The sequence below is a fragment of the Arvicola amphibius genome, chromosome 1, assembly GCF_903992535.2.
Source record: "Arvicola amphibius chromosome 1, mArvAmp1.2, whole genome shotgun sequence".
Lineage (NCBI taxonomy): Eukaryota > Metazoa > Chordata > Mammalia > Rodentia > Cricetidae > Arvicola > Arvicola amphibius.
In genome coordinates this window covers 7,940,205-8,084,383 of record NC_052047.1, presented here as the reverse complement: position 1 = coordinate 8,084,383, position 144,179 = coordinate 7,940,205, and the positions used below count along the sequence as shown (strand labels likewise).

The 144,179-nt window shown below is 45.1% G+C and overlaps 1 protein-coding gene across 12 annotated transcripts; it reads right to left on the bottom strand.

Moving 5' to 3' along the window:
- Positions 1 to 85,677: 85,677 nt before the first annotated feature.
- Sec31a (SEC31 homolog A, COPII coat complex component) lies at positions 85,678 to 143,037 on the bottom strand. Of its 12 annotated transcripts, none has more exons than XM_038310626.2 (29): positions 142,665 to 143,037; positions 131,655 to 131,737; positions 130,948 to 131,071; positions 129,154 to 129,352; positions 128,357 to 128,452; positions 126,567 to 126,707; positions 125,016 to 125,158; positions 121,469 to 121,568; positions 119,552 to 119,713; positions 119,217 to 119,369; positions 118,743 to 118,979; positions 116,802 to 116,876; positions 115,587 to 115,625; positions 115,073 to 115,150; positions 111,633 to 111,708; positions 110,971 to 111,149; positions 109,138 to 109,264; positions 108,126 to 108,271; positions 106,396 to 106,569; positions 105,607 to 105,780; positions 102,732 to 102,824; positions 101,828 to 101,951; positions 99,487 to 99,825; positions 95,012 to 95,050; positions 93,587 to 93,645; positions 90,640 to 90,903; positions 88,970 to 89,089; positions 87,238 to 87,309; positions 85,678 to 86,247 (listed from the first exon to the last, which is right to left on the bottom strand). In XM_038310626.2, exons 2-29 carry the CDS (start codon positions 131,731 to 131,733, stop codon positions 86,068 to 86,070), a joined length of 3,792 nt encoding a protein of 1,263 aa, XP_038166554.1. In that variant the 5' UTR covers positions 131,734 to 131,737; positions 142,665 to 143,037; the 3' UTR covers positions 85,678 to 86,067. The 12 variants fall into 12 exon arrangements, with proteins under 12 accessions (XP_038166554.1, XP_038166590.1, XP_038166563.1 ...); XM_038310662.2 differs by having other exon boundaries at positions 99,532 to 99,825; XM_038310635.2 differs by having other exon boundaries at positions 131,655 to 131,734.
- Positions 143,038 to 144,179: the final 1,142 nt, after the last annotated feature.

Sequence of the window (144,179 nt, the reverse complement as noted above, 5' to 3'; positions counted from 1 at the left end):
ATTCAGCTCTTTATTAGACCAATCAGGTGTTTTAGACAGGCAAAGTAACTCAGCTTCACAGAGCTAAACAAATGCAACATAAAAGAATGTAACGCACCTTTGCTCATTAAATGTTCCACAGCATAAACAAACGTAACACATCTTAAAATAATATTCCACAACATCACCATAATACCAAAGCCATTTAAAAATATTACAAAAAGATGGCTACAGAAAACTGTTTCTCAAGAACATAAATGCTATAAGTCTCAACAAAATATAAGTTGACATCATTGTCTAAAAAAAAATATATGCTCTGATTAAGTGGGGCACATTTTAAAAACACAAGCCTGACTCCATATTGGAAAATCAATTGCATAAACCAGAAACAGGCAAAGACAATTATACAATCTTATTAAGAGATGAAAACAAGCCAGGTGGTGGTGGCACACACCTTTAATCCCAGCACTTGGGAGACAGTGGCAGGCAGATCTCTGTGAGTTTGAGGCTAGCCTGGTCTACAGAGTGAATTACAGGATAGCCAGGGCTACACAGAAAAACCCTGCCTCAAAAAAAAAAAAACACACAAGAGACGGAGAGAGAGGGAGAGGAGAGAGAGGGGGGGGAGACAAAAGTATCTGATGAAGCTAAACATCCAGTAAACTGGGAAGAAAGGGAAGCCTCCTCTACTTGATCAATGTCCTAAAAATGGGAAGTTCCCACTAAGACCAGAAACAAGATGGGTGTCCCTTCTCTGCACATGTTTTCAATATCATACTGGAAGTCCTAGCTATGAAATAAGACAAGATAAAGAAATGTACACTGATTGAGATAGACCTTATTGTTAGTCACAGATGGCATAATTATCTTTGTGCAGAATGTAAGAGAAGAAGAACGGCCGTGCCAGAACTTAAAAGCAGGCTTTACAGAAAGGCTGTCAGTACAGGGTTCATGTACAAAATTCAATCGGTTTTCTATACACCAGCAATAAACAAGAGGGATTAAAAATTAAAAACACAATACTACTGAAGCATTAGCCTCCTAGAAATAAAACCACTGACTAGAAATTTTATAAAATATTTTTATAAAATAAAATGTGCTTTCTATACCCACGCGCGCACACACACACACACACACACACACACACACACCAGGTGAGGGAAACTACAAAACTCTGATGAAAAAAATCAAAGAGTTAAATAAATAAATATGATGTCCTGTGCTTATGGGAGTTTAGGTTTAAAATGCCTAAACTGCATTTTAAAAAATCGAAGAAAACAGGAGCACGTCATTGGAAAGTAGCCCTCTCTTGGGACTAAGTTAGGATGCTACTGGCCCATGGGAGCTAAATGATGTCTCAGGACGAAGCCTCTCCACTGTCTTTCATCCTGGAACGACACTGTCAGACATTCTCATCTCTTCCTGGGACATTAAAACAGAGGCGATTTTCTGCTCTACATCATCCCATCCTTGATCTCATCACCAGGGCACTGAGGCAAGGCCCACGCTCCCATGTGTCTGGATTGGCACACTCCCCAACGACTTCAGAAATGTACATGGCGGTGTGTGCTTATGAACCCTGAAGGAATTTCTCCCCCTAATTGGGAATGGAGGGATAAGCAAACAGCAAAAGAAGCGGTGTGTTGGTTTAATCTTTACTGCTGTCTCAAGACCAAGATGGCATTCCGGTTGCTACATGATGTTACATGACTGGGCAACATGTAGCCAGTCGCTCGACTTAAAGGAGAGCAGCTGGATAGCTCTTGCTGGGAGCCTACCCCACGTCCTTTCCTGCCTTTGAAACAAAATCGGGATTTTATTCGAAGACACAATGTAGCAGTCAAAAGAGTATGTTTCCCCTTTCCCTTGAGGGCAGATATGGCGAACAGGAAAAGTGGACAGAATGTGTGTCTGTCTTCAACAAAGCACTTAGTGGACAACGTGAAATCGCAGAGAGCGGATTCCATGCGGTAGATACTGTTAGGTTGAAGGACGAGGACCCCGTTTTCTACTGAGCTGGTGCATGCCACTTCTTGCCCACTTGGACACCTGTTTCTACAATCAATCCCCTGCCCTGCCCTGGTCTCCCCCTACCCTGCCCTGTCCTGCCCCTACCCTGCACTGTCCCTACCTTACCCCTTCATAACTTTCCTGCCTCAAATCCTGCACCGTGATTACAGCAATGGAACTGCTGACAGAATGCCTTTCATTGCAGGAGAAATAAACTCCCAAAATGTTTACGCCAAACACCTTCTCTCACTGATAGACCTTTTTCAACCTTGTCTATGACTTGCTTCCAGGTTAACCCTAACAGTTGTAGTGCACAGGCCAGGGAATGCGTGCAGCCCCTAGTCTGGCGGGGTTGTGAAGAAGGTGCAGGGCTCGAGGCTGACGTGACAGACCCAGGTCCTCACCTGTAGCTCACCCCCAGCATGCAATGATTTAAATTCCTGCAGGAACCTGCCTGGTCCACATGGCCTGCCCAGTACAACCGGGAAAACCGGTTCCGTGAACACAAGAAGATCCAAACTTCAGCTTGTATCTGTGTACCTTGGGTGTTTTCTTCACTCAGTGGCTAAAAGGCTTATCTGGGGCCGTGGGTCTCCGTGCTCTGTCCGCTGGATAATTACCAGAGGACAGGAATGCTTGCCCAGTGGGCTTTTGCATCTTCCAGTCAGGCAAGTATGAGTGAAGGAGCACTGAGCAAAAAATAGGAGCTTCAGGGACTTCAGGCTCCAGCTTGCTAATCACATCAGTTTATTACTTTCCTCATGGGCTGTACTGTGTGTGTCTGTGTGTGTGCGCAAGTGTGCATGTGTCTGTGTGTGTGAGAGAGAGTGTGCGTGCGCGTGTGTGTGTGTGTGTGTTTAAATATTCCATGATGGTGATTTTGACATCTGATAAACCTTTCTGGCTTACCTATCCTTCTCCTGACCACTTCCTCATTGTTTGGGTCTTGACTCAAAGGCCAGTTCCTTCCATGAGGCCTTCAGTTACCTTCACCCTTCGCCCTCTGCTCTTGCAGTGAGGGTTAGGGTTAAGAGCTGCTCCTCAGTGCTCCCTCAGGCTTGCCCTGGATCGCAGCATCTCTCTCACTAACTGCGGGTTCCATGCACGTCTGGAAGACAGGCTAATCTTCGAGGCCATCCCCACAGCACTGGTTCCCAGCAGAAGCTCAAGAAACCCCAAGAAAAGATGAAATGAGCAGATGATTTCTGATAGCTGAGCCCTCTTTGGTGGTCACTGGCCTGGTGATGAAAGAGACATTTCCAGATAATTGTCCAGGAACTTTTCAAAACTGTCTTTGTTCTTCAGTCTGCGTTTAGAAATGCCCTGGGACATGTGGACATGTGGACATGTGGACATGTGGACATGGGACAGAACCGCCCATAAGGAATCAGACTCTATCACTTTTGAAGGGGGAAAGGTTGAGGTGGTCTACCATTTTTATGGTACTAGAAATCCAGACTATTATTGTTTCGGCTCAGTTCTCGTGAATAAAACAGAAGAGCCCTTGCCTTCTCATCTGGGGTCTTTTTTTAAATTATTTATTATGTATACAGTATTCTCAGTATTCTGTCTGCATGTGTGCCTGCGGGCCAGAAGAGGGCACCAGATCTCTTTACAGATGGTTGTGAGCCACCATGTGGTTGCTGGGAATTGAACTCAGGACCTTTGGAAGAGCAGGCAGTGCTTTTAACCACTGAGCCATCTCGCCAGCCCTCATCTGGGGTCTTGACACCAATGCAAGCGCTGATTGTCCCCAAGCACTGCTCATTGTATAGCGACACCATTTATATTGTAGAATAGGAAGTGACAGACATGTCTAACCATAGCACAGCGTTGGTTAGATAAACTATGGCACCTCGACTGAAGGCTTTGTCTGTAGGCTTTGACAGTGGTGTCTATGATATAATCTGAAGTTAAAGGCAGGACATGAAATCCCATATGCAGTGTGACTGCCGTCATGCCACATACACCAAAGACATGCCTGAACATGAGACGGCAGAATGTTAACAGTGACTGCGTTGACGTGAAGCCTGTGGGCAATTCTGTTTCCTGTGCTTTCCTCTCTCTCTCTCTCTCTCTCTCTCTCTCTCTCTCTCCCTCCCTCCCTCTCTCTCTCTCACTCTCCCTTCCTCCCTTCCTCCCTCCCTCCCTCTCTCTCTCTCTCTCTCTCTCTCTCACTCTCCCTTCCTCCCTCCCTCTCTCCCCCTCTCTCTCTCTCTCTCTCTCTCGCTCTCTCTCTCTCTCGCTCTCTCGCTCTCTCTCGCTCTCCCTTCCTCCCTCCCTCCTCTTTTCTCCTCCCTCTTTCCTTTTCTCTCTTGGCAGTTTTGCAGTCTCGGGGTTGAACCCATGCCTCATGCATGCTGGGTAGGTATGCCCCAGAAAGCTGTATCTCCAGCCCTATGATTTTCAATGTTTTACTTTCATGGTGAAAACTCAAAATCAGGAAATCTCTTCCCCGCTAATTGAGAACACTGCTATTTTCTGCTCTAACATTTTTGGCTCATGGTATTGGGTATGTTTGCCTGAAAGAGCAAAGACCTTACAGTACAGCCATGGGAGCAGAGAGAAAAGCAGTTCTGCATCCAGGCCAGCAGCTCACCAGGGCTAATGTGCAGGGGAGGGTGGGGGTGGAAGAGAGCTCTGACTATCCACCAACCATTTCTCAAACTTTCCCTTCACAAAGCTGTGTGGAGTAAGTACTACTGTTACCCCATTTTATGATAAAACAGAGACAGTATAACTAAATGTTCGCCGGGGAGTGGGAGCATGGCCCCGGATCAGGGTGGTCTCCTCCGCTCAGGAGTACAGTCTATGCCACACTTCCTTTGTGTGAGGATGCTTGGGTCAGACAAAGGCACAGTGTCCGTTCCTAGGTGAGAGGCCCCCAGCAGACTGCAGTCTGCCTGAGATGGTCTTGAGTACCCGCTGACTCCTCGCGTTATCCCAGAGACCTGAGCACAGCATGGCCCAAAGTTGTCCTCCTCACTCATAACTCTTTGCTTTCGGGGCAACAAGCCTGTTTATAAATGCTTTTGGAGGGGCCAGTGTTGCAGACCCCGACGAACATGAACGCTGTACGTGGCATTGCCTAGCTGGAGGGAAAGGATGTGTTAACCCCACCAGGTGAGAATACAACCATTACCACCATTTCGAGCCAAATCTGAAGCGAGTTTTAATTAAATATTTGATGAAGAACGCTAGTCAGGTCCATTCTGGGAACTGGGGGGGGGGGGGGGGACTTGAAACACAAGGCGCTGGTGAGATTCTCAAGTCCCAGGGGGCAATTTACATAGGGGAAAGAGAGATCTACTGTGAGGACAGGCCCGTTAGTCATCAGGAGGATGGTACCCTCAAGTATGAAGGAATGTCAACCCTCCCCCTGGACCTTTCTGCCTCCCTTCCCAACTTGGATGACCTCCACAAGGTCCAGCTAAGAGAGCAAAGGAAAGCAGGAGAGAGTGAAAACCCACCAAGCTCCTTCTCCAACCCTCTAAAAAAGGCCGAGGCACACATGAGTTTGTTGCAGGACTGCTCCAACTGGGTGTCACAACAAGAGAGGGGATGCAACTTCTGCTCTGTGGGGAATCCGGGGTATCAGACAGTACTCATAAGTGACAGTGTACACCATGGCAACACAGTTTATTATTTATAATCACACAGTTCGGGGTTATGTGCCAAGCCTGCACGGCCTGGAACAGAAACCGAGCAAAAGACGTCAGGATTGAACACGCATCTAGCTGCGGGTAGAAGAAGCCCTTTATTGAACAGCACCACGGAGGTTTTATGGGCCAACAGGTGAAGACCTCATCACCTGATCCTCGATCAAGGCCAGGGCAATGCGTGCTTAGGAAGCGGGGTTGGTAAACAACTTTGACACAGCTCTCAGAAGCTCAAATCATTAATGGGGAAAAGCAGCTGGAGGCCAGACTCCAAATGGTACCAATATCTGCCCTATATTTTTATAAGCCAGAAGACCCTCCTGATTTAGGACATCTTGCCCCCAAGGTATTGCCCGTTTGTGGCTACCGCGTATCCAGCATTTACAGCCAAATTTGTGTGGATTCAGGCTGTGCAACCATTGCTAGGAGTGCCTGTTGGGTGACACTCATCTGATTCTGATGCTGGCAGCGGAATTGACAGAGGATCCAGACACATAGCCCTAAACCAAGTATCCCCAGGACTGACAACGCCAATGAGCCAGACCAGTGCTGCAACCATCTCTCTACTTTAGCCACCCAAGCCCATTAATCACTGGCCTGGAATATGGCTTAAATAGCATGCGCTAACGGGGTGGTAAAATTAACAAAGGTAATATTCCAAACCCCTCTCATAATGACAGTTGAGTTCCATAACAGTAGCAGAAGCATGCAATACAGTGCCAGGAGTAACACACACAACATGATTAACTGTTGAAAAGTCCAAAGATAGTCTACTTGCTCCTGAACCAGAGCCACTTGTTGGTTCAAGGTCGATATGCCCAATTGAATATGTCCATTAAGATTATTTTGAATGTCCAAAGCATTGCTGACTCCTTCAGCCAGCTGGTTGACAGTCTCAGCCATCTGCACAGTCTGGGAGAGAGCAACTCCTGCCGCAGTATCTGCAGTGGGAGAGAGAGCAATAACGGCAACATGGCTGTGGTGATTCCAAAATCTCCTTTGCCAATACTCCTGACACCACCGTGGCGTCCCCCAGGCCGGGCACCAATTGGGGAGGGGCAACGTGCCTTCTGCCACGGCCACCTAGCAAAGCTCTGCTCCAGCTGCCTTCTGACTCCAGCCACATTCACTCTGGGTCCAAACTGGTGCACGGAGTGGAGCAGAAGTTGGGAAAGCAGGCTTGCTGCTCCGGAACCACTGAAGGGGCCCCACTTAAACAATCTTTTAGGGAATCTGGGCATCGTCAACCTGCTTGGCTACTTCCTGCTGAGTGGGGGGGTGATGCATTCTTGGGGGTATTTTACAGCAACATTTCAGGGGGTCTCGGTCTCGGTCTCATTCTCTGTAGAAACAAAAGCAGAACCTCTTTTCCAAAGCATTAAATCCTTAGGCCTGTATTTTAAAGTCAGAATACCTTTTTTAACAGTTCCCAGAATCAAAGGTCTTTCTCCAGTCCAGAACACAAAAGACAACACAATCAACAGAATAACATACATCTGTACACATTCTATCTTCTTGAGGCCTTAATTCACCCTTCTGCCTCCTCTTTATCACTTCCCTACTGGCCAGTCTTTCAGAGTGTGTCCCTCAGTGTCTCTGAGGATGAAAACACACATACTCCTTTTAATTGGACTTGGCTTGTTCCCAGTCTGGAACATTTAGACCTTACTGCTAACAGTTCCCGTCTTGATTCCCTAATACGTCCCTGCGGGCCCGGGATGACTCTGTCCGCTTATCCCTCTTTTCGGGTCTCGGTAAAATGTCCACTTGCCGCGCCTGCACGGCCTGGAACTGAAACCGAGCGAAGGACGTCAGGACTGAACACGCATACACACCTCTCTAGCTGCTGGTAGAAGCCCTTTATTGAACAGCACCACGGAGGTTTTATACCTAACACAGCCAGGTGGGCCAACAGCCTGATCCTTGATCAAGGCCAGAGCAATGCGTGCTCAGGAAGCAGGGTTGGTAAACAACTTTGACACAGCTCTCAGAAGCTCAAATCACTAATGGGGGAGAGCAGTTGGAGGTCGGGGCTCCAAACAGTCCCAACAGTTAGGAAAGACTTTTAAGTTTTTAGCCTACCACAGGGTCCATCTGAATATGACCTGGGAAGGAAGAACACAGTGCTCCCTGTTCACAACTACGAAAATTAAGGCTTAGATAATATTTCCTCAAGTTCATCTAGTTGTCAGAACGGTTAGAATTAAGTCCTCAGTTTACACTCCTAAGATATGCCCCTTACTCATCAAATGTAGGGGAGAATCATCTACAGAGACCACTGAACCCTTTTAAAAGATTGTAACATTTCTTTAATGGATGCAGTTTCTGAGGAAACCCGAAGTGGGACATTCCAAAGGGCTAGAAACATTGCTCTCCCCCAACCAGGCATAATCCAGAAGCAAAACCAAATGAAACACAGCAAACCATGGGCATGATGCTGACAGGTCGGAACGGAGGCGTTCTTTTTCATTCCGCTCGCTGGACAGCTTCCTTACAGACGCTTAGGACTGTAAGAATGGGATGAAGGAAGGCTTTGGGCCCCGTTCCAAATAAGCACATAGCTGAGCCAAAAACACTTCAAGGGATACCTTTGCTCTTGCTGCGACCATCACTGTGAAGCTGAGACCAGTGAAAGGGACTCAAAGAACAAACGGTGAGCCAATAATAGAGCAGAAAAAAAGAAACCAAGAGTCACGTGCTTGACCCACGGGTCTCTCTCCCCCACCTAGCCTGCATTTCAGTCTGATCTGGTAACAACAGGAAGCAGCTGGTGGAAGAGAAAGTGCCTACCTGGGGACAGCATCTGTGACTGGTGACTGGTGTGTGTGCTAATGGTGCTTGGGTAGAGTCACTGCGTATGTGTGTCGAGGGTGTGTTTGGGTATAGTTGTTGTGTGCATTAGAGATGGTTGAAAGGAAAGCTGGGGATGCATGGAAAGATCAAGATGAGCAAACTGAACCTCAGGACATACAGACAATGGAGATAGAAGCCGGAGTCCCATCGTGTCTTCATGAACTTCCCTTCTGCCCATGTTTATACAGTGCTGACAGCCCCAGGCTAAAACGACATCCTCTTCATGTCCCAGTGTAGAACAGAACAGAGTACAGAGGCCCAGAGCAGAGCAGCTCCCACTGCTGCCCTGACTCTCATGACTGTGTATTCCATCTGTGCCTGTCTTGAGTGTGCACCCTGAAAGAGACACAATGGTGAGTCAGTCACAGTGCTGAAAGCCTAAACGCATACACATTCTAAACTAGCAACTAAATTATTAAAATTACAGTTTGGAGTTTATATTTAATGATAGGCTCTGACAACCCAGTCACAATGAGGAACCCCCACTAACATAGCGAATGGGCACCTCCAGACATTCATTGGTCATTTCTGAGGACGTATCGCAGAGTTGAAGGAGTGACATTGGTTCTAAGACCCCAAGGAATAACCGTGGCAAAGGCAGGTAAGCAGGACAGAACTAGGAACTGAGAAAATCGAGAGGGTACAGTGATGGTGGCAGGTTTTATTAATGAAGAAATCTTTCAAATGTCTTGGAAAATGTCTATCTATACATATTATCACACACACACACACACACACACACACACACACACACACACACACCGTAAACATTCAAAATGCACCAAAGCTTAAAAGCTAGTAAGCATAGTTAGAGAGTGGTTCATTATACCTTCCTTGAAACTTTCCTGGGCCTGAAGTTTGCAAAATTAAAACAAAATTTTTAAAAAGTATATGAAAGAGTAGTCCTGCTCTGGGGTGGGCCCTCTCCTGTGGAGTCGGCATGAAGCACTGAGCCTCAGCCAGCGAAGCGATCCCACCAGTTAACATCTTCGTGCCTCTCCTTCTGTGTCTGCTCTCCTAGCACTGATGACCGTCATGTCAGCTAGTGTGCAGGACACTGTCCTAGCCTGCACGACTGTACTGCCTATCATGGATAATGTCCATAAGCAAGGTCCCCCGTGAACCAAGCTGATCACCCAGAATTCTTCCTCGGGTGTCACCCTTCACAGTCACAGGAGACTTGAGCAAAGGCAACGGACCTCAGAAGCTGCAGTGCAGCATGCCCCAAAGCAGCTTGCCCTCTGCAACTTCTTTCCTCTTACTTTATTTCATGATCAAAACAAATTCCTGCCAGGCATGCTGGCACACCCCTGAAGTCCCAGCACTTGGGAGGTTGACATGGGATTACTATTTGCTCGAGGCCAAACTGGGCTTCAGGGAGATCCTGCCTCAAAAGGAAACACACTATATGTTCCCTTCCAACCATCAGTGGGTGTTGTAAGGCCATGTCATTTCCCCTGCTGAGCAAGAGGAAGGCTGCTGGCCGCACACAGCTCTGAGCTTGCCTCTTTTGAAAGGATGAAAACAAATCATTGCTTGGGGTTCCCCTGGCTCCCGTAGAAACAGATGTTTGCTCCTAAGCAGACACAGTGCGGCTGTTCTGTTCTCTAATTTAATTTTCTGGTTACTTAAAAGTCCAAAAGAACTTTCCAGGTGGGCGCGGAACCCAGCCAAAGGGAATTCCGCTTTTATTCATAACCTGTCTGTGCTTACAGTAAGTTCTGAAAAGGGAACTAGACCTAACATGTCAAAATCTCTGCTGAGACGGGCAGGTTTGGGAGAGGAAGGGTTTGTGTGCACAAGCGTGTCTGCACGCTGAGAGTAAAGGCATCATCCTGCCAAGGGGTCAAATAGGAAAAGGCATGGTGCGCACCTCCTGGGAGCTGTAAGTCACTGGAAATCAGCCTCAGGGGTCTGGCCTTATTCCAGTCCAGCTCACATGCAACGCTGCACTGTTTAGACCGTGGAGAACTTTCAGTGCTTTCCCCACTGCTGATGCTAGGCCAGCACTAATTCACTTACAGATGATGCTTACAATCTGTAAAACTAGTCCAGGAAGTCTCCAACAGGACCTGGCACACGTGCGCACCATCTGGCAGGGGGTGGCTCTGAGTGGGCCAGCTGCCACCTACTAGTGCTTGCCTTAATAGGCTCCTCAGCCTACAGCAGGTTTGAGACGCTGGACCGGAGTTTAAAAGACAACCTAAGGGGCTTAAAAGATAGAATTTAAAGTCTGCCAAGAGGTAAAGGGATGCTGCATCATTTACGCTTTATTTTACATTTATTATTTATTTATTTGTTTGTTTATTATGTACACAGTGTTCTATCTGCATGTGTGCCTGCACGCCAGAAGAGAGCACCAGATCTCATTACAGATGATTATGAGTCACCACTTGGTTGCTGGGAATTGAACACAGGACCTCTGGGAGAGAAGTCTGTGCTCTTAAGCTCTGAGCATCTCTCCGGCCCCCATCATTTACACTCTTTTTTTAAGGTCTCACTATTTAGCTCAAGCTGGCCTTGAACTCACTATATTGCCCAGGTTGGCCACAAACTTGCAGAAATTTAGCTGCCTTGGTTTCATAGAATTAAAGGTAGAAACCACCACTCCTGGTTGATACTTTTTACAAGCATGTTGTTGGAAGGGGTGTACCTGTTAATCTATATAAGTGTATGAATATGCACGTGGAACCAGAGGCTGACCTTAGCTGTTGTCTTAGGGTTTCTACTGCTAGGAAGAGACACCATGGCCATGGCAACTCTTATAAAGGAAAACACTTAATTGAGCTTACAGTTTTAGAGGCTTAACCCATTATTACCATGATGGCATGCCAGCAGACACAGTGCTGGAGCAGCAGCTGAGAATTCTACGTCTTGCACAGGCAACAGGAAGTGGTCTGTCTCACTGGGCATAGCTTGAGCACCAGTGAGGCCTCAAAGCCCACCTTCATAGTGACACACTTCCCCCAACCAGGCCACACCCCCTAACAGTGCCACTCTGTTTGGGGTCCATTTTCCTTCAAACCATCACGGTGTCTTTCCTCAGTCGTCCTCCACCTTTTCATTTGTGAGACAGGGTGTCTCACCGAGTCTGGAGCTCATCAGTCCTGCTACTCCACTGGGTGGTGAGCTTCAGACATACACCTGGACTCTCCCCCTCCCCCAGTGCTGGGGTCACAGGTGTGTGCCTCTGCGCCTATTTTTAAAGTGGGTCCTGGGTCCTCATGTTTGCACACAGGCATCTTACACACTGGACCACCTTCCAGCCCCACATAAACAATTTAAAATGTTTGTTTTAAAAGTGGCTTGGGTGGATAGAGGAAGGACAGAAAGCCTCAACTCTGAGGGAGGAACTCTTGGTTGTTGGTGGCTGCTGGAGATGGGAGAGTCACTTTACTTTGGGGAGTGGCTACTGACAGGTTGCTCAAGCCTTAGCGGAAGATGGGCAACATTAATTGGGCTTGATCAAGTTATGAAGAAGAGGAGACCAAGTTTGGAGGGAGATGGAGTAGGGACGTGCAATGAGCTGAGAGAAGGGCTGGCTGGGTGCAGAGTCAAGATATAGTGTATATCTGCGTGAAATTCCAAAGAATAAAATAATCAATAAAGATGTCTCTGATAGTTCTTCAATGAAAATTTCCATGTTCAAGTTGGGAGGAATTGTTGGCCAAAGGGCTGGTGTAGTGAGGAGCTGCAGGTTGCGTTCCTGCGGCCCAGTTCCAGGCCTCCTGACTAGCTTATGCCCCAAAATAACAACACACAAATTGTATTCTTTTAAATACTGCCTGGCCCATTATTTTCTGCCTCTTACTCACATCTTGATTAACCCATATCTAATAATCTGTGTAGCACCACGAAGTGGTGCCTTACCGGGAAGTTTCTAGCTTACATCCATATTGGGCTTGAGCTTCATTGCATCTGGCATCTCTCTGAGGAGAGGCATGGCAGTCTGCCTAACTTAGGAGAGGCGTGGCATCTTACTGATCCTTCTACCTCACTTCCTCTTCCTGTTCCGTCTACTCCACCCACCTAAGGGGCGGTCTATCAAATGGGCCAGGCAGTTTCTTTATTAGCCAATGAAATCAACTCAAACAGAAGACTCTCCCACATCAGGCTGGTTGTTATTCTAGACTCCTGAGCTAGATCTCCTTTGCTTTATTGGTAAAAATTTGGTGAGAAAAAATGGCTCCGATGGCTAGTTTTACTCGTCAACTTGACATAATCTAGAATCACCCTAAAGGAGTCTCAGTGAGGAGCTGTCTAAATTAGGGGGACTTGTGGGGGTGTCTCTTAGGGATTATCCTGATTATATTAACTGAGGTGGAAGGCACTACCCCACTGTGGGCGGCACCATTCCCTGAGCAAGGATCCCGGATTATATGAGTAGAGAAAGTGAGCTAAACACTTGCACACATGTGTGGGATTCCCCTCTGTATGCTGTGAATATATTTTATTACCGTTAGTTAATAAAAAAAGCTGCTTTGGGCCTATGGCAGGGCAAAATAAAGGGCTAGGGATGTAGCCCTGAGGTAAAGGGCTCACCTACAAGGCACAAGGCCCTGGGTTTAATCCTCAGCGCTACGAAGAAAAGAAGAAAAAAAATAGTCTGAATGGATTAGGCCAAAAGTGTGGTATGAGTCTATCCATAATGTCTCAAACTGAATAAACTAAGGTAACTGGACCATTAAAACAAATAACAACAGCCGTTAAGTGTGATTCATCCAATAAAGAATCCACAGGTCCAAAATAAGCAACAACAACAAAAGATGCAAACAGTCTTCCTTACAGGAGCCAACAGATGCAGAAGAAATGACAGCTATGATAGCTACAAATCCTTATTTCATATTCGTCAGGGGCACAACTGATTTAGGAAGCATTGCCAATGTAAGCTAAAACTGTTGGGTAAAAACGTGATGAACATAAAATATTTACAGGGTCTCATAGTACAGTAAACATTGAGGCTTTGCATAATTCACCCATCTATCACAAAAGGAAAAACTTAGGCATCTTTAGGCAGAGAAACCTGGCAGAGGCCACCTTTACCAAGCAATCGAAGTTTGTGCCACCAAGACGTGCCAGTGTGGAATCTTGCACCTCTTGCTGCACGCAGAGAAGAGCATGAGATCGCTAGTGTAGTACGCCTGCCCCAAATGTACACTCTGTGTCCAACAATAAGGAGAAGCGAGCAAACCCTACCTGAGCCATTCTACATGGAAAATGACCTTGGCCAGTCCATTTCAAAGATGTCAACCTCGTAAGATTAAAGAAAGGGCTTAGAAACTGTTCCAGATCATAGAGAGACAACACAACTCACTATAATGTGTAGCCCTAAATTGGGTACTGGGCTAGGACTCTGATTAGCGCTGGATCCTTAAATTGCTGGATTTGATAAGAGCCATGTCTATGCTAGGTGGCTTTGTTAGCAGGAAATGCACTCTGAGATTCTTAGGAATGAAATAGCGTGATGCTTAATAACACTCTCAAGAGATTTCAGAATATACAGATGAATGTGTGTGCGCACGGATGTGGGAAGAACACGCAAAGGAGACGCGGTGCTAATCGATAGTCTAGGAGCAAGAGATACAGCCGTTCTCCATGAGGGTTTCACATTTCTCCAAGTGTCAAAGTCCAAGTTTTAAACAGTAACGACTTCAAAATGAAAGTGAAACCTAAGGAGGAAAACTTCAAAGGCGTCCTTTCTGAGAAGGCTCCTGCGGTGACTCTCCTACAGCCTCCCGCCACCCATCTTTTCATCAGTGCCATGCACGGGTACTCTGCCAACATCCTTCTAGCGCTCAGTAGCTCTCGCATTCCCCAAGTACCTGCCACGCTCTCCCTTATTATGTGACAACCTGCCCAGCCTGCTGCTCTCACAAAAACTGAGCTCTGCAGCCATCAGTGATCTTTACCTTGGAAGAGCTGGCCCTGTCGTTCTTATCTCCCCCACGGTCGCTTTCAGTCTGAAAAACGTTTGTGTTTGGGTTTATGCTGGCAGACAAGAAGATCGGCAAAATCAAGATTCTGTCTTCAGGGAAACTCTATTGTGCAGAAGATAAAACAAGCACAAAGGGAATGAGATAAAATACAAACACGGTGAGGACTGAGACTGGAGCCACGAGGCAGAGAAGCGAACACTGCAGGGGCTATTAGCAGGAACATGGACAGACAGACAGATGCTAAGCCTCTCTCACCCAGCGGTCCTCGGGTTGGAAGGAGCTGGGGATGAGAGTGGGGGAGAGCTGGTGAAGCCAGCAGAGTCAAAGGTCTTGGAAAAAAAGAAGGACTTGGAAAAAAAGAAGGACTTGGAAGGTCATGTGTCTGCAGCGCAGAGCTAAGGCAAGATGGTGCGGGACAAAGACAAAGATGCTAAGGCAAGATGCTGCAGGATACAGACAAAGATGCGGATAAAGAACAAATGTGGCCTTTGTCCCTGGTTCTCAGCTCAGAACTTTGAGGAGCCTGGCATGGCTTAATTGCTAGGCCAGTCTTTGTCATGCTAAAGAGGTGACTCAAGTGGACCCCCAGAGCCTCAAGATGGGGACAGATCCTCAGAAAGACAAACCAGATGACTGGAAGGTTGGCTCTGGGAGAGGAGGAGACTGCATTGAACTGGATCACCTGGCACACGATGCCGTCAACCATGCCTAAACAACAAAATCAAATCTCTGAACACGACAGCTTGGTAAAGCCTACGACTGGTGACTACTTTGCTGTGCAGGGAAGGTGATGTTCCTTGACCCCACGGGGACAAGGTGTGCAGCTCTGAGCCCTGGACTCTTCCAGACCTGCTGAGATGACTTCATTGCTGCCTGAGATGTAGCCTTTATAAGAAACAGAGCACCTTCCTGAGTTCTGAGCCAGGCAGTCGATTATGACTGAAGGCTGCCGACGTCCTGGGTTTGCTGCTGACTAGTTAGTTAGAAGCATGGGCGGACTAGAGACTCCGCCATTGTTCTGGAGTTTTTCTATCGGGTACCTGAAATGTGGGCCACCATATGGACGACTGAGCCATGAACACTGGGTTAGCACCACCGCTGAACTGAAGTACACTGAATTGGGGTGAAAACAGAATTGATATGCAAACGCCGGAACATGCATAGACTTCTAGCCACAACAAGGAGGCTGGATTTGAACCCATTTGCAAGACTAAGCCACTGAAACTCTTGGTTTCTTCTGCTAGAGAAGGATTTAATTCTCAGTCATTCTCCTGAGCTGCAACATGGCACCAGTGAGAACTGAGGCAAGAAGACTCATTCGGGAGGTCTTTGGTTTTCAGTGTATGGACCCAATGCAGGATCTCATGCCTGCTAGGCAATCACTTTATCTCTGAGCCACATCCCAGCCCGGGACTGTGGCAGGAACTAGAGATGACAAGTGGGCATAGTAGGAACAAAGTAAGGGGACAAAAGACTGGCTAGGGGTGGTCATAGGGATGGTGAACGCATGGTGACAGTCCCATTTCTCGTGGGAAACAGGAGAGAAACATTTTGGGGCTCTGACTTTGGTTTTGAACTCAGTGAGTTCAAGATCCAACATCCCCTAGAGTGTTGGGTCTGCAGCATGCGACAGTCATCCATTTGCTCCTTCAGTAAGACGTGCTGTAAGCCACGGCCACACAGCAAGTAAGGACAATCTCCTCTCTCAACCTTGCATTTCCTGCTTTTCCTATCTAGAGAAATCCTGCACATCTTTCAAGATTCACCTGGAAGAAACCTGGTGTTTAGTTGGAGCTGAGGAGATGGCTCATTCCGTAAAGTCTTGCCGAGAAAGAAAGCAGACCTGAGTTCAGATCCCCGGCACCCACATAAAAACTCGGCACACCGCCCACATGCTTGTAATCCCAGCCCTGAGGAGGTAGAGATATGGGGACCCCAGGGATATGCTGGTCACCCAATCTAGCTGAATGGGTGAGCAACCAGTTCAGTGAGGGATTTTGTCTTTAAAAATAGGTTGGACAGCAATTACAGAAGACTACAGATTTATCCTTTGGCACCCTGTGCACACACGTGTGCACACTTGCACACACACGTACAGGCACATGCAAATGCACCAATGTCATGCTGAGTATTGGATCTGGACCACACTGAAGCCTGTCAATCTATTTCTTCAGTCAGACAGTGTTGTAAGGATGCTGTCATTCCATACCACACATGGTGGTCACTCTCTGCCTCTGCCCAAGTGTCTCCCTCACCCCCCCTTTCTCTGCTTAGATAAGTGCTTTTGATCTTTCAAAGGGCCCTTTCAAAACCTGTGGGCAGCATTCTCCAGACACCCCAGCTTGCATTCATATTTCTGTAGCCAGAACAGACAGTGGGAAGCCTCTGAATAATTTAAGTCCACACTGTCTCGCAGGAGACTGTCCTTACTGTACACAAGTCTAGTCAGCGCCGTTAGATTGTAAGCCCCTGTGACAAGAGCCATTTCTTTCACAGCTCCCTGTGTTCCTCGGCAGCCCAGAATGGTTTCTGTGCCCTCAAAGGGGACTGACTCACAGTGGATTTACACAAGAACAATGAACGATTCCGTGGAACATGGATGAAACCAAGCAAACGTTTCTAGCTTTTAAAATAATTTTCTAATGCAAGGTTAGAAATGTCCGTATGCCGTGTGAAGTTCAGTCAGTTTTGCTGTCAATTAAATCGGCTTATTTGGTGACACTGCAGATATCGTACCTTTGTAGCTTAAGAGGCACAGAAACAGCATCCAGGAACACTCCTGGGAGGGGACCTGAGGCTGCACTGGGAGGAACTGGGGCAGGATAATTGAAAAGCCTGAGCGCCAATGAGCAGGAACTGCTGCCATAGAGCAGCTAATGAGGAGGATGGCGGCTGCGGGGAGGGGCTGAGGCTGCTAATGGAAAACCCTTGTGTCTGGAAGACCCAGTTTCATTGAACATCTTCATTAATGGCAGAATCAAGGGTTACACATTTGGTTAATAGCAATTTGAGCTGGTTCTCAATTGGGAGATGAAGCAGGCCTCACTGAAGACAGGGAAGTTCCATAGATGGGTCTACAGAGCCTAGAAATAGGAATAAAAATTATCACAATGAGATTTGATTTAGAAAAAATGCAAATGAAAGCAGCGAGGGGAGAAATCCTCCCAAATGCAGGCTCGCCTGCAGGCTGGGAAACCTAGAAAGCAGCCACCGGAGGGTGTCTGTGAGGACAGCAAGGGATTGGGACATGCTGTAACAGCATGTCGCTCAGCCCAATGGCAGGTGGCAGGAACAGAAACTGCATTGCAACAGTCTTCCTTGACAGCTATAAACAGTGTGGGGGACTAGCTGGGAAAAGAAGCCAGCAAAACCACTCTTGGCATTTGGGCTTCATTCCTCTGTTGTTAAAAAGGGCCAAGCCTCGCAGCTCAGGACCCCTGAACTGTAGTTCTCTGTGATTCTGGCAGGAGGGATTGGTAAGACAGTGCAGGGTTGAAGGGGTTAACGACCTGCAGCTCCCCTAAAAGTCTTCTTCATGATAAAAAAAAAAAAAAATCCAGCATCCCTTCATGATAAAAGTCCTGGAGAGACTAGCAGTAAAGGAGATCCATCTCAGCATAAAAATGTTGACATACCAAGCCACAGATAGCATCTTACTAAGCAGACCAAATGGAAGGTGTTTCCACTAAAAGCAAAAACAAAGCAGATATGTTTACTTCCCCCTCCTGTTCAAGTCTCAACTAGAGCACTAAGTCAAGTGAAGGAGATCAGGGAGATACAAACAGGAAAGGAAGAAGTTAAAACATTCTATCTGAAGATGATATTACTCTAAACATAAAGGACCCCAAGGACACCAGAAACCACCTAAGACTGATGAACACATTCTACAGTGAAGCAGGACATAAAATTAACACACAGTAGCCTTGCTATTAACAATGAGAAGATGTAAAGAAAGAAATCAGAGAACCAATACCACCCAAAATAGCCTCAAAAATATTGGAATAAATCAGATCAGGGAAGGAAAAGACTTACATGATAAAAACCTTAAGACAATGAAAAAAATCAAAGAAGACAGCAGAAGAAAGCAAGACCCCCTTCCTGCCATGGGTTGGTAGGGTTAATGTTGTGAAAATGGTCTAAGAGTCAACATAATCCCCATCAAAGTTCTAATGCAATTCTTCAGAGAACTTAAAAACAGCACAATTTCAGCTGCGTATGGAAACACAAAGGACCCAGGAAACCTAAAACAATCTGAGCAATAAAAATTACTGCTGGGGGCTTCACTATCCCAGATGTCAAGTCATACCACATGGTACAGTAATAAAAAGAACATGGTAACAGCATAAAAACAGATACACTGATGAAAAGAATGGAATTGAGGACCCAGCTACCAGCCCACACTCCAACAGCCACACGATAATTGACAAAAAGGCCAACAATAGACACTGGAAACAAGACAACATCTTCAGCAAACGGTGCTGGCCAAACTGAATAGTTACATGTAGAATGAAATTAGATCCCTGTCTCTCACCATGCATGAAAATCAACTCCCAATGCATCCAGGACCTCAACGTGAGATTTAATGTCCTGAGTCTGAGAGAGAAATAGAAATAAACTTGAGCTTATCGGCAGAGAAAAGGGGTTTCTGAGCAGTACCCAGTGGTGTAGGCATTAAAACTGATAATTAATACATAGGACATCATAAAACTAAACACTACTGTACAGTAAAGGACGCTGTCATTCAAAGGAAGCAGCAGCCTTGAGAATGGGAGACTCTTAGGCTGTCCGTTCTGGCAGGTGGTTAGATCTAGAACAGTCAAAGAAGTGTAGAAACTAAACATCAAGAAGAAAACTCAATTTATAAACATGGAACTCTTTCAGCACAGAACTAAACTGAAAGTTCTCAAGAAGGTGAAATACAGATAGTCGAGAAACAGTTGTTTGTTTGTTTTTAATGTTCAACATCCTTAGCCTTCTGGAAAATGTAAATTAAACTACTTTGAAATTTCATCTTACTCCAGTCAGAATGTCTAGAAGATATATATATACATGCATACATATATGCATACATACACATACATACATGCATGCATACACACCTACACATACATGCATACATAGATACACATACATACATGCATGCATGCATGCATGCTAGCACGGATGTGGAGAAAGTAGAACATTTATTTACTGATGGCGGGAATGAAAACTTGTCAAGTTTCTTCTATAAATAGATCTAACCTCATGATCAGCTTGATCACTCCTGGGCATAAATCCATAGGACTCTACATCCCACTACAGCGAGAGCTGCTCATCCGTGTCCACGTCTGCTCCACTCACAATAGCCAGATGTTGTAGCACATTCACACAATTCCATATTATTCAGCTCATTTGAAAATTAAAATTATGAAACTTCCAAGTGAGTGGATGGAGTAGGAAACCATTGCTCTGACCGAGGTAACTCAGACCCAGAAAGACAAATGCCATGTGTTTTCCCTCATTTCTGGAGTTAGTTTGACTCTCTAGATATGTGTGTTTCATTTGGAACACCCACAGCGGGCAGGAAGTTAGTAAGGGGTCATAAGAGGGAGCTTTCAACAAAGGAAACCTAGAACACTATGTTATGACAGGGTAGAGCGGGGACAGTGGAGCAATAAGACCTGAATGGATGTGGGGGATGGGGCAGAACAGAGGGGGAAATCTGAGGGTAACATAACCAACACTAAAGACCTTTCAAAAAGTCATATGGAAATCGACTACTGTAGAAGCTACCTGAAATACACATATACACATATATTAAAAACAAACCCTGGTGCCTGGAACAAGTTACATCTCCTGTGGAGTTTTGACTACTGAGCTCCCATAGACCCCCAAAACATTACAGGGCTATTCAATATTTTCTTGGTCACCCTTCAGAACGTGAGAAAAATCCTTATTGCCAAAGATTTCATACACTTAAGTCACAGGACATGGAGAGACCAAGCTGGTCCTGACCTAGAAGAGTCATCCCTACTGGCTGTCTTTCCTCATTCTAGAAGGTGCTATGCATTCCACTGGTGGAGAAATGTAATCATCAGTCTCCCCCAAGAACGACAAACATGACTGGTCTGGCAAGGTGTGCACACTGGGGCAACAGTGGCCTGAATGTCGTGGGAGGGAGCCGCCATCTCTGCTTGGATTTATGGTCCATTCCCCAAGATGAGCCCCCAGCACCATCACCAGGGCCAAGAACCTGCAGTTTGGACAGATGACAGACCCTAGAAGAGAACTTAGCACAATTGCTCTGCTAAATGGGCATGGCATTAAACCTCCTATGGTTTATGATTACACCCAAACATAAATACAAGCTCAACCCTCATTAGAGAGGCTTATTCTTGCACTAAATGGTGATCAACACAAAGGGAGGGGAGGTGGGCACAGACCCCACTTCTAGCGGAGGAGCTATTGGTAACGGATGAGGCTACTAAGGAGAAAGCCCCTTCTCTTTAAGGCTGTGGCCTCTGGTGGGTCAGCCACACTCCGGTGACTGCACACACCCAAGAGGATACAGGTAACACAAATCAGACCTGATGGTTTAAAAAGGAAAAACGGGGGACACAAAGCTGGGTGGGTAGGGAAGGGGTGGACCTGGGAGGAGGTGTGGGGAGGGTTGAATACAATCAAAACACATATAAAATTCTTAAAGAACGTTTTATTTAAGGGAGAGAGAAAGCTCTCTGCCCTACTTGGAGAAGCCTGCCTAGACACTGTGGCAGTGTGCCGTCCGTCCGTGGGCTCATTCTCTTTTGTCAGGTCTGCTGCAGCTGTCACACTCCCATTCTGGCGACAGCTGGTTGGTCGATTTTATCTCACCTATTTTCACTGACCTAGATTTCCAACACTGATGGGAGAGCGACATCTTAGGGGGTGTGATAATTTTACTCTCTACTTGAAAGCGAACCTTTGTATCGGTAGGATGGATAGTTGACTTTCGCGGGTAAAAACAGACAGAAAATGTCACACATGGTAAACGTCTCTCCCAGCAGCTTTGGGAGTCGCCCACTCTCCCTACTGTCACCCCCACTTCATCGGAGACTCCTGCTGTGACTGATGGAGTCAGAAAGAGTAGCACGATGCTTAAATTAATCAGCCCCATGCTGAACAGAGGACAAAGGAACTGTTCAAGGACACAACACTCCTGCCCTTGCCACGTCTTTCCAGTGATCCCAGGAAAGCAAGACGTGGTGGAGGAAGACAGGGTGGGCCTTCCTTAGTCACCCAAGGAGTCAAGCGTCTGAGGAGTCTGGTCAGGCCCTCCCACTGTCTGATTGCATGGAGAAGGAAACACATCCACCTGTCTGGAAAGGAGGGCCACAGGCTGTTGCTGGTGTGCTGATGGATGTTATCCACGTGGAGCTTGTGCTTGTGGTTAGGGAAGGCGGCAGACCTGAAGAGAATCTGCAAGCTCACTGCGAGCCACTGAAGGAGCACCGGCCCCTGGAGCCTGCTGTGGTGTTCTGGTGTTTGCCTACCCAACTGCCACTGCAAACTGCTGTCGACAGCACAAGTTGCACTGAGGCTCCCGACCTATGGGCTCCCTCCTTGATGCGCAAACCCACAGAAATCTATGCCCTAGGACGTAGTCTGTGGCCCTGGATGAGCTCAAAATCTCCAGTCTCCTAAGACTGTGGTCTGAGTCTCACTCATGCCAGCGAAAGTCATGGACCTGTCACTCCCTTCCTGGGCCTTCCTAGGGCCTTCAGAACAATGTCTAAACTTCCCGACAAAGCATGCTGGGAGTGTGGCCCTGACCCCCTGTCTGGCTCCTTTATAACCAACCTCCTCCATACATGGGCTGGCCATATCAGACTCTGCTTTAACTCTTCCTTCTGGCTACAGCTACTAGAATGTTCTTACTATTTTTAATCCTTTTTTTTTTTTTTTTTTTTTTTTTTGAGACAGGATCTCATGTAGCCCTGACTCTGGGAGTTCAGATCCATCACACTATGCATCTGAGGATGATCCTGAATTCCTGCTTCCCCAGCATTCACCTCCCAAGCGCTGAACAACAGGTGTACGCTAACAAGCCTGGTTTATCCAGCACTAAAGTTCATGCCGAGTGCTTTCTGCATGCTAGGCGAGCACTCCACTGACTGAGCTTCATCCCTGCTGCTCCTCCAATGCTCTTTTCTGTTCCTGAGGGCGCCCTCGGCCAGGTCCTTCTCTACAGAAGCCACCTCCCTGCTAGGTCACATTGCTGTCATTAAATTTTTCGTGTTCTTCTTCATCTGGATACATTTGTTTATTTATTTGTTTGCATGTCTGTTAGTGCTTTTCCCCCTCTGTAACATATGTGTCATGAGGACAGGGACTCCCTGCAGGGTAGGGTAATGTGTAGCATTTATATGCAATTAACACGAATTGTTTTGCTTTGCTTTGTTTGTTTCAGGTTTGCTTGTTTGTTTGTTTGTTTATATGGTTATTCAGGACAGGGTTTCTCTGTGTAGCTCTGGAGCCTGTCCTGGAACTCACTCTGTAGACTAGACTGGCCTTGAACTCACAGAGATCTGCCTGCCTCTGCCTCTGCCTCCCAAGCACTAGGATTAAAGGTGTGCACCATCACCGCCCAGCATTAATTGTTTCTTATTATACTGTTATTGTTGTAATGATTATATTCATACCAAAGTTCAAAGGTCAAGATTATGTGATTTCCTTGGTGTATTTAAATGTAAAGTTTAGTCCATTCCCAAATCACACTATAATTTCTCATTCTGGCCCAGAATTTTTAGAAGTTATCTTCCACCTTCACAGTAAATAACAGCCAAACAAACTAAAGCCGAGAAACTTACTCCTATTGAGGCCTTAAGGTCATACTGCAGCCCTATAAAACAGCAAGACGGACACAGTGTAGAAGCCCATAGTCCAGGGACAGAGGCCTGCATCTGGAGTCAGGAGAAAAAGCATTTATGCTCTAAGTGATGGATAGTGGCCTTCAGGGTGGACAATAAAAGCTCAATCCACAAGGGTGTCCAGCTCTGGGAAAGCCCAGCTTGTCCATGTATTTACCTGGACGGTCTTGTCAAATTCTCAGCATGAAAATCTCAGGAAAACAGCCTTGGACCTCTTGGGAGTAGATGAAATCAGTCCTTTTCAAATCCAGCCAGGAAAACAATTCTGAGAGTCCATCTTACACCTGTCAGAATGGCTAAGATCAAAAACACCCATGATAGCTTATGCTGGAGATGATGTGGAGTAAGGGGAACACTCATCCATTGCTGGTAGGAATGCAAACTTGTACAACCACTTTGGAAATCAGTATGGTGGTTTCTCAGAAAATTGAAAATCAACCTACCTCAGGACCCAGCAATACCCACTCTTGGGCATATACACAAAGGATGCTCAATCATACTACAAAGGCATTTATTCAACTATGTTCATAGAAGCTTTATTTGTAATAGCCAGAACCTGGAAACAGCCAAATGCCCCTCAACCAAAGAATGGATAAAGAAAATGTGACACATTTACACATTAGAGTACTACTCAGAGGAAAAAAAAAGACATCTTGAATTTTGCATACAAATGGATGGAACTAGAAAACACCATCCTGAGTGAGGTAACTCAGACCCAAAAAGACGAATATGGTATGTACTCACTCATAAGTGGACACTAGTTATAACCAAAAAATATTGTGCCTATAGGGAAACTAAGTAACAAGGTGAATCCTAAGAAAAACATATATAGATCCACCTGGAAAATCAAAATAGACAAGATCACCAGACAAAATTGGGAACATAGGGGTGGGAGGAGAAGAGAGGGCAGAAGGAGAAGAGGAAGGGAGAAGGGGAGGGGTGAGAACTTGAGGGAATGGGATAGTCGAGATGGAAGAAGGACAGAGGTGAGAGCAAGGAAAGAGATGATTAAGGGAGCCATTATGGGCTTAGCAAGACACCTGGAGCTAGAGAAATTCCCAGGAATCCACAAGGATGACCCCAGCTAAGACCCTAAGCAATAGAGGAAAGAATGCACAAACTGGCCTTGCCTTGTAGTCAGACTGATCAATATCTTAAATGTCACCATAGAACCTTCATTCAGCAACTGATGGAAACAGAGGCAGAGACCCACATCAGAGCACTGGACTGAGCTTCCAAAGTCCAGCTGAAGAGTGGGAGGAGTGAGAATATGAGCAAAGAGGTCGAGACCATGATTGGGTTCACCCACTGAAGCAGTTTACCTGAGCTAATGGGAGCTAACCAACTCCAGCCAGACAGGGAAGAAACAAGCATAGAACAAAACTTGTCCCGGTATGGCTGGGGCAGACTGAGGGGCCACTGGCAGTGGCACCAGGATTTATCCCTACTGCTTGTACTGGCTTTTTGAGAACCCGTTCTCTTTGAATGAATAACTTGCTCAGCCTAGATATAGTAGGGAGGGGAGAGCCTTGGACCTTCCCCCAAAGCAATGTGCTTTACCCTTTCTGAGGATTGGATGGGGGTGGTGGTGGGGGTAAGTGGAGGGGCTGGGAGGAGGGGAGGGAGTGGGAACTTGGATTGGTATGTATTTACATGTATGTGTGTGTGTATGTGTGTGTGTGTGTGTGTATGACATGTGCACATGAGTGCAGTGTCCGATCCCCTGGAGCTGGAGGTAGAGGCAGTTGTGAGCCACCTAATCCCAGTCCTCCATAAGAAAAAGCTCTCACCAGCTGAGCCATCTCTCCAGCCCCCAGGTCTTAAATTTTCACTGGGAAGTTGTAATTCTAATATCTAGCCTGATGGAACAGCCCTGTGAAGGCAGAACTGTGACCACCTGCTCCCTTTATGACCACAGTGTCTGGGTGAGTGACCAACACGTGGTAGATACTTAATTGCTGTGGGACAATGGTCTTTTATCCTGTTACTTGTATTATTTTTTTTAATAAAACACTGATTGGCCAGTAGCCAGGCAGGAAGTATAGGTGGGGCAACAAGAATTCTGAGAAGAGGGAAGTTTGTGTCTGCAGTTGTGACTCAGATGCAGAGGATGTAAGATGTGACTGCCTTGCTGAAAAAGGTACCAAGCCATGTGGCTAACACAGACAAGAATTATGGGCTAATATAAGTTATAAGAGTTAATAAGAAGCCTGAGATACTAGGCCAATCAGTTTATAATTAATGTAGATCTCTGTATGGTTTTTTTGGGGGGACTTAATGACTGCAGGAACCAGGCAGGACAGAAAACTCAGTCAACACTTAATAAGTACGGTAAGTGAATTTTAAAAAAGAGTTCACTCCAATGTGGGCCTTGAAAATGTGTGCATACTTCATATTTGGTCTCTAAAGGTTGTTTCAAAAGCCATTCACTTCTGTTTATTTAACTTCGTTGATTGAAGTCACCATTTCTGTGTGATACTACTTAGGAATGAGTGTGCTAGAAATAAGTGTGCTAGAACACAGAAATGAGTGTGCTAGAACACGGAAATGAGTGTGCCAGAGCATAGAAATGAGTGTGCTAGAACACAGAAACGAGTGTGCTAGAACACAGAAATGAGTGTGCTAGAACACAGAAATGAGTGTGCTAGAACACAGAAATGAGCGTGCTAGAACACAGAAATGAGTGTGCTAGAACACAGAAATGAGTGTACTAGAACACAGAAATGAATGTGCTAGAACACGGAAATGAGCATGCTAGAACATAGAAATGAGTGGTAACAGACTGATTCTCATACAAGATATGTGAATAATCACATTTACCAGATGCTACTATGAGCACTTTTTAAAGTGTTGTCCTGATCAGCACTCAAATCCTGATTTGAACTCAAATCCTCCTGGCTCAGCTTCCCAAGTGCGAGGCTAACAGGCGTGGGCTACCACACTGGGCTGGTTCACAGATTTCACTGGCTACTTCACCCGCCCCATCCAGTGACTCTGTCTGTGATGGTGATGGGATTGTGTCCCCTTTGTAGTCAAAGAACTGAAGATTTCTATAAAGGCCCACAGTCAGCAAATGTTGAGCCAAGGATTTGCTCTATGCCTGGGTCCTCTACCATGTACTTTCTTTAAAGCCACATTCTCTGTTCTGTGATATTTTGTTATGGAAACATGGGTTTTCAAATGTTGAGTTATAAACAAAAAAATTTCACTGAGTTTAGGCTCTCACCTACAAGACATTTATCTTGAAAAAAAATCCAATAATCGAGTGTTTTATTACTACATGAATGTGTAATTGGAAGCAAAATACAATAAACTTCTTGAGCAAAATAAATGAAAATCGTAAGTCCTGAGTGACATCTCAGACCTCAGTCAATGCGATTCTAATCTATGACATAAAGCACAACACAGCAATAAGACTGCACTCAAAGTAAAAGGCACAAAGTTCACGCTGCATAGGGCAAGCAAAAGAAATGGAGCCCAGAGGCCACTGGCTGCGCCTTGGTGTATCCTGGGGACCCTGTAGTACATCCTGGCTGTGTTAGATTAGGAGTAATGCCCCTCCCACCGACTGTGTTTTCCTGACTGAGCCATTGTGGGGCCCCCTGTTTTCTTTATGAACAATCCAACTGTAGAGAGACCTAAGATGAGGGAGTAAATTCTTATCCATGAAGACAGTTAGAGAACCACTCGGGTCAGATTTTTGGAGGGATGGGGGCCCACTTCAGAGGTGACCACAGCAGGTGTGTGTCTGAGGCCACGAGGAGGCCCCTAGGTTGACTTTCTTTTCCTGGATTTTAAACCATCATTCCTTCCGGGTGAGCGAAAAGCAGCCAGGCCCAGAGTCGTCTGTGTGCAAACATGGGTAGACACTTGGAAAACAGTTGTTCCGACCCGAGCAGCCTAGATCAGATGAGGAATTTGAAAAACAGAAATCTCTTGTCAAAGCAAAATTCCAGCAGCTCGGAAACTGTCCAAGGTGATGACGAGGGTCTAGGGCGGGAATTGCCCTGAAGGACACAGCTCCAGCCAAGCCAACAGAGTCTTAAGTTTCTACAGCTCCCAGCAACCTTCGGTGATTATGTAACAACCCTGGCAATGAAGGCGCTCTTATTTTTTTTGCAGAGGAACTAACTAGAGAGGATGTGTGATTCACAGCTAGCATCTGTCAGAGTGAAGTCCCTGTGTCCTGGACTCCAGAGCCAATAGACCACCCACCGCGATTTTGCAGGGCAATCGAAAGACTAGGTTTTGTAAGCTCAATAGCTTTGGAGTAAGAGGACCGGCATTTTCCCCTCCTGGATGTCACACACTTTACCTCTAGACATAGTGTTTTTTTTAACCTTATTAAGTATCATTTAGGGCAGCAGTTCTCAATCTGTGGGTCACAGCCCCATTAGCCAACCTCTACCTCCAAATATATTAATATTACAATTCATAACAGAACCAAAATTACAGTTATAAAGTAGCGATGAAGATAATTTTATGGTTGAGGGTCACCACAACCTGAGGAACTGTATTAAAGGGTCACAGCCTTGGGAAGGTTGAGAACCACTGCTTTAGGGGACACGAATATGAAACGGTTTGTGACTACCTGCCTAGCCCGCATGAGTTCCTCATCCGGCACCACAGAAACTACCTGTGCCAATGCATGCCTCTAATCCCAGCACTGGGGAGGTGGAGGCAGGAGGATCAGGAATTCAAAGTCATCTTCAACTACACAGTGAATTTGAGATTAGCCTGGGCTACTTGAGACTTTGTCTCAAAATAAAGAAACAACCCCACTAATTTCATTGTCTGTAAAATGGGGTCCCTGTAACCACGAGCTCATGGGCTTCTGTGAAGCTAAAGTGTAAAACGATATGGGACTAATGTTGAGACATCAAGGTATCTTCCCATGGACTCTGGATGAAGACGTCTCCTTCCCTCCTTGGCAGCATGGCCTGAGGCACAAACTCCCCAAGACACAATTATTGTATCTAAAGCTCCAGGAGGTTAACTCTGAAAACTCTGGGGCAGCCTGAGAGGGTTTGAGGCTGAGCATTGGGCCGAGGGCAAGGGGAGAGAAGGATCAGCTCATCTCTCCACTCCTCTCATATTGCTAGCTGGTCCCCAGGAGCCCTCCATCCCATCTGGAAAGCCATAGAGTTGGCGGCAGCCAGAAATATCCTGAGAAGCAGCGTGGTCTTGGAGGACTTGTGGTTCCACAGGCCATGGGCTCTGGCCGTCACACCCAGAGTGTCAGGAGGAAACAGAAGTCAGCTGCAAGACACAGCAGGGACAAAGTTCAACCACTGTCACCAAACCTTTTAGCCGCACCTTGTTTTTCCCTCCTGAGTAAAGACTTATGGGAAATGGTGTCTATCCAGGGAAGATGCTGTTAACAGGAAAAACCAGGAACTTGAGAAGATGCAATCTTTTTCTTTTTTTTTCTTTCTTTTTTTTTTTTTTTTTTTTATGGGCATTGTTCCAGAACTGAGAAGAGGCAGAAAGAACTTTCTGGAAACTTTGGCTTACTTTCCAGAAACTTTAAACACCATTTTTCCTCAAGAGCAAACAAGCCCCTTTTTGGCTAATCTTTCTTCTGGTCTTCTTGCAAGGACTCAAACAGTGGAGTGCACGGGTTTGCCTTCTGGTTTGCCTGTCTGCCTGAACTCCTGGAAGTGGGATTGCTCTCCTTCTCCTCAGTTTTCTAAGTGTCCTAGGAAGAGCATGTCTGTGATCAATGGGCCCAGGTGATGGTTCCATGAGCCCTGGTTTGAAGGAAATTAGGGCAGACTTAACAGCAGTGCAGTGACTCAGCGAACTGAAGGAAGATAAAGCCTGACCACAGGGATAGTGAGATTCGCCTACCAGAGACCTGGAGATAAGAGAGGGCAGGGTTGAGGTGTTGGGAGCTTTGAAGACCCTACCGCCTCTAGTGCTCATCACAGCCATTACCTTCTGTGCTTTATACTCGAGGGTAGTGGTGGTGATGACGGTAGAGGAGGTAGCAATGGTGGTGATGATCATTGTGGTGTTGTTTTGCTCTTTGTGTGGAGGTCTATGCTACCAGTCGATGGTAGAAAACACACAGGGATCCAACAAGGATGATCCCTAAAATTACAACTAGCTCCAATGGTGTTAAAACAATATGTCCATTGGTATTAACTATTTTACCTGAGTTATCTTGATCATGTTAAGCAAGTGTATGGGCTTTGTATTATTACTAGTGCCATTTCATAGATGAGAAAACAAAGACTCACAGGTATGACTTTTGGTTCCCACAGTCCTGAAGCTGGAACATGTTTGCTAAAAGTCAAATTCAAGTCTTTCTGAGCCAAGAATGATGTTCCTGACCACGACACAACTGACTGCTTTTGGAAAGCAACCAGTAAGTGTTATCTTTAATCCTTTATGCCTTGCTGTTATAAAGTGAGGAAGCTCACTTCTACATCTAGGGAAGAGAAAGTCCTAAGCCAGGCTGTAGGAAGGTGGTCCATGCACTTAGCACTGCAGGGCCACCTGGAAAGAATCACTGGGCTGTGTGTCAATCCCCACAGTGGCTGTGAATAGTCCCCGGGCAGAATGGGCAGTCTGTGTAGCCCTTGTGTGGGAGAATTACGGTCAATGTACATGTTTAATAGTAACGTTACATCTTACAATGTTACATCTTACAAAACTTGAATGCTTGACTGATCTTGATCTCAATCTACATGTATTCAGTTCAGAAAGCAAGATTTATCCTCAGCCCCGAGACAGATGAGTTCCCGGATACAAGTGGCTTTTATGAACTTGACAATTCATTCTTTACTTGAGAGGTTAAAAGCAAAAAGCAAACAGCAGCCTGCCCACGAGTCACAGAAAAGGAAGGAAACAGACATCTTTGCTCTCCTCTGCTATTAGAGTGTAACCTTGGCCATGCGCCCGTGGATGGAGAGTTGCTTCTCATGTCATCTTCGGCCTTGGGTCTCTACCGTGAATTCTTCACCTGCCAAGCCATTGGGAGATAAAATCTAGAATGGAAAATCTCACTGTGACTTTATTACTCAGCAATAAACTAAGATTCTAGACCTTGGATGCAATACCATTAATCCCAAGATTTCATGAAAGATGTAGGGGGCGGGGGTAATGTCATTCCAATCCCTGTTTCTCAATGAGGCCTGTATTGAAGACTACGGCATCATCTTGTCCTGGGAGGAATCTCCAAACACATAAGGGCTGTTTGCACCGCTTGACTGTCCGTGCACAAGGCACTGCCATGGGTTCCAGTCAGCACCTGCACTGAGCAGGGTGGGTTGTTGGTTTCCTGGGACTTACATACAATCCATGTGTGGCTAAGCAAAACCCTGTCCTCTTGACCGTGAGAATAAACAACTGAGCCAACTGTGCCTTTTTCTAGGTCAAAGTCCAAGGTGGGCTTTTGTCTCGCGTCATACATCACCAAGCACGCAGAGAATGAAGACAAGGCCCAGAGGTGATGGGACCACAGGAGGCAGAAGAATGGTTGCCTTGAGGTCTGGGTTGCAGCCTGGCAGCCTGAAAATTCCCTCCATCCTGGGAGTCCCTGCATGTTCCTCCCTTTCATGCTCCAGGTGATATGGATTTCTGATGATTTAATCCTATAGACCCTCTTGAGAGGGGAGCAGCTATTTGGTCACGAGCCGACGACGACGAGTGTTCACTCACAGCCTATGTCCCCTTCAGTAGTTAATTTCTGGGCAGAAGAGGACAGCGGTGTGAAGGAAAGCCAGCTCTGTGGTTACATGACAAATGATTTGTAAGCGTAGCTATCTCATGAGTCAGTTACGATGAGATAAGCAGCCACATCAGAGAGGCCGATGCAGCAAGAAACCGAGGTCTCCTCCAGCAACAGGGGAGCTGAGGTGCTTGCCGCATAGTTCGCAGCTGCTGGATCCCGCAACAGACTCGTGAATGGCCATGGAGGCAGGTCCTTCCCGGGGCAAGCCTGCAGACAGAATCACAGTCCAGATCCACACGCGATCCCAAGGCAGAACCGTGGGCTGAGCTGTTCCTGGATCCCTGCCCCACACCCCAAACTGTGAGAAAGAAAATACCTTTTAAATCAATACATTTGGGGGTAATACATTATGCAGATAGCTAGCACAGGCCTTATTATGCAGGAACGTTCCTTCGGGAAAGGAAGATTTAAATTCTGATTACAGAAGAGTTTCCCATCTGAGGGCTAAAAAGTAGACTAGTGTTGGTGTGAGGGCAGGCCTGTGGGTGGCAGGAGGAGCTGGGGAGTACTGGTATTGGGTTTGGGAGTTAAGAGGTGACCAGACTGTTCTATACCGACTGCAGTGATGGTGCAGAGTTCCGTGGATGTACCATAAAGAAGTGAACATGGGAATCATAATCCAATAAAGCCATTGTTTTTAAATTATTACTTTAGTCCTATCGTTGTGCCCAGATTACGACCCCCAGAGAGAGACCACCAGAGAGGCCCAGACTGTAATAAGCAAGGTTTAGTCAGCATAATACAAACATGTTTGGAACTCATCTCCATCCCCTTACAACAAGGTAGAGAGGAGTTGTATCTCCTCTGTGGGGTAAGCTTTTAAAGGCATAACTACAAAGAGAATCTTTGAAGATGCTTTGGCACGGGTACAAGGACTTTTGTCCCTCCCATTCTGTTAAGTTAGCTTTTTCCTTGTTTTTAGAGCAAGGCCACTGTTCTTGAGTTAGGCCATCTTTATCAGCCCGTACCAGGTGGCTGGCTGGGCTGAGCTAAGTCACCTTGTGCTCAGAATCTCCTGGGTGGGAGAGGGGAAGGCCACTATCTTCCTGGGAAAACATTCTGCTAGGAAATTTCTTCTTGCCCCTTTGAGAATAAGGGGTGAGGGTCCCACACTACCAGGTTTTATTTTTAACTGATTTTTCCCCACTGGTATAAAATGAAAGACTCATGTTACGAAACAAAGCCAGTCGTTGGCCCAGGACACCACTAGTGTATGCATCAACCAGGCGTCGGCTGCTGGACCACAGGACCGCGAGTCTTTCACAGCTGCTGAGACAGGCCTCCACGATCTAAGACCTAGGTCTAAACCCACCAAAACCCAGGACCTGGAGAAGGAAAAGCTCCTTCCCTCTTCTCGGGACCCAAGCCTCCGCTCTAGCTACTAGCAACAAGACGAGAGCTAAGGCATGACTTTGAGAGCTTCTTAGCGGGGCAGTGGTTGGCACACACCTTTATTCCCAGCACGCAGGAGACAGAGGCAGGTGGATCTTCATGAGTTTGAGGCCAGCCTGGTCTACAGAGTGAGTTCCAGGACAAGTTCCAAAAAGCTACAGAGAAACCCTGTCTTGAAAAACAAACAAACAGAACAGAACAGAACAGAACAGAACAGAACACAGAACACAGAACACAGAACACAGAACACAGAACACAGAACACAGAACAGAACAGAACAGAACAGAACAGAACAGAACAGAACAGAACAAACAGAACAAAAAGAGGTTCTAAAGCAGGAGGCAGAGTCCTCATCTACTCTGCCTCTCCTGTTTGGCACAATAATGGCAATGCGGTCGCACTAACTCCCCTTGCAATAGAAAAGGATCTGATAAAAATAATCAAAGTTAGATCTAATCCTTCTGGACCCACCAGAGAGAGGGAGGACAGCGCCTCCAGAGTCAGGCAGGAGCAATGGGCAGAAGTCTCAGGTCTTGATCTGTCTCTCTAACATCAGAACGGAAGCTAATAAACAATCATTGCTCCAGTCAGCTGACAGCTTGCAGTGTCCCAGCTCCGCGTGATTTACACAGCTACTCCTTTGATACTTGCTGAAGGGCTAAAGAGGGGTGACGTTATGATCTTTGTTTTACAGGTGAAGGAGACAGCAGTGAGAGAGCTGGACCAGCCCAAGGCAGCTGGCATGCCTGCTGGCTGCTCCACTGCACCGCCTTCTGTCCAGCAGGCAAAGCCTTGGTGCATTTCCTCCCACGCAGCTCAGAACAGAGGCACACGGTCCCCATCAATCAGAACACAGGCATACAGTCCCCATCAGAACACAGGCACACGGTCCCCATCAGAACACAGGCACGCGGTCCAAGTCCTGCTTTACCCTCTTGTAAATCCCAGCTTGTAAATCTGTTCCCTCGCTGACAACATCATGGCCATTATTCTGCATCCATTTCCAGAAACCAGCGTACCCAAGTTCCTGAGACCATTTCCTGAGCTCCCATTATGTTCCAGTCATTGAGTTTAGGTCTCAGGTTTTCGTGGCGGGTACATGATTATGGAGGATCCCTCTACCCGGTGCTGACAGCATCTTAAAAATTAAACCAACCACTTGCCGGATTATTTCAAGCTACCTCAAGTGCAGCAGAGGAACTGAAGCAAATAGTGTACAAGAGATACAAAGGGGGCTAGCTTTGGGGCTCCAAAGGCACCTGTGCAGGGCTGTGCACCAAGCAGGTGGGAGGGAGAGGAGGCAACATTCCAGCAGGATTGCTGGTGTCTACAGCACCCTAAGGCTGGAAAAGAGGGTCCTGTTTATGTATATACGTGTAGTTTACGGCCCCTTCAGACCCACTTGGATGGCAGCTATCGAAAAGGCAGAAAATTGAAGACATTGCCACGGATATGAAGGGCAAGAGGCCTCATGCACTGCTTGTGGGAATGTGAAGTCAAGCTGGCGTGGAAATGTGTGGCGGGTCTTCAACATGGTGACGCTGGAGTTGCCATCGGATCCAGCAATCCCACATCTAGGCCTGTACCCCCAAAGACGTGGGGTTCAATGTATTTTGTGCACCCATGTTCACAGTAGCATTATTCATGTCACCAGAGGTGGCACAAACCAAGTGTCCGTCAGCAGGTGAGACAAGTCTGCAGCCTCAGAGCACGGGGAAGGAGGCTGGGAGCCATGCGGCGAGTCACAGAAGAGCCGCCGGGGACTGCCACTTTACCAAACACAGCCTCACTCTTGTGAGGTGAATACCACGATTCCTGCTTTACAGATGTGCAATACTGAAGTCCAGAGACATTAAATAAATAACGGGATCTCTGAGTGAAAGAACTGGGGCTCAAAGACCCAGCTCCAAGCCCTTGCAGACCAGCAGGAAAGGTCTAGATCCTGACTGTCCATCATGGTCCCTAGATCTTAAATGGGACTTGGGCAGGTGCTGAGAAACCCTCCCGGATGTGGCATTTTTAGAAGAGTACACATGTCCCAGCTGCTCAGTGGAACTCAGTATCCAGTGTCCAAACAGCAAGGCTAAGGTGGGCTGTCACTCTGGCAACCCATGGTGGATACTTTCAGCTGGGTGACACAAAGTGGCTGATTGGTGTGAACTGCATCCAGGTCCCATTTGCATTCTCCTGGCTCCCCACCCAGATGCCTTTGATGGTCTGAGCTGCCCCCAGGCACCTCATGACAGAGCCTTTGATATCAGGCCATGTGCAGCCACCACGGGGAACTGTCTTACACTAAGGACTTGGGGAGAAGCAGGAGAAACAGAGGTGAGGACTCCTGGGGACAAGGTAAGGCCCCTGGGAGCATCAAAGAAACATCCCTCTTTGATATTGGTTTTTCCAGCCAGCTAACTCAAGGGCTTGCAAAATCAGATCTGGGCACTGGCCAATTATCGGCTGTCTCTCCAGTTATCTCCAGATAACTGGGGAGACAGAGGGAGGCATGCCCATAGATGGAGGCACAGATAGAGAAAACACAAGTCAGAACCAGGGAGGTGACTCAACTGCTACAATGCTTGCCACACAAGCAAGCATGAAGTCTGACCTCAATCCTCAGGACCAATGTAAAAGCCAGGACAGTCTCTGGAGCTCTGGGGCCAGCCATTTTAGCTGACTCAGGACATTCAGACCAGTGACAGACCTTAGCTCAACAAATAAGGTGGAGAGATTGAGGACGACACCAGACATTGACCCCATGCAAACGTGCATGTACCCACACACATACGTGTGCACACACACATATGAAAAGCAGTACATATATGTGTGCTGTCCTCTGATTTAGGGCAGAATGATTAAGATAGACTCCGAACTGAACGTCCCTTAAACAATTTACCTGATAGTTCTCTAAAGCTTGGCTTCTCCATTCGTAAATGAGGAATTGTACTGTTCCCTGAGTTTGTTGTAAGGATGAAAAGTCAAAATACACACAAATTTCAAGCCACCCCTGAGAAGTGAGACGATGACCCTGGAATGTAGCTACGCCTGCCTTATCAGGGAAGACCACAAGCCCCACTTTAAGCCCATGGTTCTCAGGTGGAGGCCAGGTTTCCCTCTCTGCCATGCCTCAGGACTGTACCTCTGGCAATGTCTTTACATCCTTGGCTGTCATAGCAGAAACTTGAAGGGCAATACTGGCCTCTAGTGGGTAGAGGCAGGCTGTGTCACTAAGCAGCCTACAAAACAGAGACTCCGTGCAGCAAGGAAACACCCAGCCAGAACCAGGCTGGCTAGTAGTGCTAGAGAGAAGCTCTCTCTCTCTCTCTCTCTCTCTCTCTCTCTCTCTGTGTGTGTGTGTGTGTGTGTGTGTGTGTGTGTGTGTGTGTGTGTGAAAGAGAGCAGGGAGGGGGAGAGAGAGAGGAACCCTGCTCTCATTCATTTACCAGGAAAATTCTTGAAATAATTCCCTGCTTGTTCTCCTGATAGGGCTGTGTCTCTCCTGCTTTCTTCACACTCTTCATATTCCTGAGAGCAGCGAGGGATTGTACAGAGTTTTGTGTGTTTGCATGTGTGTGTGCGTGTGTGTGTGTCCACCATCTCCCCAGTCCAAGACAGTTCATGTGATGTAATTTAATAAATAAAGTGAAAACATTTGATTAGAGTAAAAGAGCAATGGCATTTAGGGACACAGCGCTCACACCATATATGCCACCAGGACACAATGCAGATGTTGGCCCCACCCCAGTGATCCTGTTTCAGCGGGTCTGAGATGGAGGCACTAACGTTTGGCATAGCTTGCTTGTTTGCTATGATGGTTAATCTTGGTTGTCATCTGGACAGGATTTGGAATGCCTAGGAGATATATCTCTGGGTGTGTCTGTGAGGGCATCTCCTGAGAGGATTAACCTCAAAGTGGGCAGCACCCTCCAACAGATGCCCACATACAGAGAGGTCTGAGGATAATGCAGTGCCGCCAGCCTGCCTGCACTTAGGAGTGAGTGTGGCCCTCGCTGCTGCTCCAGACCTCTGCGGACATCAAACCCCTGCTTCTCCAGCTTCCCAGTGAGGGACCACACAGGGATCTTCTCTGAGGCTGCAGAGGCATCGGCTCTGTGGGCTGAGCAGCAATGAGCTCTCAGTCTCTATAGTAGGCAGTCAGTCATTGCTGGACTCCCCGGCCCATGTCAGCCGATCCAATAAACTGCATTTTATAGCATCCTGACAAAGCTGCCTAACACAGTTGGTTTAGTTTGGCTTGGAAGTTGGTTTTTGTTTGTTTGTTTGTTTTGTTTTGACAGGGTCTCTCTCACTATGTCCTGTGTGGAACTCAGCCTCCAGAGTGTGGGATCACGGTGTTCAGTCGTGACATTTGTAACAGACTCACAGGTAGCTCTGATGCCGATGATTCAAGTGCCAGCTAGCTAGGAAAGGCAGCCTGTGACCCAGGCAGGGCTTTGTATGCTCACCCCTGTCTTGGAAGAGTGCTACAGAGTTCCTGCCAGACCTCCAGTCAAGGTTCAAGATTCCCTCCTAGGCACTAGGTGAACGGTTCTCTCAACATCAGAATGATACACTGGGCTGAGGGGGGTTCTTTTTATTACTAAAATCTTCTAAATTCAGTTATGCGTGTAGTAACCAATAGCCCCTCTCTGGGGTCTACATTCTCCTAGTTGTGCTGAACACATGTCTCCTATGCTGTCGTGCGAATGCATCTCTGTCCACATCTTCCAGGAACACTAACTGAAAACCCAGAACTTCCCATCTCTATTCTGTGGGCATCTGGGCCTGGGCAACTTTCCATTCCCCATTACAGCAGACAGTCTACCCGACTGCCTCTAATACTGGGTCACATCTTTTCTCAGCAGACTTCCTTCTAGTCCCCTACATACATCATTTTGTGGCCTATGATCACACTATAATTTCTCTGTTAAAAAGCAAATTATGTTTATTGTTTATTTATTTACTAGGATATATCAATTTTATAAAACAATGGGTTCCCCTAGCTGAGGAGCTGTTGGCAGCTGATGTCTTCTGGGAGAGAGATGGTCGGTTTTCTTTGGGGATGTGGCCCCTGAGAGGTTACCCATGCTCCAGTAGATGGTCCTATGCCTACACACATGCAGGCAAAACAAGATGGCTGGCCTTATACCTGTATACATGTAGGCGGCAGCATGGGATGGCTGGTCCTATGCCTACACACATGCAGATAACACAAGGTGTCTGGCCCAACACCTACACATATGCAGGCAGCATGAAATGACATCAATATTTTTTTTAAAGGACACACATGAAGTTGGCACATGGGGGGAGTGGTAGGAGATGGGAGAAATTGAAGAAGAGGAAATGGGAAACAGATCTGATCAAAATATTATATGTACATGTAGTGTCCATGCTACTACATGTACTACGGTCCTGTATCGCCTGTACTACGTGTACTACAGTACTACGCCCATAGCGTAGCCAGGCAAGAGGTTGGAGATTGAAACACAAACACACAGAGACACAGGGACACGGGTCACCCTTGAATTCCCCAAGAATTCCCCCTTTATTGTGGTCCAGGGCAGCTTATATAGGGATCCTTAACTGATAGCTATGCCCCAGCCAAACCCACCAGAAACCACTCCCCTGCCATCAGGAACCCCCGAAGGTCTCCTGCTCAGAGCAGCTGCAAAAGTTGTTTTGCTCAGAGCAGCTGCAAACATAACAAGTTGTTTACAGGAAATTCGGGGTCTGGGTCCACAGCCCCCAACATGTGTATACAAAAGATGACTGGATGGGAAGAGGTTTGTTAGAATTTCGTCTTAAGAGTAGCATGGTCCAGCAGACAGACGGGGCAAAGACCTTTGTAACCATACTGACCAACTGAGTTTGATCCCTGGGACCCAGGTGTTGGAAAAAGAGAACTTACCCCCATAGATTGTCCTCTGAACTCCACACACACTCACAGACACACACACACACAGACACACACACACACACACACACGTTCTCTCCTCTCTCACACACACACATTCTCTCTCACACACACACATGTTCTCTCCTCTCTCACACATGTTCTCTCTCACACACACACACATATTCTTTTTCACACACACATGTTCTCTCTCACACACACACGTTCTCTCTCACACACACACTCACACATGTTCTCTCCTCTTACACACACGTTTTCTCTCTCTCACTCACACACATACATGTTCTCTCTCTCTCTCTCTCTCTCTCTCTCTCTCACACACACACACACACACACACACACACACACACACACACACAATTTTTAAAAGTTGAGTTCAGAAACCCTTAATGGTCACAAGATGGTGGTCAGCCCTAACTGACAACATGTGTGGCTAGTGGACCAATCTAAACAACCGGGAAAGGAGGGGCTAAGATTGCTTTAAAGCAGCTGCCGAGGGCTGGCACTGTTCCTCCCTTGAAAATGTCAGACGACTAGCAGAGGTGCTCACACAACGCCCAGGGCAAACATTCTGAATCCCAAGGCTTTGAAGAACGAAATCCTTTCCATTCTGAAACATTTTGAGTATCAGAATGGTGCAAGTAGAAAATTCCCCACTAGACTTCAGTGAGAGGGTGCGGTCAACAGACGCGTGCTTAGAACACCAGAGGGCTATGGAAAGCTCCGCTATGCTCGGTGCAGCTGTGGGTCCAGTTGTCTAAGTGGGCACCTGACTAGTTGATTTGTGGGAGGTGCCTAGACAACTTGGTGAGAACGTTTCTCAAATAAAAGGTGAAAACCAAACAAGGGCAGCTGGAGGGACAGAGAGTTCACCTAGCGTCTGCCACAACCAAGCTTCATTCCATCTCCTGTGCTTTAAAAAAAAAATTAAAAAGAAGGAAGAGTGCAGGCCTTAATCCTAAACACTTGGGAGGCAGAGGCAAGGGATCACTGAATTTGAGACCAGCCTGGTCTACAGAGTGAGCTCTCTCTCTCTCTCTCTCTCTCTCTCTCTCTCTCTCTCTCTCTCTCTCTCTCTCTCTCTTTCTCCTATATCACACATTAACACTAGTGAACATACCTAAGAATCAGAGCACATATGACCTACATGGTAAAGTGTGGATTAAGCTTTGGTCTATTAGTAAATAAATAAAAATTAAATATATGCACGCTTCTTTTCCCTGCCAATGAATACATAGACCCTAAAATAGATGGGAAAGACAAAAATCAGATTTAAAGAGCAAGTACTATAAATCCATTTGGGAAAGTAGAGTTGTTTTCTGGTCCTGTGTCTTGGTGTGTCCACCTCTAAAATGGGAATCACTTGTAGCATTAATAATGAAGGGTGCAATGCATGGCAGGTGGGAAGTACAGTAGACACGGACGATTGCCCTGTGGTACCAGCAAGAACACCACACTCTGGCCCCCGGTGACACGCAAGCCACGCAAAGCTGGATCTCTGCTCGCAGAACAAACGACACACAGAATACTTCTCTGACCTTTTTATTTATGCCTTGCTGCTGCTGTTTTGGTTTGGCAAGTCAGATGGGAAGGGCCCTTGAGCGGTCCGTGATAAAGAGAATAAATCCAGATGTGTACAGTTTTACCCTAGGACGTTCTTACCGGCTGTGCTGAGCAATCGCTGCCTTGCTTTATTACTTTCATTTATCATAACTAAGAATTTTCTAGGCTTGATGTGGTAGAGCATGCCTGCCATCCCAAGATGACAGAGGCAGGAGGATCAGGAATGCAAGGCCAGCCTGGACTACAAATGAGTATGAGGCCAGCCTGGGCTACCAGTGAGTGTGAGGCCAGCCTGGGCTACCAGTGAATGTGAGGCCAGCCTGGGCTACCAGTGAATGTGAGGCCAGCCTGGGCTACCAGTGAGTGTGAGGCCAGCCTGGGCTACCAGTGTGAGGCCAGCCTGGGCTACCAGTGTGAGGGCAGCCCAAGCTCTTTGAGACTCTCACTCAAAACAAAACAAAAGAAGAGAGGGGATTTAAAGCTTAAGACTAGCTCTTTCCTTGCTCTCATCTCTGTCCTTCCTCCTCGACGATCCCATTCCCTCAAGTTCTCCTCCCCCTCCCCTTCTTCCCTTCCCTTTCCCTTCTGCCCTCTCTACTCCCCCACCCCCATGCTACCAATTTTGTCAGGTGACCTTGCCTATTTTCCAGGTGGACCTATATATGTTTTCCTTAGTGTTCACCGTGTTACTTAGCTTCTCTAGGATCATGAACTACAGGCTCCATATCCTCTGCTTTACAGCCAGTATCCACTTATGAGTGAGTACATACCATGTTCATCTTTCTGGGTCTGGGTTACCTCACTCAGGATGGGTTTTATCCTTTTTTTTTAGTTCCATCCATTTGCATGCAAATTTCAACATGTCATTTTTTTAACTACTGAGTAGTACTTTAATATGTAAATCTGCCACATTTTCTTTATCCGTTCTTCATTTGAGGGGCATCTAGGTTGTTTCCAGGTTCTGACTATTACAAAAGCGAGGAAAGAGATATTTGATTGAGGGAGCCATTATGGGTTTAGCAAGAAACCTGGTGCTAGAAAAATTCTTAGGAATCCACAAAGATGATCCCAGATAAGACCCTAAGCAATAGAGGAGAGGATGCACAAACTGGCCTTGTCCTGTAGTCAGACTGATAACTATCTTAAATATCACCAGAGAACCTTCATCCAGCAACTGATGGAAACAGACAGAGACCCACAGTAGAGCACTGGACTGAGCTCCCAAAGTCCAGCTGAAGAGTGGGAGAAGTGAGAATATGAGCAAAGAGGTCAAGACCATGATGGGGTCACCCACTGAAACAGTTTACCTGAGCTAATGGGAGCTCACCAACTCCAGCTGGACAGGGAAGGAAACAGAAATGGTCCAAACTAGACGCTCTGAATGTGGGTGACAGTTGTACAGCTGGGGCAGACTGAGTGGCACCAGGATTTATCCCTACTGCTTGTATTGACTTTTTTGGAACATATTTTCTTTGGATATATACCTTGCTCAGCCTAGATATAGTAGGGAGGGCCTTGGACCTCCCCCAAAGCAATGTGCCTTACCTTCTCTGAGGAATGGATGGGGATGGGGATGGGGCAGGGGGGAGATAGAGGGGATGGGAGGAGGGAGGGAGTGGGAACTGGGATTGGTGTGTAAAATGAAAAAAGATAGTTTGTTTTCTTTTTAAAAGAAAGAGTAGAAGAAATGCAAATAAAATAAAACAAAAAATAAGAATAGATGTCTATCCTCTCCACTGAAAGAAGATCCAATGATTTCACTGCTACTTCAAGATGCATCATTGGTTCCCCTGTAATACTGAGGAAGAATTCAGGGGATGTTTTCTGGGGCTCAAGTGCAATTAAAAAGGAAAGATAACTCAGAACATCCGCAGGGCCTGGGGTGTAGCTCAGTAGTACAATACTCGTCAGGCAAGCACAGGCCTTGATTCTGGTGCCCAGAATGAAAAATTAATCCACAATAGAAATCCCTTTGCTTCAGTACCTATGTCAAGACCTTGGGATAGCTTGTGGATTTAAACAACGGCTCCCCTGGGAATCAGAAATAACTCTTCCCACCCACATGAAGTAGAGATGACAGTACACTTTTGATATTTAGCATAAAGCTTAACTGTTGTGGAATAACCTTTTTGTACACTGTGAAGAGGTGTCTTTGCCAAGGTGACTTCTGATTGGTTTAATAAAGAACTGAATGGCCAATAGCTAGGCAGAAAGAGGTTAGGCAGGCAAAGAGCAAGAAGAGATGAATCTAGGTGTGAGAGAGACACCAGAGTACACGGAGAGGAAACAGAAGATGCAAGATGGAAGTGAGGGAAAATATAGATTAATATAAAATATAAATTAATATAAATGGGCTAATTTAAGCTATAAGAGCTAGTGGGACAAACCTAAGCTATAGGCTGAGCTTTAATAATTAACAAGTCTCCATGTTGTTTTTGTAAGCTGACTGTCCCAAAGAAAATCCATCTACACTTAATAAATTCCTCTCCAACTCCAGGGAAGCTATGGGTCACTCAGCACCACCAGCAAGAACAGCCTAAGGAGCCTAATAACAATTTTTATTTCACTATGAGCATGGCACCCTTCCTTCTGACTCGCAACCTGGTTGGACGGTGAGAACCCTTTCTTTCTCTTTATTTTTCCTCTCTGCTGTCATGGCAACTCAAGCTAATCCTGGGATTCTGGAACTCAACAGGATCCTCATGGAAACAAAGGTTTGAAGAAGCCATTTGACTTTCCCCAAAACCTCAAGCCAGCAGCAACTTAGGTCTTGAGGAGACAGCAAGGACTCTCCGCCCATGTCTTCTGCCTGGCTTTTGAGACCTGCAAACCTCTGAACCACCTGAGTGGGGTTGCATCCTTCCAGAAATTTCTCAGACTCACAGAAAACTCTGTTCTGTTCCTGGTTTTTTTTTTTTTTTTTTTTTTTTTTTTTTTTTTTTTTTTTTTTCTCATGGTTTATTTTTTTTTATATTTAAAAATTTCCATCTCCTTCCCTCCTCCTCCCCCCTCCCTCCCCTCCTTCTCCCCTTTCTCTCCCCTCCTTCTCCCCCTTCCCTCCCCTCCCCTCCACCCATACCTCCCCTCCCTCCCTCTCAAGGCCAAGGAGCCATCAGGGTTCCCCACTCTATGCTAAGACCAAGGTCCTCCCAACTCCCCCCAGGTCCAGGAAGGTGATCGACCAAGCTGAGAAGGCTCCCACAGAGCCCGTCCATGAAGAACAATCAGAGCCCAGAGCCATTGTCCTTTGCTTCTCAGTCAGCCCCCGCTGTTGGCCACACTCAGAGAGACGGGTTTGGTCGCATGATCCATCAGTCCCATTCCAACTGGAGTTGGTGATCTCCCATTAGTTCTGTCCCACCGTCTCCATGAGTGAACGCACCCCTCTCGTTCCTGACTTTCTCCCTCAAGTTCTCACTCCTTCTGCTCCTCATCAGGACCTTGGGAGCTCAGTCCAGTGCTCCAATGTGGGGCTCAGTCACCTTCCCCATCTGTCGCCAGCTGGAGGTTCCCTCACGGTCCTGACTTTCTTTCTCATGTTCTCTCTCCTTCTGCTCCTCATCAGGACCTTGGGAGCTCAGTCCGGTGTTATTCTGAAAAAAGAAGCTGCAGTTTTCACAGTGAGGTTCCTAAGGACTTTTCCAACAGAGCAGATCCAAGACTTGAAAGACTGGTTATGTTTATCATGTCTGGTAAGGACACGGATGTTTGCTTTTCTTAACAGAGCCTGTGTTAGGAAATAACACAATGTAGCTTAGAAGACAGAAAAATACTACTGACACCAAATATTACTGACATCATCAAACAATGATAATCTTTATGATATGCAATGTGGTTTCTGATCTATATTGTTATTTTTAAAGCCTGATTTATTTTTTATATGTATTTATGTTATTATATGTATATGAGTGTCTTTCCCGCATGTATGTTAAGTATACCGTGTGTATTCTTGTTACTCAAGGAAGCCAGAAGACAGCATCAGATGCCCTGAACCCACAGCTAGAGCGTTGTGAGCTAACATGTGGGTGCTGGGAATTAAACCCTGGTCCTGTGGAGGAGCACCATGTACTCCTACTGTCAAGCCATCTCCTCAGCTCCTGGTATGATTACTTTTTAAGTCTCGGTTATGATCCCAAACCCGAAATGTTCCATACTTCTTGAACATTCCGTCTACAGGGAGACGTGCTAGCTGGAACGTCTTCAGGTTTGGCATATTCCTGTCACATCCACAACTCTTTTTGTGCCATTGACTCCCCCAGGGTCAAGAAGAAAGGATCCTTTTTCCTTTTCCTCTGGGTTTATAAAGTTCTGAAGGGCACCTGCCAACAATTCTCAAGCTCTCCCGCCTGACAGAGCAAGACCCCTCTTCATAATAAACCCAGGATATCATAGAGGTGTGTTATAAAAAAAAAAAAAGCCAACCCACCTCGTATCTGGGGGTCCTCAGATCTATGTCCAGGCAAGAAAATATTTCCTCCACATAGGCCCCATCGGATTCTGAATTTATGTATCCTCATTTTCAGGCTTAAGTGAAACCTCACTTTTGACTGCAGAACGTGGCGGTTCTGACGCGACAATGACGTGCCCTCAGAAGGCACAGCATTGCAAACCGAGGAGGATACCGTCCGCATCATCTCTAGCATAGTCTGAGGAATGCTGTCTTCAGAGAAGACAGTAAGATACTAGTGCCCTCAGAGCCATACATCCTGGCCTATCAGGCATTGACTCAAACATGCAGCATTTCAGGCAGAGATGCTCCTCCGTGCCATATTTGACTGCATAGGCCCCCTCCTTGCAGTTGAGTCTAGCTGAGGGGGAGACACACAGCCATTCCCGAACTCTGTGAACACAGACATCCACTGTCACGTGCCTTCGGTTTCTTTGCTCTTCTGAGAAACAGTGTTCTTTCCTACATCCCTGTAGATACCTCCTCTGACAGCCAATCAAATCTGTTCTCTCTTTATAGCTAAATCCCTGACCAAGTGGAGCTTCCCTGGTTCTAGTAAACTTAGCTTTTCTCGGCCTTCCTTTCTGGTCAGCAGCAACGATCAAGTCTGTCTCTCATCCCCTCCCCTTCTTCCTCTTTACCCCAGTCTGTGTGTGAGAGACTGGGAGCTGCCTTGTGTGTGTACAGGTCTTATGCTTGCCTACTGCCCTTTGTTTTCTGTAGGTGGATGTATTTTAACTACCGCAAGTCTCCCCTGATGATGTCACGCATCCCCTGGGTTATGTGGAAGGGTCTTCTCTCAGAGTAGCTGGACACCCATCCAAAGAGCTGTTCTCAACCTAAGCAGCACATTAGAATCCTTTTGGCATCTCAGGCTCCACACAGACCAGTTTAATCAGGATCTTTGGCCTAACAGAAGATTTAACAGGCAGAAGTAATGCACTTTCATATCAGGGCAATGATTTGCTGAGGGCAAATGCAAAAAGCCAGTACAAGCATGTAGTGATATTTCATTTGTATTTTAATAAATAAAGCTTGCCTGAAGATCATAGAGTAAAACTGTCACCCTGGTCATCCTCACAGAGCAGGCAGTGGTGACACACACCTTTAATCCCAGTAGCCACACTAGTTTGCCATAGAAACCAGGCGGTAGTGGTGCACACCTTTAATCTCAGCACTAGAGAGGAATGTAAGATGGGAGGAGACAGCTCTCACACACAGTCTCGTCTCATTCTGAGATTCTTGGAAGCCGAATTGCTGTGGGAGCTCCTTCCGCTCTTTCAGCCAATAGCCGCTGAGATACCAGCCCACTGGGGCGTGGTCTCTTTCTCTTTAAAAAGCAGCAGCAGCCCTCTGCTGGCTTTCTTGCTCTAGCGACTAGACTCGCTTCCTGGCTGTTATGTAGGATGGTGTTCTGTAAGTTTTTTCCCTCAAATAAATAACCCTTTGAATCCAAACTGGTGTGGGATTGCTTCACGCATTACGGGATCGCCATTTTGGAGGGAGGTAGAGGTAAGAGCCAGTGGATGGCTATTTTACTTTTCTGGTCTTCAGGTTGAACCCCAATATCTGTCTCTGGGTTTTTATTAATTGAGCAACACAAGAAAGTTCTCTCTTCCTCCTCCTTGCCTAAAAGCAAATGAAACTCAAGGAAATATATCTCCCCTCCCCCACCTTCTCTACAGAGTATGAGAGACGACTTCACACCCTAACGATATAAAGGTGGCACCAGCAAAACCTCCATCCACAATTTATCTTCCTGGCTCACCCGCATCTTCCATTAGCTTTCCGTGTAAGCTGGTGCAAGATAAAGTCAGTCAACACTCCGGGGTGGAGAAGCAAAGGTTCATGAGACCCCATCCCCAGATGACGGGAAACTGGAAGTTTATGGCTACTTTGGGAGGGTAAGTCAGATTTCTTCAGAGGTACGGCCCCTGGTGGGTTTTCCATGCTCCAGCAGATGGAGATGAAGTTGGGACAGAGATGTAGGGATGTCGGCATGGGCTGGGGGACTCTACGAAGAACTGGAGGGAGCACACCCCTGACACATGACTGGCCTCAGTGGCTTTCCTTAGTCACAGAGACAAATGCTATAGTTCCTTCCTTCTTTCCTTAAGTCCAGAACCATGTGGCCAAAGCTGCCCGGTTCTGCTGTTTACTGGAGCTGGAACATGTCCCCCCCCCCATTCAATTACATCTTCACCATCTTTCTGTTTTTAATGAGTTTCTTCTCTGCCTAAGCTTGGCTGTCCTGAAACTTGCTGTGTAGACCAGGCTGGCCTCAAACTCAGAGATCTGCCAGCCTCTGCCTCTAGAGTATTGAGATTAAAGACGTGCACCACCACACCTGGCTCTAAGCTTTTCTTTAATTCCTTTTCACAAGATGGAAACTTAGCTGGGTGGGCTCTTGCCCTGAGTCACCACTCCCTTTATTCCATTTCTTTATCTGTTTATCTCCTTGATCACAGGACTTAGCTCCATTCCACTTCCTGGTGCTCCTTTTCTCCTCAAAGTTTACATTTTGTAATTTACCCTGCTCAATTTGCTCTTTGTCATTATAAATCTTCATTAGTTACCACTAATAACCACGTGACACAAAACCAGGCTGTTTTGAGATTTCCACTGCCAATGGAATTAATCTAAAACTCTTCACATTGGCCTCAAGCAAACTCTTTGGATAAGGGCCAAAGCTGCCATATTCTTCACCAAAATACCACACTAATGATCTCTAGGCCACATATTAATAGTCTTCTCCTCTGAAACCTCTTGATTTAGACCCCCACAGTTCAAATCACTCTCAGCAGCACTGTCTTCCATGCTCCTATAGGATGGCTCATTAAGCAGCCTTAAACATTCAAATGTTTTTCTAATAAACAGTCCCAAGGTCCATATTCCTTTAGACAAAATCATGGTCTGGCCTATTATAGCATATATGAGGCCTCAAGTCCACCTCCACAATGACACACTTCTTCCAACAAGGTCACACCCACTCCAACAAAGCAACACCTCCCTTTGAGGACCATTTTTTTTTTCAAACCACCACAGTGTTCCTCCTTTCAGGGCCTGTCGAAGGTCACCAGTCATTGACAGCCGTGCAAACTGAACACCATCCCAAACCCCTCGTCCTAAATAAGATACATATTAAAAAGTCATCCAGTCCAGCATTCGGGGAAGGAAACAGATCTTGGACCACAGGAGGGGACGCCCTCTGGACTCTCTACCACCACAGTCACTCTCCAAAGAGAGCTCCCGGACAAGAACCGTCTGTGCCACACAGGAAACTGGTAGAGAGGCCCTTCCGGTGGAGGAAGGGCAGGGGACGCAGTGGCTCTCAAACGGTGGCCTAAGTGAAGCTGGTTACAAATGCTAAGTGCAGCTGTGCTCCAGCCACAAACTCAGTATCTGCACAAGTCAAATGGCAGAAGCCAGGCCCAACACAGGTCCACACCACAACAACCCGATGAAGCATGTGCATTCACCACAGTCTTCATTCCTGCTTGCTCTCCACATCGCCCCCTTCCCCAGAGCACAGCCAGGCCTGGCCCACTGAGGAGGCATTCAGCACAGGGTCAGGAGCCTGCATTTTGGACCTACTTCCTGGGAAGGGGTCAGAAGAGGGCATCGGATACCCTGGAATCACAATCGATTGTGAGCTTTGGTGTGGGTACTGGGAATTAAACCCGTGTCCTCTGGAAGAGCAGTCTCTTAGCCACCGAGCCATCTCTCCAGCCCATATTTTTGGGTTGATTTTCTTCTCCAGGAAACAGTGCTCAATGTTCACCAGGCCAAAGGACATGGTGTATCATGGCTCTTCACACTTTGCCATGTTCTTTCCCAGAGTTATTTGTATTGTTTTAAGCCAGTATGGGAATATGGCTTTCTCAAAAGCCTTGCCAGACTTGATTTTCTTTTTCAGATGACTTCACCAGTGTAATGGCATTTCATGGCTTTGGGGAGTTTGCTCTTGTTACCATCATGGAGGCTGAGTCTTTCCCAAGTGTCAGTGTTTATATTGCTATGAATGAGCCCACAGTTCCTTGACTATACAGTACAACTGGTCCTGCCCTGCAGGTCTAAGCCCCCTTAGTCTTCTAGGTATCAATTCTTTTCATTCATTCCCTTCTTCACCAACATTCCTCCCCTGCGTCACTTTGACTAGAGAAGGTTTTGCTCAGTGAGCACTGCTCCAACTCGGAAGAAAGCTCATCAATCCAGCCTGAGTTCCTGGTGCCCTGTTTTCTGGTGACTGCACAGTCTAATATTCTCATAAATTTTCCCATAAGCTGCATGATTTTTAGGCTCCCAAGCTCTCTAATGAACTGTATTCCCAATTTGTCAAATATGCCTCCCACTTATTCAACATTGTGCTGTTTGCAGTTGAAAAACAAATGAGAACTATGTCCACGCTTACATTTCTGCTCATTTCTGGTTTCTACCATGGCTTCTGGTTAAGGGGACATGTCAACACCGTCATCTGGAAGCACCTCACAGCTGATGGAACTGAATTCAAGTTGAGGTGATAGCCATGCTAGAGGAGAGGAAGGGCACAAAATAACAGACAAATATAATCTAAAATTTAAAAAAAAATAAATATTTGAAACATGTTACAGACTAGACATAAGGTCAAGTTAATTAGCTAAAGAATATGCAGGGTCTAGACTTTTGCAGGCATCGGACCAAACGATGAAACAGCAGAGAGAGCAGACTACAAATGGTCACTCTGCCATTCCTCTGCTTCGTTGAAAATATTTTAAAGCTCTCGGAGGGCTAATTCAAGGTCTCCCCGTAGACCGAGATGAAGGAAACACAACCTTTGTCCATCTTTCCTTGTGGTGTGAGGAGGGAGGCACTGCAGCCATTAACAGCTACGAGCTTCACGAGTTGCTAGACACCTAAAGTGAAAGAGGCTCTTCCAAACCCTGTCATTCACTGATTTCTTCTTGCCCATGAGGACCTGTGGTCTGGATTGGGGCACTGTTGGACTAGAACCCCGCCTCTTGACTTCCAAGTTGGCGTTTCCGCTTCCCAGTTCTGCTCAGTACAACCCTGCCTCCACCTGGCTGGCTGTGACTTCAAGTATCTTAGCACTGTCGAGGAAAAACAAGGAAATAAAAACCCCTTGTGTGTGTAACAATCAGCAAAGAAGTCATCGGGCAGCCCATAGAACCACAAGGAACGGTGTCCCCGGTTTGAAGCCTCCGTGTTTGGGGCGCTAGGCAGTCACAGATAACCGAAGCACTGTTTTGAATTTCTCTCTATTGCCTCGGTGACGAAGGTGTTGGAACAGGGTTCCGCTTCCATTTTAGAGAAGACACTGATATCATAGCTATCAAATCCCCGCATGGATGTGAAACAAATCCCACAAAGGATGGAACTCACGCAGATCAAGGACGTCAGAAAGGGTCAGGTGAGACAGGGGCAGCCATGCAAAGAGGCCGTTAATGGCTGCAGTGTCTCCTTTCTCCTCGCACCGCAAGGGAAGACGGGCAAAGGTTGTGTTTCCTTCATCTCGGCCTATGGGGAGACCTTGAATTACCCCTCCGAGAGCTTTAAAATATTTTCAACGAAGCAGAGGAATAGCAGACAACAGACACCCAGGGGGATAGCGTAGAGGCATACGGGCATCAGTCTGTTTTCTGGGGTTTCTAGGGTAGTGTGTGCTCTATGCACCAAACATGCCCAGTGAGCAGTCAGCTTGGTCCTGTCGTAGTTGGAGTGTAACTGGCTCCCATAGGCTCATAGGGAGTGGCACTGTTAGGAGGTGTCACCTGGGGTGGGCTTTGAGGCTTCTTGAGCCAGGCCCAGTGTATTGTTCTCTGTTCCTGCTGCCTGCTGATCCGGGTGTAGAACACTCCGCTCAGCTACCTCTCCAGAACCATGCTTGCCTGGGTCCTGCCATGCTTCCTGCCATGCTTCCTGCCATGATGATAATGGACTAAACTTCTGAACAGCAAACCAGCACCAATTAAATGTTTTCCTTTACAAAAGTGGCCATGGTCATGGTGTCTCTTCACAGCAGCAGAAACTCTAAGACACTCAGTTTGCAAGCTGGTGTTTCCTGAAAACGAGTTGAAAAGTCCCAAGCCTGCTGTGTTTTTGGGCAGTGGGGAGGTTAGGGGAGCAGCTCAGTGTTAGAGGGAGCACTCCACACAGACCCCAGGTTTGATCCCAGAGTAAGACGGTGACAGGGAAGGGCACTTGTGTTTGTGGAAGAAGCTGGTCATTTTATGTCGGCTCACCATTTCTGCTGGGTATACTGTGTATACAAGTTCTTTGTGAAAATTCTGCCCTTCCACAGGTTCTTCTGTTCCTCTTGGCTTCTGTTCTCCTCCACTCACACAAACTCTGGGCTCATCACCATCTCATCACAGAACCCAGATCCAAACAGCCCCTAAGTCCTCACCATTCAGGACACAGCAGTTGCTGAACCCACAACCCCCCCCCCCCAAATCCCCAAGGCTGTGGGAAGAGGCCTGCACGGGTGTCTGTTAGCTCAAGGCCAGGCTTGTCAGGACCATAGACTCCATTCTGGCTCTCTGCCTAACGGGTTTCAGAGGCTGAAATTTTGTGGGTGAGTTTTTTGGGCCTCATCCTGGGAAGCTGAAGACTGAGAGAGAACATTATGTGGATGCTGGGAACTGAACCCCTTCATGAGCAACAAGCGTTCTTAACCACTGAGTCAAACCTCCAGCCCTGCAGCTCCCTTTCCGAATACTTCTTTTGTAAAACAGATTATCACATTTCAATTTCTTTATCCATGCGCAGGGAGTTGGGGAAGGGTGCACACACCTTACAGTGCACATGCGGAGGTCAGAGGACATCTTACGGGAGTCAGCTCTCTCCTTCCACCATGTGGCTTCTGGAGGTTGAACTCAGGTCATAAGCTTGGTGGCAAGCACTTTTACCTGCTAACCCTTATTGTCCCAGCCACTTTGAAAAATAATAGAATGTAGCATCAAAGAGTATCAGAATACTTCATAAACGGATGTAGGCAGAAAGCAGTAGAGCAGTAGTTAAGACTCCAGCCATTAAAGGCAAGCCACGTACAGTCAAATTCTGCTTTCTAAATACATCCGTACTATCCAGACAAGCTCTGGCCGCAGTGTTTGCGTACCAGGTGCAGCACCGTCTCCTAGGGTTTTGAAAATTGAACGACATAATACCTACAAAAGGGAACCTGGTGTCCAGTGAAGTATTCAGCACTGGAAGTAGCTGTATAAATGTTCAGATAGATGTCACCTCTTGAGATTGTACTGCCCAGGTAAGGCGTCTGATAACTGGGACGGTTACCTGTGGATAGCCAGGGCAGCCAGCTGCCAGCCAAGCTGCCACTCAGCATCTTTGCTTCTTTCTCCTCAAAGGCATTTTACCCCCTCATCAGCACCAGGATGAAACGAAAGACACTGAGGGCCAAGGCTTGGGGTAGCAGGGAAGCTGAGAAGAGCCCCAGTGGAAAGGCCAGGAGGGAAGAGAGAGCCGATCTTTGAGATCGCAATTGAGGTAGCTTTAAAAAACAAACTCAATATACCGTGGAAAGCAGGGAGATTATCGCTGGGGGAAAAGGCATTACTTGGGGATTTGAGCAAAGATTTGGTGCATGTTGTTGTGTGAAGGCGTATCCCCACAGACAAGAAGAGGATTTAGGGTTAGGAGGAATTTAATCCGTTACTTGAGACCATTTTAACCAAAAAAAAAAAAAAAAGAAAAGAAAAAAGAAAGAGAAAAAGAAAGAAAGAAAGGAAGGAAGGAAGAAAGAAAGAAAGAAAGAAAGAAAGAAAAAGAAAGAAAAGAAAAGAAAAGAAAAGAAAAAAAGAAAAGAATGATTTGATTTTTAGTTTTGGATTAGAACCAAAGCCTATTCAGAGTCAAGATGAGGGAAGGAAAGGATGGGAAGGAAAGAATAGGAAGGGCCTGCCTGTGTCCAGAAGAAAGGGCAACGCACTTGCTGGGAACTGTGAACCCCCAGATCCTGAATTTCTTGTAAACAACTTGATTTTCCTCTGCTCTGAGACAGCCTGCAGCTGCTCTGAGCCCAGACCCTCAGGGGTTCCTGATGGCAGGGGAGTGGTTTCTGGTGGGTTTGGCTGGGGCGTGGCTATCAGTTAAGGATCCATATATAAGCCGTTCTGGTACACAATAAAGGGGGATTCTTGGGGCATCCTGGCTTCAAGGATGACCCATGTCTCTGTCTGTGAGTCTTCGTGTGTTTCAATCTCCAGTCCCTTGCCCAGTTCACCGAACTGTATGGTAGTGCATAGAGTGCAGACGGGTGGGCGTGTTGTGCCGCGTGCACTTGCACTGTGAGAACAGAATTGCGCAGGCCCAGCGCAAAGGAATAATTTGACTCTGCGGTAGGAGGGCACAGGAACACAAGAAAAACCTTCACAACTTCCCCCTAGTTTTTATTTGTATTAGTTGAATGAGGACATTAAATTCAGCTGTGTTTATTTCTATTTTTCCTAGCCAAGAAAGTCAAGATTTTAAATTCAAATTATTTTGTTTTTATTTATTTATTTTTGAGACAAGATCTCAAAAGCCTAGAATGCACTATATAGACCAGAACTGCCTCAAAGTCTCAAAGATCCACCTGCCTCTGCCTTCCAAGTGCTAGGAATAAAAGCGTGTGCCACCTTATCCCACCTAAATTCAAGGATAAGTAATGTACAGGCAATGTGATTCATTTTGCTTTGTGAATGTTGTTGTTGCTGCTGTTTGGGGTGTAGGAGAGTGGAGAGTTTTCAGATTAGGGATGTTCCACCTACATTAAGAATCCTACCCTAAAGCAAAGAAAAACCAGCCTACAAGTCACAATCCCAGAGAACCTAAACAACAAAGAGGACCCTAAGAGAGACATACATGGATCTACTCCACAAGGGAAGAAAAAAAAGACAAGATCTCCTGAGTAAATTGGGAACATGGGAATCTTGACACAGGGCATAAGGGGAGGAGGAGGAAGAGAGGGAGCCGAGAAAAATATATAACTCAAAAAAAAAAAAAAAAGAATCCCTACCCTAAAATCCATTTATGAATTGAGGCAGCCTGATTCTGTTATACCCATGGATCAGTGTCATGCTCAGTCACCATCAGAGAAGCTGCTGCTTGAGGGAGACAGGAGCGAATGGAGAACCCCAACTGAATAGACATTGGAGCACCCAGTACTAAATGGGAAGTCACCATCAAAACTCTCTCCTCAGGTTCAGGGACCTACACAGAAGCAGCAGCAGAAAGACTTCAAGAGCCAGAGGGGATGAATCAGAAATAGCATCTTCAGACACAACGGGACTGCAGACAGAGACTGCTCGTTCATTTCCTGACTGCTCGGACCCGAATAATCACAGAGAAACTATATTAATTACAACAAACACTGATCTATTAGCTCAGGCTTCTTATTAACTAACTCTCACATCTTTTTATTGATTTTATTGGGCTCTACATTTTTCTCCACCCCCTCCAATCCTCTCCTTTCCCTTTCTATCATCTTCCATGGTCCCCGTGGTCCCAATTTACTCAGGAGATCTTGCCTTTTTCTACTTCCCATGTAGATTAGATCCATGTATGTCTCTCTTAGGGTCCTCTTCATTGTCTAGGTTCTCTGAGATTGTGATTTGTAGGCTGATTTTCTTTGTTTTATGTCTAAAAACCACTTATAAGTGAGTACATATGATAATTGTCTTTCTGGGTCTGGGTTACCTCACTCAATATGATGTTTTCTAAATCCATTCATTTGCCTGCAATTTTCAAGATGTCATTATTTTTCCTGCTGTGTAGTACTCCATTGTATAAATGTACCACATTTTCCTTATCCATTCTTCAGTCAAGGGGCATTTAGGTTGTTTCCAGGTTCTGAATATGACAAACCAAGCTACATTGAACATAGTTGAGCACATGTCCTTGTGGTACGAATGAGCATCCTTTGGGTATATACCCAAAAGTGGTATTGCTGGGTCTTGAGGTAGGTTGTTTCCTAATTTTCTGAGAAATCACCATACTGGTATCCAAAGGGGCTGTACCATCTTGTACTCCCAACAGCAATGGAGGAGTGTTCCCTTACTCCACATTCTCTCCAACATAAGCTGTCCATCAGTGTGTTTGATTTTGGCCATTCTTACCAGTGTAAGATAGAATCTCAGAGTTGTTTTGATTTGCATTTCTCTGATAGCTAATGATGTTGAGTATTTCCTTAAGTGTCTTTCAGCCATTTTAGATTCCTCTGTTGAGAGTTCTCTATTTAGGTCTGTACCCCATTTTCTATTGGGTTATATGTTCTTTTAATAACCAATTTCTTGTAACTCTTACATATTAAGTTAACCCATTTCTATTAATCTATGTATTGCCACGAGTCTGTGGCTTACTGGGTAAGGTTCTGTTCTAGTGTCTTTTTCTTTAGCAGCTACATGGCATCTCTTTGACTTCACCTACTCTCTGTTGCATGGAGAGCAGGCTCTTGTTCCATCCCGGCCACCCAGCTAGCTTACACCCAAAATAACCACACAGGAACTGTATTCATTAAATTACTACTTGGCCCATTAGCTCTAGTTTCTTATTGGATAATTCTTACATCTTAATTTAACCCATTAATCTGTCTATTGCCATTTGACTGTGGCTTAGCAGCAAGATTCTAACCAGCATCCATCTCAGGCAGGAGATCCATGGTGACTGCCACTCTGCCCTTCTTCCCAGCATTCAGTTCTGTCTTCTCCGCCTACCTAAGTTCTGCCCTATCAGGCCCAAAGCAGTTTCTTTATTCATTAACCAATGAAAGCAACACATGAACAGAAGAACCTCCTACACCAACTCTATATATCTCTGTGCAAATTTCCCACCTAATTTTACACTGCTAAGTCATTGGCCGAAACAGCTTTATTCATTAACCAATAAAAGATATATATATATATATATATATATATGGACATCCCACATCATCTCCATTTTTTGTCTAAATAAAAAAGGTTTTAACTTTAACATAGTAAAATTACATATAACAAAACAGCTATTAAGCAAGAATTACAGTTATAATATTTAGTCTATTTGTATCTGGAAAAATAAAAAATATATACTACTATCTATTTTATTTCTGAGTCTAGTTTTATATTTCATTTATCTTTTATCATAACTAAGTAAAACTATAACTATTTTTCTTTAACTCTTTAAAGATCCCAGAAGGATATAATATTACCTAAGTAAACAGAAAAGACATTGCAAGCAACTTTTTTTTTTTTTTTTTTTTTTTTTGGTTTTTCGAGACAGGGTTTCTCTGTGGCTTTTGGTGCCTGTCCTGGAACTAGCTCTTGTAGACCAGGCTGGCCTCGAACTCACAGAGATCCGCCTGCCTCTGCCTCCCGAGTGCTAGGATTAAAGGCGTGCGCCACCACCGCCCAGCTGCAAGCAACTTTTAAAACTTTAGAATTGACAGAGACATTTTGCTGTCTAGACAGTCACCCAGAGTTCTTCTATAGTGTTGGGGCACCCATCTTTAGCCTGCAGGCCCATAGTCTCTGGCAGGCTTTTTATGAAGCAGGAAATCTGAAGGGCTGTTTTGCCTCTCTTGGCAGTTTGCCAGTCACTTTTTTGTATTCTGCAGAATGTCTGACCATTTCTTTTGTGAAGTAGGAACCCTGAAGGACAATTCTTTTGAATGTTCAGCAATCACTTTTTGTAGGTCCTGCATGTCCAGTTTATACAGCATACCATCAAGCCTTCAAGGCAAGAGAGTTCCTCGCCCAAATGGCTAATCTTGCCACAATGACAGCAAACTCCATAAGGAGTTTCTTCAATGCCCATCATCTCTGAAGTAAACAGGTGCTGCCAGGAGCAGATGTGTCTCATTGTCATGAAAATTCCTAAATTAACAAAGCATTTTAAATGACACATTCTGTAAGTCTTTGAAGTGTTCAAGGTTATCTATTTAATTAAAATATATCTAGAAAACCTAACTAACATGACTATTATAGATGGCTATCTATTAATCAGTATTTTTAATTATATATTACATTTTTAAATGAGTTGCACAAACATAATACCTTAATCAAGAGCAGAAATACATATACACAGTGTAACAAAATCAACTTTAAATTTGTATCAATAGGCCAACATCCATACCAACACAAAGTATTTATCTCTATATTATATCCCCCTTTAAATGAAAAGAAACATTTATATACAATTATTTTGGGAATTTGGACGTAGTTTTTTAAAAACTGTTTTTTGTTTTTTGTTGGGTGAAGTATTTTTTAGGGTTTATGGAGATTTTTCAGGGGGGTCTTGTTCCATCAAACCACATTAGTCTGAAAAGAATCCACAGGTTCTCACTGCTACGCCCACGGCTGTCACGCCTGTGTAGCAGACAAATGCCACTAAGGTGGAACGACCCTGAAGGGTTGGGGTCTGCGCTCCCAGAAGCTGAGCCCCAGGAGGTTCCCTGGCAATCAGCCACAGTCATGATTCCGGATCAGCAAACTCGCCTTCACTGGCCCTGGCACTGTATCGAGCTTTCTGTTCTTTGTTTCTGTATTCTGTGTGGTTCTTTTATCTTGCCAGCAGATCAAGATGCTCTAGGACATTACCCATAATAACCAAACTACTGAGGACATATTGGACTCTGGCTCACTCTCTGCAGGAACTTATGGATACCCTAGAACAGAAAGAGCTCATGATAGGAGAAGATGAGTAAATGATGAAGGAAAACATATGGAGTGACATGAGTTACCATCTATGGAGAGACTAGCCAGAAGGAGAAACCCCTGGTGCATTTTAGATAGGATGCACAATTTCTTTCATAATAATGATAGTCTTTATATATACAAGACAAGGATTGTTCTCTTCAGGAACAGTTTTGAGACAGGGAAGCACAATATGGGAATAGATGGGTTAATGGACAAAGACTGTTGTGTTTTATTTGAACTCTATGAATAGGCTTGCTAGATTCCAACACCATGGTGTCTCCTGCATAAGGAGGTACTAAAAAGTACATCTCCACAGGTGCAGAGAGCTGATTAGGCATATTTGGTCACTAGGTGATATGAAGAAAGGGTTAGAGAGAGAGAAGGCCATGATAGTGATAATGAGACAGAAACTCTCTGTTCATAAGATGTAACCACTTGTCTGAGGCTTAAGTTCCCAAGGACAGGATTTCTTTTAGTTCCCAAGGACAGGATTTCTTTTTGCTCCCAAGGACAGGATTTCTTCTTCCAAGGATGCTTTGTGTCTAACACTTGCCCCTGATAATGTGACTAGAGAAGCCTTCATACTGTGCCAACTGAGGACACATAACCTTCTGGTTTGTTCTTGTTTGAATGCTATATAGTGAAAGCATGAATTTAGTAAAATTGCAGCAGCATATTCAACCTTATTGAGTGTGTCTGTCTGTCATTTCCTCGCCAATTCCTGATTTCTCCACCCTCCACCCCTGTTCTCCCGCGGTCGGTGGTCTCCAAGAGAGGCGGTCCGTGGCACTCACCCTCTGCGGAAGCAAAAGAAGAAGCTCTTTTTCAAAGTAACATATCCTTAGACCCAAATTTTGAAGTCAAGATACCTTTAAAGTATATATGTTGGTTTAGCTTAGCAGCCCATACAATAAAATATCTCTCTGTACTTAGCTCATTCACAGTCAAAAAATTTAAAGGAAACACAATAATATACATAATGTTGACTCTGTGTATTTTTATCTTTAAGTGGCTTTTTAATTACTTTTACTCCTTTAATCTATGACTGTCTGTACTCTTTTATATTACCTTTATTGTCTCTTTAAAGATTTTACCTTTTTAAATAACTTTTTAAATATTGTGTATTTGAATTTTTTTGACAAGGAGCATTTTAAAATGATAAGCAGTATGGTTGCTGCAGCCCTGGATGCTGGCTCCACCTCTCTTGACCTTTTAATATGGTGGAGGTACATTTACCACCAGCTCTGGGACTGTTGGGTGGGAGCCGTGCTCACCACCTCAACTATGAGAAGTACCATGCAACACATAAACCCTTTTTGTCTAAGTAAAAGCTAAATCTGCCATGCATCATGCTGTGCAGCCTGGAAATGTCTTTGTGTATGGCAGCAGGAATCTGCCATGCTTTTTGGCCTGTGCACACCTCGTAGACCCGATATAGCTGCTTGCCTAAGCATGGGTGCTGAGGGGCAGGCAAGCTCTCAGCTACTTTCCTCCTAACCCCAAGTGGGCATACAAGCACCCATGCCTGAAGTGTGTGGCTGGCCATGTGTGTTAGCTCCACGTTGGGTGCCATTCTGTAAACAGCAAGCACGTGAATGTACAAACCCACAGCGTAGACACACAGCAGACATGTGCAAAGAACACGAATGAACAAACCCACAGCGTAGACACACAGCAGACACGTGAAGAGAACACGAATGAACAAACGTGACATACACAGGCATTTAGGATTGATTGCACTGAACATTCCGTAGAGGCAGTCTACGTTGAGGTAAACACTGCTATTGCTCTGGATCTTCTCTTTGTATTTCACTGAGTCTTTGGAGCTCCTAAGAGAGCAAGTGAAGCTCTGAGCACCAGCCTGAGAGGCGATACCTCCACATGCCCTGTCTTCAAGTTAAAATGCTTTAAAAATGTCTTCATTGTTACAAATGCAGAGTGCAGGGGTCCAGCCAGTAAAACTTCCCAATTGTCTATTTTCTAAAAGGAAAGCAGTTATGTTGACCTAGGAACATTGTATATAACTAGTTTTTAAACATTTTGACCGTTGACTTCACTTGCTGTTTGTATTTAATTTTTGAGCACCTCCATGAGACAGATGCTGCCATCCAAAAAGTCACAGCCAACTGTAATCTCCCAGCCCAGCATAATGCTGCCTTCAAAACAAGTTGTGGAAAACTGAGTGACTTAAAGACTTAAGAACCTAAAGGAAATAGAATGTGGTAGCACAACTTATGATCCCAGCACTCGGGAGACGGAGGCAAGAAGACTGTGAACTTGAGGCCAACCTGTGCTATATAGTGAGACCTTGTCTAAATAAGGGGAGGGGGAGGAGAAGGGGAGGAAGGAGGAGGAAGAGAAATAGAGGGAGGAGGAGGAGGAGAGAAGAAGAGAAGAAGAGGAGGAGGAGAAGGGAATAGGAGGGGAGGAAAAGAGGAAGAGGAGGAGAGGAGGAGGATTCTTATTAAGGAAAGAGAACACAAAACTAGAATAAACAAATGGGAATGTAAACATACTTTTTGTTTTAGCCTAAATCTCGCCTGGAATGAAGAATTAACATTCTCATTATACTGGTAGATAAATTGAGGATATGAGAAATCTTTTTTCTTTTTTATGAGAGGATAATAAAATCTTGGAGAGAAAATAAATACCTTTTCTCAAGATTGTAAAATATTGGGAAAGTAATTTTCTTTTCCAAGTCACAAAATTTGAGCAATCCTTGTGAATAAGATAAAAGCCAAATCCTGGTTCATGGATTTGAACAAGGAATGCTGCTCTTGGGCCAGAACGGGTGCTTGCCCATCAGCCTAACACCCTGGGTTTGGTCCTCCATGCTGCAAGGGAAAGAAAAGAGAGAGAAGGGAGGGGAGAAGAGAAAACAAGAGAGATCCTAGGAGTTGGGGCAACAAGATGGCTCACCAGTAAGGGTGCCTGCCGCCAAGCCTGACACCCTGAGGTGTCCACAGACTCTGAGGGCAGGATAGTCACCATTTGAAATATTTAATGCTAATTAAGTGTTTTAAACCAAGAGGAATTTGCTTGTGTGGGAATTTTTCTACAAGGAGCAGGAAGAACAGAAGGTCAGATGTTGACAGCGGTTCTCTAAGGCTGACCTTGACTTTAAAATATCTGTGCACATGCAGATAATGGTGCATAATTAGTTAGAATCCTGACACCCCGGTTAATGTCTGTGGCTCTCAGCAAGGACAAAGAGGGGAAATAAATGGAAACAGCCATTCAGAGGCAGCAGCTAAAGCGGTCTGACCAGGAAAGCTATGCCTTTGCTCCTCACTCTGATAACCTGAAGCCTTCACAGACCCAAAACTGTCACCACAATTCAAGGATAACTGAAGTAGACGGTGCCTCAGCAAAGAAAGCAATATGGCTGAGGATTGGGGTCTCCCTGAGTTTGAGTTTTTTGAGAATTATCTTCCTCTGCGACTCCAGATGAACAACATTGGCTTCTACCCGCTGTCGTCCCCCCATCTCCTCCCTAAACTAGCACCAAACAAACCTACTTATCTATTGCTCTTTGATCGACCCAATTCTAAAAGCTCATTTAACATGAAATGTCCTCCCTGCGAGCATCCATTTTCTTTTTCTCCCTCCCCCCCACACTCACTCTCATCAAGGCACCCAATCCAGTCTTCATCAGAGACCAAATTGATCACCTTCCCCGGGTACCAGTGTGTGCTACCAGTTGCCTGGGGATTTCAGCCGCAAGGCCAGGTCTGTGCAGCCCATCCTATGTTAGAAGTGGACTAGCAAAGGAGATTTAACCAAGGTCACAAATTAACCCAGGGTAGTGCAAAATCCAAACTAACAAAGCAGTGTATCTATCTCAGGGTTCCTCGGGAAAGCAGACTTCAGCCATTGGAGTGCCTGTTTTTCCTGGAGTCCATCGCTTCTTGGGGCAAACCGGGCAGGAAGGCTTTGGTTAAGACAGTCACAGGGGTCACTTGTGAGCCCTTTATGTGTTCTCTTCTGCTCTCACAGACATAGTTTATTCTGTTCTGGAGAATAGTTTTGCAAAACCGTATAACCAAGAATGTTTCCAGGAATTTAAACCTGCCCTCTCCATTCCTAGACCCCACTTCAGTTGACAGGAAAAGCAGCCAGTTGATGGTTATTAGTACTAGAGAAATGCAGCGCACAACGCCTGCCTGCGCTCTATGTGCTACCATACAGTTCGTGAGCTTCAGGCAAGGGGCTGGAGGTTGAAACACACACAAAGACACACAGACAGAGAGACAGAGACATGGACCTCTAGTCACTGGTAAGAAGCCCTTTATTGAATAGCACCATGGAGGCTCATATACCCAACAGTCAGGTGGGCCAACAGGTGAAAACCTTATCCTCTGATCCTCAAGGCAAGGCAACACGTGCTCATGAAGCAGAGCTGGTAAACAACTTTGACACAGCTTTCAGTAACTCAAATCAGAAGGAAAGTAAAGATCTCTAGCAGGGAAGAGCAGCTGGAGGCCAGGACTCCAAATGGTCACAACAGAGAAATGCATGTGCAAATCCAACTTGAAGAGATTCAAGGGTGGATCCCATTTACTCCAAGTCCTGGGGAAATGCTTGCTTCTGAGACAGAAAGAGGCTTTGACAGCTTAGACCCAAGAGCATCAGCAGCAGAGAACAACGGGCAAGCTTTTCGGGTCCACCAACAGCTTGTGAAGAAATGTCAGGCTCCTCGCCCCTTGAGATTGTCTCACAATACAATGTAATACAATGTAATCCCTGGCCGGGCGGCGGTGGCACACACCTTTAATCCCAGCACTCGGGAGGCAGAGGCAGGCGGATCTCTGTGAGTTCGAGACCAGCCTGGTCTACAAGAGCTAGCTCCAGGACAGGCTCCAAAGCTACAGAGAAACCCTGTCTCGAAAAACCAAAAAAAAAAAAAAAAAAAAAAAAAAAACAATGTAATCCCTGGTCCAGAACCTGAGAGAGAGAGCTCGGGTGACCAGGCAGCGCGAGGAGGAATTCTCACAGGCCCAAGACTCGGGAAGTGGAGGGAAATTTGTCTTCTGGTTCTGGAACAGAAGAGACAAGCACAGTGGAAGTGAGAAGAGAGTGGGAAACTCAGAAGGTACGAGGGAAAACTGAGAAAAAGCTCATCTGGCCCAAGGGAAGGCTGTGCATAGAAAATGCAAAAGAAGCTGAGGACCCCAGGAGGAGACCAGAACCAAGCCAGAGAAGGTGACCTGTATGGCAGAGCAGGCATGGAAGGGTTGAGGAATCCAGAATCAGGCCTTAGCTGATCTAGTGGGAGGCATACTGGTACCAGAAGCTCTACAAAAAACATGGGGGGGGGCTGTGAAGGCCCCCCTGAGTCAGAATAAGACTCCCAGATGTGTGGAGCCCCACAATAGGTATGAAAGACTGGAGAAACCAGGATCAGGTCACAGCTGACTCAGGGTAGGGAACCCCAGCACAGAGAGCCACACAAAACAGCCAAGGCAGTGAAGGCAGCCAAGGGTGTGCTGCCCCTTGGATTGTGATTGTTGAAGAGGCAATAATGGACTCTCAGAGGAAGCCCACGGATGGAGCCTACAGCCTTGAACACCAGAGCCACGGAGGAAAACAACAAACGCAACAGGACTTCCTACCCTTGGGAACATTGCAAATGCCTCCCCTGGATGGAGAAAGGTGAGCCGAGTGTGGGGAATGTGTGGGCAGTGTGTGCATTGTGGGCAGTGTGGGCAGTGTGGGCAGTGTGGGCGGTGTGGGCGGTGTGGGCAGTGTGGGCGGTGTGGGGAGTGTGTGCAGTGTGGGCAGTGTGGGCGGTATGGGCAGTGTGTGCAGTGTGTGCAGTGTGGGCAGTGTGGGCAGTGTGGGCGGTGTGGGCAGTGTGGGCGGTGTGGGCGGTGTGGGGAGTGTGTGCAGTGTGGGCAGTGTGGGCGGTATGGGCAGTGTGTGCAGTGTGTGCAGTGTGGGCAGTGTGGGCGGTGTGGGCAGTGTGGGCAGTGTGGGCGGTGTGGGCAGTGTGGGCGGTGTGGGGAGTGTGTGCGGTGTGGGCAGTGTGGGCGGTGTGGGCAGTGTGTGCAGTATGGGGAGTGTGGGCGGTGTGGGCAGTGTGGGCGGTGTGGGCGGTGTGGGCGGTGTGGGCGGTGTGGGCAGTGTGGGCAGTGTGGGCAACCAATGACTGTTCCGGCTTGAGACCCATACCAGAAGGAGCCCATGCCCAGTACAGCCTGTAGCGCCAGGACCTCAAGGCTGGATAACCCGAGACCTAGCATAGAACCAAACATGACTGTGGGGAAAAAGTCAATGCAATGATTCCTAACGATGCTCTGCTCTGCTTGTAGACAGGAGCCTAGAATAAGCATCAGCAGAGAGGCTTCATCCAGTCACTAACGGAAACAGACACAGAGACCCACGGGCAAACATTAGGTGGAGCTCAGGGAATCCCGAGGAAGAAAGAGAGGGAGGAAGGAAGAGAGGGAGGAAGGATTGTTGAGGCCAGAGAGTCAAGGAGCTCACAAGAATCAATTAACCCGGGCTCATAGGGACTTACACAGACTGAACTGACCATCATAGAGTATGGTTTGAGTCTGACCTAGGTCCTCTGCATCTATGCTATGGTTGTTGGCTTGGTGTTTAGAGTGGGGGATTCCTAACAGTGGGAGCAAGGGCTGTCTTTGGCTCTTTTGCCAGCCTTTGGGACCCTTTTCCTCCTATTGGGTTGCCTCATCCAGTCTTGATATGAGGGTTTAGGCATAGTCTTGTTGTAATTTGTGATGTCATGTTTGTTTGATATCCCTGGGAGGCCTGCCTTTTTCTGAAGGGAAAGGAGGAGGAGTGGACCTGGGGGGGGGGGAGAGGAGGAGGAGGGGAAGGACAAGGAGGAGAGGAGGGAGGACAAATGGTATTCAGGATGTAATGTATGAGAAAAAATAATAAATTAAGTAAACTTTCACAGCACTTAGGAAGCAAAAGCAGGCAGAGATCTGAGTTCAAGGTCAGCCTGGTCTACAGAGTAAGTACTAGGACAGTCAGGGCTACAGAGAAACCCTGTCTTGAAAAAACAATATATAGGGCTGGAGAGGTTCAGAGAATTGGCTGCTCTTCCAGAGGTCCTGAGTTCAATTCCCAGCAACTACATGGTGGCTCACAACCATCTATAATGGGATCTGGTGCCCTCTTCTGGCATGTAGACATCTTGTTGAGTTCATTGCTAGAGGAGTTTTCTATCAGAGAACTGGCAGAGGCACCATTAGGAACTTGCTGACGGGAGACCCAGAATCCACCCAACACAATAACCGTTCAGCACTTCCATTAGGGAGGTCATTTCCATGCATGGCAGACAGAAGGATTTCACACAATGGCTACATCATGGGTCTTGTTTGGCACCTCTGCACACTCAGAAATGGCTTTCCAGACTCTGACCAGAAGCTCCTGGTTTTGCTCTGTTTGTAGCGCCTTCCTGGATGGCATCTGAAACAAGCAAGGAAAGAAACTGCTAAGTGGGTAGTGAAAGAGGGGGCAGAAAGATTGCAAGAGTCAGAGGTCACAGAGGGTCAGAGGTCAGGGAGAGGGCAGAAGGAAAGTGTCCCTGGACATGTACCCAGCTCACGCAACTAGCAAACAAGATCAAACAGGTCAACATTCCACCATGAGGCAGGGAGGGTCTCCCAAGCTCCCGCCCCTAGCTGGGGAGCTATTGACAGTTGATGACATCCAGGGGACAGAGAATCAATTTTCTTTAAAGGTGTGAAGCCTTTGCTCCACACTCCAGTAGATGCTCCCTCATCCATGAATATACAAAGCACAAACTGGACTAAGTTAAAAATAAAAAAAAATAAATAATAAAGTGGGGTGAGTGATAGGGGTGAATATGATCAAGATATATTATATGCATTGTGATGTGCTCAGAAAATTAATAAATTGCTGAGCAGAGGGGAAAGAGAACTGGAGATTTAGAGAAAATATGAAGGTAAAGACCAGAAGTCTGGTTGCAGCTTGGTGACAGATTCTGTCACCAAAAGACAAGAGAAATGATCACCCATGAAAGCCAGCAGCCTGAGGAGAATGTGCCTCTGTGGGGAGCAGGATGCTCATCTGCTGGTACAGTGACCACGGAAGGTACAGCCTTCAGGACCCGATCACCCAGTCACTCAAGAGAGAAGCCCAGAGAAACTTAGGATCCATAAATCCTTCTGCTATGAACAGACATGGTGGAAAGGTGTTCGCCAAGAACGGGGAAGCAGGCCTCCATCGACACCATGCCTCTCCTGGCACCCTGATGTTTCTACCCCAAAACTGTCAATTTCAACTGTTTCAAAGCCACCTGATGGCTTACTGAGACAATAGTCAGGCCTCCTTAGGTGGAATGACCCATGCTAACCCAGTTCCATGCCAGCCAGACCCTGGCTTACCAAAGAATGCCCCACCCAGTCCTGCAAAGGAAACTGAGGGGACCAGGAAAGAGTCCTATGATGATCAAACAGGACTTGAAAAGGGACAGGTCCTCCCTTCCTCCATAGAACAAAGGCACTTCTGTGAGGTTGCAGGGTCATCTGGAAGTACACTTTCTCGAACTTTTTCTTCTTGTGCTGGCATCAAAACCTCAGCTTCATGCCAGGCAAGCACTCGGCCACTGACCCACACCTCCAGCCCTGACCTCACTCAGGATTTCTAATTGCTGCAATTAGAGATATTCTTATATAATCTGGAGAGATGGCTCAGTGGTTAAGAGCACTTGTTACTCTTGTGAAGGACTTAGTTCCCAGCACCTAAGTCAAGCAGCTCACAACCTCCTGTAATTCCACTTCCAGGAGATCAGATACCCTCTTCTGGCAGCCGAGGGCACTGCACTCATGTGCATGACCCCACACACAGACAGACATACTCAAAACTATTAGAAGGGTTTTAGTTGATATCATTGGGAGACCTGCTCTTTTCTGAAGGGAAACAGAGTAGCAGTGGAGCCCAGGTGGAGGGCATGGGAGGATGGGAAGGAAAGGAAAGGAGGGAAGGCTGTGATCAGAATATCCTGTATGAGAGAGGAATAAAAGGAAAAAATTTAAAGAAATCTTCCTTGTCATCGAAACCATTTGCAGCTGATCTTTGTAATAACTGCAGAAAAACTGCTAAATGTACCTAAGAGAGAGTTCCTGAAGAAGAAAATGAAATAATTATAATTTTAAAAAATTAAAAGAAATAATTTTTTAAAAAGACAGTGGGGCTAGAGAGATGGCCAAATTCTTATGATAAAATTTGTTTCCAAGGCTGTACATTGGGTTTCATTCACCACTGACAGGAATGGGGCTGAGACCTTCTCAGGTTTGAAGGAGGCCCTCCCTCCAGAATACCTCACAGTCACCAGTGCACGTGACAGAGGCACTGAACTCCCAGGGCTGTGCACAGGGTCTCTCCGTTTCTCCCACTGTCTTTGTTCACAAGGATGAATTAATTTTCTAGCCCATGAATTAAACATCAGGACTGCTGCAGGATGAAAGACTTGAGCAGCCTTTTGTTATAAGAAAGGCAGGAGCCTGACCTGTTCTAAAATAAGCTTCAGGAATCAGAAGGGTCATAGAGGGAGACAAGAGTGAAGGAAGCCACTAATAGGGGAAAGTGGACAATCCCACTCAAGTTCAGCTTCTCAATGGCTAGCAATGGCGGAACTCGAAGTCCAGGAGCATCACTCTTGGTGTGTGTGGAAGAGATACCTGGAGAGATGGTGAAAAGGCAAGAACTGGTCCGCAAAGCTCTCTAGTGGTGATCAAAGACCCCGTGAGGCTCCTGAGGCCCAGGGGTTGTAGCTGGTGTTAAACATCTGGGATGTCTCCAGAAAGAAGACTGCAGCTGTGGGCCCACAGAGCCTTCTGGTGTCAGTGATCTGGGCACTTGGGAGTAAAAGAGGAGGGTGGAGGAGGACCCTTCTGCTGTGGTACCCTGTAAAGATTTGTCACTTGTATTGGTTTAATAAAATGATGATTGGCCAGTAGCCAGGCAGGAAGTATAGACGGGGCAGCCAGACGAGGAGGATTCTGGGAAGAGCAAAGGCAGAGATGCAGTCATAAGTCAGATACAGAGGAAGCAAAATGAGAATGCCTTACTGAGAAAAGGTACTGAGCCACACAGCTAAACATAGATAAGAATTATGAGTTAATTTAAGTTGTAAGAACTAGTCAATAAAAAACCTGAGCTAATAGGCCAAACAGTTTATAATTAACATAAGCCTCTGTGTGTTCCTTTGGGACTGAACTGCTGCAGGACCGGGCTGGACAGAAACTTTAAAATCATGTCTCTCTCTGATTTACAATTATTCAGAGTTCCCTCTTGAGCCCAGTGCCCATTTCCTGGGAGATAAAAATAGTAAACAGGCTTCAGTGGCTGTCCTTGGCAATGTTGTGACATATATGCCCCTTGACCAATTCAGTATGCAGTATTCTTGTTTGTTTTGCTTCAGACAATGGCACTGAGGCTTACGATTGAAAGAATATAAGTCTAAATCTGAGCTAATTAGCAGTGCGAGGACTCCTACCCTGGCTCCCACTCTGCAGCTCTCACGTCTTCATCACAGAAGAGTCTAGTTTTGACTAGTTTTGTTTTTTTAAGTTAATAATGTCAACCTCAATCTACATTTATACTTGCTGGGGCTATTCACCCAGCAAAAATCTCATTCCCATCTCTGGTTTTGCTGCGATCCTGCAGGCTCTTTATCCTTGCCCCTATTGAAAAATGTAGGAGTGGCAGCAACAGCCTGGAATCAGCAGGGTATAAAGGAGAAGCAATCACTGCTTTTAGTGCCTTGAGCACTAAAGGATTTGATGGAGAAAGGGGCAAGAGAAAAGTCCAAGCTGAGAACCCTAAGAGAGTCAGAGAAATAATCCTGTCCCGTCTCTACGGCAGTTACTCCTGTAGGTAATAACATTATTCCTGTCTGTAATAATAATTCTACAGCAATTATTGTCTCACAAACTCCAAGGGAGGATAGCCTCATCCGCTGGATGGCCTGTCACTCAAGCATAAAGATGCTCATCATCAAACAGTGGTCGTTTGGAGGAAGGAAAGAGGAAAATGGGGCCAAAGGGACAAATCTGGGGGAAGGAGGGAGAGCAGAGGGCTTGTGGTCATCCCTCTGGGAGAATTTTGAGAAAATGGCCTTTATCTCCAAAACCAAGACAAGAGAAGCAGTTAAGCTGAGCTCTGTGCCGATCTATCATGCTTCAGGAAGAACTTACATTCTCTACTAAAGGAAAGGCGACAGCCATAGAGGTCCAACAATAGTAATGACAGTCAATAGTTATTTAAAGCCACCAAGAGCCAGGCACTGAGCTAAGCCATCTGCATTTATCATCTAACTTAATTTCAATAGCTTTTATGAGAAAGTAGCATTACAGACTATTTTTATAGGTGAGAAAACAGAGGCTCAGAGATGTAAATTTATCCGAGGCCATGCAGCTAAGAGTTCAGGGACTCCCATTCAGAGCTGCCTGTCCAATAAGCCTTACTTGCCTGAGAAAATCTGTGGGGAAGACAGGTCCATGGCCATGCGTTCTGGGGTGGGGAGGGGGAGGCAAAGGGGGTTCCTCAGCAACCTGAGGGACTGATGGAAAAGAAGGCAATGGGACCTCAAGTTATGGGTGTGGGTCGCTCATCTTTAAGTTGTTCTTAGAATTGGACGGTGGAGCTCAGCCTCTCCAGATGTCTTCTCCCCTACTACTGTGTTATTCTACCCACTCCTTAGTGTCCTTCTGCAAACTGAAGCCTGCCGCAGATGCCTTCATCCAGCACAGAGGGCTACCAGGGACTCCTGCATCTGCCTTCACAGTGGTTATGTGTGTTCTGGGGCACAATAGGAGACTGGTGCCTGACTCATTTCAGAGACAGAAGACAAGTGTGAATTACTGTGTCGCATGCTTAGTACTGGCCTGGTAGCTCTGAAAACCAAAACATGCTGGGGTGGGTAAGATGGCTCAGCAGGTAAGGGTGCTTGCTGCCAAGCCTGACGACCTGAGTTCAATACCAGGAACTCACATGTTTGGAAATGACACTGATTCCCAGTGGTCGTCTTCTGACCTCTATTTTCCTGCATGGCACGTGCACACTCATACATATGCACTCATCCATATACTTAGTTACGGTTTGGTTAGGGTTTCAATTGTTGTGACAAAACTTCATGACCAAAAAGCAAGCTGGGGAGGAAAGAGTTTATTTGGCTCACATATTAGCACTGTGTTCATACTGAAGGAAGTCAGGACAGGAACTCAAGCAGGGCAGGATCCTGGAGGCAGGAGCTGATGCAGAGGCCAGAGAGGAGCTGCTTACTGACTTGCTCCACGTGGCTTGCTTTCTTAAAGAACCCTGGACCACCAGCCCCAGGATGGCACCACCCACAATGGGAGGTTTCCTCCCCCATTGATCGCTAATTGAGAAAATGCCTAACAGCTGAATCTCATGGAGGCATTTCTTCAGCTGAGGCTCCTTCCTCTCTGATGACTCTAGCTTGTGTCAAGTTGACACACAAAACCAGCCAGTACAATACTAAATGAAAATGAAAATAAAAATCATTGTGTTTCCATTCTGTAGGGTGTGTTTAGGAGACTCTGACAATGTTTAGGGAGAATCAGAAAAGTTCCTGATGTTCCTTGCAGTCAACAGCCAAGTGTTTGTAGATGGCCCATCAAATTTTGAAGACGATGCAAAGACAGACTCTTTACTCAGCTCCCTGGAGGTAGCCCCAGGACTTGTGCATTGATACCACGATTTCCAGCTCAGGATTCAATGTGTTGCCTAACTGCCACTTATGCAGAGGCTTAAAGTGACACTTCTGTGAGTGCGTCTTCAGGGGACAATTTCTCCCCAGTTGTTTTTGTTGCTGCTGCTATTTGTTTTTTGTCCTTAAAATTCATAAGCTGATCCTAGGGACCTCCAGGCAGCAAATACCTTCTGCTCTGACATCCTGCCTGCTCAGAAAATAGAGGCAGCTGTGTGTGGTGGCACATACCTTTACCCTCAGCATTTGGGAGGCAGAGGCAGGTAGATTTCTGTGAGTTGAAGGCCAGCTTGGCCCATATATGAGTTCCAGGACAGCCAGAGCTACACACAGAAACCCTGTAAGAAAGAAAGAGAAAGAAGAGAGAGAGAGAGAGAGAGAGAGAGAGAGAGAGAGGAAGAGGGAGAGGGAGAAAGGGGGGAGAGAGGGAGAGGCGAGAGAGAGAAAGAAAGAAAGAAGAGAGAAAGAGAAAGGAGGAGAGAGAATGGAAGGAAGGAATGAGAGGAGGAAGGAAGGAAGGAGGAGAGAGGGAGAGGGAGGGAAGAAAAGAAGGAAGGAAGGAAGGGGGGGGAGGGAAACAACTTGTCCTGCTCTGAGAGAAATGAAGTTTTTCTTTACGCTGGAGAGATGAGGATGTCTGCCATAAGGGAGGTTATAATGAACTACTTGTGACATCTACCGCCACACAAACGGCTCCGTGAGTACTTACACACCTAACATATCCCTTGAAGGGTGCACTGCATGGTTGCTCCTGTTTTCTGTGACACCTTGTTTGGGGTGAAGAAGGCAATGAATGACCTAAACCTATTTCCATGTCAACTCAGGTCCCTAAGTGGATGAGCAGCTCACTGGGACGAAAATTAACTGAACGGAACCCATTAAGGGAAATGCTGGAAAATGACTGCAGCTGGGGAGATGTTGGGTCTTTCACTCAAAGTGGCTCTGCGTCAGCTGTCCCTCTAGTCCCCTCGGTTACTGAGCGAGCCTGACTATCATCAGGGCCAATCTCTGCTGGAACCTGATGGCACAGTCTCATACATAACACCCATTGCTGGGATATTTCTGAGTCCCAGCCATGGCTTTTGAAACTACAGTACTCATCACTGTCTGCTCTTCTTGGTTTTATTTGTTTTTGAGAGTTATGAAAGGGAGAATATTGAGTTTTAGAGCTCAGAACCCATGAAGATGTCTGTTCAGAGGTGGAGTCTGACAGCATCTCCCACAGAGGGGAGACCAGGTCTCTGCAGCACTGAAGGACACATCCTCGGGTCAAAGTCATTCACGATAAATATTCCATCTCTGCTACCGAGAACAGTCTGGAACAGGCAGGGGTCTCTTGGCAAACCCTGGAAAGAGGCTGGCCTCATGGTGTGGTTCCTGGCCCGATGCCAGAGTCCTGGGGCCTGGCAGCTATCAGTTTGGAGCCTGTAGGCCCCATGGAACTCCAGGCACGTAAGATAATATTTTAAGTGCTCACTTCTCCCCAGTGCTCTCCCAACACCGCAGCTATTGAAAGTCATGACCAGCCCGGAGGATAATGGGCTCTGGAACTCAAAACAGTCGGGAATCTGGAAGCCAAGTGAGGGCAGCCGGGAGCTGGATGGAGTCGTCCGCTGAGCGATGGCGAACACCGCACACTGTTGTCACCGAGAGGAACGAAGAGAATTTAACCACTTAGCAAAGACAAGAAACTGAAGAGGGCATTGAAAGGGGAGTAAGGAGGACTTGGGCGATCTGGGGCTCTGGGGAAAGTTAAAAGACTGTAAGGATGAGGGAGAGGAAATTAATTTTTAAAGGCTTTAGGGATTCTTTGGGGGTTTTGTTGTTTTGTTTTGTTTTGTTTCTTCGGGGGAAACGGTGGCTCAAGACAGGGTTTCTCAGTAGCTATGGAGCCAGTCCTAGAACTCACTTTGTAGACCAGGCTGGCCTTGAACTCACAGAGATCTGCCTGCTTCTGCCTCCTGAGTGCTGGGATTAAAGGTGTGCTCCACCACCACCCACGATTTAAGGGATTTGTAAAGACCCAGGCCTCCTTCACCATCCCTCAACACAGAGTTCTTTCTCTGAGCCTTATCCCCTAGAGTTACCTACATTGGGTTTGCTGCCAAGAGTCGGGTTGCAGCGCTTCACGGTTCAACTCGGCACGCAGGGGCAAAAGGGCCCTAGCACCCATATGGTAATCTGCAGCACTGTCCACGTCAAAATAGATTCCTAGGAAGCAGTCTTCGCGCTGCCTTCCTCCCTATCCCCCTCTGGAAATAAAAGCAGGTTGTGTTTCTCTGTTCTCCGAGATCTCAGAAACTGGAGCTAACGGACTTTTATTAAGGTATCTCAGATTACCTCTTTATATTACTAGCCCAACCTGTCCTTGTCTGTGCCTTTTGTCTCCGAGCGACAGAAGCCAAAGCCAGTCATTTGGGACCAGAAAAGTCTCCTAGATGGGACCACAGGTCAGCGTAGCTTGCAGGGCACGCACCAGTTCCTGGAGCCTCGGGATCGAAGTCAGCAGATGGCTCCCTCCCCTAGGGGTGGGGGGTATAAGGAAGGAGCCACAGGTGCACTCCCAAGCGGGAAATGAAGAGCCACACTGGCTGGTGGGGGTGGGGGCGGGTCTGGAAAGGACTCTGCATAGCCACACGTCAAACACGGTCGAGAAACTTCTGTTGCCCTGTAACTGGACATAGAGGACCGTGGAACAGGTGCGGGGGTGGGGGACATCGGCGTAGCAAAAAGGGAGATGGGTTTTTCCAAACTCCAGGGCTCAAGCCTGTAAAAGACACCCTACCCACCTCGGGCAGCTCTCTGCTTCTTTTCTTGTCTTAACTTGGTCTCAAGGACTGTGATTCGGGAGACCTAGCCGCTGAAGGGCGGCAGATGGAACCCCAGGGACTCGCAAAGGCGATATATTTTGCTCATAAAAGCCAAATCTCTAGCTTCGCCTCGCATTCCCAGTCCCTCCTCCTCGCGGCAAGTCGGGCAACTGTGGTAACATAGGGGTGGCAACACAGAGGACTCCAGGTGCCTCGGCTTTCCATCAGCCAACTGCGGAGTGGAGGCCGAACAAAAATTGCAAACCCCTTAGACAGAAATACCTGCACACTTTGGGGTCAGCGCTCGCTTGAGGGACAGCGGGGCGCTCTGCAGCCCCTGCATCGTGCCGGGGGCCCAGCGGCCTTTATCTCGCAGCAGAGTGAGCGGCTTGGCCTTAGGGAGGAGCATCAGGGAGTATACAGCCCCTAAGTGCAGCAGGCACCTCAGGATCAGGTTCCTCCTGACTGTTGGGACCAATTGAGTCCTGGCCTTCAGCTGCTCTTCCCTGTCTAGAGCCTTCTAATTCAAGTTACTAAAAGCTGTGCCTTACCTAGAGGATCAGAGGATGGGATTTTCACCTGTGGCCATTGATGGCTGTGTATTTAAGCCTCCATGGTGCTATTAAAGAAGGGCTTTTGTACCAGTGATTGGAGGTCCGTGTGTCAGTCTGTCTCTGCGTGTAAACCTCCAGCCCCTTGCCGAAGCTCGCGAACTGGATTCTAGCGCACAGAGCGCAGACGGGGGCCCGCATTGCGGAGCACCTGACGATGCTCAACCGCTTCCCGCACGGGCCCAGCTGCTCCAGGCCACTGCTGCACGCGGATTCCTCGAGCCACGTACGAATTTCCTCCTTGGCGGGGTCGGCGGCCGAGGCTGGCATGACCGGGGAGCGGTCCTCAGTGGACACACCACACTTCACGTCTCCGCTCTCTTCTAGAATGCTCTGTTCTTCGGAGTGGTCCGAGGGTGCAGATCTTAGCGGTTGGCATCTGTTGCTGGCCTGTCACCGGGTCACCGGCCAGCACCGTCAACTGTGAGGAGGACGAGGGGTGGCAGGGGCGGGAGAGGAGCGGCGCGCAGAGGGACAGGGTCGTTAGGAGGGTCGGGAGCACCGTGCGGGAGGGGAACAGGAGAAGGAAAACCTGCACAACAGGGACCTATCAGGATCGCCTGCGGGGAGTCTGAAAGGGAAAGGCGGCCCTTGGCCTCCCTGCCCGACCTCTGGGGCAGACCGGGAACTGAAATCGGCAGCTGCGGCCTGGGTGGTGCGCGGGATGAGGTTCCCTGGACAGGTGGACATTTCACAGCGCTCCTGTCGTGGTATGCGCGTTTTTCTCCAGATTCCCCCAAATGCCCAGTTCTAGACAATACCTTATTGGGAACTCCACTCCCCTTTTTCTGAACCACAGGCCATCTGTGTAGAATAATTCTAGCCTTAGCTTGTACTTAACTTGTGGCCAGAGCCACCAAAATACTCTTAAATCCTGCTGTTTATATGTAAAACTACTTGGCCCAGTGGAGAGGGTGAGCAGTCGCTCTCTGCTCAAACTGGGTGGCCATGGATGATGTAAACACACAGGAGGCACCCAGTGAACAGAATACCTTTGGGGGATACAACACTGTTGGAGGAGGGGGCTGGCAGGCAGCGCCGCTGCACCTCCACTTACAGTTCTGTTGATGGCGAATTCCCACCGACAGATTACTGTTTCCTGCCAGACAGAACAATAACTTAAAGCTGCCCCGAGGAAGCGCGCATTAGAAAGATCACGGAGAACGTTTTGAAGAAAACTTATGAAAATCCCACCTGTTTCTCCCCTCCAATACAGATGTCTAGCTGCCCAGAGGCTGGGAGCTGCAGAAGCACAGAGGGTGAGCTGGTGCCTCAGCAAGTGCCACCACAGGGGGACAGATGGAGGGGGGGAGCTCTGTGTTACACTTCCAACTTGATGGCTTTTGCTTTCTGTTTGGTTGTCGTTCTTGTTTGTGTTTTAAAAGATTTATCACATATACCGTGTTCTGCATGCATGTATGCCTGCTCGCCAGAAGAGGGCACCAGATCTCATTATAAATGGTTGTGAGCCAAATGCTGGGAATTGAATTTAGAACCTCTGAAAGAGCAGTCAGTCCTCTTAACCCCTGAGTGTAGCCGAGTTCTAATTGGTTTTAATAATAATAAAAACCTGGAGTCGGAGATCAGGTAAATGCTTAAAGATCAGGGAAGTAAAGGAGCCAGCCACTAGAGAGTCTTCTTAACTCTACTGAATTCTCAGACCAAGGGGCTGAGCTCCTGTCTCTACAAATCCTCAGACTGAGTGGGCAAGATCCTATCTCCACCCACCTTATACTCCTGTCTCTACCTCCCTAGTGCTGGATGAAAGGTGTGTGCCTCTGTGGTTACCTAGTGGCTAGCTCTGTCCTCTGATCTTCAGGCAAGCTTTATTTGTTAGAGCATAAACAAAATATCACCACACCTGAGCCATCTCTCCAGTCCCTTGCTTGCTTGCTTGTTTTTAAACCCGTCTCAGCATAAATTTCCTTTTGAGCAAAAACAGAACTATTCTTCTTACAGTTTTTGAATTCTTTGCATCTGAGTTTGAAAGAGTGTTATTTTGTTTTGGTTTGGTTTGGTTTGGTTTTTCAAGACAGGGTTTGCCGGGCGGCGGTGGCGCACGCCTTTAATCCCAGCACTCGGGAGGCAGAGGCAGGCGGATCTCTGTGAGTTCGAGACCAGCCTGGTCTACAGGAGCTAGCTCCAGGACAGGCTCCAAAGCCGCAGAGAAACCCTGTCTCGAAAAACCAAAAAAAAAAAAAAGACAGGGTTTCTCTGTGTGTATCCCTGGCTATCCTGGAACTCACTCTATAGACTAGCCTGGCCTCGAACTCGGATCTGCCTGCCTCTGACTCCCAAATGTGGGAATTTAAATCATGAACAGCCACCACCACCCAGGTGTTTTGTTTTGGTTTAAAGCTGATGTTTTGATGACTAGTTACTAAGAATCCAGGACTCCTTAATGGCAGGGGAGGGGGGAACCACACACACACACACACACACACACACACACACACACACGAAAGGACTAAACACCTGAGAGAGCTACACACCAGCCTCTTAGTGATAACCAGCTGATGGGTGGGTCCCGTCAGCCTGATAAAGTAGTGCCTAATTTAGAACCAAGGCCAGATCTGAGGCTGTTGGAGTGCTGGCTCCTGGTGCTTCTGCTGCAGCTGACAGTATAGCCTGAGGAGCTGCACCCAAGGCCACCCTCCATTCTCTCTGCGAACACTTACACAGGTACACACACAGCCCCCACACATAAGCACTCTTCTAACAGATAAGCTTGCAGAGATATACACAAGCCAAAGAATACCAAGATCTTTTAAACCATGGCCAAAGTATTTTAATGAAAATCAGGCTTCACAGAGGAGAATGAAGAAGACTCATGCTTGAGTTGAAAGACACAATGAGTTCCACTTGTAGGCTCCCGCTAAGGGAGTGGGCATTTGACCACAGGTGCTAGTCTCATGAAAACCACCAAGTGTTGCCACAGACCTGGATGGTAAGTCAGTCCTACCCACTCTGAATTAGCAAACCTGAGAATTCTGTGAGTTGGGGGGGGACACAGTCTCTCAGATTTTTCAGTGTCACCCGGTACAGTACAGGCATTGAGACAGGTCAGTGTTGGGGGGGGGGAGGGTCTCTGTGGAATTGCCAGCCTATCTCAGAAATCGGTGTTTTATGTGCAACCTAAGATGGCGCCACACTTGGAGACCCGTGTGCGGTGTTCCAGTACTAACGAGTGTGCTTTCGTTATATGGCGGCATCTGAGAGAGAAGGGCCGGTGCCTGGGTGCTGCTTGGGCTCCAGGCTGTACAGAGACTGGGTGGGCTACAGGGTCAGCTCTGGACAGGGTTTCCAGGAGGCACAGGGCAGCTCCTCTGTGAGGAGAGCCGCGAGTTCCAATGGCTCCCTCAGCTTTCTCTCGTCTGTAACTGGGAAAGGCGGCTCCTTCACAGAGGAGATCTACCTGCAGCTCTTTGGATTTAAGACTGCTCCACGGAACGATCCTCTGACATACACCAGAGGGATTCAGGAAGCAGAGGAGGGAAGTCAGTCTCCAAGACTGCAGGGAGGTGCAGCAACCCTCCCCACTTGAGTAAGTCTCGTCTACTTTCTCCCCCACAGGAGGTTAGTACAGCGCAGTGGATGAGGGAAGCCTGGTCCTCTCAAAGATGTCCATTGCTTTGGGTGAGCAAGTCAGGGGTTTTCCGTTCACAGAGCCCCTCATCGTTCATCAAATATTCTGGCTGCTCTGGGTTCAGGACTGCTGCGGTTTGGCAGCAGAAGCTCTGACGACAGCAGCATTCGGAAGCTCTTCCTCATTCCTAGAACAGGTAGGTGGGTTTACTAAGTCCTGAGATGGATGCTTAAACCTACCTCTGTTGGCAATATTTTGCCCTTTGCATCCTAAATAACCTAAATTTTGAATTAAAACAGGTATTCCAAGACAAGGTCTCACTGTGTAGTCCAGGCTAGCCTCAAACTTGCTGTGGAGCCCACGTGGGTCTTGAACACATGTCCTCTCTGCCTCAGCCACCATGCCATGCACCACCATGGCCAGCATTTTTGGTTTTTAAGGCTAGGTCTTACTAGCATCTTGGGCTAGCCTTGTACTCATTGTGTACTCAGGCTGCCTCAAACTTGCAATCTTCCTCCCTCAGCTTCAGGGAGCTGGGGTAACATGTGCTACCATGAACTACTCACAGAACAGAAAATATATTAACAAGGGAGCCAGGCCTAAAAAAACCCAGTGCATACTCTCGTGTGCTCTCCCTCGGGTATGCTCTCCCTCGGGTGTGTTCTCTAGTGTGCTCTCTCTATTGTGTTCTCTAGTGTGCTCTCTCTCACATGCTCTCTCTAGTGTGTTCTCTAGTGTGCTCTCTCTCACATGCTCTCTCTAGTGTGTTCTCTCTCACATGCTCTCTAGTGTGTTCTCTCACATGCTCTCTCTAGTGTGCTCTCTCTCACATGCTCTCTCGTGCTCTCTCTCTCGTGCTCTCTCTCGCGTGCGCTCTCTAGTGTGCGCTCTCTAGTGTGCTCTCTCTAGTGTGCTCTCTCTAGTGTGCTCTCTCTAGTGTGCGCTCTCTAGTGTGCGCTCTCTCACGTGTGCGCTCTCTCACGTGTGCTCTCTCTCACATGCTCTCTCTAGTGTGCTCTCTCTCACATGCTCTCTCTAGTGTGCTCTCTCTAGTGTGCCAACCCTAGTTTTTGTTCAGTTGTACCCACATGGGAGCCAGTGTGGGTAGAGTCCTGAAATAGAAAGGGCAGTCACAGTCTATAAGGGAGAGGTGAGGTGAGGAGGTAAAAGAACACATGTGCTATGACATGGAGAGGGAAATACTGTAGGAGGAAGGGTAAGATGGAAGACAGCACAGTGAAGGGCAGAATCAACCCAAACCAGCATTCATGAGAAAGCTACACACCTGTTGGTATATGTGCTATTGTAAGTGGAGACTAGGCCTTCTAGTTCAGTTGGTAGTGCAAGAGACTCTTAATCTCAGGGTTGTGGGCTTGTGCCCCACATTGGGCACTATTTTGTAAATGGAGACTGGGCACTATTTTGTAAATGGAGACTGCTTGTTCATTTCCTGGCCATCCAGACCTGAATAATAATAACACAGAAACTATATTAATTACAATACTGTTGGGCCAATAGCTTATGCATATATCTAGCTAACTCTTGTATCTTAAATTAACTCATTTCTATCAATCTGTGAATCACCTTGAGGCTGTGGCCTACCAGTAAGTTTCTGGCTGGAGGCTGGTGGTTGGCGCTTTCTCCTTTGGCAGCTACACGGCACCTCTTCAACTCCACCTACTCTCCCTCTCTATCTCTGTTCTGATTTCCTGCCTGGCTTGACTCTGCTAAGTCATTGGCCCAAACAGCTTTATTCATCAACCAATAAAAGTAACACATATACAGAAGGACATTCCACATCAGCTAATGTTAAAAATTTAACTTAAAAAAAAATAGAACAAATTTCAAAAGCAGAAAAGAGGGCTGGGACACAGTTGGGTATTAAAAGTGTTTGCCTAGCATGGCCTAGACCCATTTTAACCCCAGTAGAGAGAGGAGGGAGAGGAGGAAGAAGATAGAAAGGGAGCAAGGAAGGGAAGGAGAAAGGGGGAGGTAATGAGAGCCTTTGGGGGCCAGCCCCAATGCCCTCTCAGGCTTCAGGGAGGAAGCAGCAGCCAGCAAAGGACTCTCTCACTCCATCTTTTCTGATTCAGTTTCTTTATTGTTCTTTATAGTTTTCAGTTTATACACATACACAATCAGCAATTCTCTGGCAATAGCAAAATTACAAAGCTTGAATTTCTCAGGTTTATGAAACAGATAAGAGCGGTACAAAGCAGTAACTGTCAGCTTACTTTATGGATCAAGGTGGGCGTGGCTAGCAAAAATTACCATGGGAGGCTAAAGGATGACAAGGTTTATTTGGAAAGCTTTAAATTCTAAGAAGGAAAAAGGGGGATTTCATGTGCGACATTTCTGTGTGATTAATTAGACTACAGGTTTGTGATGGATAAATGTAAAAGGGAGGAACGCAGGGACCCGTACTCTGTATGGCTCAAGGTAGCCATGGCGACCAGCGACCAGCTTAAACTGCAGAAGACATGCAGAGCCTGGTCCCTGTCAGCCTTTTTGCCAACATTAGCTGGCTAGAGGGATCTCTCAGATCCAAGAACTGCATCTATCACCCTAAGCGGTTAGAACAAGGGAAATTTATGGTTATATAGTGCAAACTCCGGGGCCTGACAATTTCCAGCCGCCCATGTCAACAGCAGCAGGTTTGTTCCCATGCCGTCACTGTGAAAAGGATTACCTTCTCTGGAGCTGGCTAAATGATCAATGGTTTTTCCCGTTATCTCTTGGGGTTAAGACACAGGCAGTTAATTTCCTAGATTAAAATCCTGTATCAATAAGTACCAATAAGCCGAGGTAAGAGTAGACACAGGCTACTAGTGGCCTTTTAGAATTAGAGCCAGGGTTAACTGAGGTTGTACCTCCCCAAATCAGCTTCAGGTGATTTTTGGAGCCTTGGTCTCCTTATCTGGGAGTGCAATGAATCAACAAACCCAGATGTGCCAGATCCTCTTCCTAGTGCCTATCTGTGAACATCCCAAATGTGGTCTATTTGGAAGACTCCTCTCCTGGCCAAATGTCCTGCCAATAAAAGATAATTGCAGGGAGCTGGCTTCTAAATTTATCTTAGGGAACGGAGTGGAGATTTGACTGTGGGAACAAAGTTTTTTGACTGTGATTAACTTTCTTATCAAGGTCTCATAGAATAGGGCAAAATTATCCAATGTACCAGTACATGGGAAAAATTGTGCCCAATAATTTAAGACACTGCTGAATCTTTTGAGATGAGTCCCGCTTAGAAAATGAGGGCACTATAGCTTCAGAAGACAGTAGTCCCAGCATCCTGCCTCTAAGCCTGTCTCCATCAGAATGCGTATTTCGGTGGGTTGACCTTCTGATTTGTCAGCTGAAATCTCACTGCACAATCCTGTAAACCACGGGAGGGAGGGAGGGAGGGAGGGAGGGAGGAAAGGAGAGAGAAAGAAAGAGTTCAAGGCTGACCTTAAACTCCTTGGCCCTAGCATCCTTGAAGTATTACTTTCTCATAGGGGCCGCCAGTTCACAAATAGCAACATGAAGACTTGCTAATTATGAAAGCTCAGCCTGCAGGGCAGTGGTGGCACAAGCCTTTAATCCCAGCACTCAGGGAGGCAGAGGCAGATGGATCTCTGAGTTTGTGGCCAGCCTGGTCTACAGAGTGAGTTTCCAGATAGCCAGAGATACACAGAGAAATCCATCTCAAAAACAAAACAAAACAAATTAGGTCAGCCTTAGCTTAGGCTTGTCCCACTAGCTCTTATAACCTAAATTAACCTGTTTCTATTAATCTACATTTTCTCATGCAGCCTTTTACCTTTCTTTTATTTTGAATGTCCCCCCTCCATGTCTTCTTGGCATCCGTCTCCCTTGTGTGCCTAGATTCATCCCAAGCTCCTCTCTGTCTGGGAAGTCTCCTCTATCTCCCCTGCATAACTAAATGGCCATTCATCTTTTTATTAAACCAATCATATCTTCATACAGTGCAAACAAGTATTCCACAACATTTCCCCCTCTCTGTCTAAATAAAAAAGGAAAGGTTTAACTCTAACACAGTAAAACTATATATAAGAACAATCATCAGGTAAGAATTACATTTACAATGTCCAGTCCATTTGTATTTGGTAAATTTGGAAAAATTACTCCATTTATCCTATCTTTGTGAGTTCAAGTTTTACACCCAAACCACTTTCTATCATAACTTGCATTACCAACCTAAAAATATTTTTTAGATCTCAAAATATTGTCTTAGATAAACCATTTAAGCTTTTATGTCTCTCAACCTTATACAGTTTATGTCTTTTTTTAAGTCTCCTTTTTGAATTTGGTGAAAAGGAAAACTGTAAAACTATATTTAATCTTCAACCCCATCAAAAACCTGAGAAGGATATATCACCTGAGTAGAAATGGACAGCTGGCTGCCTGATCAGTCATCCAAAGTTCCTCTGCAACCTTGGGGAATCCATCTTTAGCCGATAGGCCTAGAATATCTGACACACTTCTCTGTGAAGCAGGACATTCTGAAGGACTATCCTACCTTGTCTTGGAGAAGTTCAGCAGTCACTTCCTTTTGTGTCTTGCTTGTCTGATTTGGACAGCATACTGTCAGTAGTTGAGGCAAGGGTAGTTTCTTGCCCACTCACTAACTTTGCCACTATATGTCTAATTTCCTTGTTTCTCATTGGGTCTCCATCAGTGCCCAGACTCACTTTTTCCCGGAAATCTTGCCTATCCCCCCTGCCTAGCCATTCAGCTTCAGTGTAAACAAATATTCCACAACATAGCCTACTACCTGAATGGACATGCACCCCTGTGCCAGCTAATCTTGAGTTCAAAGAATTATTTTTAAACTATATATTTGTTGTGACTCTTCCAGAAGTCATGCATTTGGCTCAGTCTACAAGCAGCACATGTGGCTTTGGGCTCAGAGAACTCACAGCATGGAAGGGCAGGCAGGCAGGCAATCATCAGTCAGGATGGGCAGTGTATCCCACTGACAATGATACAGAGGTAGCATCTCTTTATGAGACTAGTCAAGGAAGGTTAATATTTAAGACCGATAAAAGTGCTCCCACTGCTCAACACAAAGCTAAAAAGGTTTACAAACCCAACCAAACCCCTCCTTCCTATTTCTTCACCTGCTGCCACCACAGCTCTCAGAAATAACTCCTGTGAGAGAAGACAGTACGGAAAGAACTTTTCCTGCCCTCTGGTTCCCCTGCCCTCACTAACACCCATCTCCTTTTCTTTCTGGACAGTTGCTTCAGTCCCAAGGGCAGACAGGCAAGTTCCTGTGGGTTTCTGTTCCAATGGTCTCTTTTCCTTCCTGCTTTGTCTGTTGCCATGGGCTGCCCTTAAAAGGCTAAGGTACTGCTGTTCTCCAGCAGGGGGTAGGAATCTGTAAATAGAGTTCAGGAATTCAAAATGGTGACCCAGATTTGCAGCACCAAAGGGAAAGTAGGAGATACTGTGTGTGGCAGCTGGCACTCAAAGGTAGCCCTTTCCTGGTGAGAAACAGGTTCACAGAAGGGCTGGGGGTGGTATATGCACATGGCCAAGGAGGAGGCTCACTACTTAGACATCATAAACCATTTCTTCTGTGCTGACCGTTCATTTCCCATCTTCTCCAGACTGGAAAGCAAATGAACTCTCAAGGGGAAAAATTCCTGATAGCTGTTTCTGTTCTTTCTTCAAATCTTGCTGCTCATCCAAGTTCATTTTCCATCCCCTCAGAAGGCTTACAGATGGATCAGACTCCAGGACCCACTTGTCTTACAGCCAGGGAAACAGAGGCAGAGCAAAATGATACGTACTATCAGTGGTAAAGCAACCTAAGACTCCCAGATTAGAGTCCTCCTGAGGACACACTTCCAGCAGCTGGGACCAACTAGGCTAGACCATCACCTACAGCTTCTCTCCAGTCAGAACCCTGGCTCCTAACTTCTCCCTGTTGTGGTCTGCAGGGGGCACCCTCTAGGGCACCAGGGGATTTACTGACTCTAAATGACTTCTAAGGCTCTCAACAGTGAGATGTAGAGAAGTTGCTCCCAACTTGTACCTGCTCCTATACTCCAATGGATAACAGCCCCATTAGCTATACAGCTCATCCCATAAGGCTATTCCTAAGCAGCGCGGAAGGGTAGGTACATTTCATACGAAGAACGGCATAAAGAAGGGTAGAGATGGGAGCTGGAAGGGTGGCTCAGTAGTTAAAAGCTCTGAGGACCCTGGTTCAGTTCTGAGCACCCACACGGCAGCTCACAACTGCTTGTAACTCCAGTTCCAGGGGATCTGATGCCTTCTTCTGGCCTCTGTGGGCACCAGGAATGCAAGTGGCACACAGACATGCATGCAAATGAAACACTCATGCACATAACATAAAAATAAATCTTTTAAGCAAGTAAACCTTAAAAAGCAAAGGTAAGAGTGTGTCCTGATGCATCTCTTTGTCAACACCTAGCCCTACTGACCAGATTCTCTTATACTCTGTTTTAGAATTGCACTTCACAAGAAAACTGAGCGTATCTGTGGTAGCCAAACAGGAGCTGTTGCTTGCACGTGAAGGGTACATGTGTGAGAGGGAGCCGCATCTTTCCAGGAGCAAACAGCAACCACTGTACCAACCTGAGGTCCATGTAGTCCAGACTGATTGATCTTATCATCCTCCTGCCTCAGCTGTCCGAGTGCTGGGAGTACAGGTGTTATCCCCATATAGCTTGGTCATCACCAACCTTTAAGCACGGTTAGCATTAAACCAAAAATCCTGAGCTGTAGAGCCATATATTAAAATAGAACCATTTACAAAATCCAGTTTATCCTCGGATAACGGAACTCCTCTTCCCATAATCTTTATACTTCGGAGGAAATTTAGCTGAGCTCACCTCCATCTGTTGATAGGAAACGAAACGTCCCCAACACCCTACAGTGGGGGAAAAAGTCAATGTTGCATTGACATGAGCCTAGCTCCTCTGATGCCAGTGGGGGCCGGGGCTTTGTACCCTGTAGAAGGAAGCGGCGGGCTGTGTCCCGCCACCCGGCTAGCTTTACCCAAAATAATTACACGGAAACTGTATTTATTTAAATACTGCCTGGCCCCATAGTTTCAGCCTCTTATTGCCTAATTCTCACATCTTTCTTTAACCCATATTTAGTAATCTGTGTAGCACCACGAGGTGTGGCTTACCAGGAGAGATCTTAACCTGCGTCCATCTTGGAGAGGAGCAGCATGGAGACTCACTATGGCGACTGCCTGAAGCATCTCCCCAACTCTACTTCCTTGTTCCCACAATTCTGTTCTGTCTACTCCACCTACCTAATTTTCTATCCTATTAAAGGGCCAAGGCAGTTTTCTTTATTAATTAACCAATGAAAGAAACATAGACAGATAACTCTCCCCCATCAGTACCCACACATGTGGAAATGTTGGCACTGGGTCACAACCACACTGCTACCTGTCACGTGTCTCACCTTCCTTTCTTCGAGTCTCTCTCCAGCTATGGCATTCTCACGCCAGGGAAAATAACCCCACAGTGGAAAGGCCACGAGTGAAGACAACCTTCACCTTCAGCTGGGGACTTGAGCTCACACTGCAGCTCAGGGTCCGTCCAGAAGGCCAAGGGGTTGCCCCAGTTACCGGAGCTGAGACCATCTGCCGAGTCTCAGGAGACTCAGCCCGTGCTGCAGTTTTGACATGGAGACTCTCTCCTGACACTTTGATGCTAGAACTGTGCTTTTCCAGTTACGAAGTTGAGCTTTATTTATTTTTGTTTTTTTTTGGTTTTTTTTTTTTTTTTGGAGACAGGGTTTCTTCTCTGTATAGTTTTGGAGTCTGTCCTGGAACTCATAGACCAGGCTGGCCTCAAAATCAGATTCACCTGACTCTGCCTCCCAAGTGCTGGGATTAAAGGCGTGCGCCACCACCCAAGTTAACTATAAGTGTGTAGAGGGGCGTCTACAAAGGGAACTGAGCAGCTCTTGCAAGCTGCATCATGCAGGCTGTGAGAGAGCCCACTGGACCAACGCTCAGCTCCCTCAGACAGCCCATCAACCCACACAGCAGTCTCACTATGCATTTCCTGGTTTTCTAACCTGCTTACACCTGCTTACAAAATATGGTGTAAATGGAAATTATTAGTGCTCAGTCCTCCTCCAGATATAATGGGAATGTTTTTTTGCTTGTCACATTGTTATACATAACAGTAGATAAAAGTCACCTGACAGAAAACATGACTGGAAAATATGTGCCTTTTATTAAGGAGCCTGACTATAACAAATGTTTTCTTTCTGAACTTAGCTGTAAGATTATAGGTAATTTACTACCTATGCAGGGGAGCAAACCTCTAATTATGAAACGAGACAATTCAATCTTGAAGCCAAGCGAACACTGATAATGTGTGCTGCAGATATGCAATGCCCAGCGCCCTCCTGTTTATACATTTCCCCTATAGCAGCGACACTCAACCTCAGGGCTGAAACCCCTTTGGGGGTTGAATGACCCTTTCATAGTTGCTGCATATCAGATATTTACATTGTGATTCATAACAGAACCAAATTACAGTTATAAAGTAGCAAAAAAATAATCCTATGGTTGGGGTCAGCACAACATGAGGAACTGAATTAAAAGGTCACAGCATGAGGAAGGTTGAGAATCACTACTCTACAGTGATAGGAATGGAACCTGAGATCTTATGCCAACGAGTGCTCCATCACAGAACTACAGCCCCACACAGGGCTGGGAGACGGCTCAGGGCAAAGGCGATTGCTGCCAACCCTGACACCTCGAGCAACATCCCTGGGAGCCACATGGAGGAAGGAGAGAACTGGTCCCTAAAGCCCTGACTGCTACATATACACAGTGGTGTACCCATAAAGAAAATATAAAAACGTAAAGAAATAAAAAGACCACAAACACGTAAGATAGGATTACACACTTTAATCTGATTGATGGAGAAAGTAGGGAAGACATCAGAGAAATTTAGTTTTAGGTCCATTTTATACACAGCCAGACGCAGTTTTTCTAAAAAGTACACCGAAGATTTAAATCCACTCTTTGTCAGACCCCTCAGGAAGCCAGTGTGTGTAGTCCAGGGCAGACACTATTTGCAGAATAGGAAATCATAATGGGCAAGAGGGTTAAACGAAAGAAAGCACCAGGGTTCAAGCAGTTCTAGGGTGAGTGTACCTGCAGAAATAACGTCAAAGCTCCTGGGTGGCTGCCACAGAAACATGCTAATAAGGGGCTGGTCCAGTCTCAGCATGGCTTTCTTTGGAGAAGCGGCGGCGATGGCAGCAGACTGGGCTGCTGGTCTCAGACGCCCAGCTTACTGGCCTGACTGAGGACAACCTTGAGCACGGGCATGAACGCGGACGTCTCACTGAAGTTGCTGGTGCTGACGATGTGCGTGTGGACGCTCAACCCTTCCGAGTAGTTCCTCGTCTCAATGCTCCTGGCAATGCTGTGCAGACCGCTGATGATGGCTGGGGAAAGCTGAGATAAAGGGGACGCATGAGGGGACTTCCTGTGAGACTCCCGGGAGCATTAACTCCAGAGACTGACACACAGCCTGAAACAGACTCCTTAAGAATGGATAACTAGCATTTCTGGAATATTTATAAACAAGCAAACATGTTAGACCAAGTAAATGTTACATTTTAAAGTAGAACCATGGTAAGATGGCTCCTGCGAAGTCACTGATGAACTACACATGCATCAGTCTCTTCTGGCATTTAAATTTTTGGTTTTTTTACTTTTCTTCTTTGCAACTAGATCTTGCTACATTATGCAGTCTGGTTTCACAGTCCTGGGCTCAGGTGACCTTCCCTACTTTCTCAAGTTTACCTGGCTGTGTCCTCTTCCTCTCCGTGTCTAACGATATGTTCTGCTAACACTGAACTATGTAGCTGAGGATGGACTTCTGACTCCTGCACCCACCACACTGGCTTGCCCGCCACCTCTTAAAACCCAAGTCCAGCTCTCTGTCGCGGTGTCACTCAGCACCCCTTACTTTAGCAGACACGGCCCCTCCTACTAGACCAGCGTTCTCTGCTTTGGTTGTCTTGAGTGTGGCGAACAGGACGACTTCAGCACCGTCCGGCGTGGCGCCCGTCCTCCACTCCCAGCACTGTCATTATTAAACTCTCCAGTGGAGCAGCAGGTGAGTCCTCTTCCGCCACAGAGCACTCCCCTGGCCAGGCTGTGACTCCTGAGAGATGGACCAGAGTCCCTGCCTTGTCCCTGGTTTCTGATACATGGCCATGAAAATGAGCAGCAGGCCAGCTACCCTGGCCCACGCAGTCCAGCTTGTATTTCTGGTCTTTGCTAGAGGGCTCACTTCCCCGCTCATGCTGTCTCTCCCACTCCACATAAATGAGGCTGGGAAGCCCACTCTAGCTTTCCTGGCCATTTGCCCTCCACACTTTGTTAGCAACAAAGAAAAACTGACTGTCATAATGTATCTTTGTCCCCAAAATAACTTACTGTCTGTTCCCTAAGTTTGTCGTACAGAAACTCCAGGCGTTTGCTGGCATCATCTAGCTTCCTCTTGGTTTGCTGCAGGACAGAAGAACAGGCATTACACTCGAATCTTTCGATGCCAACAATGCAATGGAGGCACCATGACCACAAGCTTGAACAAACTGCTGGAATGGACATTAGTTCTCTACTGAGGGCAGGGAGGAGATGACTCTTTCAGAGCACAAAATGGGGTTTAAGAAGGCTTCACGTGGACCGTGAAATCGCTTGACAAGGAGTGACACGTTCAAAGACCTTCGGTGACAGCAAAGGATCGGTGCCACGGAAGAGGACGGTGACTGGAGACGATGTAAGAGGAAACAGAGGGGAACTGTGGAATCCCATTTACACACTTCCCAACATTTGCTCTTTGATCCTGCCTCTTTCCAGGCCTCTAAGGCGCCAGAAAAGACAAAGGAAGCATGTCTGGCAGTAAGATGGGGTGAGTGTCACAGCAAGAACACTCACCTAGCATGTGCCCCGTCCCCCAGGGGGATGTGAATCCCCAGACCTCCTCCCTCCAAAACAGATGACTAAGAGTTAAATGTTGAGACAGATCTGTAAATTAAGTTGAGCCAAACCCTGCTTCAATCCACATACTCAAGCGCATAGCGGAAACCTTTCCAAACACTAAAAGGTTTTAAAAATAAAATGTAAGTGATTTTTAAACACCCCAACTAGCCTTAGAAAAATCACATCATTCTTATTGAAAGTCTACCATGTCCTATACAGGAGACAAAGTCTTACAGATCAAAAAAAAATTGTTTAAAAAAAAAGATTTATTTACTTATTATGTATACAATGTTCCTCCATGCCAGAAGAGGGCAAACAGATCTCATTACAGATGGTTGTGAGCCACCATGAGGTTGCTGGGAATTGAACTCAGGACCTATGGAAGAGCAACCAGTGCTCTTAACCTCTGAGCTATCTCTCCAGCCCCAGATCAGAAATTCTAATAAATGGGAAAGATAATAATCACAGTATTTTTATGCTAGATGGTCCAAAATGAACAGGACAGAGGCTGGCAGTGTTGGGGCAGTAGAGAAAGTCCTGAAGCTCTGACGTGTGAGCAGAGGTCTAAATTTGGCCTGAGCAAACGAGGCCTGGAGAAGCCTGGAGGTCAGAAGGGGCAGCAAGCACAAGTGCCGGGTGTGTGTAGGCAGGGGTGCCCAGCCTGCGTCTCAGCAGAGGAGATGAAGCCAGCAGAGCAGCACTGCACACTAGATGTGCTGCACGACAGATACGTGTCTAGTGAACTACTCAAGCAGGTCTTCCCCTCAACCTTTTCATCTGTGAACGAAGACTCTACCAATCCTAAGGCTGTCATGAAGGTCAAATGTTCACTCTGCCACCGAGTGAACAGCCTTATTAGCAGCCTTATTAGCTCTGACACACAACCTGTAGGACCTGGAACAAGGGACTTTGTAAAAAAAGATTAAAGGGATTTTTATTTTACTACTTTTATGTGTATTCACGTTTTGCCTGCATGCGTGTGCACCACATGTGTGCACTGCCTTCAGAGGTCAGAAGAGGGTGTCAGACTCCCTGGGAGTAGGATTATGGACAGTGGTTGGCTGCTATGTGGTGCTGGAAATGAACCCAGGTCCTCTGCAAAAGCAACAGTGCTCTTCACTGCTGACCCAACTCTCCAGCCCAGGTTATACTTATAACTAAATAAACTCTGAGGGAGAATACATACGGGATCTGTGGCTGAAGACAGGCAGCGCTGGATAAGATCTTCAAACGTGGTCTTCAGAATGAGGTGCTCATCTGGAATAGGTTTCTTGGTAATTTTTTCTGTTGGCAGAGCCTGAACGTGCTGTAAGAATTAGTGTTATACAAACAATCAGAAATGACCATAAAGTATTTCATATACAAAATCCTGATTGTATGTGAAAGAGAGGACCAATCACCTTATAGACAAAAAAAAAAAAATACAATGAAGATTTAATGTGTGAAATTACCCAGGATAAGATACCATTATGAGTGCTAGTGCTCCTTGGGCAGCTTGGATTTTAAACGGACTGGGGCTCTAGCTAAATGGTAGGAAGCTTTTTCAATGAATGTGAGGCCCTGGGATCAATTCCTACATCTCTCTCTCTAATACACACACAGCCCGAGTAACTGACTAGTTACTACACAATCCCTTATTGTTTATCCTAGCATTCTTCTATCCTTTTCTGTTTCAGTCTGTTTTTTGAAGACAGGGTAAGAACCAACTCAGATGATGCAACTTGCAGCATGGAGAACTTCTTCAGGCAGGATGACCTCTCCACAACCATCGACAGCCTTCCTCTCAGGCAGGACTTTGTTCCATTTCCTCATACTGAATACTGACCCAAGCTCTTCACATTTTTATGTGCAGCTCAAAACATCTCTGTCCTTCTAAGTATCACTTTGAAAGGTGTTAAGTGTTTTTCACTTCTGGGACTCTGCCAGCTAAAGTATGAAGGTGTCTCGCCCTCTAGAGGTACAGTCAGCTGAAGTATGAAGGTGTCTCACCCTCTAGAGGTACAGTCAGCTAAAGTATGAAGGTGTCTCGCCCTCTAGAGGTACAGCCGGCTGAGTATGAAGGTGTCTCGCCCTCTAGAGGTACAGCCGGCTGAAGTATGAAGGTGTCTCGCCCTCTAGAGGTACAGCCGGCTGAGTAGGGTGTTTGTTGTTGTTTGTGGCTTTTTAGTTTTGTTTTGTTTTTCCTCAAGAAAGAGTTTCTCTGTGTAGCCCTGGCTGTCCTGGAACTCAGAGATCTGCCTGCCTCTGCCTGATTGCTAGGATTAAAAGTGTGTGTGTCACCACACCCAATTTAGCTTAGTAGGTTTTTGTTTTTTTTTTTTTTTTTTTTTTTTTTTGGTTTTTCGAGACAGGGTTTCCCTGCAGTTTGTAGAGCCTGTCCTGGAGCTAGCTCTTGTAGACCAGGCTGGTCTCGAACTCACAGAGATCCGCCTGCCTCTGCCTCCCGAGTGCTGGGATTAAAGGCGTGCGCCACCACCGCCCGGCAGCTTAGTAGGTTTTAAGCAAATACATTAAGTAACATAACCATACTATTTTTATTTAATATTTTAAAAAGAAAAAGCTATAAAATAGCTTTTACTTAGCAACTTCAGATGCAGTAAATACTCAACCAAACTTAAATTGTGTACTGACTAGATTAAAATGCTATAATTACTGAGACACAGTAAATATACACTCCCAAAATGTATGATTCTTGTCTCAAAAGCTTCTATATAACCAAGTAATTGAAAAATAATATACATATGCACAACCAACCTCCTAAAATGGGGTTGCTATTTTGAAACTAGAATTGTATAAGTTTACATATAACAGAAACGTACTGAAGCGAGCCATCTTCCTATGCCAGATTTATGTTACCTGGATGGTGTTCCCAATAGGAGCTCCCGGCGCCCCTTCAATGTTGGGCTTTGAGAAAGATGGGGGCATGCCTGTTTGACCAAGAGGTTGCTGTACACCATGGAAGGGCTGGCCACCTGCAAGGTACGGCTGTGGGAAGGAGGCCTGGCTTGACAGTGGCCCAGGAGCTGAAGGTTGCTGCTGCAGCATCTGTGACTGGGGGTCACCAGCAGGGTTCATGATTGGTGATGTAATGGGAACAGGAGGCATGAAGTTCTCAGGCATCTTTTAAAAGATGAGAGGAAAAGTTAAAACACCAAAACTAGGAATAAAGAGGAAAACATTTCCTTAGCTGCTGTGGGACAATCGTCTTGTGCCCTGTAAAGATTTGTTACTTGTATTTTAATAAAATGCTGATTGGCCAGTAGCCAAGCAGGAAGTATAGGCGAGGCAACCAGAACAGGAGAATTCTGGGAAGAGGAAAGAGTCAGTCTGCAGTCGTGACCCAGCGGCAAAGGAAACGAGATGAGAATGCCTCACTGATAAAGGTACCAAGCCACGTGGCTAACACAGACAAGAATTATGGGCTAATTTAAGATGTAAGAATTAGTTAATAAGAAGCCTGAGCTAATGGGCCAACCAGTTTATAATTAATGTAGACCTCCATGTGTTTCTTTGGGACCAGACCTCTGCCAACACTTAGCTAATAAAACTAAAGGTCTTAGAGTACTCATAGTTAAATTTTCATTGCAGTGGAACCCTTTTTCAAATGGAATCTTATGCAGCATCCCAGAGGCAAACATCAGTGTAGACCTATGTGGCTAACATGGGTGAGGAATACACTAAGGGTCATCTCCCTGTCATCTCACACAGACTCACAGTAACAGTCACGGAGGTCATGGCATTTCATGTAGCAGTACAGGAACCAATGTGTCATACATGTGTGCTCATATGTTGCATGTGTCCATGTGCACATATTAAATGACAAAAAGGTGTCAGTTCAATTTCATAGATCACTAAGTAGCTATTACTTGGCACTAAAAATAGCAGATTAAATTTCTGGTTATTATTACCTTTTGTTGGGGCTTCCTTACTAACTAAAGCCTCCCAATTTTATGTTCTTGCCTTTCAGTATTATACTTGGAGGAAAGAAATCACCAAGAATTTCAATTTCAATATATATAGCTTAAAAGAAAGGAGAAGAAAAATACCATATTGTGTTCAAATTATTGACACTGTGTAATAATTATTGACAAATACACAATGCTAAGTACAAGCATTTCTTCATTTAATATTGTGACAGAGATAGCAAAATGGCTCAGTGAGTAAGAGCAACTTCCACCAAGTCTAAGGGCCTGAGTCTCTGGGACTTACACAGTGGAAGGAAAGAACTAAGTCTGCAAATTGTCTTCTGACTTACAAACACACATTGTGGCACGTTCACAAGTGTGCATGACACACACACAAGCATGTGTGAGCACATGGGAAAAATCAGAAATATTTAAATATTAAATATTTTAAAAATATCATGAGGGGATGGGGAGATGGCTCGGGGGTCAGGAGCAGTGGTTGCTCCTCCAGAGGACACAGATTCAATTCCCAGCATCCACATGGCAGCTCACAACTGTCTGTAACTTTAGTTCTAAGGGATTTGACACCACCACACAGCCAAATATGCAGACAAAACACAATTGTTAAAACATATTGCAAAAGAAAACCTAAAATGTAATTATAAATTACACTGGATACAAAATATAATCGTTATCACTGCTAGAACTGAAACAATTAGGAGCAAAGTGTGCAATCCTGTTTTCTGCTGCTTGAGGCCTGCAGGAGAGTGACACCCTGCCTGTTAATGAGGCTTTCCATTATACCCGTCACCAGAAAAAGGTTTTACTGAGGTTGGTCACAGGTGGGAGAGGTCAGCTGACAGGGTCTCACTACAGGGTCCAGACAAGACTGGCCTCAGACTGTGACCAGCAATTGGGATCTGGGTTGTGTTTACTGGTTCTTGGTCTCTTCTTCAGAGGACTGAAATAAGGGTCAGCATAGATTTGCAAAAGCAGTAAAGTGACTTTATTCAAAGCAAAAAAAAAAAAAAAAAAAAAAAAAAAAAAAAGAGAAAGGTTCGGATTAGAAACTCACTGTCAAGACCGAGCACATGAATGAAGTTGCTCGGTGGTTCTAGGTTGTTGCTGTTGTTGTTTGAGGTTTCTTGTTAAGGTGTCTAAAGGCAGGAGGGGGTGGCTACTAAGAAGTATAGTTTTTGTTCTCTATTTTGACTTATAGAATAATTTATAAAACTATCCACTGCTCAGGCCCCACCACACAATACATCTGGTTTTAATCACATGCAAGCTAAACCATGTGTAGACACAGATGGTAAGCAGGAAATTCTTCCTAAGAGCTGGCTTGAGGACACAGTTTTGCTTTATTACACGTGTCCAAACCTAGCTCAGGCCAGATCAGCCTTTCTACCCTTGCATTTGAACATAAGCAAAGTATGTTTGGCTAGAGTCTGTCCAAGTTTAGTGGTCTTTAAGGAGAGGAGAAATTATTCCACTGTTCAGCGTGGGAGTTGAAAATGGAGGCCCTAGGTGCACTGTGCAGAGAGGGAGTGTGGACATGGAACATGCGGGAAGCGTCTTGGCTGCCACGCACACGGTGAGAGGAGGGATGTAAGCTCAGCCCAAGCTAAGTCCCAGCTCCTAAGTCATCCCCTGCCTCGGCCTCCCAGGTCCCTGAGCCTGGGATGGAGGTGCAGGCCGCCCTCAGCACAGGGGAAAGCTTCAGCAGCATTCCGTCATGGCCTCCTCTCACCCGATTAGAGGGTCCTGGTGCGATGAGTTGCACACGCATCAATCTGCAAGCTTTGCCTTGAAAAGGATCAGTTAAGCGTGGTGTGCTCTACATGGCTACAGGTGACTAACAACAAAGACATCTACTGGGTAGAGGGATTTTCCATTACCTTCTTATTCTTAGGTTCTCTGTTCAAAGCTGGAGGGTCATTCCAGCCATTCTGAGGACCTAGAACAGACAAGAGAAGTCACTTTCCTCCAGAACCCTGAAAGGAAGAAAGTGATTCATCTCAAACTTCGATATTCCCCTCAACTGTGAGGGAGGCATACAGTCTGTGAGCCGCACAGGCTCGAGCAATCAGCAGGGTCACACAGCGCTCGCCTCAGTAGGCGTTGTGTCTGAGGGCAGTGCTGCTCAGAGGGAAGGGACTGTCCCAAGGTGAGACTGACGTCCTGTGTCTAAACTGACAGGCAGCCTCCAAAGCCAGTCCACCCTTCCCTCCAGATAACAGGCACACATCGGCGAGTGTACTTCTGCAAAGTGTTCTATCACCCTTAACATACAAAGAATAAAGGGAAATGCAATTCAGCAAGCACATCACAGATGCTAAACACAGTCCTATTAAAAATAAGACTTAGGAGTCCAGGCCAGGTAGCAGCTCAACGGTAGAATGCTTGCCCAGAACAGGAGGCCCAGGTCGCATGCCCAGGACCACAAGACAAACACCCAAAACAAAAAAAAAAACAAACAAACAAAAACCAGAGCTCAACTATACAATAGGAGTAATTCTCATAATTTCCTGTCTTAAGAAACTATAGACACAGAAAGTTTCATCAGAAACTGGAAACCCAGCACTCTGGTATCTCAAAGTACAAATGGCCATGGGGAGAGCTCGGTGTTTTAGTGCCAGTACCTTACAGAGCATGCTGACACCGACAACTGCCCAGTTCTGACGAGGTCACTTTACTCACTATGGAAGCAGCCAGCTGCTCGAGCACAGCTGTGTGAGTGAACACATGGCAATGGGAAGTGCTGACTACCCGTTTCCAGTATGTTCTCTTCAGATTTCCCCCTTGTTTGCTAAGCTGAGACGCATATTAAATCACAACACAACTGCTTAGCAAACAAAAGAAACTGGTTCATGCTTACGTTACCAAACAAGGCCAGCCCTCTTCCTACACATAATGGATTTAGCTGCTTTGCTTTTTAAATAGAACTCACTTCCTACAAATTCACCTCAGACAGGAGGCTGAACAGGCTCTGAACACTTAGGAGCTGGTCTCAGGCTGTTGAGCCATGTGTAACATGCCACCACACAGAGGAATCATTCCAATCTCTCCCATCACCTCATATCCTTACCTGGATACAGCAATCCTGTCATTATGTTCATGTAAGATACACAGCTTCTATGATTTAAAGCTGTGAGTTATCACACACATTCAATCACTTCTAAAATTTGATTCAATTAAGAAGCCAAATAAAAATGATACCAATCAGATTTAGGGTACGTTCACATGCATTATTGTTAATGTCCATTCATTAGCTGCATTTAATGATTAAATTATTTCAAATGTATGTTTTACAACCAATTCACCTTCCAATACAGATGCTTGGTCTTGGAAAGATTGATTTTCTGTAGATAAAATGTAAAAGTCACTTAGACAGTATTATGGAAGACATTCTAAGCTCAAACAATCACATTATACTTTTCCTTCCCTGCTTAACAGAGCCCAGGAAAAGCAAATGAACCTCAAAGGAACAAAACTTGCTTTACAATTTTTAAAACGTACTTACTACAGGGTCTCTACTTAGATAGCCTAGACTACTCACTATGTAGCCTAGGCTGCTCACTATGTAGTCTAGGCTAGTTTCAAACTCATAATCCTCCTGCCTTAGCCTTGCAAGTGCTGGGGTCACACACAGGCACTACCACATCTGCCCTAAGACTCACTTTTAAATCAAGTTATGTGAAATGTCTTCTGTTCAGTTAAGAAAGTTATCAGTTTCTTTGGGTAAATTCCTTAAAGTTGTATCAAATACAATGAACTCTTAGGCAGCATTTCCCTTCTGACTATGCTCTCTCTTCTAAGAGAGGTTTACCCTTCCCTGAGAGACCAGTGTTCCCTAGTCTTTGTCTTCACAGCTTCTCTGTTTGACAGATGAAGCTCAGGACATCCTACGGCACACAACCCAGATGACACCTGCTCACACCACACGGCACCAAGTGTTTCCATGCTGGCAGCATTCAAAGCTGTGACCCTAAGCTGACTGAGAACCTTGTTTAACCAGAGTGTAATGTTCAGATAGGGCCTAATGTTATCTTTCCAGTGAGTCCCTAGGTGACGCAAGCATTGTTGTCTAACCTCCAGCAGTGGAGAGAAGCAAACAGGCTGACCACACTCTGTGCCCACCTGTCCGGTACTCAGGGGCAGGCCAGCCTGCCCCAGATCAGAAGCATGAAAGTGGCTATGTTCGTCAGCACAGAGAGTCTTTCAGAACCCATCAGCTTCACTTGACAAGGGGAAGAGACAAAAGAAGATGAACTCAACTGAGCTTGAGCTCCACCCAAGACACACATCCTGGAGAAAGCGAGAGGTAGAAGAGGGTGCCACAGCCTAAGATCCACTGCTCGGAAGATGACTCCGGCGTTCCCTGACATGTTCTCCTTACAATATGGCTTCTAAGTGCAAGCCAATCTCCTCACCTAGGGTTTAACTGAAGGAAAGAGTGATCCACACTGCCTGTGTCTAAGTGATGACTTTATACCATACAGCCGGCACTGCCCACAGAAGACATAATACACTCACACTACAGCTAGCCACTGTCTGGAGGGTCGCTGTGTGCTCTGTAAGGACACTAGCCTGGCTCCACCTCCAGACCTCGGCATCTGGGCACCACAGACGACACCTGCAAGTACTGGAAACAGGTTGGCTTTGAGCTTCTTCAGGGAGAGTGCCTGCAATATGCCCTCTCCTCACCCTGTTGACAGGAAGGGACAGGGAACAAAGACTCTCCCAAGAAGAAGTCTGGGGACTGAAGCATGGGACACTCGGCTTTCACCAAGTAGTCTGCGGAGGACTTTCGCATGATCCCTTAGTGGCAACACTAAGGTCAGAATGAAGTCAAATTCAAAGTTAGCAGTGAATCTGAACCAAATCAGAGTCAAGACTCCCAAGACAGCAGCCAGTTGGTAGCTTGAATGAGGAACCAAAACACACGGTTTGCCGAATAGGGAAAACTTGTACAATCATCAAGTCTTCTCCCATTATACACTCACCGACTCTGCCTACCATCAAATCATGCAATGTTTAAACATGTTTAGTTTCAATAAACCCTGTCATTTTCTCAATCTAATACATAATTTTGGCTTATCTATATTCTTTTGTAAAAATGTGGTATTCAGTGTGCGTACATGCATGTGTGTGCGTGCATGTGTGTGTCCATGTGCATGTGTGTGCTATAGCTCACATGTGGAAGTCAGGAGACCTGCGGAAGTGCTGATGCAGGGTCTCACTCCAGGCAGCTGGCCCACCGCACTCAGCTTCACAAGGTTCTGGAGAACTCAGGCTGCAAGGCTAGCACAGCCAGCGCTTCTTATCATGGCCCTAGTCTGATGGGGAACCTCCTTCAGCCAATGGCCTTTGAGAGGCTGGACCAGGTTGGGCATGGCCTTGGGTACCAAATAGGTGCACATGCTTGTTCTCTCACCTCTCTAGCCTGGACCCCATTTGTGCAGAGGACTGTGATCTGGGAGCCCCTCTAATGAAGACCCCTTTATTATACTCCATTCTGAGTCAGTGTAGGAGTATTTTATTTGCCTGTTCCTTCATTAGTCCTCAGCCCTGTCCAGTCCTGCCTCCTCCGCTGCCTCCCCTCCCCCACAGCAGCAACAGCCATTCCTCTGAGCCTCTGGCATGAACACTCATATATTAACAGAAAGCTTGGAGGTCTGCAGGATCCAACAGGAATTACCCACTGGCCAACTGGAATCTCTAAATCCCCAACAAACCCACGGTTCAAGACACACTACAATACGACAAGCTGTCTAGTCATAATAATGTAACTTCAACAAAAACTGTAGAGAATCCAAAATGGACATGGTGAGGTGACTGCACCTGAGATGTAAAGGAAGGTCACATGCAGGCTAACAGGCAGCGGGCATACATGTGCATGCTGAGTATCAGGGAGCGTTAGTTTGGCTGTTTTCCCCATTAGTCATTCTGTCTCAGCCAGGTTAGAACAACTGTACAGCACCCACTACCTCATGGCAAAATGCACTTTTGCTCGAGGAGAACAATGCTGTGCAAATATTCATCTCCTGTTATAAAGTGACAGAAGCTCCAGCAGTGGTTTGGGGAATTTCTATAAATCCACTGGGAAGCGTCTCTCACCAAGAGATCTCCAGCACAGGCTGTGACAACACAGACTCCCACTAACGGGGACCAGTGCGCATACCCTCAAGACTGCTCACAACTCCTAAAAAGCTTCTGTCTCCTTAGCTACAATTTTAACAGGACTAAGAATTTCTGTTTCTTGGGGTTGTGAGGACCTAAATACAAAACATACAGCAAATGCTAGATCCTGTCCAAGACATTTAACGCATGTGAATCCTCTTCTATTTCCCGTACTGCTCTTTAAGAGGGTTCACTGGAACCCACACTACCCTTTAATAAGGATCACATCCACTGCTCCGAATGGTGGCTGATCCAGGTTTCCAGGGTGGTTCTGGAACTCTACCATTTCTAAACAGTCAAACTGCCGTGTCTGCAGTGCATCACTGAAACGTGTGCGGCTGGCTTCCTATTTGTAGTTAAGAAAGATAATAAGGATTTGGAAGCGGTCGTCGTAAACTAAACAACAAAGGCTCTAGGATGAAGGTCACTGAGCAGCCTGACAACCTCTCTCGCCTCACTTCAAGACTGAAGAGCTCAAGCTGTCCCTCTGTTTGGCACCTCCGAAGCATCTGGCTGCCTTTCCAGCCAGCAGAGCGCCTGTAGTGCCGGTGCTCACTCACCAACGGCCTCAGAGCGCCTGTAGTGCTGCTGCGGGCCAGTTCCCGCAGTGTGCTGCTCAGTCTTAGTTACTGCTAACCTCTTCCTATTCTCAACTGTGTGCACATACGGGGAGGTGGGGGGTGGTGTGAGGCTCCTTACCTTCATTCTCCTTCTCTGGATGCTAATATTACACGTTAGAGAAGGGGAAAGACGTGTATTTCTAATTCTGGGATCCACCATACATAAGACTTTGGAAGCAGGAAAATTTAAAAATATTTTATATCCACATTTATTGTTGTGTTTACTTGAAAAGAATGCTTCTACCACAGACTTACGATAAACTTCTACCAATGTGAGTTACTCTTAGCATTAAGCCTAGCAAAACACAGACTCTGCCGGCACAGCTTTAGGAATAGGGGCTAACCAAGTTCAAGCGAAAGGAAACTACTCTCAAATGCTGACGTGCAGAGGCCTCACTTTGAGTTCTCTTTATTTGTGTGTGTGGAGGGCAGAGGACAACCTCCGGGGTCACTTCTGCCCTTCTACCACGGGGCCCTGCTGGGTCCAAACCGTCAGGCTTGCAAAAAGTGAACCACTTTACCCACTGGGCCAGCTTGAAGCCCACAAATCACTTTTAAAATCAAGAACATTTTAAGATAACTGGGCTCACTTCAGCTCAAGTAAACCATTGAAGGCCCGAGCTACAGCGTGGTAGTAGAGCACTCCACGAGCACGGGAGGCCATGTTTAATCCCGGATGCCCCTGTCCTGCGCTTCTGCACCTCACGGACCAGGACCAGCTGAGCCCAATCTCAACCACCGTTCCTCTCGCCCACTAATTCCCTTCCTTTCACGGTGAGTTGGCAGTAGGTTATACCCCTTAGCATCGAGAGCTCTAGGCTAAGGCCTTCCTCATCTAGCACCAACGCTCACTATGGAGGCTCACAGAGAGTTTGAGAACTTGTTATAAACACTCAAGCAACACCTCACATTACTCAGTTCACAGACCTTGGAAACGATGCCCTCCACCCACCCACATGCTCTGAAACCCAAGCAAACCCCTTCCAAGCGCAGACCTGTTCTTTGGGATGCAGGCAGCTCACTGGCAGCAGGCGGTGTACCTGTTGTTCCAGGAGGCAGTGCATAAGCTGAAGATGATGGTGGAGCTCCTGGTCCGCCATGCTGGAAGGATGCTCCAGAGGAAGGGGGAGGGGGGAAAGAAGCAGCAGAGTTGGAGGTAGGTGAGGAGGTTTGTTGCGCTGTGTACATCTGAGGCTGCCCAGAATAAGGAGCGGCAGGGGACATGTATGGGGTGTTAGGGTAAGCATTAGAAGCAGGAGGAGCAACAGGCTGCTGAGGTCGGTAAGCTGCTGACCCCCCTGTTCCGAAGGAACACTGCTGGGCTGGCTGGTAAGCTACATCAGGAGAAGAAACAGAGATTTTAATTAGTTACACGTTTGTTCTGACAGAAGTCGGAATGATTTTAGTCATTACTGTTAAACAACATGACCAAAACCTAACACTTAGGACTGGGGATGTGGCTCAGTGACAGAACACTTGCTTAGTGTGGGCAAAACCCTGGCTTCCATCTCTAGCACTTCAAAGAGAAAAAGAAAAACAATAACAGGAAAAACACCATCCCTAGAATGCTGCTGGTGCTAAACATTTTGGACTAAGATCCAAAGAGCTGTTAAAACTGACCCTTTCCTGAGACTTCCTGCCCTGTGAAGACTTGCAGAGACAGCTAATAATCACAGACAGAGTCACTGAAGACTTCTGTGCTCAGACCATGTCCTTTTCTTGAAAACCCTATAGTTTCAAGAACTTGTTGGCAGCTCAAGACTTCAACCTTCAACCTGAACCTATCCTGGAAAAGCCCAACACCACCAAACTCTGCAGGAGCAGGGCAGGCAGGGCAGGCAGGACAGGGAGGGGTCTCTGCAGTGCACACCTGGTGCATCTGTCCCCTGAAAACAGCATCACTAAGCACTACATGGAAAGGAGTCAAATGGACACTTGTGTGAAGAACCCCACAGCTGAGAAGGCCTTGCAAGGATAAGTTCTTATGTGGAGCATAACTGGTTTTTCCAGTTGTTTAATCTTACAATTGTCTCCTGAGATCTTAGGCCTTATGTTCTTGTTCTTGTTTTTGTTGTTTATTTTGTTTTGTTTTTTTTGGAGAGGGTTTCTCTGTAGCTTTGAAGCCTGTCCTGGAACTAGCTCTTGTAGACCAGGCTGGCCTCGAACTCACAAAGATCCGTCTGCCTCTACCTCCCCAATGCTGGGATTAAAGGCGTGCACCACCACCTCTTGGTTGGGCCTTTTGTTCTTTTTTTTAAATGTACTTATTTATTTATTTATTTATTTAGTTAGTTAGTTAGTTATTAATTATGCAATAATCTGTCTGCGTGTATGCCTGCAGGCCAGAAGAGGGTACCAGACCTCATTACAGATGGTTGTGAGCCACCATGTGGTTGCCGGGAATTGAACTCAGGACCTTTGGAAGAGCAGGCAATGCTCTTAACCACTGAGCCATATCTCCAGCCCCTGGGCTTTTTGTTCTTAATTCTTAATAGTTGTTTAATAATTTTACCCTTAAGGTTTTTATTGGGGTTCTTTATTCTTAGTTATGAAACAGTAGTTTTGGGGGTTGGTTGATTTGCTTTTCTTTTGAGATAAGGTCTCTCTATATAGCCCTGGCTGTCCCGGAACTATGCAGATCAGGCTGGCCTTAAATTCAGAGATTTGCCTGCCTCTGCCACCACATCTGGTTGTAATTTGTTTTTTTCAAATGTAGTTGCTCTCTGTCAGGTCCACAGAATATACAAACCAAGAGCATCCGCTCATAGACTGGGATCCGGCTGCTAGAACAGCATCATCTGTCCATTACTGCAAACATACAGAGTGGTGCAAGGGTGTGTGCAAGGGAGCACATGTAGGGACTTCGTACTTTCTGCTCAATCTTGCTATGAACCTAAATTTATTTTTTAAAAATTTACACTAAATAAAGCCAATGATAATAATAAAGTAGAAAAAGAAAATAAATGTCCATGAACCAACTTCCCAAAGCTGTGGTTTCTGTCATGTTGTCTGAAGAAAAGGGTTTGTACTGATAATTTCTACAGCTCTGCCCCTACATGGCACACAATTCTCTTCTTTAGCATGACAGAGGAATGGAGCACTGTTCTGAACGGGGTGAAAGACAGACTCAGGATTGACTCTCTCTGTCTCTCTGTGTCTGCTCCCACCTCCCACCTCTCTCTCTCCTGGTACTGGAGACTGAACACTGAGTACTCTAGCACTGAGCTACATCATAGCCCCCTTATTTATTCTGTGAAAGCTGATTTGACCATGGCTTTGTTGCCGCTAACTGAGGGAGGACAGGCCACTGTGAAGACTCCAAGGTCCATTACTCACGCTGTGGCTGTGGATAAGGTGGCAGCTGGCTGTGCATATGGCCTGGAGATGTTGGCAGCGGAGCAGCAGTATTTGGATTAAGATTGCCATGCATTATGAAACCTGGAGGTGGAGGGTTTTCTCCCTAGGAAATAAGAATAGAATGAAAAGGAAGATTAGATTTGGGACCAAGAACATCACCAAAGGGCCTTGTAATCTCTGAAATGGAATTTGTGTTTATATTTTTATCAATTTTAATATGTTAAATTGCATTTTATATATACTACTTTCCTGAGGACACCCCATTTTCTAGGTGACACATTCTGAGTGATTTAAAGGTCCAAAGAAACTGCAGTGAATGGCAAAGGCTAAGAGCCCATAACAGGGTCGGTAACACTGCGCTAACACAGCGCTAACACACTGCGCTAACACACTGCGCTAACACAGCGCTAACACACTGCGCTAACACACTGCGCTAACGCTGCGCTAACACACTGCGGAGAGCACTAGAGGTCCATCTCCACCAACTCCCGCTCACTTCTCCAAACTCTGTAGTATCATAAAGGGGATTTTCAGTTTTCGATTTCTGCAATGTTTACAAAAAAGAACAAGAGAGAGAAACATCTTCAGTAAAATTCAATTTAAACCATTACTTGAACCTTCGTTGAGATATTTCTAGCTCAAGTAAATTTAGAACTGCAAAAGAAGAGAAAGGATAAGAAAATAAATTAATTTTCCTAAAAATTGCCACTTGCATCCCATATGCAATAAAATGCAACGAGCAGCAGATGGGTGCGGAGTAAGGGCCAGAGAGGGGGTGGGCAGAGGATATATAATCATATATATATATTAGGTAATAGTTATATGTACTGTCATATATTCAAGTGAGCAGATCATGCTCAAGGAGGAATAATGAAGGATATACCTGTGTGTCAGAGGGAGAGGCTGCAGGTGGATGCCTGGGAAGGGCAGTAGGAGTTTTGTTACTCCAGGTAGTGACAGTAGGGGCAACTCTAACCTGAATTGAACAAAGAAATACCAATCACAGAAAATAAAAAGTAAAAACGTTAAAAGAAGAAACAAACAACTCAAAAGGTTTAAAAGCAAGACACAAAGCAAGAAGCAAAAGCGGCAAGAGTTCACATGGTCCAGCGACTGTGTCCAGGGCCAGCCAGTTGCACAGGAAACCAACAAAACAGCAGGCAAGAGGCAGGAAGGGCTCTGTACGAAGGCTTCAATCAAAGCGCAAGAACAAGCCCATTCCAGAGTATATGAGGAGGGGCTGGAGAGGCGGCTCAGCTGTTAAGAGCTCTCTGGCTGTTCTTCCAGAGAACTAGGCTCGATTCCCAACACCCACAGGACAGACCACAACTGTCTTTAACTCCAGTCCCAGAAGATCTAGCACATACATGCAGGCAAAACACCCACAACACATAAAAATAAATACAGAAAGAGTAAGTAGGGAAGAACGGTCCTTTAGATAGAAAGAGACAGTGTTGTGGGCTAACGAGTAAAACCATCTCCAGGTCCTAGTGATCTGCAGCACGCTTTATCTGGCCACGTCACAAGAAATTAGATACTGCCTTCTGTCTGGAGATTCAAAATCATATCATCAAAGCATACCCAAGCTGGCTATTAAAGATTACTCATCTAAGCCCAGCCTTTACTTAAAGGTGATTGTTAAGGTCCATACAGCTCACCGGTGACGGAGCTAAGAGTAAACTAGCCTTCAGTTTCCAGGCAGTGTATCCTCTATTGTACCACACTGCACACGCTCAAGTTCTGTCTAAAAGGTTCCTACAATCCTTTCTGGTATGCAAATCTTTACAGAACTCCAGTACACACACATATATAAAATAAAGCAAAGTGAAGCTGTACTGGCTAAAAGGAGTTAAAACATACCCGCTACTGATCCAGCTCCCTTTCCTCCATTCCTTCCCTTTTCCCACTTGTAAAACTACTTTAAAACTCAACATCACTGTCTTCCCCAACTCAGCAAGAAAATCCTTGTTTTATGTAATTTAATTTATTTGTTTTTCTTAAAAGATGATAGTAAAAGTAAAGCAGATTATTTTGTGATTTTGTTGGGGGTTGTGTTTTATTTTTGAGACTGAATCGCGATGCGTAGCTCTGGTTGGCCTGGGATTTGCTATGGACACCAGGCTGGCCTCCAATTCAGAAATCCACCCGCATCTGCCTCCCAAGTGAGTGCAAAGATTAAAGTAGTGTATCTGCATACCCAAGAAAGTTCAACAGTTTTTAAATGCTTTTACCATTTCCCAGAAAGAGAAACCTAAAGACAGAAAGAATAACTGTTCTTTTCTCCCAGTGCAGAGTAAGTCTTGCTTTATTTAGTATCCGAAGAACTGCTTAGTCAGTTGGGTGGTGGCGGTGCATGCCTTTAAAACCAGCAGAGGCGGGCAGATCTCTGTGAGTTCAAGGCCAGCCTGGTCTACAAGAGCTAGTTCCAGGACAGGCTCCAAAGCTACAGAATAACCCTGTCTTGAAAAAAAGAGAAGAAACTGCAAATCCAAATACAAGGTGACTGAAAATTCTAATCCTAGTTTAGCTTCAAGCAGCCATGCAGTGCTGAGAAATGACAATTCTGTGCCTTGACCTCTGCTAGGTCATTTGAAATCCTACCTCTCTACTTCTTTGGCCAACATCTCACCCCCCATTTACATCCCAGGCTTTATAAGCACAATGTCCAGGAAAGCAGAAAAACTGTGTATTTTGTTTATTTGGATAATCCTACAGCAAGAATATGCCAGGCACTCACAGAAGAGTTGCAATAATTTGTCAAATGAATAAGAAAAAAAGAAAGACACATAGAGTTCTAGATAGTAAAACTATATTCAAATATAATCTGATTAAGTTCTATTCTTAATCAATTCTGATTAAGGACTGATTCAAAGTCCAAAAAATAAATAGATTTACTTTTCCTATAATTAAAAATGATTGACCCCATCACCAACTTGTTCTATCTGAAATGTCAACTTTGCTATCAATCAAGACTATTTGTAGTATCTTCCATTTAATAATATGAAGGTAGGGCAGGGTACTGTGGCACACACTCTTAACCCCAGCACTCTGGAGACAGAAGCAGGCAAATCTTTTTAAGTTCAAGGCCAGTCTGATACACATAGTCAGTTCCAGGCTGGCCAGGGCTACATAGTGAGACCCTGTCAAAGAAAGGAAAAAGCAAAACAAAACAAAAAACATTATCTGTTGGTCTGTAAATATAGTTTATACAAAAATTTGAAAAACAATATAATCACATTTTGTGCCACAAACATAAGGCTAGACAAAATTAGTAATCCTATGCACAGCAGACCCAGCCCTTAGTTCTCTGTGGTGTATGTTTGTCTGCCACACTCTTGACTGTGTGGATACAGAGGGCACAGCAAACTTAAACTGGTGATGGAAAAAAAGAACTGTCAAAAAAGGCTGCCTGAAGTTAACCAAGTCGTCAAAAAAGGCTGCCTGAAGTTAACCAAGTCGTCAAAAAAGACTGCCTGAAGTTAACCAAGTCGTTGAAAGAGTTATGCAGCCTCAGCACTTTCCCTGCAGGCTATAAGTGCAGCAGACGGGCAAGTAGGGAGGAGGACTGGATTAAAACTAATTTAAACCAAACATGTGACAACCACATGAAGGAGGTGACCGCCTCAGGTGCACAGAAAGCATAACTGTGACATAAGATGCCCTGCCTGGCTTTACTATGTCTTTTAGTGAGCAGTTTAAAACCATCCATTAGGACAGACGCGCACAGGTTCCCACATCATCTGAACCCTACCACTCACATGGGGATAATATTGCTGGGTCTGAACTCTGGGCATCTGTGGGTGGCCAGCACTTGGTCCAGGTCTGCCCTTGGACAGTGGCTGCCTCTCATAAGGACTTTTAGATGATTCCTGTCCTGGCGCAGGCTTCCCTTGGGCTCTGCAGAGTCTGTCACGCAGCTGCACAATATCTGGCTGTAGAAGCAATGGAAGAAAACGAAACTGTTAATCCATCCAGCTGTATGACAGCATTCTCTGACTTCTTAAAAGCAATCTGATCATTTATGTTAAGTACTCTACAAGAGTCTACATTCTACTCCTGAGATACTGAGGCAGGGTTTGGCACTATGGGTACCTCTTGGCTAGGACACCAGTTCAATGCCATACCATCGTTGCTCTTTGGTCGTTTTATGGCACAATAACAGTGTTCCCAAATCACAGGGCTACCTTAAAAAGCACAACTGAAAGAAAGCTCTCCAAAGAGCAGCAACTGCTGCAGCTAGTGACGGAAAAGGACCAACTGATTAATCAAGAGACATTCTTAAAATAATTAAAAGGAAAAGGCATTAAGTTCAAATCTGGATTTCATAAAGATTCACGAATAAACAGATTTACAAAAATTAACTATATATATAATAACTATGTATATGAGATTCTTTAAAAAAAATGAGCCAGGCGTGGTGGCACAATTCCAGAAGTAGGGAGGCAGAGGCAGGGAATCTCTGAATTTGAGACCAGCCTGGTTTAAAGTGAGTTGCATGATAGCCAGGGCCCTATCTTGAAAAACTAAACCAAGATGAATTTAATTACCTGGTTGGTATTATCAGGCAGAAACGCCAAGGCTGTGGCAATGCTGCCCTGGGCCGCCAGCAAACTGGCATACTGACTCATCTTCTCAGCCAGAAGAGCCCCAACAGTGTTCGTGTCCATGGCGCGGGTGAGCTGCACAGCTTTTCGGAGGATGACAACTTTCTCAATCAGATCCTAAATGACAGAATAAGACAATCAGAGATCCCAACAAGCAGATTTCCAAACACACCCAACGTACAGTGCCTGTCCACATCCTACTGGAAAAGCGTGGAAAAGCTGAGCACCATCTAGGTGACGGCCAGTGAGGAGGAGGAAGCTTGTACCCCAAGAACAGCAAACAGGGAGGAGGAAGATGTCTGATCCCCATGGAAGACACATAGGTTACTGAGCATCCTCAACCTGACAGACATTTGACCACCGATCTCAGACAAATATCCAAACTGATGTGCTGGACAGGTACCCAGCAGCAGAAGAGGAGCTATGTGCAAACATGGCACACCAAGCTCCTGCAACAACACACTACCACACAAACTCATGACAGAGGCACACCACAGCTCCTGCAACAACACACTACCACACAAACTCACAACAGAGGCACACCACAACTCCTGCAACAACACACTACCACACAAACTCAGGACAGAGGCATACCACAGCTCCTGCAACAACACACTACCACACACACTCACGGCAGAGGCACATGACCACCACAGGGGCTCACCGCTTGTTCAAGTTAAACATTCCTCCCAAGGCTGGCGGGTCCTTAGGTCACTATGGGCTTCCCTTTGAGGGGACTGTGCACCGAGGTTGCCTTGTGTTGCTCTTCTGCTCTCTGTGGCTCAGTCATGAGCTCCTATGCTGCCCTTGCCAGAGTCTGAGGCCGTGGGCCACCCAACCTTAGAATTTCCAAACCATGAGCCCAAATAAAACCCTTTTTTGGTAAAAGCTAATTTGTCCAGCCATTTCATGACAATAATGCAGAGCTGACTGATACACGCTGTGGCAAAGCAGTGGAGCTGTTCTTGGGGAGCGAGCCTTGTGATGGGAGGAGGGAGTGTGCAGGAGACCCTCCCTGGCTGCCCTGAAAGTGGGAAATACACTTTCTTCTTAGAAACACTTGAAAGGAAAAGCTTGCTTTTTTTTTTTAAACCTGACTTTTAGTCTCAAAAGAATGATCTTTAAAAGACTGACTCTATGGATAAAATGTTTATCCAGAGAGAAAAACTACTATATTGAAATATCCAAAGACTTCACCCACTAACTGTTTAGGGAAAGTTGAAGCTACATGGTCCCCAGAGTCTGACTTTCTAGTCTGTGTAGTGATTCTAACCTGAGTTCCTGCATTCTGTATTTCGTGGTCTCTGGTCATAAATGTTCTCCTCGATACTGGGATGCCTCCTGTTTCCCAGGCCTCACTACTGCTTGCTCTCTGCCAGAGGTAGAAGGAGTCTGAGAGAAAGCAGCTAAACTCTGAGCTACTTTCAATGCTCTGCTACCTCCCGGCCCCGGTGGCTGCAGAACGTGATGGGACCTGACAGGGGCTGCCACATCTCACGAGCCATCATGTCACACCTGGCTTCTTTAAAGATAACAATAAACACACGATGATCCAACCAAAGAACTCCTAAATGACAAAAGCAACAAGCTCCTCGGACAGAAGCATTTCCAATGTAACCCTGAGTGGACGAGAAGACACTGAAATGTCAGCACGGCTGTTCAGAGATACTAACCTGGAGAGACACGGGATTGCTACCATCTTGAGCTTTTGTCCAACAAGCAACCAATTTCTCTACATTCCCCGCACAAATATAGCAGAGGCATGCCTGAGCCTGCAGGAGGCTATCTCCTTCGCTCTCAAGCCTGGCTCCCAAGAGATCTGTCAATCAAGAGAACAAGGTAAGATGGCACCCACTTCACTGTGTATGAGGCTGCAAGCAGCTCTGTGGCATTTCCAGAGGCATGGACGAAATTTTACAATCAGTAAGAACCAGAAAAAAGACATAACCGCTCTAAATGCTCAGTGACTATTTAGCTGTTAAATAAATGGAGGTGGACAGCATATCATAACTGTATAAGATTCTACCTCTAACTACAGAGCTGCTTTCCATCAAGAATATCAGAAGAAACAATAAGTGGGAAAATTTGAACATTAAGACTCTGAATAGCATATAAAGAATACATCGTCAGTGGTGGCTAAATACACTACAAATGTACTACAGATCCAAAAATCCAGAAAAACACAGTGAACATCTACGCCAGCAAGCAAGCTTCTGTTTCCTAAGGCACGAAGTTAGCCCTGGCCTCTAATGACAAATCTTACCTGTTACCATTACTAATTGATCCCAACTAACATTTACTGAGAACTGCATATGTGCTAATTACAGATGAATAAAATGAGGCTTAGAAAATGATCTTTTCTGGGTCACACAGCTTGTAAGTAGCAGAGGCAAAATTTATATTCTGGTCTATCCAAAACCACTGTCATCGAACATATGATCTCTAAATGACACATTTTCTATCTGTTCTCCCTTCTGTCTGTCTGTCTGTCTGTCTCTTCCTACTGAGAATCAAATTCACAGCCTTGAATATGCTAAACAGCTGAGCAATTAGCAGCAGGCACAGTCCATCTTTGTATTTGATAATTCGTACTTGAGATTAGACACACGAAGATTTCTAGTAAAACTCCTTAATTGTGTAACGCCCCCTGCCGCCTTTGTAACAGTTACAAGTGGGGCTTCTTACCACACAGGGCTGAGAATTCATCCGGCTTAGCATAAGTCAACACTGCAGCTAGGGCCTCTCTCCAGTTTTTCAGATCACAGGACTCAACAATCTCCTTCCAGTTCTTCATCACCACAGCGGTGATGAGCTTGAAAAGGGAAGCAGAAAATGACGTCTTTACTACACACGAGGCCAAACTGTCTAATCGTCATGTCTGCACGCTGTGACCTGACGCCTGTGAGAACTGCCATCAAGTCCCATACCTACCAATCTTGATCTTTCACAACTACTTAGATTTAATGACAAATCGAACAGCCGCAAAGTGCAAAACATTCTTGAACCAAATAGCAGATGCTATTTTTCCTTCAAAAAGAAAATGGCATCAATGTACTTTACAAAGGGTCAGGGAAAAGTATAGGATACTAGCAAAACATTGGAACAGGAAGATGCTCCTAGGTCCAACTGTTCAGGGTAAGCTACCTGAATATGGAGTCTTGAGGAACTTTATTTGAAGGACAAGCAGGAAAGAACTTTATAAAGAAAGTTAAAGCTCATTCTAGGGACCAGTGAGATGGCACAGCAGGGTAAGAGTGCCTGCGGCCAAGCCTGAGGACCGAGGCTGGTGACTGAGTTCAATCCCCAGGACCTACCTGGTGGAAGAGAACTACTTCATGCCATGGCACATGTGCATGCATGGGTCATTTTTTTAAAAACTACAAAGCATTCAAGCCTTCGGAGAACAGCATGGAACACAAAACTGAAAGGCAGCCAGTGTGACAGCAGAGGCCAGGCAAAGCCTGGAAGTGGGGACGACCACCACTGGGGTCAGGACTGAGATAATCCATGAAAAATCATTTCCAGGTGCTGTGGTGGTCGAGGCCTTTAATCCCAGCTTTGGGAGGCAGGGGCAGGAGGAGCTCTGCTTTCAAGGCCAGCCTGGTCTACAAGGCATATTCCAGGACAGTTAAGGTTGTTAACACAGAGAAACCCTGTCTCAAAAAACAAAAAGCTTCCAAAACAATTATCTTAAAATACGAAAAATAGCATGAAAATGTTCAGACCCTCCATGCCGGAAATTCTAGTAACTGAATGATCAGAATTCTGTTCAAATCTTTAGGCAAAACAAAGGTTTCAGTCACCATATAAAACAATGTTGTTTGTCTATGAGGAAAGCATTAAACGAGCCCAAACAATCCTAAACAGTGACATAATACATCCTGATCATAATATTGTACAATAATTAATAATTAATAATTAAGCTTGCACCATGATAGTGTCTACAAGGAGAATGACACACACATGTACATGTGATCTTGACTGTCTACAGAAAGGCCTGAAAAGACAGACACGAACTTCTTAACACGGTTAAGACACAACTAATACCTTGAGGTTTTTTAGACTAAACCTGGAATCAAAATACTGGAATTTTATCACATAAAAGCACAAACAACTATTTCTGGATGAAAGAATTTAATTCTTTGCTAATTTTTGTATCTCAATTGTCCATAATAACACTAGGATACTACCTCCATAGTCAGAATGATAAAAAGTGTATAATTCTAATGCTTATGAGGTTAGGGCAGAAGAATTGAAGATTTGGGAAAAGCCTGGGCTAACAACAAGATCCACCATCTGAAAAATAATTTTTTTTGGGGGGGGGGGGCAGGGTTTGAAGACAGGGTTTATATATCTCTGGCTGTCCTCTAACTCAGAGACCCACCTGCCTCTGTCTCCTGGGTATGGGGATTAAAGGTGTGTGCCACCACACCTGGCTAAAAGAAAACATTTTTAAAGTATATATGTATATGAGTGTATGTGTTTCTCTGCTACTATTTACTTAAAAAAGTAACATACCCTGGTAATTTTGCTTTGAGATTTTGCAAAGTATTTTTTTTGTGTTTGAGCCAAGAGTTCTTGTCCGCCTGCTATGGCTAATATAATAGCATCAGCCATTCGGTTATCATGTAAACAAAGGTCAACCGCACTCTCAAAACTGCCCGTCAGCAAAGCCCGAGTAATTAATCCATCAATATCTGCAAACAAGGAAACACAACATCCAAGTTAAATAGAGTCTGCTACTAAAAACAATTACTAGAAAACTATGCACACCAGGTTTTATACACAGGCAAATGGAGAACACAATGCTAATTTTTTATTACTAACAGATGAAATTTGTAAAATAAACTGTCACTATATACAGAAGCTATGGAAATGGATCAGAATGTATACAGAGTAACTTATTTTGTATTAGTAAAGATCACTTAGCTGTGTCAGAACTCATCAGCCTTTTCAAGACACTGGTTAGACCATAAGTGACAAAAGTCCCCTCTTACCCCACCCAGCGTGATGCCACCTTTCTAGCTATGTCTACTGGTACATAACCGAGCAATCAGGTCTTGGGAGCTCAAAACCACTCATCTACAGAGACCTCTTGTAAAAGCAAAAAGCAACAGTGCATTGTTTTTACTGACTCCTTATGGCTACAAGAGATTTCAGTCAAAGCCAACAGCACTTACCGCCACTGACGGAGATGTTAAATGTTCCTCCAGCTGAAGGCAGAAAATCAGACTCCTGTTTTTCCTCTTTAATTTGCTAAAGAGATGAAAAAGGCAGCAATTTAGCTAAAATGAAACTGAAATAATTTACTGCCAAAAAATATAAGATTATTCATCTACTGAGACGATGATACACCAAGCTGTTTCAAAATGTTCCCAATCTACATGCAGACTAGAATCTTGGACTTCTAAGGCATTAATTCCCATGAGACATAAATAAAACCCAGTCATCTGAAACACCAAATCAAGTGTCCACACTCATCACAGAGACATGAAAAGTTGCTGTCAAAAGTAAAGTAAAAAACATTTTCAGACCCTCAACTTTGAGTGGCTTCAAAATGCAAAATATACGTATTTTTAATTATAGTGTCTATAGGTTTGGCTATAAAATCTTTCTGTCCAAGCTGACTCACAAAAACAAATCCCTTGGTGTCCTCAGTACAAAAGTACAGCAAGCCTAGAGCAATGGCTCAGTTACAGAGCACATGTCTCTCGCAAGTAGGGTTGGTCTCCAATGCCGCAAAAGAACAACAACAAAGCAGTATAAACACTGTTTTAACCATTTGAATGTTTTTGAATAAACCAAATTAAATCATACATTTCATTTTCCTTTAAATTAGTTATATATTGAACAGCACATAGTCTGACAACACACACACACACACACACACACAACCCTATTATAAAAGTTACAAACTGAGTGACTCAATTCAAAATCTAAATACAAAATTGCTGTGGAATATTACTTTAACTGTGTGTTATACTTGTTTCTGCTGCACTTGTTTAATGATGTACAGAGTGTCACATCTGTATATGCTGCTGAGTATTACCTTATGTAAAGGTGTGCTACAGCTGTTTAAACTCATTTGTTTAATTATGAGAAGATGTGTTGCTGTTTCATCTTGACAACACAAGGCACCTGTTTGATCTAATAAAGAGATGAACAGCCAATAGGGAGGCAGAGAAAGGATAAATGGGGCTGTCAGAGACAAGAAATAGGAGAAATCTAGGCTCAAAGAAAGAAGAGAACAAGGAAGAAAGAGAGGCCCACGTCCAGAGCAAGACGCCAGTCAGACATGAGGAGCGGTAGAAGACATACAGAAGGAAAGAAAAGTATAAGCCCTAAGGCAGAAGGCAGATAAAGAGAAACAGGTGAATTTAAGGTAAAAGAGCTAGCCAGAAATGAGCATAAGCTAGGCGGAGCATTCGTAACTAGTAAGAAGTCTCTGTGTCACGATTTGGGAGCGGGCTGGTGGCCTAAAAGGAAAAGTCTAGTATACAAAATGATCTGAAATTCAAAACTTCTTAGATTTCCAGATTAAGGATAATCAGCTTTATAAAGACTCTGTACAGACATCCCAAGCCTTTCTTCTGAAATGAAAACAAAGTTATCCGATATGAAATCAAACGTTCATGCAGACATTTGTTCTGAACACACATCTGACTGTGAAAGCTGAGTCATTTTGTGCAGAGTACAGCACTGGCTCACCTAAGGACTTAGGTAACTGACTTTACCCTATTCCTTCTCCCCTTAGGAAAGTGCTGGCATTCACATTAATCACCCTGAGGAATAGTTCAGCCACCCATCCTCACTATCTCTGTTTACTAAATTTACAGAATGACACTTTCAGGCTAGAGACGCACATCGAGTATGGATACACGGACCTGGGGTGCGTGAGGCCCTGGGCTCAACCCCTAGGACGACACAAACAGCACAATCTTCCCATTTCAAACGTGCTTTCTATATACAACTAACACACCTTTACTTATGAACTCCTGAAAGACAAGTAGGGCCCCAAATGCTTAATTTCTTACGTACTGAAAACCTTGAATGTACAAGGTACCATATCTGAAAAGCAAATAGTATCTGTTAAGTTGGGAGCATAGCCCCCAGCCCCTGGCATCCATCCCAGCCTCCCTGGCCTGGGAGTTGCTTTGGTCTGGACTCCAAATCCCAGCATGCCAGGTCCTGACCACTCCCGTAGGGTATTTAAGTGGGCTCCCAAAGGAGAAACACGTGGTTTTCAGGTCTGTAAGTGCTCCCAGCTTTCCTGTCTCCCCGCCATGCAGTCAGCCACCCAAGAGCATCTTAATTAATAAAACGATGGGCAATTTGATTTGGTTTGATTTGACCTAACTGGATTTTTTTTTTTTTTTTTGGTTTTTCGAGACAGGGTTTCCCTGTAGTTTCTAGAGCCTGTCCTGGAACTAGCGCTTGTAGACCAGGCTGGCCTCGAACTCAGAGATCCGCCTGCCTCTGCCTCCCGAGTGCTGGGATTAAAGGCGTGCGCCACCACCGCCCGGCTCCTAACTGGATTTCTTGCGCCAGAGGAGCTGCCTTTCTTATTATTTTTTTACTTAACAGTATCATCAAGACAAAAAAAAAGGGAAGATTTTATCCCCTTACACATAATTTGTTTCAAGCCTTTACAGTATTCAACGACTACTGTGTGGCTAAGTATTTTATCACCTATTATTCATGAGTACATGAACAAATAGACTTTAATTTGATGGTACATAGTTAATATACAGAAATGAACACCCTTGCAGGTATCTATAATTTTCCTAGGTATCTCCAAAACTAGTTCAATATTTTAGAAAGATTTTACAGTGTTCTCTATTTCCTTATTAAATTCTGGGAGATTGATTTTAATAGAAAATATATTTCATAATCACTTTATAGCAGCCCAATATGTTTATGAATTATTTATAAGCATTCCATAGTCAAGATATTCCCCTACCATAAAAGGCAAAGGAAAAGTCAAAGATTAGATAAGACATAAGAACTTGATTAATTTTCCAAGATGAAATAAAATAGCAAGAAAAGTAAACTATGGAATTAGTTGTTAGTTGGGGGGAGAAAGAGAGAGTCACAAGGAAATAAATTAATGACACAGATCTGTATTCAAGGTCTCTTTTCAATTAGTTATAGAAATTACCAAGCACAGCTAAGGACACACTAATAGTTAAGTCATCACAATTAGCTTAGTTTTATAAAATATTCTTTGCTGTGTCCTAGCTCAGGACCAATTTAGAAGCATCTATCACTGACAGCGGGCTCTACAAATCAAAGTGTCAAGAAAAAAGCATTAACTTGACATGCATAGCAACTACATTTTTGAGTAAAATCTCTGTCAGTTTAGCATACTGGCAGCCATCTGACCCAATTAAGGAAATTTCACATCTACCACTAATTTTAAGACATAGTAATAAGAACCTGGGCCAATGAACTAACGTGCAGAGATACTTTTGTTAGGCAAGATAAATAGACTCTTACCCTTAAAACACCTGAGAAAAAAATACATCCAAACATAATTGACAACAAGTAGTCAAAAAGAGTCCTATTTTCACGTGAGATACACAATTATCACACAATTGTCCAATATAATAAAAATAAGTACCTCTCCCAAGAGCTGCTCTCCAGCAGCGGGGCTCTCCTCCCCATCACTCTGTGCTACTTGGTCAGGGTCTTTAAGAGCCTTTGGTACATAAAACAATCACAGAGGGAGGTGAAGAAAGCAGCATTAAACGGTTATTAGTAACAAGAGAGACAAAGACCCAACCAACCACATCCAGAGCTTGATCGTGAGCAGCAACCTGGCAAGTTTATCCCAGAAACAACATTAAAAGGAAAGCAGGAACGATCACTACCACCACCTTCCCTTTTGGCTACCAAATGTCACGTGACATACAAGCGATTTACCTTATCTGAGCAGACATTGGTTTAGTTTTCCCTTTTAAGAAGTTCAAATATACCAAAAGACATGCTTTACCAGCTAAACTTAAGATGAGAATTATAAACTTACTAAAACACTTGGAACTGGTATTTTCTAAATCAGTAGGCACAAAACAGATCAGCTTCTTGTTAGGATCTAACCACTCTCAGGAGAAAGCTATGTTTAAAGGCCTTCTTACCACATCGGATCCATCCACTCTGTTCAAGGCCAAAGCAATCTGAAAGGAAAACAACAACTCACCTACTAAACACAATTCTATTTAGGGTGTACAGCAAGGTTCGGCTTTACTCCATTCTCAGCCAAACCCCACAAAAGTTCCTATCAGGGGAAGTATATTTAGGAAGAGCAAGACACCTCTGCACAGCTGGTTCTCACTGGTTCTAGCTCCATTTACAGGGGATTCTACTGTCCAGATGCTCTTCAGCTCTGCTGTCTAACCTACAACCAACCTTGAAAGAAACATGTTCTTGGACCTTGTTGTTTTAATAACTATAAGTCATTGTTTATTTGCTTGTTAATTTTTTTCTTATTGTTTTGTTTTCTAAGACTGGACCTCACTATGTCACCCTGGCTGGCCTGGAACTCATGGTGATTTATTGGCTCTGCCTCCTGAGTGCTGGGGTTAAAGACTTGTACACCTGGCTTACAAGTACTTTTTAGTTTCCATCAACAGAGGTGAAGGATCTGAGAACAGGACAGCGTTCTCGAGGCTTCCACCATTCTTACTGCACTGACGCTGACGTCAACACCGACACAATGAAAACTACAGAACGCTAATGTGGTTTCTCTTTCAAAAAGAGAATTCTTTCTTTCAAAAGTTAAACTACAAAGCAAACTACTTAGACCTTGTTTACTTAGTGACAAAAATTCATCCTGCTCCAGATACCTGTTAGCTGGTCAACAATAAGCCATTTAAGAATTTCATGCTAGCTGGGCAGTGGTGGCCCAGCACACACCTTCAATCCCTGCACTCAGGAAGAGGAGGCAGATCTCTGAGTTTGAGGTCAACCTGGTGTACAAATTGATCCATGTCAGCCAGGACTAAACAGAGAAACTCTGTCTCAGAAACAAAATTTAATGCTAAGGCATCAGTCTAGCAAGGCTGGAGAGCGCAGTTGCCCTGACAGTGTGCTTCTTCCCACAAACCAGTCCCACCACCCTCCCGCTGCCAGGCCACTGTGACACACCTTAATACACACCTCCCTGTGTGTGACAAACTATCCCTGACAGTGGCTGAATTAACGGTGGTTCTGGCTGAAGTGGAGTTTGACACTGGAAACTCTGGTGACAGACAGCAGGTAGTAAATGTCTGTGACTGATCTGACCCCTGCGAGAACTCTTAGACAGACCGCCCACAGCACAGCACAGCACAGGAGCGGCTGTGTAACTTTACCTTCTTCCCCAGATCTTCTCTTCTGTAGCCGAGAAGCTCGAGGTATTTCCCACGAGAGTCGTCCTCAAAGTTGACCTTTGAAAAGAGATACAAGCTTCAAACAAAGATCTACACTTAAAACCTAGTTTTTCTAAGAACTGACTAAATTCTAAATCAAATTACTAAAAAAAAAAAAAAAAAAAAAAAACACAACAACAACAACAACAAAAAAAAACCTAAAGTCTATAAAATCCTGAAAATTCACTGTGCAAAAAGAACTTAGCTTTCACAACTGGCTTTTTAGATATGCAAGTGTGTATATGCGTGAGCGCTGGTTTGTGCACATTGACTGCAGTGCTGGCAGAGGTCAGAGGGTAGCACCTAGTTCCTATAGCTGGAATTACAGATGGTTCTGAGCTCCCCAACATGAGTGCTGGGACCCCATTTAGGTCTAGAAAAGCAGCATATGCCTTTAACTAGGGAGCCATCTCTCCTGTACTGGGGTGGTTTATTTGAGACACAGTCTCATTAGAGAGGCCTTGGTTGACCTAGAACTTGCTTCTAAGACCAGACTGGCCTAGAACTCAGAGATCCACCTGCCTCTGCCTCTCAAGTGCTGGGATTAAAGTGAGTCACTACTACCTGGCTTTCCAAATAACATTTTTAAAAACTAGTTTTTTGTTTGAGACTAGGTCTCACACAGCCCAAGTCTCAAATTTAAACTCTCTATGTAGCAATGATAACCTTTTAAGTTCCTCTACTGTTCAACTGCTGGGATTACAGATCATCCTGGTGCACGGATAGAGGAGCTGGTTCCTAAGAGCAGGCAAGTGAGTAACGCACCATTCAGGATAAATGGGGCTTGTTTTTAACTAGAATTGTGTTAAATACAAAGTAATTCATGTTCAAGCTTCTATGAGAAAATAACAGTGTATACAGTATTCAATACTCCTTGTCCCAGCAGGAGGAAGGCGGACAGCGGACCCGAGGCCTGGTCAACAGAGCGCATTTCACATGAGCAAGAACCACAAGGTGAGAGGCCCCGTTTCAAACAGAAACAAAATTTACCTCTGCCTAGCAAATTATAATTTCTGCAATTATAAAATTTAACCTTATTGTATTCAAGATTGTTTTTTCTTGGAAAATATGTTATCAAGAAACATCTATGAAAGCAAAACTTAGTCTGCTATGAAAAGAGAATTAGTCAAAAGACGTTTATTTTTCTCCTTGACTCTTCTGTGGCCGCAGGACGAGAAAAGACATCTACCCTCTCCCTCTCATTCCTCTCTTCCCACGTCCACTAACCAGACTACAGACATCAAATAGTTTGTTTTTATTACAGCAGCTTTCGTGTCCTAATTGTAAAAATTTGTTGAATAGGGGCTGGAGAGATGGCTCAGAGGTTAAGAGCATTGCCTGCTCTTCCAAAGGTCCTGAGTTCAATTCCCAGCAACCACATGGTGGCTCACAGCCATCTGTAATGGGGTCTGGTGCTCTCTTCTGGCCTGCAGGCACACGCACAGACAGAATATTGTATACATAATGAATAAATAAATATTTAAAAAAATTTGTTGAATAGTGTCTCTCTCCCTTAAATGTATCTTCACACTATTTAGCTTATAATGCTGTGAGAGATTAGGCTGTGCTCTCTTTATAAGATTATTTTGGCTTTTGCGACAAGGTCTTGCTATAAGGCCTCAACTCAGATCCCTGAGTGTTGGCATTACAGGTGTCTGTTACTGTGCCCAGCTTGGGTTTCTTGAATTTCATCATGCATTCCTGAAATCATACTATGTCTTCAGAAGGAAGACAGACTTAGATTATCATAGGAACAATTATCGATAATGAAATAAAACCTACCTTAGGGCCAGAGGGATGGCTGAGCAGGTGAATGTGCTCGCTGTAAAATGAGCATGCATGAAGATATGCAGAAACAGAAATTAACAATAAACCCAACTTTACCTTCAAGAAGGACCACACGTTCTTCTCAAACTCATTTTGAGACGCATCGATCTTCCTCTGGCAGTAACTGGTGAAGCTCTGGGACTGCACAACCTGCTGCAGCTGCTCCGAGCGGCTCAGGAAGTCCTTCTCCGTCACCACCTGGCTGATGAACACGTGCTGCTGCTGCTGCTGCGGCTCCGCTCCCTGCTGGGGCTGCACTTTAGCATGCTCAAAAGTCACCAGTTTCCCTCCAAACTGTGAGAAGAAACAAACTCATCAGCCACTAAACTGTGCCCCCAAAGTGAACGTACTATAAGCCTGCTAAAATAAAGAGCTCTATGCAGATCTATGGAGATCTCTGACACACCCTCCCACACCTCCAACCGTCCCTTTCAGTTCTCACAAGGCACCCTGGACACAATGTCCTTTGTGCTGCCCCACAATGCCTCGACTAATATGCCACACTGAACCATAAAAACGAAATCCACCTACTGAGAAGGAGGCGCCGACAGGCCTTCGGACCCACTTGGGTGGCTTCTTCAGGGGAAGCACTATGCTGTGCTGAGTGGTCTGCTGTGGGATTTGTAACGGAGGAAGGGGCTGTCCTGTGCCGAAGGGATCGAGATTCCCAAAAGATGATGAAAGCTATTTTCAAAGAAGTATGAGTTAGTAACCTATATAAACTAAGTTGCAATTTTTCAAATCATACATAAAAAGTGTCAATTATCCAGCAGAACAGCATTGGTGGTTGGTAAAAGTCATTGTAAAAGTAAATTATACAAGGCGGTTATTTTTCTCAGTTATAAAAGCCTGAGTACTCTTATTACCTTGTCAACTTGTTTTTGCCTTAAACCGTCTATGCTCCCTCCCATGATAGAATAAACACTGATCCGTCCATCAAAGGAAGCAGCTGACAGGACAGCAGGATTCCGAGGACACCACTGGATGTCAAAGCACCACTGTGTGTTGGTGGGAAGTTCATACAATACCTAATCCAACACAAATAAAATAAATACAAGTCAGAAAAAGGTACAGCCAGAACATAACCAAAATAAGTAACGGTAGTAGTAAGAACAGCTGAACATTGACTTTAGAAAAGGCTTTCGCTAAGAAACCAATGGCGAGTTCTTCTTAAAGTGCAGTGATCCCCGGGACAGTCCACCGCCACACTGCAGTGTCGGTCCCCGGGACGGCCCACTGCTATGGTGCAGTATTGGTCCCTGGGACGGCCCACTGCAACAGTGCAATGTCCCGGGGATGGTCCACTGTAACAGGAATGCTAGTCAGTATTTCTCTTCCTAAAATGGCAGGAGGAGACAAGCTGGAAAGGCCAGAACATTTTATCAAATTCTAGCGCTACTCTTTTCAACTGCTTAGGCAAGATCCAAAGAACCATAATTAGGTCATTTGAAAACCAAACTTTAAACCAAAGTTAGAAAGAACTCAGTGACAAATCTGACTTTTAGCCACAAAAGCAAACATGCCTATCTCATTCTTCTTGCTACAGACAGACAGCTGGGGAGGCAGAGGCAGGAGGATTACTGCATTAGCTGACCAGCCAGCCACTCAGGGAGGTCAATGAGATTCCGTCTCAAAAAATATGCGGAGACACAACTAACAAAGGCACACTATCGATTTCTCAGCCAGGTCACAGGCACTAAGTGCTCACGCACTTGTACACAAACAAATGCAAACACACAGGAAATTGAAAATAAAAAAGCTATCGGAATTATTGTACTTGAGGCCCAAGTTCAATATTTAACAGCTAAAAGAACAAAACCTATTAAAACATTTTTGTTTTTTCATTTATTCCTGTGTGCGTGAGTGTGTGCGTGCGTGCGCGTGTGTGTGTGTGTGTGTGTGTGTGATGGATAAGTTAGTCTGGGGGCCTATGTTACAGTACACACGCAGAGGACAACTTTCAGGAGTCAGTTCTCCCTTCCAGGTACCTTATTGTTTCTGCCATGGCTGACTCATGAGCATCTGGCGGTTCTCCTGCTTCCCGTCTCACTGCAGGACTGCTAAGGCCACACACGTAGCCACTGCATCCTGTTCATGTGGGTTCCAGGAATCAAACTCAGGTTCCCAGACTTTACTGCTGAGCCATCTTGCCAGCAGGAAGACTGTGGCGTTTGTTTGTTTGTTTGTTTGTTTGTTTTTAATGGGGCTGGAAATAAAGTCTAGGACTTTCACAAGCTAACAAGCAACTGCTTGACTTCTGAGCCACACGCCTAGCCCCAGCTACTCACATTGTATTAGTTTTCATCAAAACACCTACAAAAGCACCTGCAACAATACACTTTAGTAGAGGAAAGGCAAAGGGTATAAGGCTGTAACTAGGGCTGCAGAGATGGCTCAGCTGATGAACGCGCTGGCTGCTCTTCCAGAGGACCTGGGTTCAATTCCCAGCCCCAACATGGCAGCCACAACTGTTTGTAACCCCAGGATCCAACACCCTCACACAGGCACACATGCAGGCAAAACACCAATGCACATATAATAAAAATAAATCATTTTTGAAAGGCTGTAGCTAGACTCTATGTCCCAACAGAGAAAGACTAATTTTAAACATTGAAGGAAATGAGCCGGAGAATGTTCCTGACAGAGATCTGATGGATTAGCATCTCAGAGCCTCCTCCAGTGGGCTTAATTACAATTGTGGGCTTAAAACCATACGGAAATGTCGGATAAAACAGAAGTGAAGTGTCAAGAGTGCTGAAAAGTTGAAGCGCTCCTCGTCCTACCTCTCCAGTGTTAGGGTTGGAGCACAGAATCTTAGCATCTTTTCCACAGCTTAGTAACAACTCAGGATCGGCCATGCTCCAAGCAATTGCCAAAATTCCCCTATAAAACACAGTGGGAGAGAGGGACAAGTGAGAACAAGGTACAGTTGCACACGGGTGTGAAGGGCCACGGCGAACTCCCTGCTCCACTAGTTCAAACTGTTAGCTTAAAAAAGAAAAGCAGACTGGTGGGAGGCCACAAAAAGATGAGGAAATGCTCAATCTTTTTTTCCCCCAAGACAGGGTTTCTCTGTAGCTTTGGAGCCTGTCCTGGAACTAGCTCTTGTAGACCAGGCTGGCCTCAAACTCACAGAGATCCACCTGCCTCTGCCTCTCAAGTACTGGGGTTAAAGGTGTGCGCCACCACCACCTCGCTGAAATGTTCAATCTTGAGGAACACAAATTTGCTGTGCAGGCCCAGACGGCTGACCTGAGTATGGCTCACAGTAATTCAGGCTGTTGAACACCATGTGCAGTGCAGAGGGGCTGCCCAACAACTCACGAGAGTGAGTGCCCAACAACATGGACTGTGGGGTACTCGGTCCCAGGCCGGGTTTTTATGAGAAAGCTCATGGATAAAAACCCCTCATAGAGCTGGGTGATGGGGGCAGTGCAAACCTTTAATCCCAGACTCACATGACAGGACCAAATGGATCTCTGGGAGTTTCAGTCCAACGTGGTCTACATATAGACAAATCCTGTCTCAAAAAAAGCAAACTAAGCCTCATGTGTGAGAGGCCAGCGCTCTCCTGCCAGCCTCCACCCGCAGTCCTGTTTTTGGCTTCTGTTACCAGGAAGTAGTCTTCATTGAGTATAATGAAAGCTCTCAAGTCTAGAAACATGGTTTTATAAACCACTATATTAAAGGGATATTTTTATCTCAATATAACGGAAATACAGTGTATCCTTGTGCTATGCAGTGTAATCCTTGGGATAGGATGACGGCTCAGTAGTGAGGTGCTTGCCATACAGCATGTCTAAAGACAGACCACTGAGATGGCACCTACTGCCAAGGCCTATGACCTATGTTCAATCCCTGGGCTCCGTGAGAGGCAACACTGACCACTTGCTATGCTGACCTCCACAGCATGTGGAGCGGGTCCATGCACACATTTGTAATCCCATCTGGGGATGGAAAAAGGCAGACCCACAGAGCTCACTTGACAGCTATAGATCCAATGGGGACTTCAGGTACAATGTCTCAAAAATGCATGGTTGAGGAATGCTCAGAAAGCCATCAGGCATGACTTCTGGCTGCCACAAACATGCCTACACCTCCCCCAGCACACACAATCTTCTGTACTCAATTATTTAGAGAAAGTGAGCATTAATCATTTCGTCTTTTCTGTATTCATACCTACATTACTCAGAGATTCTATGAGAAAGCAGAATTACGTTTGGGTATTTCTTAAGAGCATATAATTAGAGGTCTGAGTATTTTGCTCAGTGATAAACACTTGCTTAGTATATACAAGGCCCTGAGTTTGATCTTTGACACAGCAACAATACAACAACTAATAGCCAAAGTTTGTTCATTTAGAAAAAAATGTTTTTAAATTATGTGTGTGTGTGCACACACATGCGTGTGCATGAGAGTGCAGGGGCATCAGACGCCCCTGGAGCTAGAGTTACAGATGGTTGTGAGCTGCCATTTGGGTGCTGGGAAATAAACTCAGGTCCTCTGGAAGAGCAACAAGTGTTCTTAACTACGGAGTTATCTCTCCAGCTCAATAAGTTATATATAATGCTATTATTAATATATAAGGACAGATTTTAAAGAAACATAGACTTATAAGGCTGGAAAAGACCAAATGATCAAGTAATCTACCACTAATTAGCACAAGAAAACTGCCAACTAGAGATTGTTTCTGTCATCCAGCACTGGGCTTTGCTAAATTATGATGGCCGATTCCCAAGCTCTGCGGTAAAAACTCTGAGATCAGTGTTTGGGCTGACTTTGGACAAGTGTAACCTTCCGTTTCTGGCCTGTAAGACACGCAACGGCAGTTTTCTAGTTATTCTGTTCTGAGCATTGACTGAGGTGCCGTGTACAATGCTCGCACACCGTCTGTTATGGAAGAGTTATCTGTCTTCCTTCTCCAATGCAAGTTTCCTGCAATGAGTGTAGTGGTTTGGATGAGAACGGCCCCAATAGGCTCACGTCTGAATAAAAGGTCCCCAACTGTTGGAAACATCTGGGAAGGATTAGGACGTGCTGCCTTGTTGGAGAAGGTTGAACATTGGGGTAGGCTTTGAGGTTAGGCCCAGTCTGTTGTCTAAGGGTCAGGTTTGCGCTCAGCCCCTGCTCCAGCACCACACCTGCTGCCATGCTCCTCACCACGACCGTCACGGACTTGCCTCTGACACTGAGCAAGCCCCCAACTAAATGCTTTCGTTTATAAGTTGCCTTGGTTGTGGTGTATTTTCCCAGCGATAAGAAAGCAATTAAAACAGGTGAGAATTTTGTCTGTTTTACTGTATACATTAATACACTTGATCTTAAATAAAATAAGAAAAATATTAAGGCTCTTCAAAAGCATCTTTTTCTCTACTATAAACTAGACTAAAATATAACATTTAAGGAGAAATTGGTTCTGGCCAAATTCTTCTCCTATATGAGCAACTATAGACAGATCACAAACTTCAGAAACTACTAGATAGGAGAAGGGGGGAATGGACTTAAAAGTTCAGTCAAATGTCACTAAACGGAAGTCCCCAAAGTACTTAGAAACTAGTATATTCTCTTTGGTTGGTTGGTTGGTTTTTTGAGACACGTTTCTTCTGTGTTAAAGTCCTAGCTCTCTCTGTAGACCCAGCTAGCCTCCTGCCTCTGCCTCCTGAGTGCTGGGATTAAAGACGTGTGCCACCACCACCTGGCTAGAAACTAGTATAATATTAAAAAGGATTTTCTTACTTAAATACATTGAACTAATTTACTTAAATTTGCTACTAAATAGGTATCACCGATATGAAATTTGCCAAATTAATAAAATACAAAGACACTAAGACATGAGAAAATTCCCATTTTTCAAAATATCTACTCAATATATTACTGCAAACTGAAAGCAGATCACCTAATTTCTCAAAAATGTTTGCTTTTAAAGTAAAATAGAATAAAACCAGTTTCTAAACTGTTGTTATATGGCATCAAATTTTCTTAAGTATGATGACTAATATGGATCTAATTGTATAATCAATGTCAAGAGTTAATAGACTCCAATTTTTACCAACTCTTTTAGGTGATTTTAACTTCCTGAATGCACTGTGGAGCTGAAGATGGCCTTGAACTGCCAAGTGCTGGGATTACAGACACACATCTCTATGCTTGGCTTAATGTTTTTGAAGAAAGTGGTGCAGAATCCTTAACAAAGGATTCACGTTAGCGTAATATGATCTATCCACCATTTTAGAGTAAAAATCCTGACTACTGTTTAAAATAAAAAGTAGTAATTATGTTTTAGGATTTAAAAATCAAGAAACGAAGTTCCTTGAAACAGCAGTATGGTACCTGGCGTGATTTTCCAGCACCCGGATAGGGGAGGCGGCAAACCGCAGGTCCCACATCTGGACCACGGGCAGTCGGTCGTCCTCGGAGGCCAGGACCATCTGCGTAGCAACGTCCGGGTGCCACGCCAACCCAGAGCAGTGCATCTGCAGACAGGGAAGGCCACATCTTAGCAATCATGTTACTTTATGAGAAGCAGACCTAAAATTTGAGGGCTATGTCACCACTAAAATAAACAGGAAAAAGCATCGGCTGAGATTAGTTCCGAACCTTTTAAATGTTACTAATCAGTTTTAAGCATTTGATATTTCTTATTCATCTACTTGATACACATAACAATTCAGAGTCAAAATAATTCTAAAATGAATTTCACTATCAATACTGTAACTAAGAATAATTTATACAAACTTAAGATATAAATAAAAATAAAAATAAGGTTCTCAACTAATAACTAAAAAGCCTTCTACCTTTCCAAAAAATATCTTAACCATCTAAAGATTCATGAGACAATGAGACAATTAGTATTATTGGGGATGACCATTCTAGTATTTAAAATATATAATATAATATAATGAATCATTTCTTCTACATAATAACTAAAACTATTTTTGCATGCTTTGTCCCACTGAAACTTGGGTTTTAAAATTTCTGGTCCACTTAAACTATGGTAATCTGGAGGAAGGCTCTTTTCAACAGTTCCGTGGTGTTTTAAAATGATATACACATTCTGACTTAGGCACTCTTATTTTAGAAAATCTTTAACCAGGGTGGGCAACATGACTCAGCACATAAAAGCACTAACTGTCAAACCTGAAGACTTAAGTTTAATGTCTGGGACCCATATGAAAGAAGGAGAAAACTAAGTCATGCAAATTGTCCTTGAACCAGCACAAAAGTGCACAATGAAGCGTGAATGCTCATATAACCACCAAAAACAGACAAACAAAAAAAAAACCATAAATGTGATATAAGTATTTTTTAAGCTTAAAGAAAGAAAGAGAGAGAAAATTAGGCCACCCAAATGGCTCACTGGGCAAATGTGCCTGTCACTAAGTCCACTTCAACCTGAGTTTGATCTCTGAGACCCACCTGATGCTTAATGGCACACATGTACATACATGTACATGCACATAAAATTACAAAATAAAGTACTTAAAAAAATAAAAAACAAGTTGGGAGGTGGAGGCGTACACATTTAATCTTTGGACTCAGGAAGCAGAGTCAGGCAGAGCTCTGTGAGTTCGAGGCCAGCCTGGTCTAAAGAGGAGTTCCAGGATAGGCTCCAAATCTACACAGAGAAATCCTGTCTCGAAAAATCAAAAAAATTAAATCAAATCAAATAGATAAATAAATAAAATAAAAAATAAAAAAACATACCCAACATGGTTTATTGGGTATTTAATTACTGTCACTAAGGGGGAGGGGCATTCATTCCACTACTAACTCATTGATAAAAAGACAATTTTAATTTTACAAAGCCTTGATTTCTTGAAACAAGCCTCAGGGTACACAGCAGAAGCACTCACGTCTATCACAAGTCAACCCTATACTTACTCTGTTACTGTGATCGCTGACTTTGATGATCGGCTCATTTTTCCTAAGATCCCACACAGTTGCCCGGCCACTGGGACTCGCTGATGCTAAAATATGCTGGACTTGTCTGTTCCATGCAATGCAGCTGATGTCTTCTGGCGGCTATTAAGGAACAAACCATTAAAAAACCATCTCCATGCTGTGCTGGTTAGTTTTGTCAAACTGACAGTCTGAAGTCACTGGGAAGAACCAAAACTGGGGAACTACCTCTATCAGCTGGCTCTGAGAGTGTGACTGTACACACTTTCTGACTGCTGAATGATGTGGGGTGCCCAGGCCACAGGGGGACATACCTCCCTGGACACGTGGGTCTAGGCTATAGAAGGAAAGTAACTGATCAAGCCACTTGACCTCCAGAGATGACGGACTTTGATCGGGACATGTAAGCAACATAAACCTTTTCTTCCTCAAAATGGTTTTGGGCAGTATCTAATCCCAGCAACAAACTAGGACATTACAATATTCAAATTTAATTATAAAGCCAGGTGTGGTGGCACACACCTTTAGTCCCAGCACTCTGTAGACAGGCAAATTTCTGAGTTCAAGGCCAGCCTTGAGTTTCAGGACAGCCAGAGCTACACAGTAAGACCCCGTCTCAAAAAACTAAAAGTTAAATTTAATAATAAATTCTTATTCTTCATTTATAATTTTTCTTTATTTTTTCTTGAGACAGACAGGTCTCAAGTATGTACCTCTAGCCAGCCTGGAACTCACAGAGATCCACTAGCCTCTGCTTCCTGAGTTCTGGGGTTAAAGGTGTACCATCATGCCTACCTGACCCTTTAGCTTTTCTTTTCTTTTTTTTTTCTAAATCTATTACTGGGCTGGAGAGATGGCTCAGTGGTTAAGAGCACCACCTGCTTGTCTAAAGGTCCTGAGTTCAATTCCCAGCAACCACGTAGTGGCTCACAACTATCTGTAATAAGATCTGGTGCCCTCTTTTGGCCTGCAGGCATGCATGTAGGCAGAATACTATATACACATAAATAAATAAATCTTTAAAAAAATAAAATAAAATCTATTACTTAGAAATTAGATCCACAGCCAGGCACTGTTTAAAATACAGATCTGCAGAGCTCCAACTACTTTGTGTTGTTTAATATTGTCTCGTCCAACAAGTATTTACTGATTCTTGCAATAAACTAAGCCGTTTGTTTATTTGCAGCTGTTGCAGGATAGACCACAAACTACAAAATGGATGGCTAATGAATGTGACCTAGAATTAGAAAGGACAGAAATGCGAGCAGGAAAACGCCTTTACAAGTAGCAGACTGTATCACTAAAGCCACCTTTCAAGACTTCAAAATGGCAGGAACAGTTCCAATGGCCAGTAAAACACAATAAGATACCTTGTAGAAAGACTATAGTTGTTTTATTTTTTGAGACAGGGTCTCACTATGTAGCCCTAGCTGCTCTGGAACTCACTCTGTCGACCAGGCTGGCCTTGAACTCACAGAGATCTGCCTGCCTCTTCCTGCTGAGTGTTAGGGTTAAAGGCCTGTGCTACCATACCCAGCAACATTTTAGTTTAGATAAAGTCTCATTCTATATTCCTGATGACTTCAAACTCAAGGCACTCCTCCTGCCTCCACCTTACAAGAGAAACATATTTATCAACACTTTACTATGCCACAGGGAATTTAATGATATTTAAGTACTAGTTTGCGTTCAAATACTTAAAACCATCATGAATACATTTAAAAGATTGGCTTGATTTCTTTGCTTACACCGATCAACAATTAATGTTATACCTGTGTTTTGGCCCCTGGTGTCATTGGAGTTGCAAAATTGTTTAGGTCCCAAATGTAGATTTCAGATTCATTAGCACCAGAGGCTACCAAATTGGTCTGCAAAAAGAAACAATAATCAAATAACAAATAACTAAAAACCCAGAATAACTAAAACTAAAATGTTCACTTTAATACATACAGTTTTCCTAGTGATTCAAAACAATCTTATGTGTGCCCTCCTGATTATCCATAATTCCTCATCAAAGTTAACTTTTTTAGAAAAACATTGTAACTTTCCAAATGAAACATGTCTCCTGACAATGAAGCTATTTTAAAGCAGTGTGTTATAAAGAGAGCAGCTCCGAGGTTAAACTGCTAAAGAATCGAGCACATTAGCCACATCAGGCTTGGGGTTTGTGCTTTTGCATCTCAGGAAGAAAAGCAGTCGTCAGTTACTGCCCTCCTTCAGCAAATCCTACCCGAGTGCTCATAATGCAGGCACTGTACCAACTGAATTACCTTCTAACTCCCTGGACTTCTGTTGTTGTTTGAGACAGTCTCGTGTAGCATAGGCTGGCTTTGAACTTACCACGTAGTTTGGGGCTAGCCTCAAACTCCTGATCCAAATTTTGCCTGCACCTCCCAAGTGCTGAGGTAACAAGTGTGTGCACCTGTGTGTACCGTGCCCATGTCCAGCTCCTAACCTGAACTCTGAACTCCAGTCTTCACCTTTCATTCCCAATACTGAAGTCAGTAGTTATTTCAAATGAAGAACAAATATTCTAAGAACCAAGAATGAATGTTGACCAAAGTCAAACCTGGAAAATGTTTACATCCAAGGCTCTCACTGGCCCAGTATGCTTGTCCTTCTGGGCAATCACAACCTCCTTGTCTCCAGCTATGATTTTAGAAGGATCATAAAGAATAATGTTTCCATTTTCTCCGCCTGCAATCAGAACTCCGGAAATATCTCCTTTGGAATCCATCTTATGAGGTCCCCAGATCAACTTGTGGTACCTTAAGGAGAAAATAAATAACACATTCTTAGACTCAAATAAGTGTCTTAATATTTTAAATCACGTTTGTCTCTATCTATATAATACAAAGTGTAGTTTCTCTTTGACTCCTGCTGACTGTACCCCTAGTAAAATAAAATTTTAATGTCTACTTATATATTTGTATTTGATTTCCAGATCTCTAAACAATGAAGACTCTGCAGAGTAATACAGTATAGAAAGTTTACTTGAACTTAAAAATGACTTTATTGGGCTGGAGAGATGGCTCCATGGTTAAGAGCACTGACTGTTCTTCCAGTGGTTCTGAGTTCAATTCTCAGCAACCACATAGTGACTCATAACCAATTCTAAAGAGATCTGGTGCCCTCTTCTAGTCTACAGGGATACGTGCAGACAAAACACTGTATTCATAATACATATATAAATCTTTTTTTAAAAAATGGCTTTACTACAATGACTTTATCATTTGAGCAACCCTGGTCAAGTTACTTAATATTCCCAAAATTGATTTTGTTTACCTGCACAACAAAGAGCTAATCAACTGCTTTCATGGAAAATAAAACATTGGGTCAGCCAGTGGTAGCACATGTCTTTAATGCCAGCACTTGGGAGGCAAAGGCAGGAGGAAGTCTATGAATTTTTTTAAATTTTTTTAAATAATTTATCTTTATTTTATGTGCACTGGTGTGAAGGTGTCAGAGCCCCCTGGAACTTTTCAGACAGTTGTGAGCTACCATGTGGGTGCTGGGAATTGAACCCAGGTCCTCTGGAAGAGCAGTCAGTGCTCTTAACCACTGAGCCATTTCTCCAGCCCCTGGTACTCTATGAATTTGAGGCCAGCCTACAGAGTGAGTTCAGGACAGCCAAGATGACATAGAGAAACCCTGTCTCGAAAGAAAAAAAAAAAAGCAAGAAAGTAAGCATTCTATTTGACTAAAGAGTGTTCATGAATATGTAGCCTATGGGACAGAAACAGTAAAAGTGTTAAGGGAGTCATTATTAAAAATTTCTAAGTAGAGATCCTGTCTTTAAAAAAAAACAAATTATGTGTGTGTACAAAAATATTCATATACTCCCTTCTTTATTCATATCTGTATTTTATAAAATAAAAGAGACAAAAAAAAAGAAGGATGTTAGGAACTGGAATCTTACGGCCATTCTACATAAAACATCAGTGAAACATTCAACAGGACATATATACACACAAACACACACATAGGTATATATTTTACTTCCATAAAAAAGTACTTGTATAATTTTTCATAAAGTTTTTTATGTCACCGACATTATTCCTTAAAGTCTCTAATAATTATAATTACAGCCAGAGGTAGAGCACAGGGCCGGGTGAAGCTCACTTGGCAGAGTGCTTGCCCAGCATGCACGAAGTCCTGGGTCCAGTCCCAGGCACAGCATAACTAGCACTCACGACCAGAGACAGGAGGAGCAGAAGTCCAAGGGCATTCCTGCCTACTAATGAGTTCTAGGTCAGCCTGGGTTACACAAGACCCTGCCTCTAAATGAAAAATAAAATAAAATAAAGCCACCTACTACAACACATACTTAAATAAAATGTGACCTTAAGGCTGAATCCCATACCTGTGAGAAGAGGAGAAAGTAGCACAGGACTTCATATCCAAGGATGGGTCCGAAAGGTCAAACTCAAATATCTCCAGGGAAGCATTGGTACTAAATGTTGCATCCAACTGCTGAGCAGATGTTCCTACAGAAAATATATGCATGGTAACTACATCTGCAAAACAAAGACTTAGAAAGTGGCATGAAAGAGAAACTAAAAGCATGCTTATCATGAATACATCTATGACTGAAACCTCAGCACGCATGCCACTGAGCATGTCGAAGTTCCTACAGCAATGAGATCCTGGCACAGGGCTGGGAGATGACGTCTCTAAGAGTGGGTAGTGACAGGTAAGGTTTTAAAGGCTGTATATATCTTAGAATCTCTCTGGAAAAACAGCCCCATGTTTTAAGTATACAAAGCTCTATTTAAAAAGTGCCTCTGTTAAGTTTGCTCATAATTCACTGAAACTCTTTGCTATGCCATTTGCTGTTCCAACTTCTGTTGGGCTAAAGATAACCTGATTCCTGTGTACATGTATGTAACCCATGACCAACGTCATGAAGTACGCACTGGAAACCCAGGCAGGTCACCAGATAAAGTGGCAGGGAAGAAGGAGGTATCTAGTTGGAGAATGAGAAACCTTTCAGAGAAGATGAAGCTTGCACTAATGAAGAAAGCAGACAAGGAATTAGGCTAATCGCACTGTCTTCTCTTCTGAACTTACCTGTGGCGAGGTAAATGGGGTGGTTCTGGGCAGGGCTCCACGCCTGCATCGCTGTACGATCTATTTCCTTTAACTTCATTCTGCTAAAGTGAACATTTCACAGAGAAATATACTGAGTATGTACCACAGGATATCAAAAAATACAGAGACATACTAAACAAATCACTAAAATAATAATAGCCAAGTACCAATACTACAAATGCATTGTTTTTTGGAAATGTTCATATTAGACATCAACCAAGGGACTATTTTGGAACAAATATTCTATTATTCTAATTCTTATGGATATACAGCCGAATGCCCATTATCTGAAACAACAGGGACAGAAATGCTTCAGGTTTCAGAGTCTCTGATACTAGAATATTTTCTAGACCTTACTGACTGAGCATGCCTAGATACAAAATCTAAAATGCTTCAAAATAGGAAAGTCTCCAGATGCTTCAATTAGGGATGTTCAACACACAGTCCTTTAGCTAAAAAATCATCCTGTAAAACACCCCACAAGAAAACATAAGTGCCGGGCAGTGGTGGCACACACCTTTAATCCCAGCACTCGGGAGGCAGAGGCAGACAGCTCTCTGGGAGTTGGAGGCCAGCCTGCTCTATAGTGAGTTCTAGGAAAACCAGGGACTATTACACAGAGAAACCCTGTCTCAAACTTAAAAAGGAAAAAAAAAAGAACATAAATAAGCACTTAAGCAGAGTTATACATGCCCTGGTAGGAGAGAACCTCCCAGGAGGAAGGAAAACAACATAGTAAACATGACAGATCTTTCTGCGGTAGGATCAGGCAATTATAGAAAACGTTCACAGTCAGATGTGGTAGTGTGTGCCTACAATCCCAGCACTCAGTCAGATGTGGTAGTGTGTGCCTACAATCCCAGCCTTCAGCAGCTGAAGGAGAATCGCAGCGCTCAAGGCCTCCTGGCCATCACGGGCACAGAGTGAATCCAGGACAGCCTGTGTTACAGAGTGGGAGCCTGCCTCAAAAATAACGTCAATTCAGTAACTTCAGACCAGGTAAGGTAGTGCACACCTGTAATTCCCACCAAAGCAGGAGGAGTGAGAGTCGAACATGAATGGTGTAAGATCCTGCCTAAAGAGATGGCTCAGCGCGTCAAAGCACTGGCTGTGCTTCCTCTGGAAGACCTGGCTCAGGTCTCAGCGACCACACAGCAGCTAGCAATCCTCTCCAACACCTTCTTCTGCCTTCTACGGGCATCAAGCACACATGGGTGCACAGATAGAGATGCAGGCAAAATAATCCCCCCCCACACACAAAGAATAATAAATAGGTAAACTGTCAAAAGAAAATAAGATAATACTAAAAGTAAACAGATATACTGTAGATTTAAGATTAAAGAAGAAAGTTTTAGAAAATTGGTCTCTTCAAGGTATAAAGCCATATGCCACTTGTTCACTCTCATTAGTTACTGTCATTTAAAACAACAACAACAAAAAAAAAACCCACAGGATATTGCGCTATATTTTCCATGTCTCTGTTACTTTCTTCGTGAATAATTTTTCAGGGAATTTTTATTGTAAGCTATACCATGATTTAATTATCTAGAACACCTGTTCATTATTTTCACAAGGCTCAAATAGCCATATGTACATGTTATTTCATTTATGGTAAGAACGGTCATAAATATCTAGAAGTTAAATTGCTAGGTTAAAAGATAAATGCCAGGACTGGAGAGATGGGTTAGCGGTGAAGAGGACAAATTTGGTTCCCAGTACCCATACTGGGCAGCTCACAAACACCTAACTCTAGGTCCAGGGCACCCGAAGCCCTCTGCTGGCTACCCACGCTCGCATGCACACACCTACACAGATACACACACACCTATGCACAACTAAAAATAGAAAAGATATGCTCCATTTTGACTTTTACAGATATCACAGTTGCTTTCTGTGGCGAATGAATCCTTTTACACTCTAAGTAACATGACCACCCCTGCTCTTCAGCCTGACTGGAGTGAAAAGCCACATTTTTAGATTTTTACCAATTTAAGAGGTAAAAAAGTTAGCTCTGTATACTCTGCTCTGCATGTCTCTATGAATGATACCTGCCATCTCATTATGTGACTATGGTTCATACATATTTGCCCATTTTTCTATTTATTTTCTGATTTTCCTGTAAAATCAGATTTTTTTGTGCTAGAGATTGAACTGAGGCTTTTCATTACCCAAGCCCTAATTATAAAAAGTTAGGCTGTCAAATTTAATCTTCTGACTATGCTTATATAATTTTGACTTTTCAAAAATAATCTTTATGGGGCTGGAGAGATGGCTCAGTGGTTAAGAGCACTGGCTGTTCATGCAGAGGATACAGGTTCAGTTCCCAGCACCCATACAGTTGCTCACAACCACCTCCAAGTCCAGTTCCAGGGCCCAACTTATTCTTCTGACCTCATTGAGCGCATAATACATATACACTTAGGCATACACACACACCTATAAACTAACAAATAATAAACAGCTGGGCATGGTGGTACATGCTTTTAATTCCAGCACGAGAGAGAAAGATGTTGTGGGGGTTGTTTCTGTGAGTTTGAGACCAGCCTGGTCAATATATCAAGCTCCAAGCCAGCCAAGGCTATAGTGAGACAGTGTCTCCCAAAACAACAACAAAAACAAAATCCGGTAATAAAAATAATACTCTTAAAAAAACAGAGGCTTTATGCTTTAGAGCAGCTTTAGGTTTGTTTAAAAGAGAGAGTTGCATTAAAAAGTACTGTTACCACAACTGTTCCTTTCCCCTTAACATTCATTCAATATGCATTTTTTTTTGAGACAAGGTTTCTCTTGTCCTGGCTGCCTTAGAACTCACTCTGTAAACCAGGCTGACTTTGAACTCACTGAAATCCACCTGCCTCCACCTCCCAAATGCTGAGACTAAAGGTGTGTGCCACCACTGCCCGGCTTACATATTTCAATCCATGAGCCATTATCTGGTTCACAGTTTATATTAGGGTTCCGGCAAGTGTCTAATTAGGTGTATCTACCACTATAGTATTCTACAAAGTAGTTTCCCTAAACTAAAATCTGTATCCTGTCCCCTCCCTCTCCCTTTCTCCTTGTACATGGAACCTATGAAATGACTTTTTGTGGTATGATCCATTTTTCAGGGTCCACAGTGACACCTTACTCAACACTTTGTCTAAGCTGACCCTCTTTCATGTCCATATCTCACTGTCTTTCATATCCGTATAGTGTCTTTTTGGTCTCTCCTGAACAGCCTGCTACCGGAAGTGTCTATTCCTCCTGGGACATCCTCAGCTTCATGAAGGTGGCTTTCTTATCACACAGCTATTGAGCACACATTCACACTGATCTGGCCTTAACAGCTTTATCATGGACATAAGTATGTCTCATACTGAGATCAGTATCTCATTGTGTTGTTGTCTGAGAGTGGGATTCACTGTGCGGCCCAGGTTACTGAACTCCTGAGCTCCACTAATCTTCTGTCTCCTCCTCCAAGTGCTGGGAACACAGGGATGTAATACCGCACCTAGTTTTCCGGGGTTTAAACCTTCACAGCTGTGTGCCATGCGCTGCCTTTAGTCCCAGCACTTGGGGGGCAAAGGCTGATGGAGTTCTAAGTTTGAGGCCAGACTGGCCCACACGGAGAGCTCTAGGACAGACCCTGTCTCAAAAACAAACAAAAGACCCTTTACATGCACATTTACAGCGTACCTTTAAACCACTCTGATTCCATTAACTGTCCTGGAAATGGTAAAATAACTTAAATTGTGCATGGTGAACTGACCAGAAGTTTTTGTTTGGCTAACTTAAATCATTTAAAAGTTAAATACTACCAGCCAGGTGGTAGTAGCGCACGCCTTTAATCCCAGCACTTGGGAGGCAGAGGCAGGCGGGTCTCTGAGTGTGAGGCCAGCCTGGTCTACAGAGAGAGCTCCAGGACAGCCAGGGCTGCACAGAGATAAATCCTGTCTTGGGGGGAAAAAAGTTATAGATACCAGAAATGTGATGGTTGGTCTTAGTCCATCATATTCTGAGATACACACACACACACACACACACACAAAATACACATATTGCGTGTATATGTATAAAATGTGTATATCTATTATACTAATATATTATATATATTATAAAATGTATATATATGTGTGTGTATATAAAATATGAGCATACATATGTGTTTGTGTATATGCATATGTATGTATGTGTGTGCACGCCAGCAATCTACCCCAGAAGCTATCTACCTTCTTTTTTACGGCAGGGTCTCTCAATCACCTAGACCTTGCCAATACAGCTCAGCTGTGTGGCTGGTGAACCCAGGGATCCCCCTTGTCTCAAGCACGGGGATTGTAAATGCAGGCCATTGTGACCAGCTCTGCTATCTGGTTTTGTAATTTATATTCTGCTATTGCTCATTCTCTTTTTGGGTAGTTATTATTTCTCTGGTAATTGAGATCTTTATTTTCATTTCAGCACATTTTTGGTTCTACCTTTGCAATTTTTAAAAAAATTTATTTAATGACATCAATCCCCAGGTTTTTTTATTCGCCAACTGCTAGCTGCACAAATGAAGTTAGCACATACAATCTTTTCTACATTTACTCTTCTGTGTATGGGTGCCCTGCCTGCACATGTGTCTGTGCCCAAAGAGGCCAGAAGGCAGTGTAAGACCCACTGGTCCTGGAGGTGGAGGCGGCTGTCGTGCTGGAAAAGCAGCAAGTGCTCTAACTGCTGAGCCCTCTCCACTCCCGGCTCACACAATCACGCTGCTCTTGCACTCCCAGTTAGAGTCAACAGCATTATCTCTCAGTATTTACTTTGTACTGCTGAATGTGCTTAGATTTCTCCTGACTGACTTTACTCTCCGAGATTGCAGATGCAGAAATCTACAGACTGATGGAGGAGTTGTCTATGTGTTACTTTCATTATTAATAAAGAAAACTGCCTTGGCCCTTTAAGAGAACAGAAAATTAGGTAGGTGGAGTAGACAGAACAGAATTATGGGAACAAGGAAGTAGAGTTGGGGAGACGCTTCAGGCAGTCGCCATAGGGAGTCTCCATGCTGCTCCTCTCCGAGATGGACGCAGGTTAAGATCTCTCCTGGTAAGCCACACCTCGTGGTGCTACCCAGATTACTAAATATGGGTTAAAGGAAGATGTGAGAATTAACCAATAAGAGGCTGAAACTATGGGCCAGGCAGTATTTAAAAGAATACAGTTTCCGTGTAATTATTTCGGGTGTAAAGCTAGCCGGCGGCCGGGTGGCGCGGGACGCAGCCCCACCGTTTCACACTACAACAGACTTCACATCTTCTACTCTGTACTTCTTCGCTGCCTGCTTGAATAATCAAATTCCTGTATCAGGGGACTTTTACAATTATATCCTTCCTCGGCAGACCCTCTGGTTTCACTGCCACGCAATCAACGCTCCACAACACCTGCCAGCGTCCTGACGCCTCTTCAGAGAATCAAGCTCCTTTCCAGTTTCCAAAGAAGGGCTTCCGATGTGAATTGTACGCATTCAAATAGTTTCCACTTAAAGATTCTACACATGACAATTTGTACAAACTCAAAGAGACAGCCAAGACTGAACTCAGTTTAACTCCCAAATTCAAGTTGTTTCTATCATCATCAACGGGATATAGCTGGGAGGGTAGAATGCCAAGCTAGCATGCCAGGCACCCTGGGATCAACCCCATACATATGGCATGGGTGGCAGCACACAGAGTCCTATAGCCTTAGCACTCCAGAGGATGTGGAACAATCAGAAGTTCAGGGACATTCCCTGTTTCAGCTACTTCCTGGCTAGACTAGGCACATGGAACCCTGTTTCAAATCAACAACAATAATTTAGAAAAATGTTAGATTAAAAAAAATACTAGGAAAGGGCTGGAAAGATAGCTCATGGGATAAAGGAGGCTGATGCCAAACCCGACAACCTGAGCGTGATCTTGTGACACACACGGAACACACAGCTGACTCCATGTGCACACCTGCGCTCGCTCTCTCTCTCTCTCTCTCTCTCTCTCTCTCTGTCTCTCTCTCTCCTCTCTCTTTCTCTCTGTCTCTCTCTCTCTCACACACACACACACACACATACACACACACACACACACACACGAGTGTTTTGTTACTTGTGCTGTAATCCTAGCTTTTCAGTAAGAAAAAGAAGGAGGGAAGGATAAATCACAGACCCAAGTCTATCCTGGGCTACAGAATGAGTTCAAGACCAGCCTGGGCAACCTGGTGAGACCCTGTCTCAAAACAGAAAGGAAAAAGAGACTGCATTCTTATAATCCTCTAACATTCAGCATGAAACAGGAAGAGCCGAGCTAGCCAATCAGCGATTCCCAGGTTGACCTCTAACCTCCACTCCTACACGTACACGTGTATGTGTACACACACACACACAGCAGCAGCACTCATCAGCCAGCACACCTACTTACACACACAGGTAGGGGGAATCAGCTCACTGAGAAGAGTACCAATGGCTAGCCTGGGAAAGCCCTGGCTTCACTTCTCCAAATCAAAGAAAGGGGGAGGGAGGGCTGGATGTGGTGGCAGGTACCTTTAATTCTAGCGCTAGAGGCAGAGGCAGATGGAACTCTGCTAGGTTGAGGCCAGTTTGGCCCATACAGTAAGTTCCAAGCCAGGCAGGCTACACAGTGAGACCCAGCTTTTTTTTTTTAATAATTTATTTATTTGTATTTTATGTACTCTGGTGTTTTGCCTGCATGTATGTCTGTTGTGAAGGTGACAGATCCCCTAGAACAGGAGTTACAAATAGTTCTGAGCTACCATGTGGGTGCCAGGAGACCAGGTTTTAAAATAAGATTACTATCTAAGATCATTAAAGGTGAAAAAAGATTCTGATTTTGTAAGAGAAAAAAAAGAACAGCACCTATTTTATCATGAGCCCTCTTCCTCCTCTCAGTCAACTGACTTAATCTTTAATAGAAAATTCAGTTACTGTTCATTTATGAAAATCCAATTCACATGATCTCAATAAGCTCTTGACTGTTCACTTCAGCAGGGTCACACTTTAGGGATTTTAGAATACAATATCATCCTATTTTAACTAGATACTTTATTATATCCCATTGAAGAAAACAAAGAGAAACATGCCCCCGGCAGAGCTGAAGCCTGCATGGGCAGCGCATTTATGTTGGGCTTCATGGTCTGAGCTGATGAGGATGACTGACTGGTCTCTTCCTCAAGGAACAGGCCCCAAGGAGACGCACACTCGGATCACTGGACTCAAGAGTCCAGAGCATGAACCATTATACCACAGAAGCTGGTGCATATACTATTTATGTTTTCAAATTTGCCTTTTTACTAATTGCTTTATGTATCATGTCAATTTTCAATCAGGTATTAAGTCTTATTCTTCTGGGATTCAAAATTGCTTAGGGTGGGTCCAGACACATGGCTCAGCGATTCAAAGTGCTTACTGCTCACACAGAAGACACAGGTTTAGTTCCCAGCAGCCACAGGGCAGCTCACAACAGTCTGCAACCTCAGTTCCTGAAGACATTCTGGCCTCCAAGCGTCTCTGCATGCATGTGATACATATGAGGTATGCAGAAAACATACACAGTTTCGTTTCGATTTTGAATGCTATATTTAAAGGGAAACAAATGCACCGAGGCCTGGATAAGCTAGAATGACAAGAGTTGAATACAACTTTTTTTTTGTAAATTTTTAACTGCTTATAGGATCTTTTCATGTTTAAAAAGAGGGGAAAATACTAGCAAGGTGGGGAAGGGGTTAATTTCAGAGTGATTTCTAAAAAGAAAAACAAATAAATAGCTATATGTTTTTTTAAAGCTGAGGTTAATCCCAGGCAGAGGCAGGTGGATCTCTGTGAGTTCGAGGCCAGCCTGGCCTACAAAGTGAGTTCCAGGACAGTCAAAACTACACAGGGAAACCCTGCTTTGAACAACCTTACCCCCCAAAAATCTAATCCCAGCACTTGGGAGGCAGAGGCAGACAGATCTCTGTGAGTTCCAAGGCCAGCCTGGTCTATAAAGTGAGTTGCAGAACAGGTTCCAAAGTTAAAGTTACAGAAAGAGACCCTGTCTTAAAAACCAAATGTCTTAAAAACCAAAGAAAAAAAGAAAAGAAAAAAATCCTGAGTGGAATTACAGTTCCCTGACAGCAAAGGTACAAGGGCCGCCTAATCCCCAATGTTAGTTAATGTGTAACACAGAGATAGCCAGGACCATGAAACAGCTGAGCAGGAGCTCAAAGCATTCTTCCATGTACCCAGCTCAAGGGTCCAGTAAACGTAGTTCCTGTTATTGCCTGCATAGAATGAAGTCTCGGGGCCAGCTATAGAAAGAAAACCCTATATATGGCCTAGAACTAGGCAGCAAGTTCTGAATCAAATTAAACAAAACTACCATAATCAATAAGAATGCCACAAAAATACAGTCTCACTGAATATATGAGCATTTCCCTCTCTTAGAAACATTCATTTATTTAATTACGGATGACTTCCTTAGAATATGGGGGATTAAATGAAGCCATGTATACTCAGTTACAACTTATTTAATAGTTTCGTGTGGATTTTCAGTATTATGTGACTGTAGTTGTGTACATTGTTGTCGTCGTCAGGATCACTTTACCCAGAACAGTCATAATAAAAACAGGAAATCCACACTTTGAGGACAGCGGTTTGGTCGTATCTATTACCTACAAGACAGGACCTACAGCACAGCAGGTGGACTGAGGCCTGGAACACACACCCTACGCTTCACCGTCAGCCTAAGTCTCAGCTTTAAATCTCACATCACTGCACAGATGTGTTTTTGCTCCTCTCCCACAAAGCTACTCCACATTATACACTGAAAGAATCGAATGAGGTTTTAGAGTGTTCAGAACGTTGTTTAGCTCATAGTAAAGAGAAACAAACGAGCTATTTCAGAATCACAACTTAAAGGGCCCAGAGAAGAAGCTCAGCCATTAAGAATGCTTCTTCCTCTCAATTCACAATCCAAAAGGTCTATTCCAACAAGTCTTCAAAACTACATCTAAGTGCTAGCAAGGTGGCATACAGAGGTATATAATCTACGGCAATCAAGAGGCAGGGACCAGCAGTTTCAGGCCAGCCTGGGCTACAAGGATAAGCTCCTGTTTCAAGAGTTGGGGATGCAGATCACATCACATACATCGCAATGCATACCTAGAATCTCCAAGGTCCTGGGTTTCATCCTGAGTGTCATCACGTGCCTCAATAAAAAAACAGAGACCAACACCTAACATCTGAGGAATGTTCCAGACAAGAACTTATTCTTAAGTGAAAACTTTCTTCTTTCTACTGATGTTCTTTATAATTTTTAAAATTATATAAACGCGTGTTTGTGTCTGTGTAGGTATAGGTACAGAGGAGTCGGATACATGGAGCTGGAATTTCGGGTGATTGTGAGCCACTAGATGTGGGTACCAGGAAGGGCAATATGGGCTCCTAACTGATGAGCCGTCTCTGCAGACCGAAGCAGACTTTCAAATTGCAAGCTTTATGAAGGAATATGAACACCCATCAGTACTATTCTGTCAAAGGTAACAACCTCGCAACACCCTAGAGCCACGCCACACCTCAGGAAAGCCAAGTCAGAGGTCCTGGCCTCAGCACCTTTGACTCTTAAAGAGGAATACAAATCCCATACTGGCACTTTAGTAAAAGTGCATGTGAGCAAAATATCTTACTGAGAAGAGAAATATTGGTTCTCTGAGAGTCATTCAGCATTATCAACTGTCCTAGGCTCACCTCATTCAACCAAAGTCAAAAATTAACCATGCCTTGGTTGCTGAACTAGATGATAACACACTCATCTACAAGATTAAAACTTGAGGTGAAATTAACCTACAAAAAAGGAAACAGTTCAGATGTGGTGGTGCATGCCAGAATCCCAGAACTTGGGAGGTAAGCATAAGAGGGTCAGAATTCAAGGTCATTCTTGGCTATTTGGTGAGTTTGAGCCATTCTGGGCCACAATAGACCCAATCTCAATGAAGGATGGAGGGAAGAAGAGAGGAAGAAACAAAAAGAACTTAACATAGCAGTATCGCTTTACAAGTTTTTAATGTGGGATTCTCAAACCCCATGGAATTACACAGAAAATTCTACCCAGGCATGTGCATACAGTGGAAACACGTTCTTCCAGAAGACAGCCCAAAGCTTTCAAAGGGGAATAAAAATTCCAAAAGAGCGATAGTCACTGCACTTTACAGTTTACAAACGTCTTTCTACTTGTACATAGTGCAGGAAAGAACCTGTTCATAGAAAATTAATCAGAAAAATCCAAAACTCATCTCAAACCTCAATTTTCCAAATCCATACGCGTGTAACATATTCACAATCGGGCAGCAATTAATTATCCAAAAGTTCTCATTCCTAAGAACCTTTCTGGGAGCTATAATTAAGGGTTAGAGAAACAAGGGCAGAACTACTCAAAAGGGCAGTACACAGCCAACTCCTGAATAATCAGGATTTAAGGGAAAGAGTAAGTAAGCTTCTGATGATCTCTTTAACAGTTACAATTGTAAACAAAAGAACCGAGTGCCAGCTTTAGTCAGTTAAACAATTTGGAGAACCTATCAAAACACTCGTGCAACTTCAAAAAAACCCTGCAGAATTAGTTCTACAAGCTCCCCTCCAAAAAAGTTTATACGCCCACAAGTCCAGGCAATTCTTTTACGATTTAATTTACTGTAACAACAGCAGCAAAATCCTACACGTCTGAAGTAGGCTGTGACTGGCGACTGCTGACGCTAAGGAATACAATCGTAGACAGTAGTCAGTAACCCCTTAAATTTGGCAAGAGTTCAAACATTTATATATATATATATATATATATGTGTGTGTGTGTGTGTGTGTGTGTGTATATATATATATATATATATATATATATATATATATATATATATATATATATATATATATATATAAATCTCTACCGAACTAAAGTGAAAGAAATAATCCTGAGGTTCGTTTCCCTTCCACGCCCTTGGGGATCGCACCTCTTTGTGCACAGAGTCTTGGAGGGTCCTAACCTCAAACACACTCCGGAGCAGGGCAGCCTGGAAACGTTGGCGGAGGATGACGGGCGCGATCACCCGGCGGAGGCGACTCCAGGCGTTGTCCCGGCGGGGCCGAAACGAGACGGGGCGGACCGTCAGCGAAGAGCGGGCCTAGGGCCTCGGCAGCGGACACCGAACCTGGCGAGGGGCAGGAACCGAACGGCAGACACACCTGGCGGACCTCCGCGACCTGTCCTGCGTCAGCCGGCGAACGTCGGACTCTCCCCGGATCCGCCGCCACCGCCCCTCCTCCGCGGCCCAGGGCCACCTCCACGCTCCGCTCCAACGTGGCAGCCGCAGCCCCGCCTGCGGGCCGCCACTTCCGGGTGCGGCGACTCGCCACGCCCACCCCGCCGGCCGGCACTTCCGGGAGCAGCCGTTCGCTCCTCCCCCCCGCGGGACGGCACTTCCGGGAGCAGCGGCCCTCGAAGGCCAGTCGAGCTGGAGGTAGGCAGTCGGCCGTGATTTTGGAGGAGGCGCGCAGTGCAGGGCTGCGGCCGCTTGGCGGTGGATCAAGGGGAAGGCCCGCTGGGCGTCTCCGAGCCGCGGTGACCACGGAGACGCCACGTAGCTCTCCTTTGAAGCGTCAGCAGCCGCAGGCGACACTCCACATCCCCGACGATGGAAAGCTCTGTTGGGTCTACGTTTGTCTTTTTGTTTTTTTGTTAAGTTTTTGTTTTTCGAGACAGGGTTTCTCTGTGTAGCCCGGCTGTCCTGGGACTCGGTAGGTAGAGCAGGCTGGCCTCGAACACAGAAAGGTCCTCCTGCCTCTACCTCCCGAGTACTGGGATTAAAGGCGTGCGACCTGCGTTTGCCATTTGAGAATTTATGTGAATTTGTCGCACACACCCAGAGGCTGTTACTTGTACTCCAGAGTCTTAGATCCTGTGAGTGAGTTATATCGAATGCAGTTGGTCTCCTTAGTATTTCAATATCTATCCATGGCATTCAGACCTGTTAGCACTCGCCACTCGCCGTGGGCCACTTACTGGAACAAAGAGAGAATCCTAATTGAAAATCCGAAAGTGCTGTGTGTGTATGTGTGTGTGTGGTTTTCAGTCAGGGATATAGACTAGTTACTGAAACGTGTAGAAAGCGGCCGTGTGTGTGTGTGTGTGTGTGTGTGTGTGTGTGTGTGTGTGTCTGTCTGTCTGTCTATAGAAAAGTGTAGAAAAAGCCGGACTGTAGTGCAAAGAGAAGAGTGAGGGTGCCGAGCTGGGCCTCATAGCCCATGCCTGTAATGCCACACTCCGGAGGTAGTCTAGGCTACATTGTAAGTTCAAGTCAGGCACCCTGTGCTGCAAGAAAGCCTATCTCAAAAAGGAGAGTAAAATATAATAATAATAGCAAAGGCTGGAGAGATGGCTTAGCAGTTAAGGGCAATTGCTGCTTTTGCAGATGTGGGTTTATTTCCCAGCACCCACATGGCAATGCACAACCATTTCTAACTCCAGT

What these genes read in the sequence shown, in the direction of transcription:
- Sec31a (XM_038310626.2), bottom strand. Translation starts at nt 131,733, where the DNA reads ATGAAGTTAAAGGAAATAGATCGTACAGCGATGCAGGCGTGGAGCCCT. An exon ending in TGGATGTAAACATTTTCCAG is followed by an intron (nt 128,453 to 129,153) that starts GTTTGACTTTGG and finishes TTCTTTTTGCAG; the next exon opens with ACCAATTTGGTAGCCTCTGG. An exon ending in TGCCTGATAATACCAACCAG is followed by an intron (nt 105,781 to 106,395) that starts GTAATTAAATTC and finishes TTGCTTCTACAG; the next exon opens with CCAGATATTGTGCAGCTGCG.